We start from the raw sequence: 144,179 nt of genomic DNA, 5'->3' as shown, positions 1-144,179 counted from the left end.
TAATTAGGGCTGAAGCGACACCACTCTGAACTGATACTCGTACCGATTCCCACCGACATCGATGCTTCAAAATTGTAACAATCAAAAGTCGTTCAAAATATTGATTAATATTAGCAAGTGCGTATTCCACTCCACTTAATTCACGATTCCCATACACAAAATGCCACTTTACGGAAACTCTTTCATGGTCACCGCGATAAAAGAATGGAATGAACTCCCGCCACCATTGACCTCAGGGGAGCTCGCAACATACAAATTAAACTTAAAGAAACATCTACTGTCCAAACAATAGTGACTGGCTTTGTCTTTCCTGTAAAGCACAGGAATGAGGTATTGGCTTTAATTTTAGTTTTAACTCTGTAATAATATGATACAACTTGTGGTTTCAGATTTTACTCAATATAATCAGTACATTAACTGTTTATATTTCTAAGTACAATTCTATTATTTGTCTACATTTTAACTTTCATACTGTAGAACTGATTTTCAGAAAGTGTTATGCAAATTATCAATTGCAATATGTATATGAAGGGCTCTGGTGTAAAACATGGTAAGTGACATTTCGGTAATTTTTGAGTTACAAAGTAAAATGTGCCATCCTTCAATTTTCGAGTGAAATTGCCACGTCATACAATTTGCATTGGGCTCAGTGAAGACTAAATTCACTAAATTTCTAAACACAGCACAAAAACAATTTATCTATAATATAGCTTCTAATAACCTTTTTTCTTAATGAACTGAGAAATGACCAAAATGTTACTTACCATATTTTACATCCGAGCCCTTCATTTGACAAGGGTTTGTTGCAAGGGCAGCCCGTGAGGCCGAAACACGCGCACTCAATAAAGGCGATCCTCTACTTTACTATACTATGTATGAGCATCAATTTACCAGAGTTTTGCCTTAAAATATTTTTTTAAAAAAATTAGAATATAAAAATACGTGTTCAGTAATCACAAAATACAGTTATTTTTACATAATATTGATACAAAAAAAAACCACTGGAAAAGTATCGGTAAATAAAATCCAAGGGTTCTTTCCATGCACCTCCATCCACCCCTTGTTACCACTACGACATCGGGGAGACCACTTGTCTCATGCAAAAGCGTAAAATAGGACGTGCAACATAATGCATACATACAATGATTTAATGGAGAGAGGCTGCAACCAGAGACTTCACCCTTCCGGTATCTCTGTTCCGGGTATATTTTAAATAATAATAATAATATTTATAGATCAATTCTAGAGTTAACAGACTCATACTTTAGAAGCAGTTTTATTTAGGTATATCTTATTTATTTATTTTACTTCGCTTTTTGTGCAAGTTTTGGCTAATTTACAAAGATGGGGATGAGCGATGATATGATGAAACTGATGAATGGACACTCACAAACATCCATGCTCAAGGGGCGGAGTTTGATCTTTTGCTTTGGGGGGGCAGACTCTGGGAGAAGCATATGATGTACCTGAGGGTTATTGAATATCCCCTAGTTTATAAGAGGTTCGGACGCCTTCCCCCGGAAATTAAAAAAAACAACAACTTAAATATACTTAGTTTTAGGCCTTTTAGATTTAAAAATTTAAATTTCCTCGCTTAAGTAAACAAATATTAATTAGTATATTGGTTGTCAGTTTTAAAAGAAGCAAAACAGTACGATTATTGTATTTTGCATTTCATTAAATTTTTATTGATACAATACTCGTATTACTTTAAAAAAGTTACGATACAATAGTAAGCTTCAGAAATTTTAGAAAAAGTAAATTGAAAAGTTATTTTGATGCCCCAGCAGTAACTGTTGACTCAACACAAAGTCATTTTACGTTTTTCTTTCTTCAAACTGTACACGTCAATCAAATCGTCTAAGACCCGCTATTGCGGCTCAATTACCGCACATGCCATCACGCCAAACGTCAAGATTTGCTTCATAACAAAAATTTACTAACTGAACTTAATCATGTGTTATTTCTTTAGTATTTTTTTAAGTTGGGGGCCAGGCCCCCCTGGCCCCTCCAGAACTCCGCCTATGGCTCAGGCCAGGATTCGAACCCGGGACCCCTGGCGTCGTAGCGCAATGTGTTAACCATTCTGCCACGGGCGCCCGTTTATTTATATTTTATTTCTTTATATAAAGATTCATATAATAAAAAAAAATAGCCAGGAAATTTACAAGAAGTAGTAGTCCAATGTGTTGATCTGCTGACCCGGTCCGCAGGCACAAGCAAAATAAGATATAAGTATACTTCTTGATATGAATAATTTTAAACAGGATATTGGCACTAGGAATTAAATTTCCATACTTCCCAAATACATTTTCATAAGTTGCATTTAACGTCCTCTAATATATTTTCAAATGCAATACGTATTTACACTCGCTTATTGAGACGGTCTCCATCTCCATCATCCTTTCCTTATGCGCCCCTGGCTGCAGATACACAATGATTTTTTTTTTATTTCAGAAGGAGCGTGCATCTAGTTTCTTTATTTTTAATTTTTAATGAACGTGCAATGATGTTATGGAGACTGACGCTATTGATCGCTCTTCTCTGTTCCATTTCGAGACTTGGGTCAATGGCATTGTTCGTTGAGAGATCCAACACAAAATCGAAGATGTACTTGCCTGTGCTAGTCCACAGCGTAGCATGAGAATGAAAGTTCTGTAAATCAGTGGTGAGTCCAGACATTCTGGAAGGGGGGTTATGCTGTAAAGAAGGACGATATGGATTCTGTTCTTGGTAGTCAGTGCTCTACGACCATCGTTTCGTGTATTGATTGACTGATTTAATGTATTTACTTCGCTTTTCTGCCACTTTTGGTACAAAGTACAGACTTGAAGTATGTCTTGACGGAAGTGACGTCACCTAGTACAATTCGAAAGCGCCAAGAACAGAAGCACGCAAGTTCACAGCTCGCAGTACAGATGGTTGCTGACTAGGTCACGTGATTTTCTCACTCGTTGCTCATTTGTAGAAGTAGAAAGCCAGCAACACAGGTTAAATATACGTTATGGGCCAGCAAGTTGTTGGTTAAAATTCTTCTAATGTGTGGAAATGTATGTGTACGAACATTTGAAAATGCTATGTGATTTCTATGGTGAAAAACAAGTGTTTAAAACGCGGGGAAAACAACGAGTACTCAGTTTTATCTACTGATCGTATTTGGCGCTGCAGTCGAAGTGCAATTCGAAAGACTTTCACTTCCAGTCCACGACTTGAAGATCGCACTCCAAGACCATACTCGGAGGATGCTCGCTTCAAGTACGGTCTTGCACCTTTTGGACACAGCCTTACTCTCAGGCATTCAACAGCTAAGTGTGTAAGTAACAGTGGCGCAACCACAGGGGAGCACTGTCCTCCCAACCTTGGACGGAAATCGATTCTAGGGGGAACAAATCGTTTGTTCCAACACAAATGCTTCAACACCGACCTCTACCCTTTTTTTGCGTAATTTACGATAATATTGTATTTGATACTACTGCGACTACTACTAATAATAATGTTAGTATTAGTATTGTTGTTTTATTTTTATTTTTATCATCATTATTATTATTATTATTATTATTATTGGTACGTTTGTCCTGGTACTTGCCCTCCCAAACAAAAAAATCATGGTTGCGCCTCTGGTAAGTAAGGAGCGGTCGCAGAAAGTTTTCTTCGTAAATCATCACGTGTTCTGAGATGGAATCATGGCGACGTTAGTTTCATTATTTATAACCATAAATAACAAAAGCGAACAATAACATGAGAGAGACGAAAAGAAGAAAAGAAAGAAGTGAGATGGAAAATATACAAAAGAAGACAAGAAAAAGGTGAGGCCTCCCTGATGGCGCAGTGGTAGCGTCGTCGCCTTGTAATCAAGAGGTCTCGGGTTCGATACCCGGTGGAGGCACATAGTGGTTCGGATTCCACTTTAAACTGTAGGTCCAGTCCCAATTAGCCTATCTGTGCATAAAGTGGACTTAAGACACCAACTCAAACCAAGAAAAAGGTGAAAATACACACGTGTGTGAGCGCGCACTGGCGTGCGTACGTAGAATTTTCTATGGGGGGGGCTGAAATTGTGAAGGTGGATATTACATAGCTGCGTTCAAAGGAGTGTATACGTGTGTGTGTGTGTGTGTGTATATATATATATATATATAAATGGATGTGTGTGTGGGGGTGTATATTTGTTTGTTCCAAAATAATTCGCGAACGCCTGGACCAATTTCAACCAAACTTGGTACACGTATCACTTGCAATCTGGAAATAAATACTGTGGGGGTAAGACACCCCTGGCGCCCATAGGGGTGGGTGGGAAGGGGTGACATGTAAAAATAATCGAGAACCACCGATATTAAATTCCGCACAAACAGACATCCGTGACTCTATGCAATCCGCACAACGATAGTGTTTCTCGGGTTGTCTAACATTCAGGCTGTGTTTCGAATGGAATCCATAGTTTTCGTGACACTCCGAATGGGTTCAACTCCCAAGTTCATCACCTATCGGCATGGGGGGGGGGGGTGAAAGGGGGTGAAAATAAAATGCTAGAAATGACCTAGATTAGTGTAGAATCCATAGTTTTCGGAGTCGCTAAGCTAATTGGTGACATTCACGATCACATTTTACAACGCCGGGCAATCAGCTAGTACACTATAAAATATTTCATAATTTCCAATTTTAACCTTCATTTTAATAGTTATTTATAGACAAAAATGGCAACAGGGTCATTTTAAGGTGGCTTTGCATTTCTTTTTTCCGCGTTCTCTGCTGGTTTCAATTGAAAATTTTGATTTTCTCAAATATTCGGCAAGTGCTGTAGCCCTGCATACGTCGTCAAAGTGTGTGTGTGTGTGTGTGGGTGGGTGTGTGTGTGTGTGTATTATAGATAGAGATGAATTATGAACAAGAGAGTGAACAATGCTAAAAGTAAGAAAGAAAGGTAATCTGTAAAAAGAAAAGGAAAGATGAATAAAATGAAATCGAGCAACAAATAAAGAAGAAGAATACAAAAGGACAATCAAGCTACATATGATAATTAATGGAAGAAATACAAATTAAACCTCTGAGTAGAAATGAAGTCAGAGTAATTTGTCCAAGGGGTGAGGAATCAAGGGACACCCTCTGGACCCCTCCCTATGAGTGCCAATGTTCTGAACTGTTCGCCACATGGTTATCAATAACAGCACAAAATAACCTCGGGAATGGCGCTCAGTTAACAAAATGCTCACTCAAGAAGTAAATCACGTGTGTTTATTAACATCAATAGAAGAAAGCATTAAGAACCATAAAGAATTAAGTAACAGGAAGTTAATATAGGTACTAGTTGCGTGAATTTTACTTACAAATGCCTGTAAACCTATTAACAGAATTGACACAGAAATAGGCAATCAACTAATATTAACATTATCGTCTCGCAGCTTTCAGACCCATTGTTAGTGTTGGATCCCAGCCAAAATGTTCCACAGCAGCAGGAAAAAAACCTTACGTTTTTAGGATTCCGGCCAAAATGAACAATCAGATAAACGCCAATATACTGTGGTGAATCACGACTATTGACGTATAAAATAGAAAGCTAGACAAAATAATCAGCCTAACATTGCAACCAAAGCCAAACCTCCACTTTCGTGACAGGCCCTCGCTCTTTAAACTAGTCTCTAGCGCCAGATTAACAGACGAAAGGCACGAAAGTTATTCCAAGTGTATATACAGGTTAATCTAGAATGAATTATTTCACAAGACCTTGAGCACGATAACATCTATTTCCTTGAAACTTGTGAGTGGAATTCCTTTTAAGAATCTCAAAATAATGTTTCAGCCGACCTCTGTGGAAGAGTGGTTAGCACAGCGCGCTCTGTGTTCGAATCTCGGCGTGTGCATGGGTGTTCTTTGTGAGTAGTCCCTTTGTCAATTTCACCATATCATCGCCACAGTTAATAATAACATTTATGTAAATGCAAACCTCGTTGTGATTGCAGAAACTGTACTAAGCCTTGTTAATTGCGATTTAAAAATTTAGTTCATAGTTTACAGAACGCTGTAATTGGGCATCTACATCTTGTGTTCTTCAGTGCTTGAAGTGGAAAATGTTACCTGGGGGGATGTTTGGTCGAGTCTTGGGGTTAGCCGGGGGGGGGGGGGTGCTCCTATGGTTTAACATGGTGACAATAGAACAGGTGGGGGGAGATGTCTTGCGAAAATTATGCTAGCTGGGGGATACGATCCCCCGCATCCCCCCTCACTTCGAGCACTGGTGTTCTTTATCTTCGCGATTAGCCAAAATGGCAGAAAAGCGACGCTAAGTAACAAAAATCAAAGGCAAAGGTCCCTGTGCAGCACCGTGTCACGAGCCCCACACATTCTCGATCTCGGCAATTTTGGAGGTGATGTGATCAGCACGACGTTCCGGCCGCCTGTCCTCCATTCCTCTCCCATGGTCGCACCCGGCACCCATTTTTTTGAGGCTGGATGAGCAACGGAACCGCTTTACGCGCGGACAAGGCCGAAAAAAAAATCCGACCATAGATCACCATCCCGGGAAAATAAAAATAAATTCAGATGGTCGTGCCCCCACTTTCTCCCCTTCCGGCCTTCCGTGCGCAGAATGTGCAAATACCGGTGTTGATCAACTTGTTAACAGTAGGAACCTTGGGAATGAATTCCGTGTGGACAATGACAAAGGCATCAAAAGACACTTCCTTCCAGCATGGCTTTGCCTTTGGACCTTCTGTGACCGCATCTGGACGAGGGCGATATCCAAGTCGATGATTGCCGCTTCGTACAGAAAACGCAAAGTTTCATCACCTGGTAAGATGCGGTGCTGAAATGCTGCATCCTTATCCGCGTTGTCAATCAGGTCTCCGCAAATGGTCATCCTGTCTTGTCATTGGTGATGTTCAAGTCTTCTTTCAGAACAGTTTGACAGCTATCGTGGCTGACAGCTGCTGCAGCTGCAATGTCGCAATGGTCTGCAAACGATTTTCACCGACAATGTGCTGCAACACCCGAACTTCCTCAATTGACACGGCTAAATGTGTTATTTTGTTATCTCTAAAACGATCTTGTCTGATCTTCCCATTTGGTGCATATTTAATGCATCACACGGAACACCAGCTGATAGAAGTGTTCTTTTATGCATTTCAGTGGGTATTTTCACACACCAAAAGGTGCATCATTTCTAATTTATGCACGTTAATGTGTTTTTGGAGTCAACATATATGTGGCATGACAAGTTTTGGGTTCTGTGTGTATGTATTACTTCTTAACGTACCAAACCACAACAAGAAAGCAATTAATTTGTGAAAATTGCAAGTGAAAGACAAATACAATGCAAATTTTAACGTTTTTTGAGTTCCAATATCTTTTCTGTTGTCAACGATCATCATATTTTTATACAAGCACGGATTACTCATATACATTGTGTTCCGACATAATCTCTCGGGTTTAAATCAAACTAAACGTGCAATTAAATTAATAAGAGAACGTCCAGCATGGAATTCACCAGGCATCTACTTATATAGGAGACAGTTGCTTCTCTGAAGCGCAAGGACGCAATTATCGTGTTGCCAGCTCCAATTATATTCTGTCCCGGGAATCTCTGGAGCAAGCCAACAAAAGCAAGTCTCTGCGCAAGTAGTGCCGCGAGATGGCTCCACCAATGAACACGTGAAAGGGAACCGGATCGTGTGAAGGGAGAAGAGCGACTGCAGCTACCAGCCTTAGCTGCTTCGCTCCGCACACTCGCTTTCTCCCATTCTTTACCTTTATGCACGGCCTTGCTCCAGAGATTCCCGGGATAGAGTATAGCTTTGCCTGACCAGCCCCATTTTAAACAGGAACAACACCGGCAAGAGGACGACAGAAGTCAAGGTGGAGGGGTCACGTGTGGGCTGTGATCAAGGGCGCCCGCAAGGGGGGCAGAAAGGGCACTTGCCCTCCTGACATATCTGGGGAAAATTCATGTAATTCGAGTGGTGAAATTAGATCAATATTTTATCATAAAGAACATTGTTTTCTGCAATTTATAGGCTGTCAGTTACAGCAATTAACTCTGCCATTACCAACAACATAACGAGAGAGTGTTTTAACAAGACAAAAAATCATGCTGACTGCCGTAACTAGGGGTGTGCGGGACGGAAAAAAAAATTGGTCGGGATGGGACTGGGAAGGAAATATTAATAATTCTGACGTCCGGGACAAAATAAATTCTCCATCTTTTTGCAAAAATCTTGAATACTGCACACTATTTCCCCTTCAAGTGATTGCTTTTGTACTTCTGGAATAAAAACTGCTAATTTCAAGAAATTTCAGACACTTACAGCGCAAAAAAATATCAAGAAAGAATTAACCTGTTTTAAATAAGATCCTTCAAATGTTATTTTGTGTAGCATGGACAACGATTGCTATAAAATAAACTGTGTAAACATTTAATTGTTAATAGGATTATAATTCTAAATATAGGAGCCTTACACGCCAATTCCTTTCGTCGGCTGTTCGGGATTACAAAAGAAAAAAAAATCATTTGCGGAAGTCGGGATGTGACCTTGATAATTCAACCCCGTCATTTTGAATTATTACTAGGGACGTGAAGGTTTCGTTCTAACGATAACACCGAAAAATTGATGAAAGCAAAATAAAGTGTTTAAAATGTATTTGTGTAGGTAAAGGAGGCAAATTTTCAGTGTTTCAGAATCGCGAAATAACGCGAATTATGCCAATTTCCAGAATAACACCGAATTTCGCACTTTAATACGAAAAATTGCGCGAAATATGAAATATAAACCGGGGATAACACTTTTGTTTCACAAGAAATACCTGAAGAGCTATGATAGTTCAATTCAAAATAGATTGTCACGCTTCATTTATTGCAGTTTGGCGCAGACAGACTGCACAGTGTTTAACCTCGTTCTGAAATATAATTCGCTGCGGGGATCTTCCGAGAAGGGAAGTATCGTAAGAACGGCAAAAGTTTTAGAGAGAAGCACCTATTGTGTTTCGGGGAGGGGGGGGGGGCATGTGTGTGTGTGTGTGTGTGTGTGTGTGTGTGTGTGTGTGTACACAAAATTGTATTTTAAGGTTGCAGAGGGATTTTTTGGCATTGTTAGGGAAATGTGATGTGTATGATCGAGTTGAAAGATTTGGTTATCATTCAATAAACAGTTCATATTTAGTGGCTGATGAGATTAAACAGGTTTCTAAATGGAAGCAATTTGGTCATTTTTCACAAAGGTAAGCCATAATTATTTTTTGGTCATTACAACTAAAATTTGTCTAATTTTTCCACAACTAAAACAATGTGAAAATCTTAAGCACAGAAGTAACAGTAAAATGCATGTAAAAATAACCGATTTTAAATTAATAACACCAAATTTTACCCTAAACCGCGAAAAATAACATCGAAATGTATGGGAAAATAAAACGAAAACTTCATGTCCCTAACTATTACTTTCTTTACAGTACCCTTCAGCATGTAAAAACATGGATAAGAGGTACAATGAAGGGCAGTAGATTAAGTATACACAAACATATTTTCAATCAATTTTAATTTTATGATTTGTAAAGTAATAATAATAATAATAATGAATGTTTCTATGAGTGAAGGGCAAGATATGAAATTTTACTCTGCCCCCTGAGAAAAAAAATCCTGCGTCGCCCTAGGCTGTGATAGAAGAATAAAACCTGTTTCGCACAAGTTTCAAGAATTCTAAACGTTTGAAAATTCTCGCTCGATCGCCTGAAGGAAAGGTTCTCTGAACATTATATACCCATTGTAATTGTGTAAAGCTTTCAAGGTGTGCATGATCTAAGGCCCGAATTTTTCCGACCTTGTCCCTGCATAAAGCGGCTCTGGGGCTCACCCAGACTCAAATCAATGGGTACCTGGGGGCAACCCTGGGGGTTAAAGGCGGCCGGAGTGTGGTGCTGATCACATCACCTCCAAAAGAGCCGAGATCGAAAATGTGTGGGTAGGCACGTAGCCAGAATTTTTATTCGGGGGGCTCATCCCTTATCAGCACGGGGTTCGCCAGAAATATTTGTAGAGGGGGGGCAGGCCATACATAAAACTTGATTAGTACAAATAATAATTACAATAATAATCATTGTTATTTTACAATAATAACTATTATAAGTTATTAAAAATACACCAATTTTTATCCAAATGTATATAAAAGGCGAGGCATCAATCCACCTTATCAGTGAATATCTAACACAATTGTTGACCATTATTTTTCTTATATTTTGTACAGTTTCAGTTAGTGCACTGAAAATCATAGTTATTGTATTTTGTTATTAACTTTTATACAATCGTTCAAAAAAAGGCTTTAACAGTTAGTGGTAAATTTTACTCATAAAGTGTATATTCTGTGAGCTCTCACAAAGAAAACTATAAGTTTTTGGAGCTGTGGATCCATTATTTCTTTAACTTTATTTCTGTTATTAAAAATAAAAATAACATTTCAATTAAACATTTAGGATTTCGGGAAGGGTTTCAGCCCCCTTAGCCCTCCCCCTGGCTACGTGCCTGTGTGTGGGGCCCTACTCCCACATCCCCTAAATGTGGTTTCATGGCACGGTGCTATATGCGGGGAACTTTACCTTTGAATAAGTACATACGAGTTGCCGATGTTGGTTTCTGAACTTGCATTAATCTAACATTTCAGAAGCTTCAGTGGGGACGCAAATAGCCTCATTGGCGTTCGAAAACGAGTAATTTAATTTATAAGATCTAATAAAATCACCCTGACATAATCGAAGAGTATGGCTTGCGGCGGTGAACAAGAATCGAGACCCAAACAAAGTATCTCATTTTCACAATAAATCACTGCGGTTCATCGATAAATCTACTCGCGTAGCTCTTTAACCCTACAGGGTTGCAGACAGTTGCTTCTGTCGGCAGTCTAAATGCTATTTTCTGTAGCGTCGACAACGTATCGTATTTGATATTCTGAAGAAAATAAGCTGTGATAATTGCTGTAAAATAAACTGTGTAAACATTTAATTGTTAATAGGATTATAATTCTAAAAACAGGTGCCTACACGCAAAACGTTGATCCTACAGAACTCCAAAACAACTTTATTCATTGTGCTTAATTAAAAAAAAATCATCTCACCCATGAAAAAGATGCCGTCACACACACAAGCAGATATGTGTGTATCAAGGACGTATTTATGGATCCGCCTCCCCGAAAGAGTTGCCAATTACAAAAATTAATTAATGAAAATGATAATATGCTTGCTAGTTTAGCATTTGTTGCATAACCGAAGGTTGTTTATTCAGCTGAACTTATTGAAGGATCATATTGGGATCGTGGTTTTGAATGACAGTATCAACGATTTATACACGTTACTAGCTATAATAACATGTATAAAATATTAATAAGGAACTTTACTTTTCGTCATCTAAATCTAACATCCTTTTTTGTTATTCCATGAATATTCAATTATTTACCTATTAAACATAAATTTCCTCCCCAGGGCAGTTGTTTCTAAACATTTTTTTGCGATCTCAACTATTTCTGAGCTACAATACGTGCTGTCACATTCTTCTTAGACTCTTTTTAACTATTCATGTAATAATAATACAATATTAATTATTTACATATTATAATTAATATTTAATTATTCTAATATAATTATATGATTATTTAAATTTAAACGTATATATTATTATTATTATTTGTGACACACCTGGTTCGGATCCCCCGAAATATATTTCTTAATACGTGCCTGGTGTATATACAAAAATTGCGTGAGTGAATATAATACATATATGTATACGTATACATATGTATATATATTCACACAAAATGATTACAACTTTCCGGTGGTATGATTTTAAGCTGTTTTTGTTTGTTTTTTAAATGGCACTTTGTGCGAGACTGTGAAAAAAAGTAAACATTCACTAAAAATGCCAGCAACGTGTTAACTTCAAGAACAGCTGTCTAAATGAGTTCATTGCTCTTACGCACATTCACGATTGCACATAAATATGCTACTGCGTGTAAGAAAAACACAACAGCTGCGTGAAATATCGTGCCAAACACTTGTTGTGATGGCAACAAGGTTTAGTACAAATAAATAACAGTCGGCGATACGTCAAATTCTTAGTGTCACGTGGTCATGTTTGTACGTTCCATGCCGACATGCTCTACACAAAAAATTGTCACTTACCTTTGTATTCCGGTGTTTCTTCAAGGGAAGGATAGAGTTTTGCTTCCACCTCGGGCTCCATTACGCAGTGCTACGTATTCCAGCATGCACCGAAGTTCCCACACGCTTAAACTGTTCGGTAAAATTCGCTCGCCTCAAGGACTGCTGGAAGAGTGCTCGCGTTACTTCAAATTTTCAACGCGAGATGGCTCCAACTCGCCGGCTGATGGACTGGCCACATGCGTTTCACACAGTGATGCCAACTGCAGTATAATTGCTCTAAACTTAACATACATATATATATATATATTGATTTGATTTGATATAGTTTATTTTACTTCGCGTTTTGTGCCTCTTGGCTAATTTGCGAAGATGGGGATGAGTGATGAAATGATGAAATTGATGAAAGGACATTCACAAACAACCAAGCCCGACCGGGATTCGAACCCGGGACCCTTGGCGTCGCAGCGCGATGTGCTAATCACTGACCCCAGGGCGATGGGAAATTCTCCCCTCTGTCTTCTGCATCCCCTGTCGGTTGCTAATTTCTTACTCTAGGGGTAAAATTTAAAGAACTATAGAAAGCATGGGCGTAATCTGGGCGGGGGTAAAAGTCGAAAAGATTTCCATCCCATAAAATTAGTGTCCAGGACTATTCTGCTGTTAAGTTTGTTAAAAAAATTAAAGGAAATCGGCAAGGATGAAAGAAAATGGATTGATCTTGCCCAGGATAAGGACAGATGGAAGGCTTGTGTTTGCTACAGCCAGTGGCGTGCCCAGGATTTTCGAAAGGGAGGGTTATGTATACTTTTTCTTGGTAGTTAGCCCTCATTTTGTCATATTTTTCTACCATTGACGTTCCTTTTTTTTAGGAATACTGGGCCAAAGGGGGGGGGGGTTATAACCCCCACCAACCCCCCCTTGGGCACGCCACTGGCTACAGCCATAAACCTTCGGGTTTAAGGCTAGAGAGTTAGTTATAGTTATTACTTTGCCTCTCACGTTCCAGGAGCTTTACAAAAGTAGCTTGTGTAAAGTTTAATTAACCTGAAAATTTGGGGACAAGTGCCCCTGCAAAGTTACGTCTATGATACAGCGTGTTCAAAAAGTGACGCAACCTTATGGGAAATGTCATGAATTGTTTCGTTGCTGAATAACTGAGCAGCCATGGGCTATACGTTGCAACAGCGTATATTCATTGTGACAGAGTATATTGATTGTGACAGTTATGCTTTGGCCCAGAGGGCCTACGCAGAGAAGTACGGAACAGTTACTCCAAACAAATCCTCCATCAAGCGGTTGTACGACAAGTTCCAGGTGAAGGGAAGTGTAGTGGACGCACCGAGAAGCGTGTGCCATATCACGTAGTCGCGTGTTCATGGTGTTCATTACATTCTTTGAACAGACAGTGACCTCTGAACGGTATGTGACAATCGTGAGAGAATTTGTTAACACGTTGTCAGCTGAGAAGTTGAAACGCACATGGTTTCAACAGGACAATGCCACAGCCCATACAGCTGGGAATACAATGCGTTACTTCGAAGAGTGTTTTCCAAGACGACTGATCTCAGTGGGGTTATGGCCACCGCGATCTCCAGATTTATCGCCTCCAGACTTCCTCTTGTGGGGTTATCTTAAGGACTCCGTCTACGTTACTCATCCGCACAGTATTCCGGAATTGAAAGACAATATCCGTAGCTGTGTTGGTAACATCTCACAGATAACATCGAAAAGGGTTTTCAACAACATGGTCCGTCGTGTCCACTTGTGTGAAGAACAAAACGGCAGTCACTTCCAGCACTTAATGTAAGAAATGTAATAAGAAATGTTTTCCCATAAGGTTGCGTAACTTTTTGAACACCCTTTAGAAGCAGGCCAGGCCGTATGGACTTGTAGGGAATAGCTGCTTTATTTAAAATATTTTAAATCAAATAAAGAGATTACTGAAGCATCAATTGGAGAATTCAGCTTCTTGTATTTGGTTAAATCATGGACAAGAAGACGGAATAAATACAGAGTACAGAAATTTTAAAATGGGGTGTAATCATCCCTTTTACACCCTCGTAGCCACACCCCTGAATATTTATTAGACACAAGCTGCAAAACCATTGATAAATAATTTGTCCCGTGTTTACAGATTCTATTAAATGTATCATATATTGTAAATACTGTTATAATAATATTTTTTCCAACCGTCACGAAATTAATTTAACACCATTTAGCGTCTTTACTGTGCATAAAGTGGACTTAAAACACCAATTCAATCAACCGTTCAACCAACCAACCATTTAGCGTCTCTATCTTTCTAGAGATTGCAACACTTGTTCAGAAAGAACTTGTACAAAACAGTGGTGCCATATGAAGGAAAATTTACCTCAACGCAGGGGAATGCAGGCACAAGTTTAGCAAAGGAGAAATTTAGGGTTTGCTTTGGTTTGTCTTACTTCGCATTTCTGCCTCTTTTGGTTAAACGCGAAGATGAGGATGAGTGGTGATGTGATGAAATTGATGAAGGGATACTCACAAAGAACACCCATTCCCAAGCCGGCATTTGAACCCGGGACCCCTGGCATGATTGTTGCAGGGAAACTTGAAAGCACTTCTTCCACATATAGTGATTGATTTGGTCTATAGTTTACTTCGCTAGATTGAAGCTCTTAGGTGGGAAGCAGTTACGTACCCAATAATGCAAATAGTTTGTCAAAGCGGAACAGAGATGGCAGCACTAGGCGTGCAAGATTAAGAATGAACATAATATATATGAATAACTATATAAATAAGAATAGAACGAATGGGAAAAATGAAAAACAATAAAATCTACTATAAGAAGATAAAGAATAAATATAAAAGAAATAAATTAATATCTATATTCGATAAATCAAATCAGTGATCATATGTACTAAGTTAATACGAAAATTAAAGAAGTGAAAGCACTGATAAGGTTTATTATCCAGTTTGTGTCTTTGAACAAATATTGCATCTGTCTGATTGATTTACCATTACCATAGCGGAAATTTTGTTTACAATAGTGGCCGCGCGTTCCAGTCGACGCCCCACAGCACTTTTGGTTGCGCGTTTCAACCCTAGCACCTACTTGGATGGGCGTGTCAGTCGTTTGGCATCAAGTATGCACTCTGTTGTACCCAGTTGGTGTTGGCGCGTTCCAATCGCAGCCGCAAGGGAGGATATTAGTATAATTTCCAAAGCTTAAAGGATAAATGATAAAGCAATTCATTAAATCGTCGAAAACATAAATAAATGGAAATCCATGAAGGAGGAAGTCCAGATCCAGATCTGTCCATTAAGAAGAAAGTCTAAATAGAAGATTATACAAATTGAAGAAAAGAAATAATGAAAAAAACAGATTGAGATGAAAATTACCTGTAAAGAAGAATTATAGAAGAACGTAGCTTATCATGTAAATATTCTATTTCCATGTATCCTTGTTTATAGAATATATATCCGTATAAACGTCTCCATTGGAAGGCATCCTGTCTGGTTTCGTTGTCTACAAAGAACCCTGTAGATATTCTAGCTGAGGTTTAAAATTAAGGTTTATGTACCTTTGCACAAATGGAGGTAACAAAGCAAAGTCGGTTGCCGATCACATATACGTAGTAATTGGCTTTAGTGTGTCCACCAAGTTCCCAGGTTTGAGTCTCGACCTGGTCGCGAGTGTTCGTTGTAAGTATACTGTCACAGGGGTGCCCATCCCCCAAGACACTGGACGCAGTCACCCCAATTCGTTCATCATAATCCCCCCTCCCAAATTATTTTGATAAACGTATAGTAGTAACTGATTTTAATTTGAATGCATTAGTGGTCGACAGTTTTAATTTTCAAATTAAATGTTATAAATTTTCGACACGCAGAAAGCTAGCACATTGATTGGTTAGATAGTTGAAATTGTACAAAATTAATTATGTATAAACGGTGTTATTGGGTGGGGAATAAATATTTAAATAGCCCGCAGTTTAATGTTATTATACGAGGGCAAATCAATAAGTCGGTTTCACGATTTTTTTCACAGCAATTTATTGGTCAAACAAGACGACAATAGGTGTGCAGGAGTAGCAGTTCGTTACTTATTTTTCTACATATCCACCACCGACGGCAATGAATTTTTCCCAATGAGACACCAATTTGGATATGCCAGTGGCATAGAACGTCGTCGGCTGCTGTTGCAACCACTGCCGCACAGCATGTTGCACTTCACGATCAGACGAGAAGTGCTGGACAGATAATTCCTTCTTCATAGGGCCGAAGAGGTGATAATCAGAGGGCACCAGATCTGGACTGTATGGCGGATGTTCCATGATTTCCCAACAGTACCGAGCGATTTTTTCCTTGACCGCCATGGCGACGTGTGGCCTTGCGTTGTCGTGAAGGAGGCGGACGTGGTCACTCTGTCGCTTGTCACGCAAAGCACGGCGTAGCTTGGTAAGCGTGGCAGTGTAGGACATTGCGTTGATTGTTCCGCCAGCAGGCATAAAATCCACCAGCAGTACCCCCAACATGTCCCAGAAGACCGTGACCATCACCGCTCCTCGTCCGTGACACTGGTGCGACCGGCTTTGAACCGCTGACACCAATTCCCAATGGCTTTGCGGCACAGGACGTCGTCCCCATACACCAGCTTCATCCTCGCGTGAATCTCCGTCGGTGTCTTGCCTTCAGCCCAGAGGAACCGCACCGCGGAACACTGCTCCTCGACCGTCGAAGATGTCAGGCGGGTAGCCATGTTTGTCACTGCTGCCATCTGTGGAAGAGACAAAGGAACATTACAAAATCACTCATTATGACCTCGGGCCGGATGACATTTTCAGTACCCAAAAGTTCACCTTGGTGTGAGTATCCAATCCTCTGCAAAAAAATCGTGGAACCGACTTAATGATTTGCCCTCGTAGAAGAATCTAACAGCACGCCACTGCCGAACGCAGGATATTTATTTTTTCGGAGGGGGCTGGAATTGTAAAGGTAGATATTACATAGCTGCGTTCTGGGAGGAGACGGGATAGAGTATAAAATATGTCGTAAATATCATTTTTTGCCTTTCTTTTTGAGAGTTGTTCAAAGATAGAAATGGCAATCGGGAATTGTTTTAAGAGGAGATCGCATTTATCATTTTGTCCTTTTCCCAGTTCTTTACTGCTTTTGTTTAAAAAATTTGATTTCAAAAAAGTTCAGGCAGCAACGTCAGCCCCTTTCCCACGCCAAATCCTGCGTACGCCAGTGGAGCACACCAAATATCCGTGCTGCAGTTGTCTCAACCAAAACTGGTTTGTTCGTGGGACTGATTCAATTATTGTTCCATACACAGAGCCGTAGACAGTGAAAACATATTCATTCTCCTCCTATGCTTAGTATAATTTTCTGGATTGTATCTCAAGTGCAAAATTCACTTCCTGCGACAAGTTACATTATTTTTCCGTTGTAGAGGGTTATTTACAATGCGTTGCTATGTAGTATATTTGGTGAAATTATTACGGTACATAGAGTAGACGATACAGCAGTGTTTCTAATAGAACAACATTGTTAAAACAATGCACCTACAGGAAGAAATCGCAAGGGCCAAGTCCTGTGAATAGGCTGGATACGGAATAAATTCAGAGCAAAATTCGCGCAATTTTGCCAATGCGACGCTCGGTTTGTGCGACAGCGCGTGTTGCTGATGAAGAAGCACTTTTTGGGCTGTTGGAAAAGTGATCTATTCACCTAATGAACTACAGAACATCTCCTGATAATTTGCTTAAAAATTCAAACAACCCTCGCATAGAAGTATACAGACACTAACGAATATATTTTTAAAACTGATGTTATTAATCAACATCAAGAATATTGTTAATGTCTCACAATGCAGCAGCCGGCCTTCGTGCCGGAGTTGTTAACACAGTGTTATAAGAAGCCAGGGGTCACGGGTTCGAATCCCTGGCTGGACATGTGTGTTCTTTGTTAAGTGTCCCTTCATCATATCATAATTCATTCTCATAAATTGTCGCTATTAGCCAAAAGTGGCAGAAAAGCGACGCTAAATAACAAAAATGAAATCAAATCATCGTAATGTAGCTGTAGTATAATTTTTCAGAATCATCTTATGAAGACGTCAACACGGATAGTTACGAGCGAAGCGAGCAGGAAAATATTTATATGTATTTCATTACAAACTTACAAGAATATTAATTTTATTTTATTCTGCGTCAATTCTATCATAGCGCCGGACCCTGTGGCCGAGTGGTTAGCACATCGCGCCGCGAAGCCAAGGGTCCCGGGTTCGAATCCCGCTCGGCCTTGGTTGTTTGTGAATGTCCATTCATAAATTTCGTCATTTCATCACTCATCCCCATCTTCGCAAATTAGTCAAGAGGCACAAAACGCGAAGTAAAATAAACTAAATCAATCAATCAATCAATTCTATCACAGAGCGCCCAAAACGATTGATTGATTGGTTTGGTGTTATAAGTCCACTTTATGCACAGTAAGGCTAATCGGGACTGAGCCTACAGTTTAAAGTGGGATCCGAACCACTATGTGCCTCCACCGGGTATCGAACCCGGTACCCCTTGATTACAAGGCGACGACGCTACCAGTGCACCATTGGGGAGACCCACGGCCGCCCAAAACGAAAAGGGTGCATTACTAAGAAATGGGGTGGAAAAGTGCTACAATATCAACTAAATGGTAAGACAGTAAAAAGCTCCTAATTACTTTTTCGTATATAATATTATCACAAAATGTGAATCATGAAAATTACCTACCGTTATTTGCAAAAAATAATACATACTTTCAGGAAAGGTCACTTTCAGCGCTCTGATCCTACATCCTTCGTTACGTCCTTGTACACTGAACACTGCGAGCAAAGAGAGGAAGAAAATTTTGGAGGTATTCAGGGGTGCCCATCCCCCCAAGGCAAATGGCGCTATCCCCCCAAAATCATGTCATGCGTCCCCCCCAAATTATATTATTCGCGCACTAAAACCATGTAGTAATCCCCACAAAGTAAAGCTCAGGGCGATAATATAATACGTTTCCTCTTTTAAAGAACTCACCCCCCCCCCGTCTTCTTGGGGTAAATATAATTATTTTAATTACCCATAACAATAATTACGTGGATTTTATCTTCAGTGCAAATTTAACTTGTTAAATTATTTTTTTTCTGTGACGTGAACTTAGAAATGCGGATTCGATATAATTTTGTTCCAAATTATGCCCCTCCTATAAATTAAGCAGTATACCAACACTAAGCATTAAGTGACGTTATTAATGAATATCGAGAATATCGCTTTTGTTTTGTAATGCACCTAAATAGTATAAAACTTCACATTCACCTCAGCAAAGAGCCAAAGACACACGCATCCTCGCAACACACTATTGCGAGGGAAGCAAGAAAATTTTTATATCCATCTCTTTGCAGGCTTTCAAGAATATTAATTTAATAGAGTGTCAATACTTTCTTAAGATCCCGAAATAATTAATTAGTCTCTTTCAGCTTCTCTTTTGGCACGTTCGGGGCCTAAATATCGCTAAATACAGTCTTCAAAATTTAATGTTCGAGCTCACTCTCCACTACAGAAATTCCTTGACAACCTAAGATTTAACACTTTCTCAAAAGCTTCCTATCTCCCACTTTACATTTAATACTCAATCCTACCACCATAATTTCCAAGCCAATTTTAGACTAACTGTTGATATTGAAGAGTGGATATTGCCTCCTCCAAAAAAATAATTCTCAGTCTCCACACCAGAATTTCGCAACAGTCTAAGACAATAGTAATACCCAAGAATGCTCAATCCCCCTCTAACTAAAATACCCACCATAATCTAAGACCTAGAGTTGGATACTGCCCCCCCCCCAACGTTTAATTCAGAATCCCCCCAGAACCCACGTGTAAAATAAGGCCTAATATTTTGAAGGTGGACATTTCTCCCACCCCCCTCCCTTCGATAACACCCTTAAACACTTTATTTTCTTCATCTAATGGATAAAAATGGTACATTTAAGGTGTAAAATTTTTACATATATTTTGAAAAAATATACAATATAAATGTTGAATTTTATATTATTTGAAGGAAAAAATCCCCCCAAAAAAATTTCAATGGCGCAACCTGCGCCATAATCCCCCCCTGTGGGCACCCCTGGAGGAATTTATTTTGAAACTAGCAATAATACTAATACTAGAGTCAAAATTGTTCTCTTTTTTGCTCCTTCAGCACCCACTCTGGGCTTGTGGCGCCTCTTTGCCTTCCCCCTATCTAATGCTGTGTCTAACCATCACTCATACTCATTATCCTAGAGTGAAAGAAAAGCGAAGTAAAATTAAAATAGCTACCCGTGGACTTCTTGTTTAGTAGTCGGTCTGTTCTATATTTTACTTCACTACTTTCTCATGTATCCGATGTTTGTTATAGGAGAGAAGGAACACAGGCGAATGATTATGACACCCACGGCCACTCTGGATTATTATTATTGTATGCTACGCCCTCCCTTGCCCGGGAAAACAAATGCAACCACTACCTAGATAGAGGCGGCAAAATCTCCCTCGGACCAGCGAAATAGCGTTACGGTCCAGGTTAAGTTCGAGTGTAGGAACCGGTGACCGACAGTGCATAGTGATAAGCCATATCGAATAAACACAAAGACATATGTACTTTCAGATTACCACCTCTTTACCTGTAGCCGGGAAGCGGCTAGCTGCCTACCTGAAAATCACGGGTAGCGACATGCATACGAAAATGATATAGCCCAAAATTAACATGAAAATAAAAAGTATATTCTATTCATAACCAACAAAAATGGAATCATTACAGGTCCCCACACTTGCACTCTCACATTCTCTCTCAGATTCAATCCTCATGGGGTCATCGACACAAGAAATTATACATGACATGTACAGGTTTTATGGCGACAAGCCCTAATTATTGCATTCTCAATTAATTTTATCTTACTTTTTGTCTAATCAGGTCATTTGTGAATTTTTGCTCCAGTGCTACTTAAATCCTAGCCAGCCCTTACTTAAGTTCACCTTTTGTTTTTAGAAAAGAAACTAGTCGGCGCGGTGACAATACATTACTTGACCAGTATAAACAAGGCGTCTCAACGGCAATTACATTCACGTGGGCGGACGTTTTCCTTTTACAAGACCTCACGTGGTTCCATACATAACAAATAACCTCCGTTGAGCGACGCAAACATATACTCTCTAGCAGGCGGGACTTAAACACTTCGCCGCGACGAGCAATTCACATTACCAGGCAAATACTTTTACTAAATAATCACACATGCGGCCTGACATAGCTAGCATTGACACATAAAAAATGAACAAACTTCAAGTAGATTATGCAATTAAGCGGGCGGCGCTTTACTCTAATAGTACGCACTTTAAACAAATACAAAGGAGCACAAACAACAATGAATTTAAGATCATAAAAAAATATCACAAGGAATAAGAAAAATTGACCTGAGACGAATAGATTACAAATGACAAGCGCGACGGGAGTTTGATATAAAATTTCGAGTTGAGTGGGCGTTTTCAAAACGTCGACGAATTTCAAGGGCGTTCTCTAAATCAATCGGGCCGTCACGTGCTGACAATCACACAGGCGAATACTTTACCAACTCTCAGCTTCCGAGGTGCATCCTGGCGTCTTTATGGGCGATTGAAAACACATAGTATCCACGCGAAAGGTTTCTTTGGTCGCGACGATGAAGATGCGAAAAGGATTCAAACACCTAGTTCTCCGGCTCCTCTTCCTCTCGAGATCGGTGGATCTCCGTGGTATGACGCGGTTCGGACGTCGCATCTGAGCGGTCGTTGTAGGCGTCGTCGGGGCGTCAACTTCTCTCTCTACATCTCTCTGACGCGGCTGGTAGGCGTCGTCGGGGTCGTCGGGGCGTCAACATCTCTCTCTACGTCTCTGTCGCGGCTGGTAGGCGTCGTCGGGGCGTCAACGTGGCGGATGGTAGGCGTCGTCGGCGTATCAATAGGGCGGCGTTCGACGTTCTCTCTCTCTCCATGGCGGCGGATAGGCATCATCGGCGTAGTTTCTTCTGACATCTGGCGAATCGACGTAACGCCCTCATCTCTCTTTCTTCTAGCCCGCCATAGTTTCCGGTGTTCCTCGTTTCTCAAAAATTATAAATGGCGTAAGGTAATCACGGAAACACGGTTTCGCTTCAACTTCCCCCAGCGGTTGAGGTAGGCGCACTCGTGTGGACTTACTGCCTATCACACACACTGGTGTTCGCACAACACAACAAAGTCCACTGTACACGAAGGCAGCGCGAAGGTGCTCTCGTTCCAAGAATCGCGGCAAAACTGTATATGGAGAGTTAGCACGGAGCTGCTCTCACTACAAGGATCGCGGTAAGACTGTGTGTCGAAAAACCATGTCCTTCGTTTTATTTAGATTTTGAAAAGAGACGCTAGGCGTTCGTTGAAGTGACGCTTCCGCAGAGGTTATTCCACCACGCTCTATTGTCTCCAAACTAGGACGGACCGTGTCCGAAGTTTACTCAGACGGATTAAGCTTCAGCCTCGCTGTCGCCATAGCTCAACTGCAACCGGTGTCCACAAACTGATCAATTACAACCGATTTGATCTGGCGTCCGTAATTGTCGCTTGATCGTGACGAAACTCCACACATCTGTCCTTGCACTTATGCCGCTGCGCTGGTATAAGTTTCACATGAATCTGACCGTTGGAAACCGAGATATTTAAATGTTTGTCATTACGGTCGAATTTCCTAAGCTTTAGGCGCATAGCGTGACCCTTCAGGTGCTCACCCTTAACACAAGCGAATGTCTCGTTCCTCCCGTCGGCTTGGCAAAAATCAACTATGTAATCTTACAAATTAAAACACTCAACACTTTGAATCGACACGTCTTTTTACCGCTACATACAATAATAATGATAATAATAATAATGACGGTAAATCTGACTGTCACATTATTATTATTAGGAGTAATATTAACAAATGAAAATTATATTAAAGAGGAAATAAAAAGTAGGCTTAATTCAGGAAATGCATGTTACTTCTCTCTTCATAAACTTTTGTCTTCTCGTTTAATATCTAATAAACTAAAAGTTAAAATATACAAAACAGTAATTTTGCCTGTAGTATTATATGGATGTGAAACTTGGTCCCTTACATTGAAAGAGGAACATAAATTGAGAGTATTTGAAAATAAGATCCTTAGGAAAATCTTTGGACCTAAAAGGGATGAGGAGACAGGTGAGTGGAGAAGGTTACATAATTTAGAACTACATAATTTGTATTCATGTCCAGGTATTATTAGAATAATTAAATCAAGAAGACTTAGGTGGGCAGGCCATGTGGCACGAATGGGAGAGGAAAGAGGAGTTTACAGGATTCTTGTTGGGAAAGCTGATGGTAAGAGACCTGTAGGAAGGCCAAGACGAAGATGGAGGGACAACGTTGAGATGGACCTAAAGGAAATCGGTAGGGATGGAAAAGAGTATATAGATCTTGCTCAAGATAGGGAAAGATGGAAGGCCTGTGTTGCTGCAGCCATGAACCTTCGGGTTTAAGAAGGCTAGAGAGTTAGTTAGTTAGTTACGGCCACCCTGCTTAGAGAATAATTCAGAAGAAAATTCACTTCTTCATGCCATACGACTTCCAAATGGTACAGAAAAATGACATCCTAAATAATTATCATCATGCGAAATTTATACCAAACCTCTAACTTTGAAGTTCGATCCCCTCTTACATAAAAACACTGTGCCAATCCAAGAACCTTACATTGATATCCAATATCTGGATATTCCCTCCCTCTCGAGAGTTCCCTCCAATTTAATGCTCAATCTCCCCCCCCCCCAAGTAGAATTCCCGTAATAATCTAAGACCAAATTAATGCTCAATGCCTCCCCCCAGTAGAAATTTATTTATTTGTCTGTTATTTATTTGTGGCGGAGATTAAGGCTCATGCCTTTCCTTACACTCAACCACGTACAAAAAGTTCATAATATAAAACATATTCATAAATTGATTCATATATAAACATTGCAAATAACGATCACACATATACCTTTCATGTCAAACCAACAGCGGCAAAAATATGTAGAATTCAATGAAATACATAAAACATATATATACATGTACACAGACTCATACATAGGTTTATATACATAACAGGCCACTACAAAAAAAATCACTGCATGAAACTTTCTCTTAATCTTCTTTTGAAGATACCTATGGAAATTGATTTTCTCATTTCATGTGAAAGTGCATTCCAGTCTCTAACCACTGATACAGTGAAAGAGTTACTAAAAATTTCAGTTTTGTGAGTTTTAATTGTCAGAAGATTGGAATTTTGGGATCTTGTGTGTGATAACTCTGGGTTTTCTAAGGGAAGCAATCTGTCTGTGAGATATAAAGGACTTCCTGTATAAAGTAACTTATAAAGCAACACTAGTTTTCTGCACCTCCGTCTTTCTTTCATTTTAATCCAGCCTAATTTATTATAATATTCAGTTAAGTGGTCAATCTAAGACTTTACATTGATAGTAAAGAGTTTTATGTAATCCCCCTCCCCAAAATAGAGCTTAATCTCCCCATAAGAATTCGCCTGACAATTTAATACCTAATAAAAATTTGGCATTGTCCTCCCCCAAATAATACTCATTATCCGTTCTTTCGCAGTGTATTAGCAGTGCGAAGTGATTATTACATGTTAACGAAGTTCAACTTATGTCAAATGCTCAAATTTTTATTCAGTCAAATTTCCATCATAAAAAACAGGAAAAGAAAAATCTCCCCCAAAAGTTGGCCCGCCCGTGGGCACCCCTGTACTATCATCAATTTTATCTGATCATCCTGAATGACGAAAGTGGCTGAGAAGTGGGGCTAAGTAATAAAAAAATAAATAAAAATTAGTAGGAAATTAATTTTACCTTTCTTTCGTCTGGTAATTTATCTCATTCGATCCCCCCGAAAATAAACCAAGGCCTAATTAAAAATTTAGATTTTGCTTGGGAACACTCATTACGTTCTCCATTATCTAACTTTTAATATTTTTGTAGTGAAACAGCTCGTAAACCAAACGTTAATCATTGACATGAAAGTTTTCATGTGTTTATGTTTCGAAAATGTACAATTTGATACCAACTATATTCATTTTTCTTTGTTATTCCTTCCTTTATATCATTCATTCAATCAAACCTAATATCTCCGCATATTTATGATCTATGATCGCGGATTTCAATTTTTCCAAGATGAAGGGTCGACCTCCGTAGCAGAGTAGTTATCACCAGAGGCGTCGCCTGAAGGGGGTTCACGGAGCACACGAACCCCCAACCGAAAACGGAAAATTTTCAATTTGCAGTGGCGTGCATACAAGGTAAGCGATTCGAATTTTGCATAATTCCCAGGATAATTAGACTCCCCGAAAGTGTCGAGAGGCATTTTTGCGCAACCCGTGAAAGACTAAAGTGCCGCAAAGCAGTGGTGTGCGGTGTTTTTATCAAGGCAAGGCTGCCCCTTGATGTACTATTGTTTATTTAAAAATTGTATGTTCAGTGCTTCGGCTATCTAAATGGTCACTGTCAATTTGTTTTCCTTTCTGCAGAATAAAATACTACATTTCAATATACTTATTTTACAAAGTATCTATTTTCGTTAATAAAGTCTTCACAATGCTTAAAATTTTCTCAATTTCCCCGACTGTTGACAAGAAAAGCTCACCAAGTTAGGCAGCGAGAGCCCGGCAGTGAACTAACTCCCTCTGCTGTATTCTTTCCGTGCTCTATCTAGCTCGACGGAAGAAGCGAAAAAAGCAAGGGAGAAACTGGACATCGGAGCACGTGCCCTTCCGAAAGAACACTCAACAGATGGCAGCAACTGTTCGGAGAATGCCGATAGCGGCCGAAGTACGAGGTAGTATTTTATTTTTCGTTTCGTTTAGCTTCTGTATTGGGGAAAAGTAAGCAGTCGTTAAGTTATTATAATGCAAGCACTATTTGCATGCATTGTTATAGTAATTCCTAAGATCTTCGATGCTTTTTGCCTAACATCTTTTCTTTCCAATCCATTTTGCCAAAAATTAAGGCCGCAAACTTCCTCAATAACTCCATTGCAAAATGCTGTCGTGCAGTTGATTGGCGAAGATTTTGTTTTCAAACACTATATCACCAAAATGAGCAGATTTACACTTACATCGACATTTTAAATATGTTGCTTAAACCTTTAGATAATGTAGACGAGTCAAAAAGAAAGAAGACGAAGACACTGCTAGTAGAAAATAATATTTATCTTGGTATACATGTAAGCGAGTATGGATAAATATCCATTATATTTTTATTGAAAATAAATTATAATTGTTATAAACTCCTACAGGTAAACTTTAAAACAATAATTTTAAGTATCGCAAATTGAAATTCACGTCATGAAATTGCAAATAGCTATTGGAATTGAAAAAAAATAATAATAATTCGTTGGTATCATGGTTAGTTGAAATGGTGGCGGGGTTAATTCTTAGGAATAGGTAAAATAATTTCCAACACTTAATAAGGAGAGAAGAAGGCATTTCAATAATTCAAACGGTTTACCTTAGTAATTTTTCCTTGTTTTTTCTGGGTATTGACGGGCGAGGGAGGTGTTAAGCGGAAACGATAAATCGAAACAGTGGCGGAGATTAGAGGGGCGAGGGGGAAGTTGCCATCCAGCTTTTCCCCTGCACTATGCTAAACCTTATATACAGAGGGAAATATACTGTCTTTGCCCCAGTTTTGGCTCCTTGGCTCCTAGAACTCAATCGCCGCCACTGAATCAAAATAAATGAAAATTGACTTGTGTTTCGTAAATGCATTTTCGCTGGGTACTCTGACGGAGTGGCTAGCACTGCACAAGGTACCAGGTTCGTATTCTTCATAAAACATGCATTATTATATTCATATTTCTTGTTTTACTTTATTATTTATTCTTTGTACTCTACAATTTGTTAACCTTTTGGTATGCTCAATTAATCAGCGTCATTCACATTTAGCGTCGTCTTCTTTGTGATTGTGATCAACGATTGATTTTCTGTGTGTTTGTAGCCCATCTCGGTCTTGGGGGGGGGGGGGGCAGATTTCTCTTAATTTAGGCTGGGTGTGAAAACCCAACGATTTACTTCATGACGCCACTGGTTATAACAGCACGCTACAACGCCAAGAGTCCCGGATTCGAATCCCGGTCTGGGCATGGATGTTCATCGTTAAGTGTCCCTTCATTCATCATCACTCATCCTCTTCTTCGCGATTAGCCAAAAGTGTCAAAAGATGCGAAGTAAAATAAACCCAATCAGTCAATCTAAGATGGAGGGAAAAATGGACCGAAAAGGGAAAATATTTAACCTTCAATAGGGAAATTGTGGTCTCAGATTCTGGCAACACACACGAAGCAATGTCCCCAGCAAGTTGAGGGAAAGAAAAAGAGTGTCACAACTGTCATACAACCGGCTTTAATTTTTTTAAATTATAGAATACTGTATATCACTGACAATGAAAGATTACAACCTTTCATTGTGGTCAAGTTTATATTATGAAGAGACATTATGGTCCTGGAAGAATGTAGAATCTTGTTCCACCTGCAGGGACATATGCATGGGTGCTGAAAGATAGAATGCCGAATCCCCTCCCTCCATAAATAATTGGGATAAAGTAAATCGAGGGGAGGAAAAATATTATGTGCACAGTTTTCTTTTATCAGGACATTTCAAGCATGTCATTGCGCTTCATCCTGTGAGACCACACTTACTTAATCAATTGACCCTTCAATTGAAAAGGTTTGAGCTACACATGGTGGTCAGTGTAGCGTCACGCCCTGCGAAACCAAAGGTCCCCACTTTGAGCACTTGTCAAGGCATGGATATAATATATCATTGTGTTTGCCCTGTGATCAATTTCATCTCACATCAGGCTCATACCCAGGGAAGGGGCCATGCCCCCACCCCTTTGAGCTATGAAAAATTTAAACATGAACCTACAAAAACCTATGAAAAGAACGATTTTCTAAATTTTGCAAGAATTTCAAAATTTGCACAAATGAATGAATTGTTTGTGGAGAGAGAGAGGCTCCAGAAGTCTGCAGTCAGCAATATTGGGTAGCTTTAGTTTTATAACCATTGATGCAAGGCTACCAGATGATCCTTTTAACGTCTGTCCCAACCTTTTCGTGGTGACAAGAAATATTTTTTTTTGGTTCACACACATTTTATTTATTATAATCATAATTTGTAATACATATAAATGTAATTTAGTTTATAAATACATTATTTGTAAACATAATTATCATAAAAGTCATCAGAAAAGTAAAACGCTATTAACTAGAAACTATGAACATTTATTGGTTGTAAACGGTACAGACATGTGTAGGAGAGTCGGGAGTTTATGTCACAGCACATTAGCACTCAACATGTCCACCATCGCGCATGCGGCACAAATCATACCGGGAATCCATAGCGCGCCACGTGGCACGCAGCATTTCTGGAGTGATTTGCTGAAAGGCAGCTGTAATCATCCTCCGTTTGAAAGCTCGCTGGGTCTCAACTACACTCGAAAATTTGGCATACCACACGACACACTGAGCACGTTATTGTGGTGTAACGACCATCTTGACTCCACTCTGTATCAACACTGAACACTGAGCGCGCGCGTACCGCCTCTATACATGCCATCTGCTGATTGCACTATGAACTACTACTGCTGCGTTGTCTCGCGGAAGTCATTGTCTCATCTTTGCTATGTACATTACCGCAAATTGCATCGATACATTAACATAAAAGCTACAGCGTTATACTTTTCTGACATCCCAAATGGATGACCCTGTACTATACGAACACTAATTACAATTAAATGTAAACAATAAGCTCTAAGATGTATGCTGTGCGACAGCCTTTGTCTCGGAGTGACTGTCTTTCCTGATTGTTGGGTCATAGGGGCTATCCGTGAGTTGAATCGTTTTCATTACTTTGGACCATAATATTGGAACTCTACAATTGTACAACTAGCTGCAATACTACCACAGCATTGGTGGTCACATCTAATACTGCAACAGCATTTCTCTGCTCATCATGGCGGAATGATTAGCACAACATGCTATGATGCCAGTGGTCCCAGGTTTGAATCCCAGACTGGACATTCTTTGAGTGTGTTCCTTCATAAATTTCATCATATCAGCACACATACCATCGTCACGATTAGACAAACTTTGCAAACAGGAGACTTAAAATAACCTAATACAATCAACACCCACAACATTTCAGATCTCCTCTTTCTTCAACATTTTCTGATCTCATCCCCATCAAAAATTTCTGGGTACGGGCCTGCATCTCATCATCATTCATCCTCTTCATCACGATTAACTCAAGGGATAGAAATGTGGTGTCAAACAACAGAAAAAGGAGCTAAACATTTCAGGGGTGGAAATAGTTTGAGCTGTATATGCACTAGTAACGTACTAGTACATGGTCCGGATCATGATTAATAAAATAGAAATGATGCCTACAAGTCCCAATTGTGTGCCTCCCCCAAAGGAAAATGATGGTTTACTTTTTGTTATTAAGCGTCCTTTTTCTGCAACTTTTGGCTAATCATGACAAGGATGAGTGATGATATGATGAAGGGACATTCCCAAAGATCACTCAGCCAACCTTCGTGGCTATCACAGCATGCTAAGATGCCAGGGTTCCAGGATTGAATCCCTGGGTGTTTTTTTTTGTGAGTGTCCCTTCATCGATTTTATCACTCATTCTCATCTTCGTGATTAGCCAGAAGTGTCAGAAAAGCAAAGTAAAATAAATCAAATCAATCAACAAAGAATGGGACTCAAACTCTGCCCACTGCTTAAAATGTCAGTAAATTACAAAATAGCTGAAATGGTTTTATTGTGTATGTGTTTTTGCTTTCTATTAATATAAATCAATTGGATTTCATACCTCTTTATGTCTTGCATTCTTACTTGTGGATATACAGTGGAACCCCGATTTTACATTTGTTTTAAATTTTCCTGCATTATAGCCTACATCCAATCTTAATGGTCTCAATAGAGCAAAATGCTACAAATTTTCCTGGATTTTACATTTTCCCACATTATAAGTTTTCACCTTGGTCCCCTGAAAAATGTAAAATCGAGGCTCCACTGTATTGATTTTGGCATTCAATTGTTAATGAGAGAGAGCGAGAGAAAAAGAGAGAATGCAACACTCACAAAAACAGATATTGTCCTTTGGGTGTATTTTCGATATTATCCTCAGTAAACTATGTTCAAAGTCAAAACTAATTGCTTGTTGTAAGGGGAAAATCACAGCCCCTTCCCCCCCCAGGATTTCACACCCTGTACTGCATTACTATTTTTATATCTATAAATTAATTTTTGACTGATTCACTTTCAAGAATTACAAACAAGACAATTATTTTGAAATTAGAAGGTGCAAGCCATGCCATCCAACAATGCATGTTCATTCTTTGCCTCCGTTACCTTCATATCCTCATGATGGTAGCTGAAAGTAACCTCTCCCAGTTTTCATGATACAAATCTTCAAAGTATTGGTTGTGTGGCTTTTGAAATACTCTGTGTATCTCATATGGCAAAAAAAAACTGTTGCATAAATTACTGACAAACAGAATCTTCTGTTATGCTTGCTTGCTTATTTTATGATTTTGGTTTAAAATAGCACATTTTACCCAAATCTGTCATATTTCAATCACACGACGGCATCGGGATGACGAGATCAATGCTTCTAAATAGCCACACGAGAGAAACGGCATCCAAAGAAAGATACAGTACACCCATAATATTTTTTCCAAATTACCTGATATTATAACACAGTTGAAAGCTCGAAATAATACATTGCAACATTCACTTTCTCTCATTGATGAAATTTCAGTTACGTTGTCTTCAGAAACTTACGGTGTTGCTAAAATTGTGTCCGACAAGCTGTCAGGTATTACTGAAAAATCTCGGTTACAAAACACTGTGTCAAATTTATAAAAATATTTCTGGTGAAGAAACAGACATTGAAGAGGAATTCACCGAAGAAGAGCTGTGGCATTTTTCACATGTGCCTGTGATGTCATGCTACATGGAAAGAACATTTTCACTGTACAAATCATTCTTCACTGACAGACAGGAGCTTCACACAAGAAATTCTCAGGATGACCTTCCTTACATACTGTAACAGCTTTTAATAAGATAAGAGATCTAATAAACAAATGTTTTTTTTTTCATATTTTCCTGTATTTGTTTATGCTTATAAATCCGGGTCCTAATTATAAGTAAGTGATACTATGATTTTTCTAATTGCATTATTGATTTATGCAACAGAAAAATTAATGCACATATGATTATTTACTCAAACACAAATATAAATGGAAACAAAACTTTATCATCTTGAACATCTTTATTTAAAAAAAATACAGAACATTTCTGAACTTCCGTGCTAATACAAAATTAAAAATTTACCCGTATACATGCTTACTTTACTCATGGTGTTCATAAGATGACTGTACTACAACACATGCAAAAAAAAAAAATCATCAAACTTTTGCAAAACTTCCAGAAATATGGGAATGTTCTTAAATAATCAGACTAGGCCAGAGCTGATACCAATATACTATTGCCATGTTTACAGATTGGTTATTTAAAAAGGTAAATTCACCATTATGACGTATGTTTTTCATATACAGATTGATAGTCAGTACAAAAAAAAATTGGAGATTAAGCCATAGGTAACAGCTCAGCCATAATTATATCCCAACATTAAAAAACAAATTAAATATTCATACATATGCATAGAACTTATGCAATCATGCAACCAATGCACATATTCATGCATATTAATTAAAGTACAACAAACATCAAATAAAGAACAATACAGGTAGATCCAATGAAGAACCAGAAAATAATATTTCGTGCACACAAATAAAAAAGTTTACCGAAGTATAACATTCTTTAACATTTGGCATTAGTTGTTGCATAACAACTTATTTTTTTGGTTGAAAAGCACCAATTGTTACTTATATCAAAAAAGATTATTTAGATTAAAACTCTGAATCTCTATTAGAAAAATAAAACTCACTATAAAAATGTTACAATGAAACTTCAATATATTTAACCTTTACCAGACAGGAACTTTTCATTCACATGCTTTTCAAACGTCCCATAAAAAAAAAACGACCACCAATCTACTAAAGATTAATATTCATATATCTAAAAAAAAAGTTACACAAAATATGTGAACTAAAAAAACAATTTACATAACAAAGAATACACAACATACATGTACTAATATATATGTATGTATTGAAACTTTGGATATCTAGCGTAATGATCACACTAATTTTTGTTGATATAATAATGAACCAATGCTATAATCATAAAAAAAAAAAACTATCTTGAAATTGACTGAGTTCAGACTTAGATTAAATTTTAAGATTATCACAGGTATGTTCCAAAATCAAATTCTCTCTTCATTCTCTTTCCATTTTTAGTTTAGATTTCCCTGAAGTTCTGCCTCAATACATTCTCTCTTTGTAACAGAGCAATCGTTTCGTCTGAATCTTCCTGTTCCAATTTAATAAACACCAAATTCTCTCCTTGTACAACTGGCACGAGAATTATTGGCTTATCGCCACACTGATTTGTTGCTTCCATGTATGTAATTAAAATTCTCGTGAAGCCTCGTAAATCAGATGCTTTCATTACAGAAACTGCATCTTGGTCATGCAATAAATGTTCCACTCGAAAGTGCAGTGAAGCACAAGACCTGTCATTGCAAATATTGCAAGCATTCACTGGAATTGGCTCGGCAAGAACTTCCTTGTTTTCATTTACTTTCAGTACCTCTGAATTACTAGCCCTAAAACTGGGATCTCTGTCTTTGTTTGGGTTCCATACTATTACCACAGTGCAAAATTCTCCCTCGGATATGATTTTATATTTCAGCCTGCGTTTTGGACATATATTCACTGGCTGCTTCTCACGTTTTCTGACAATTGGTATTAATGAGCTCTCAGGAATTTCCCTAACATTCTCATACACAATTTGTACATCTTGTTCAGAGTCAGAACTTGAAGTATTGTGCAGAACAGTATATTCAAAGTTCTGTGATTCAGACTTCACATGACTTTCATGTTCTCTGGAGGTACAAGGATATGCATGGGAAAAATCACAGCTAACACTTTCAACAACCTGAGGACCACAATCAACACTGTTCACCGTTATGTCCTTTCCAGATGATGCACATGTGTCATTACTTTCCACATACATATTTGTATTGTCAGGATCATGTGGGTCAGTGCTTTTAAAACTACAAGGCAATACCTGAAAATCACCATCTGAAGCAACCTCCTCCTTTATAGGTTTCACCATACTAGCACCAGGACTACATACAGAGTCAGTTTCAAGCTCTTTCTTCAACTCAACCCCTTTTCTTCCCTTAGCTTTCGCTGTGCTTTCTTCAGGCCTAATAACATCAGTTTCAAGATTCTCAGCAAAGTCATCATCTTCCCCCTCACTAGACGAGTTATCACACACAAATGTCAGTTTACGTTTTGCTCTCCGTGAGTGGAACATGTGATGTCCAGTAGTCTCTGTAAAGAAATAACAGTCATTTTTGTCATGTCTAATAATTACTTTTTAGCACATACTACATCATTTCAAAATTAGTATTGTACTATATGCATAAAAAAATCAGGCAGCAAGTGACAGTAGCAATCAAAACTTTTCATAATGGCAAACAGAGGTTTGTATTGCAACAAAACCAGCTTGGATAAGATAAATGTTTGAAGTATGACTAATCTGTGATAAAAAATGGGGGTTGTTCAAAAATTTGTTTTCAAACATGGCTAATTTTCAACTGGAAAGATTGGAAGTTGCAGAGATGATCTTGGACTTATTAGAAAGATGATAAAATATTCTTAACAGTTTGTTACAAATATTCAAAGTTCTTGTTTGAATAGCAACTGGATTTTCTATACACAAAAAAAAACAAAAATGAAATTTACACCAGAGTGAAACACAGGCACTTCTTTCACTTGATGATAAAGCAAGTGTGACATGTCTGCAAAGGTTGTTCATGAATATTTCATAATAGGCTCAATTATATTTACAAGAATGTATGTACACTTGGCATTTCACATTTGTCTGTCTCGAGAAAATTCTAGGTCTTAAATTCATACAATTTGGCACCAACAAAGAGTAGCCAACTTTGAGACAAATACTACGAAATGAAAAACACTGCAGTGAAAGATTTACACTCTTCCACATACCATGAAGTTACAAACTATAAACCAGTAAAACAATACAGAATGAAACAATTCGTACGCAGAATTAATAATGTTTGAATTGGCATGGAATTGATGAAGCAACCAATGAGATCTTTGGGGATTCTTTGCCACTTCTCAATTAGTAAAACATTAAAATGCTGACCTGACCAAGGCAAAATTTATTGTATAAAAAATGTACACTAAAAATGTAACAGGGTCTTCTTCAGACGAAGATTCACAATAAATTCTGAGGGTGGAAAAGTTATGTTTTTAGTGTATATTTTTTGTACAATAAATTTTGCCTTGGTCGGCATTTTAATCTTTTATTAACATGGAAACAAGGCTTAACAGTGTTACCATCCTCAATTAGGGCAATCTCCAGATTCAGAAGAGTTGAGGATGGTGACAGTCTCACTGCAGTATGCCTGCCTGCCAAGTGCATCCCAGATGTATTCAGTGGGATTTAGATCTGGGGAGCATGCTCGCTACAACGTACACTCGATGCTCTACTCCTGAAGCACATTGACCACCAAACAAGTTCTTTGGGGGGGGGGGGGAGTATTGTTGTCCACAAAAAGGAGTCTCTCACCAATGGTCACAGCATAAGACACGACAATCGGTCAGATAATCTTGTCATCATATTTGTGGGTAGTCAAACTACCTTTCTGGGTGATATACACAACTGTACATTAGGGTGAGCCGAAAAAATGAAAGTTGGAATTTTGCAACATAATAGGTGCCAAAATGTGCCTATGGGCACGTGTATTCTTCCTGTAAAATCTTAGAAAAATCGATTAATATCTTTTGCCCTCTACCGCATCTTGTACAATTTGACATTTTGGAAAAATTCTCACACACTGATTTACTACAACGTAAATATTTATTCGTAACAACTAACATAAATTTGTTATCCACAGAATATCAAACTCAAAAGTGTTGTTTTTACATTTATATATTTACAGGCACCCTTCACTAAGACAACAAAAGATGCTACAACAAGTTGAACCGAAGAACAGCCCCCTCAACTAAAATTGCTTCCAGGCTAAACACAGTGGCAGGCAAAGACTTGTCCAAATCAGGTATAGACAGACGATACGTAAAACAGTTGTAATTTGTTTCAAGGCCAGTGCAGGTGTAAAATAGTGTTTGAATAGTTACCTACACGTTATTAGGCAAATAAAAATGAGTGCTCAAAAGTTTATTAGTACAAGATGTTCAGTTAGTTGTCCTATTTTAGGGCCTCCTAGTGACCTTAATTATTTAGTTTTACCAACTGTAAAAGACATTTTAGTTTTACTCTTTCATCAGACATGAGTTAAAAGATCAAAATAAGTCTTCGAATAAAGAACAGACTTTTCACGAAATATCAAATATAGTTGCACAAAAACTTGATGACATCTGGAAGAAAGCGACAATTCCCATCATGTTACGTTCTCATGTTATACAGCTTTTAGATAAGTACCATAAGGAGTACTTAAAACTTATAAGGTTTCCTAAAAGGAAGCATAACGAAAATTATGATTTAAAACTACGTAATCACATTTAAAAATAATTGTGAAGATAATTTATTTGATATTGCTGCTTGCAAATGTCCTCTCTTTTCCAATTGTTCTTGTGAAAGGCTTCAAAAAGTTCAAGGAACAAAGTTTCTTAACAGACCAGAGATTGACAAGAAAAATGGTAATAGGAGCAGTAGATGTTGCCGAGAGTAATAGAATGGAAAGACTAGAAGACCAAAAAATGAAGGAAAAGGCAAGGCAAGAAAAAAAATTTAAAGTTAGCTTTGATTCGGACTTTCAAAGTTGTGAACAAAAAATTCAAACAGTTAACAGATCTTCCAATACACCAGTAAATTTAAAGCAGAATCGTTCTCCAGAAATCCTGCAACCCTCAACTTCAAAGGAAAATCAACAGTATAGTCAGAACAAACTAGAACTTTCCACACTTGCTTCGGCGGTTTTGCAAGATGTTGGTATTGTGACAGGAGAAGATATTTCGAATGTAATTGACAAGAATAAAGTCTGCAGAGCTCGTCAAAAAAACTGGGAGTCCGTTAAAACAATAACACCCACCAAGTATGTTAAAAGTATCTACTTCGACGGAAGAAAAGACAAAACTCCTTACCAGGAAAAAATTGAAAATAGCTACCATCACAGAACAATTACCGAGGAACATATTTCTTTGATTGAAGAGCCGAATTCGGTTTACCTAGGGCATGTCACACCAGCTTCCAGCACTGGAAAGTCTATTACAAAAAGCATATATGATTTTTTTATTGCAAATAAACTGCCTTTGGAACAACTTAGTGCTGTAGGTTGCGACGGCACCATGATCAACACTGGACACAAGAATGGAGCAATTCGCTATTTGGAACTGTAAATCAAATGACCTTTGCAGTGGTTTATCTGCCAACTGCATGCAAATGAGCTGCCTTTGCGACACTTTCCAGTATCTTGGTGGAAATACTACAGGACCTAGCAAATACTCTGGAGCAATTGGAAAATCATTTGAATATTGTGAGCAACTACCGGTTGCGAACTTTAGTGCTATCAAAGGAAATTCTTTAGAGGTGGATCCAGAAGATCTTAGTAGGGATCAACAATATTTATTTGAGGTGTATCAAGCAGTCTCATCTGACTATTGCCCACCAAATTTGGCGAATCATCACCCTGGAAAGCTTTCTCATGTGAGATGGCTTACAAAGGCAAATTGTGTATTGCAGCTGTATATTGGCAGTGAAGATCCCTCCACAAATTTAAAGATCCTTGCTGAATTCAATGTAAAAGTATACGCCCCAATGTGGTTTGATATAAAGACTCATTCATCTTGCAAAAATGGGTCTCAGCATGTATTCAGAACAATACAACTACTTAAATGAGGACCTAAAAAAAGTCATTGACCCTGTAATTCAACGGAATGCATATTTTCTTCACCCAGAAAACCTCCTCCTTACCATGCTGTCTGATGATCGCCGTTTTGTGAGAGAATTACCCTTACGATGAATTCTGAAAGCAAAACAAAAGAAAGCCATAGACGTAAGGCAATTTGTACACCCAGATTTGAATTTCAATGCCACAGATTATATCGAACTGATTAACTGGGCTGATGTTGAAGTCACATTTCCACCAATTTTCTATAACGTAACTGAAGAAAATCTCCAAACATTTATAGAGCATTCTGATGAACCATTATTAGAGTTTCTTTGCTTTCCCTGCCATACACAAGTGGTTGAGAGGTGTGTTAAGCTTACTACAGAGGCTTCAATTGCAGTCATAGGCCCGGAAACTTGGGATGCACCTTCATGCAAGGATTCAGTCAAGAAAAAATCTTCCTTCCTTTGAACACAAAAGTGAATTAAAAGTTGTCTGGAATCTTATTCCATAACTTTGCAAGTGGATTATAATTAGTTTTACTGTGTTATAATATGGAAAAAAAAAAGAAAGGTAAAGTGCTCCCCTGTGCTTAGCACCATGCCATGAAGGCATATAGGGGGTGTGGGGGTAACGCCCCACACTTTCTTGATCCGGTCGTGAGGGGGGGGGGGGTGATGTGATCAGCATCATGCCCCTGACCAGCTTTACCCCCCAGGGTTTCCCCCAGGTACCCATATCATTCGACGCTTAGAAAAGTTCCCAGATTTGAACTGGCCGGTGATCAAACTCAGGATCTTTAGCATGGTAGACACGTTACCGACTAAGCCACCGTGGCCACTTATATATGTGCGTTATAATATGATATTTCATATTTCGTTTATTAATTATACTATCAGAAACGATAACTGTTTTTTATTTGCAAATGTTAAAAATGGTAATATATTTTTTAAAAGTACTGAACTTTGACGGCGAGTAGAGAGCAGAAGATATAAGATAAAATAAAAAACCTTCTTGCAGAATTATTACTTGTCATTAGCCACATCTTTTGCCACCTATTACTTGCTGATTTTGTAAAATAAAAATTTCTCATCTATAAGAACGGCCCACCCTACTGTACATCCACCAAAACTGGTGCGAAAGAATGCCGCAGACACCGAAAAGTCAAATTTACAGAACTATGGTCAAGAGGTAGTGCATATCTTAAGAAATAAATATGATACTAACAATCAAATAAAACAAATTTGAATCAGAAAGACATTGAAAAAGTCATCTCTAAAGAGGCTGTTGACTGGAATGGTGTGAATGAAATAAGAAAGAGTGGCTTATTTAAAGGGAGCTGTCGGATTCAAACCATACAAAAAATCATAAATACATCATTATAACAGAGTTTGTCCCCTGGAGTGAGACTGATCTGCGATGTATCCACCACTATTCATAACTTGAGATGAGAACATGCGTAGATTCTTTGAGCCGAGACCGCGGCTTCGGTACGAATATTTGAAAATTTTACCTCAACCAAATTTACTTTACTCTGCCCTTTCTTCTGCCATAGTAAACGGATGTCTACCTGAGTATTTCCAGATAAGTCTATATTTCGTTATAGAAATTACGTGAATCCAAAGTGACCGTGTAAAGCTATTTGGTACTTGGATGCATCATGCACACAGGAATATTCAGAGTATAGTTGTATTTCCCAAGGGTTCGTGCACAGTGGTGAATCCAGAATTATGAGAGGGGAGGCAGAACAGCAGGAATGTATTTGGGGTGATTACATTTATAAAACTTTAAGGCTAAGAAAAAAATATTTATCTAGATTTTCTTTTTTGCTGGGATGAGAGAGACTGCTTAACTGGGGTGGGTGGAGGGGGGGATTTGCCTCTGCCTTCTTCTGGATGCCCGTAGTGTTAAAATTATGCATCGGACAGAAAAATCATATTACAAAATAGTTTGTCATCATTCAACTTCAAAAATGTTCTGTCCTTGAGGCTAGCGCTATAGGTGTCATTATAAACATTGTGCTTGACTTAACGTAACGTAAGGAATGCAAAACATCATTCAAGTTCGCTTGCTTTAGTTCCTCGATTAGTGTGGTTAAGAACTACAGACTCCATTGTGTTATGAGACTTTTCGCTTCCACCAAAGAACAACATGATTCTCTGATTCTCCTGGATAACACTACAATTGAAACTTCAAACTGAAATATTTAGATTTGTCAGCATTGTCAATATTGATATTATCGGCATTGTCGATATCGATATTGAACTTCGATTTTTCCCTAACTGTAGGTGCTCGCATTCTCTAATGGGGTCTATAAACAGGGATTGACACCTCCTGAAACTACAAGGGCTGATGCTATGGCTCGCTGTGTCTGGCTTGCCATTGGCATGGCCCTCTATACTGCAGATTCCAGTGTCCCCTGCTGTGACACATTTCTAATTTGACACTTTGCTCTCTCCACCAAACAGATACTTGCCCAATTCACAGACCACTGGTGGGTGGGTTCATTGTAGCATAGGTGACTTGCCCTCACAATACTATTATACTTTCATATGGAACATGTTTTCGTTCGATGCATATTTCTCGTGATATTTCGATTTAACAATGCAGATAGGGAAAAGAGCCAGTCAGATTATTTTTCAAATTTTCAGTTGGAACTTCTTGGCTTGAAGCCTGTAATTGGCCAATCTTCAGTGTTACATGACACTGTATCTTAAGGAAATAGTTAATCCACTATCTGACTGGGTTGAAGGTCATGTCTACAAACTGTATAGCCCCCTCCCCCTCTTTCCTTTTTTGAAACATCCTGTGTGCAAAACTTTTGTTTATTTCCATTACCTATTTTACACTGATATTCTGCCATTATTGGCTAATCATGATGATGAAGATGAATGATGATTAAAATTTATGAAGGACAACAAACAAAGGACAAGACTCAAACATGGAACCTAGTGCTTTTGGCTACCAAGGAAATTCTATGCAAATATGTTTACAAATTTACCTCACCCACAACCACTTTTCTGTTAATGTTTATCTGTAAGAGTTACTTTAACTGTCAGTTTTGGACAATTACTTTTTTATTATTATTATTTTACAATCATAATGATCGCAAAACGTTCTGAAAACAATCAGTTATTTTAACAACATGTAATGTAAAATTACAGGTGTTAGAAAAAAACAAATTTTAAAATATTTATTTCCATTGTTTCATTTTCCTCTGCTTTTAAATTCTGGATAGTCTAATGAAAATAATTGAAATCAATAGGAGACCCCAAGACTTAGTGCTACCTTCTCCTACTTGCTGTAGCAGGTTCAGGAATATCGAAAATTTGAAAGTAGGGATATCTAGAGCCTGATTAACTCCTTGGGAATGACACTGCCTATTTTACACAAACAATACTTAATCTCAAGAATCTGATACAAAATTGTCATCCAGAGTTGTTAGATTAAATAGACAACTACAATCTTGCATTAAAATCATTTAAATCACTTTATTTATTTAAATATTTAATAGAACCACTACAAGTAAGTTTCATGGAAAAAAATTAGTAACTCCCTTATGTCCAATAATTATCAACTGCATCAACTTCCCCAAAGATGAATAAATCACTTTGGTGTCAAACGCTTAAATCTCACCCCCTCTCCCCTCCAAGCAGCTGCTCCCACATTTTCAATGTATTATTGTATCAATCCAAATACAGTGGAACCTTGATTTTACATTTTTCAAGGGGGGGGGGGGGAGTGGGAAAATGTAAAAACGGGGAAAATTTTATTACATTTTGCTGTGATCACAATTGAATGTACAATGCAGGAAAATGTAAAATCTGGGAACATAAAACCGGGGTTCTACTGTATTAGAAATCTGATTTGCAATGTTTGTTCCCAAGTTTAATTACCTTTTCTCCTTATGGACTATTTCCCCCCCCCCCCACTATATGTTTTCAAATTTAAGAAAAAGATGCAGCCTAATGTATACTGACTATAGTACTTTAAATCAGCAGACATTTTTGCAACGAAAGCAAACAAAATAGATTACCTGTTTCATTGTCCTCACTCCCATTCATTGCAGAACCTTCCACCTTATTGTCTTCAAAAAAATACTCCTCTTTATACCCTTTTCGAACTGATGCTTGCAGATTCCAAAACTTTTCTGCTTCATCATCCTCTGTCGGGGATCTAAAAATTATGTAATTTTAATGCAAGAAAATAGTTATTCATGTTTGGAGACATGGTAAATGTAGTGAAATATTCAACAATTACCACATGTTCACACTTTCCTTGTGAGAGTCTTTAAAACCTTAGAAACATATCTGTATTGCATGGTACAATGTTGAGGTTGTTTTCAGTGCAAAATTTCAAATTACGTAAAATATTTCTATCTTGGAAACTAATGATGGTAGTCATGAACCATACAGTTTGTTCAGTATAAATTAGGACTGAGCTGATCCAAAGTTGAAATTTTGAAGGAAAATAAAAAAAGTTTTTCTATTTCAACAACAGGCTTGTAAACTAATCTGTATTGAACAAAACAAAGTATGAATAATTACAATATTGTTATTAGTTTCAGATATATATATATACACATGTATATATAAATATTTCTTTTAAAGATTGCCTCTTTCTTGTAAGATTTGGGTGTACAGCAGGCATGGTCCTTTAATTTGGAAAACATTTTGCTCAGAAAGTAACAATAACAAAACTGTTGCCACCTTGCCTCCATGGGGGCTAGCTGAATTTGAAATTTCATTACAAAAGTTTTCTATTCCTTTCTTCTTCTTCTACCACTTCAGAAAGTAGAAGCACTTTTTCCACACATGGGCTTATAGGCTAATCTCTACTGAACAAAACAAGGTAGGATTGGAAACTATTATTTGTACTTTCTGAGATATTAAATTTTATTTAAAACAATACGGAATTTCAAATTTCCATGGTATTGGTAAATAAAATCCAACCGATACTTTTCGATGCTGATATCACTAGTATCAGCCATTACTAATACATCGGCACTGGAATCAGCTCAACCATAATTATAATTTAGATGGCCCTTGCATCAGTCTGCAGGAAAGCTTGATTTTTCATCGTTTACAGATCAATAACAAGTAAAACAAGATAGCACAAGCAGATAAAACACGTTGGAACAACATACCAAGATGCTTGTGGTTACCTGCTTTTTCTGGAAGATGCTGACTTAACAGAAAACTTTAAATTTACAGAAGTTTTGTTTTCTTTAATAATGTAGTGAGATAATTCGACTTTTCTTGCATAATCTTTGTTTCCAAATTAGATAGAGTCCATTGTGTATATACCTTATTTATTTATGTATAATGCATACTTTTTTCCAAAATTTTTGCTGCCAAAAAACTGGAGTGCGTACTATGCACGGAATAATTCAACAGGTGCAAATACAAATTACCATGTTGGATATCTTTCCTATTAACAATTACATGGAGAGAAGTGGAGGAAGTGCGTGGGTTGGTGACTATTATATACACAAGAAAATATTCTCCTCTCGGTTCACATAGCAACAGCTTTATGACCTACAACTAAGAAAGCCATTTCTTGAACCTGACTTGTATTGTGTAATATGTATGAGATATAATTGTTTGTTGCTTTTCCCCATCAAAAACTAGGGTGTGCATTATACATGCGTAAATACGGTATATGCTTGGAAAGAGTTAGTTTATTATTTATGAAAACAATTAAATGCATACTGAAATCCACAAAACCAAAGAACAAAATATTGAGAAAAAAATGAGAGACATTACCATGTTTATTAGGTCTATAGATATGTTGGAATTTATTCACCTACACCAACCAATACATTTCCAGAATCCCAAGTGTCTTGCAGAGTCTACAAAAATGTTGCCCAATGTGCCCAATCATAATGACCAGGGTTGAAAACAATAGCATGTTTGTGTAGCACATATCTGTTGAAATATTGTGTCTTTCAAATTAGAGCCAAAATTTACTGATCAGGTTTAAATCATAAATGAGCTGATATAAAATTTTGGTCAATACCGATTAAGTACTGACAAAATTTACCAATAGTCACAACCGATATTCTACCGATCCGATATAAAATTCTTAGGATCCTTGAAAAACCTGAATGGTTCTTTGATCTCCCAAATAACTGTTTCCAGATGACTGCAATGCAAAAGAAGTTGCATATTTAGACATTTACTTTTTTCTTTAAAGTAGGACATGGAGATTATCCATAAAAATTATAACAAAATGGTAGAATTTTGCACTAAATAATGAGAGAGAGAGATATATATATATATCGAATCGGTAAAATAATCTGTAATATTTCTGATACAATAATATGCCTTTATTGGCCTATACCGGATAGAGTACTGATTAATCCATCACATTCCTACCTTGCAAGAAAAAAATGGACTGAAACTATGATTATTGGAACTATTCATGCAAACTGTAATAAAATCACAACCAGCAAGGAACTTACCTACTCTGGAACTGATGCCATTCTGTGTACATTCTGTTTCTTAATTTACGACACCTGGCACGAAAACTTTGCTCATGTGGAGCCAGAGAGACTAACAGTCCTTTTAGATTCCGAGCAAGTACCCGCTCACACTTTTCCTCTACTGTGCAGCGCTGTGATTAAAAAGTGACATTTCAGTATTTTATCCAAAACAAAATATAATTACTAATATTTATGGTGAATGAAAAGATCAAGATTTTGGTACAAAAAACTGGGCACATTTCGTGATGAAAAGCAGTATATAAAATGGTATTTCCATGTTAAAATTGTAAATAAAAATCTAAATTTGATTTAGAAACTATATTTATTGCCCAGAATTGACATTTCACTTCTAATATCACATTTGTATAGTTATCAGGTTATTAAATTTATTCTTGTTTAAAGGGGTCAATTTTTGCTTCTCAAATATTTACAGCAGAATTAAACAATTTTCTGTGATTTGCTTAACCCACAGGATAATTCATGTAAAGGTAAACAAACCACAAATTTCATGTTAGAGAGTTTATTTCGCAGTTCATTCATCATAATTTCGTGACAAACCATGGTAGCAAAATACACCTCACAGCTTTCAAAAACATGAAAAATTAATATTAGAATGTGTTATTTCACATTTCGTGTTTTCATCAAAAACAAAATATGCATGCCCCTAGTAATAACAAATATGATCATCAGCATGCCATAAAATAACTTGATTGACTTCAGCTATAACCCTGAATGTTGTTTGCTTGTTGCACTTATTTCTCAAACAATTATTAACAGGTATCTAGAATCAAGACAAAGCCTGAAAGCAAGTGGTATAGTTGCCATGCCAGCAGCAGCCAGGAAGACACAGTTCTTTAGCATATACTAACCAAGAATCTGCAACTACACAGTACATTATTTTTCTCGCTTGTTGCTTCTCTTTCACTGCACCCTAAATATAGTGTAACCACTATTTTCAGTTTTTAAAGTGGAAAAAAACAAAAAATCCTACGAAAATATAAAATCAAGGATAATTTTATAACATTTAGCTATGTTGGGACCATTAAGATCGAATGTATCATGCTGGAAAATGAAAAATCAAGAGTTCCTCCACAATTTGCATTTTATGCAAAATTTGTGTTATTTCATTAATATAGCAATATAAAGCAATATAATTAATTGTGTCTTCCTATATGAGAGGAATTGTGTTTCAAGCTATTGCCATTCCCTGTTTATTTGTGAGAATCAGATCAAGTGTGTTCCCCTTACTATTCCTAAAGTCATTTTAAACTTTCTTCAGTAACAGAAATTAATGAAATTATGCAAATCTAAATATTAAGTCTATGAGCAGTGATGCCAACTTTTGAAAAACACTGGGTGGGCTGAAGTCCAAGATTTGTTTTACAATTTTATGCAATAACATTTGTTATAAGTAGCCTGAGGATTTACCGTAAATCCATTTCTGTTTCTTGGCCAGAAAAGTTAGGCTTTTACTTTTTAAAAACAGTTTCAGGCAATTTTGTGGTAGGTGTTTTTGCCTATTTCACTCATAAGTGCCTGTTTCAAAGAAAACTGCTTTTTGAATGCCTGCCTAATTCTAAAAAAAATTATGAAAAATGTGTCAATGTTCATCACTTTTAGTGCCTATTTCATATTATTTTGTTTTCTTTTGCCTGCCCACTTTGAGTGTTTCTAGTGCCTATTGATCCTCATTCTGGTTATATCCCTTATCCTCCCTTAATTCCTTAAAAATGATGTGAGCATGGATAGTATAAATAATACAGGACACTGAAAAGTATCATACTGCAAATGTAACAAATTGTGAAATATTTTGTTCTTCTTAAGAGCGAGGACTTTATTTCTAAATAAAATATATTAAGGCAAATTATTGGGTGGATTCAAAGCCACACAGGCCCATATAAGTTGGCACCACTGTTGATGAGCTACTTACATAGACACTAATAAAACAATATGTTACATTGTCTGATACCAATAACTAATACCACAATTAAAACGTAACGTTCCAGTAGTTTCATACTATGAACATGAAAGAGGTGCATGATATTTACCCACGATTGTTTATCTGCATCTCCTTCACTAAACATGACAACTAACGTTCTCAAGTCATCTAAACTAACTGCAACTAGTTCGAAACTTGTATTGTTAGGTGCACGCTGGTCGTCTTTGAATGACTTCTCCTCTCCAGGTTCTACTTTCACTCTCTTCAATGGCAAACCTTCAGTTTCTTGCTTTTCAGAATCTAGCTTCCTTAACTTGAGATGCGTCTTTGAGCGCAACCGGGTAGAACAACTTTCAACTAAACTGGGATTCTGCTCGCTGTCAGAACTTTCCGCTGAAGGTTTCACATTAGCCTGTATATATAACAAAAATATTTTAGAAAACAATTACGTACAAAACTTGTATTTATATGAGAAAATAGTAAGTGACCTTTAGCGGATGGCTGGCTTCAAATGAAACCAGCATCACATGGAAGCAATTAACATGTCATTTCTAGAAAACTACAGATATTTCACTTCTGTATTTTTTGTTCATTTATACAAATATACACACAATGGTATGACATCCTCCCCCTCCACCCTAAATTATGCAGTGTTATTTGAAACACGATACCAGGTGTTTCATAAATAATTGAGTGGTTACAAAAATTTATTTCAAGTAAAGTAAACTTATGTTAATGAAACCAGTCCAGAACAAACGAGGAACTCATGTTTTTTTACACCTACAAATGTTCAATATGTGCACAGCACCACAGGTGATACGGCACACATCGACACGATTCGCATAAACATGGGTCTGTTGATAGTGTCTATCACTTCAATGATATGCTCCCTTAGGACTGCGATATCACGTGGCATTGGTGAGACGAATACCCTGTCTTTGATTAAACCCCACAAAAAGAAGTCACACGGAGTAAGGTTTGTGATCTTGAGGACCAAAACATCGCACGTAACACTGCGATTGATATGGGTGATTTGAGTGTCACCTAGCAGCAGGGATATGAACTCTCAGCTTAACAAAACATACATGCACAATCTGTTTATAACCCTTCAATTATTTATGAAACACCCAGTACATGAATGGGATATTGCTTTTCAACAACTGCTTCTTGCTAATATGTTTTATAATAGGGATGGGCCGGCATGAAAGTTTGGTCAATACTGATAAAGTATCGACATAAAATTTACCGATAACCAATATTCTACTGATTCTATGTAAAATTCCAAATGGTCCTTGAAGAAACTGTTCATTTACCCCCTTAATAAATGTTTGTTTCCAGGTGACTGCAGTGCAAAAGAAGTTGCATATTTATACATTTACATTTCATGTTAGGGGGAATAAAAACTCAGTCGATAATAAGACGACGTGAGTGAGTTACTAAATTATTTCTACAAAACATACTTGTAAATGTTCTATTAATTTTGGTGGCCACTGCCACCATCCACTTGGGAACTTTATGCTTCACTGTTGGGTTGACTTCTGGTTCCTGTTTTTTCCTCGCTTACCGTTAGGGGTGCTGGTGTAGCCAGTTCGTCTGCTGTGTGTGATAGATTTGAGTTGTTGCAATAGTGGGAGCCAAACATGATGTGCCTGACCACTGTCGATATTCAGATCGTGTGGAAAGTGCAAAATTGTGTGTCTCTCTTTTATGTTTGTGTCAATCAGTGTGTGCACTGTATTATGCACTTTCCACATGATCTGAATATTGACAGGGGTCAGGCACATCATGCTTGGCTCCGCTATTGCAACAACTCAAACCTATCACATGCAGCACACAAACTGGTTACACCAGTGACCCTAGCGGTAAGCGAGGAAACAACATGAACCGGAACTCAACCCAACAGTGAAGCATCCAGTTCCCAAGTGTATGGTGGCAGAGGCCACCAAAATTAATAGAACATTTACAAGTAAGTTTCGCGGAAATAATTTAGTAACTCACTCACGTCTTGTCATAGACATTTACATTTTTAAAAAGTAGGGCATGGAGATTAGCCATTAAAATTACAACAACATGGCAGAATTTTGCACTAAAAAATACAATATTTAGAGACATCAGATTGGTAAAATAATCTGTGATTTTACTGATCAACCGATATGCCTATATCGGCCGATACTGATAGAGTACTGATTAATCTGGCCCATCCCTATTTTACAATAATGAAAATTGAGAGAAAAAAAATGTTCACAATGAACTTACTGTTTATTGAAAATACATTTTCTTGTGTAAATATTGCATTTGAAAATGAAATTTCTTTTGCAATATAATCTTGCAAGTTTTGTAAATGTGTCTTGTGGCACTTGTAATAGATTCAGTTAGTAAGTGCAAGCAATATTTACTAAGGGTATAATGCCACTCCAGCACCTGCAGAGTTGGGTGTCAGTGACCTTCACTTACACACAAAAATGCAGAAGTTAGCACCTCACAACAATGCAGATGTTTGCATCTGGCTGAGAAAGCTTTACCCAAAATTACCTAAAAATTCAGATTTTCTAAGTAAGCGTATAGTTTCCTTTTTTCCCCCCTCATAATTTGGGGATGGGGATAACATGCACTCGAAGAGTGGTCTGCATAGGTTCGACACCAGAAACGAATTTCAGGGCAGTTTAAACTAAGATCTGAACCATTGTACAATGTGCCTTCACTGGACATCGAACCCAAGACCCCTTGGTTACAAGGCAACAGCATTACTACTATGCCACTGCTGAAGCCATGGTTCCATTTCAAAATGGTAAAAAGTGGACTGTAATTGTTCTTTCCTTGAACCCTTCAAAGACAAAGTAACAACCAAAACTTAAATTCGTTTCAAACCAAAACTTTTATTAGGGCCAGAACAGTTAAGAGCCTATCTGAGCAAATATAAAATATTGAATATATGTAATATCATTGTCAAACAGAAGTGTCAGTGACTGGACAATAAATACACATATACATTAATGATTATATTTACAAAACACAGGTTACAAAGTAAGTCACAGCAAAAGAATCTGAAATAAATTATACATTTAAGGAATTTACTTACCACAACATTCCTTTCTGATAATACATCTAGTAATCTGACTCGAGATCGTGTCATCTTCACTGGTGGTTCTATCTCCTTGAACTTTTTTGGTATTTTTCTTTTTTGTTGTTGCACCTGAAATGAAATATAATTATATATATACATATATATATATATATATATGTATGTATTCTATCAAAAAAGTACCGGGAATTGTTAAATAAAACACACAATTTTAATTTATTCATCACTATTTATTTTGTCGCCTTCAAAGTAGGCCCCATTTGATGCAACACACATATGCCAGCGTTTTTTCCAGTCTTGGAAACACTTTTCATAGGCGCTTTCCGGTATGACCTTCAGCTCCTTCCACGAATTTTGCTTTATGGCTTCAATAGTGTCAAAACGGGTACCCCGGAGTGGCAACTTTACTTTTGGAAACATAAAGAAGTCACATGGGGCCAGATCTGGTGAATATGGTGGTTGTTCGATGGTATTTATTGTGTTTTTGGCCTTAAATTCGATCACAACTGTCGCTCTATGCGATGGCGCATTATCGTCGTGTAAAATCCACGAATTGATCTTCCACAAATCTGGCCGTTTCTGATGGATTTTCTCACGCAAACACTTCAATATGGCCAAATAGTATTCTTTATTGACAGTCTGTCCCTCTGAAACGAATTCATGATGCACCAAACCACGAATATCAAAGAAAACAATGAGCATCACCTTGACTTTTGAGCAACGTTGACGTGGTTTTTTCGGTTTCGGCTCGTCTTTTGTCCTCCATCCTGATGACTGTTGACTTGTTTGCATGTCAAACTCGTAGACCCATGTCTCATCAGCAGTTATGATGCATTCCATGAATGTGGGATCAGAATTGGCACAATCCAGCATGTCTAAAGAAACCTGCTCACGGTACTGTTTTTGAAGAAAATTCAGCTCTTTTGGAACAAGCCGTGCGGCGACGCGTCTCATGCCCAAAATATGCACCAAAATCGAACGAACAGACTCGTGAGAGATGTTAAGGTCAGTAGCTCTCTCTCTTAAGCTTGAATGGCAATTATTGAGCACAATTTAATTCACTTTTTTGATGTTTTCATTGGTTGAAGAGGTCGAAGGTTGTCCAGAATGAGGCATGTCTTCGACGATCTCTCGGCCCTCCTTGAACGCTTTGTACCACTCGTAAGCCCGTGTTTTTGATAAAACTAATTCACCATAATTCGTTTCTAACATTTTTAGCATGTCAGCACACACACTCTTTGTTCAATAATTTCGTTCATTGTAAAAATCATGATGCGCTACTGAAGTGGACTGATTCAACCTGCTGCTGTAAACAAACTGGTTGACAGATCACGCCCATGTTTGGCATAGTAATTACGTACAGAGCTACCAACTTACGGAAAAAAAGATTTTCAAAAAATCATTTGCGCGGGCCTTTTAAATTACAAATTCCCGGTACTTTTTTGACAGAAGGTATAAGGGTTATTGGTTGGCTAGGTTGAGTCTGGGGGGTATAGTGGCGTGCATGCCTGATAAATACAAATGATGAAGGAGACAGTAAACACTTACTTCAGGAAGAGAAATAGTTCTATATTTCGCGATATATGTCGCATTTTCAACATAGAAGAAAGATAGATCGGCATCACATAGAGTAGAGGCACAGAATACTGACCATAGCATCTCTACGGTCAGTGTTGCCAGAAACAGTTGATAGAGAACAAAAAGTACTTTAACCAGTGTTTACTGTAAGGTGGGTGGGTAGTTTCAGAGAGGAGAGGAAAGGAGTACTGTTTGGCTAGGTTGAGTCCAGGGGGTATAGGGGGTATAGTGGCATGCATGCCTGCTACCAGGTATGCCAGTTAATAATTCTTAATCTCGTCGCTGGACGAAATAATTAATAAATGTCTGTTTCCAGATGACTGCAATGCAAAAGAAGTTACATATTTAGGCATTTACTAATTTAAAAAGTAGGGCATGGTGATTATCCACAAAAATTACAACAAAATGGCAGAATTTTGCACTAAATTATAAGATATTTATCGATATATCGGATCGGTAAAATAATCTGTAATTTTAACGATAAACCAATACATCGATATGCCTATATCGGCCGATACCAATAGAGTACCGATTAATCAGTCCCATCCCTAATATTTATAGATATATCACATCAGTAAAATAATCGGTAATTTAACCAATACACAAATGTGCCTGTGTCCCATTCCTAATAAAATGTAATTTGTACATCTTAAGCATTAAATTTGTTGTAATTTCAAAAGTATTCTAGCATGTTTCCCACATTTTATATTAATTTGTGACAATCTGAAGATGGAATATAATGAGAGGGTCTGCCTGGCTCAGGTGTACAAACCATGTAACAAAAATATGTGTGTACAGATGATGGGTTAAGTAAAAGCAAACAGAGATAAAGTGACCTGTCTGTTAAAAGAGAGTGACTAAGCCAACCACCTGTGACCACAACATAACCCCATAAACAGGGCTCGAAAAATCCCGGTCACCAGGTCGCCATGGCGACTAAAAATTTCAACCTGGCGACTGCGATCTTTTGCTGTAATATGTACGAAATTTTGAAGATTATAAGTTCAAATTGCAGTACAGCATAAGTTAGCAATTTTTTGTTTTATCAAGGTTGTGAACATTCCATTGAGTCAGTAAATTTTGTACTCTCTGTCCCACATTTCTTGCTTTCTCAAATGATTTAGCGATGTTTTGAATACCAAGATGCTCAGCTTCTTATACAGAATGTTTCAAAAGTTGCACAACCCAAATTTTGAAAATGTATATCACGAAAACCGTAAGATATATTTACACCAGGTTTTCTGCATTATGAAGCCTCATTCATTGAGATATTTCTCATTGCATAAAATTATCAGTTTACGCCATACAAAAAATAAGATAAATTAATAACTGGTGGAAGGCAGGGTTAAAATTTTTCCAGAAATGAACTTTTGAGTGAGAAAAATATTTACAAAATTATCGAAGGGTCTGATGATGTCAATCTATCATTTACGACCAATATTTGTCATGAGCAATATTTGATGGATTTTTGACTGACGGTTTTATGGTTTGAGTGAAAAAGTGACATTTTTGGGACATATATCCATAGATGGCAACAGAAGCAGATAGAAATATTGTCAAAACACGCAAGCAACATGTGCATAAGTATTGGCCATACATTTACATGAAAAATCATAAATCAAGATTTTGTGCCGAAATTGAACTCTTGAGAGAATTCTAGACTGGCCCTGGTTATCCTGAATTCTCTTCGCTCACTTTCACTGCTACTGTGCCTGTTTTTTTAATTGATTCAGCATTGCTTATACATTGGAGCAGCGTGTGTGCTTTGCTGAACAGTATTTTACTACTTATTCTTACACTCAGGTGCAAGACGTTTTCAAAGAAAAATACCTTGCTTCTGCTGTACCTCACAAAACAATGGTTTTACGACAAGTCAAACACCAACAAATGATCCCACAAATTGTTAAGAGTTGGTATTTATTGTTGAAAATAAATTCTCAGATGTTCTCTTCAAATTAACAATGTTTTCCTTTCAAATAATGTAGTTGCTTTTATTTGGATAAATGCTAAAATAAATTTATTAACCCAGTGATCCTACATGATCAGTTTAGTGCAGAAAACCAGGTGTAAATATCTCTTATGTTTTCATGATATACATTTTCAAAGTTTGGGTTGCGTGACTTTTGAAACAATCTGTAGTATGCACAATTGCTAGTAGGTGGTTCCCTGGCACCTGATTTTCAGAGTTGGCGCCTATCTTTGAAGAAAATTTTACGAGCACTGCCCATAAAGGTCATCTCCAAATATGCAACCAACTCACTGAACACAAAAACCTACAAAGATGCTACAAAGCACCTACATTGACCATAAGCAAGTCTTCCATCACATACTGCTGCATCTTACAAACATGATACCTGTCAAAAGCAGGCTACAGTATTTACTCGTACATAATGCATACTTTTATCCACAAATGTTGCCCCCAAAAAGTGTGGTGCATATTTTGCATGAAATAATTCAGGCAGCCAACATTAAAACCATGCATGTTTTCACTAGGTCACCAGGTAAAGCATGTGTATATCAACAGGTGCAAATACAAATATGGGTTTCTTTAGTAATAATATTTTTTTAAAAAAAAAAAAAAAAACTATGTAAGTGAAATGCCCATTCCCATGATTTTTCACTTTGTAATGGAACGTTTTGCGACACCATGCCATTCTAGCAGAATTCGAGCATGCACATCCTGTCAGGCAAGAATTAATAAAAAATAACTTCTCGAGTGCTGGAAATTCATAGCATAATATTGCTCTAACTTTCTTATACTACAGAATTTACAAGGTGGTTGCAGAAGTGAAAGCCTTGGGATATTAAACACAGTGGAGGGAGAGGGAGAGGTGGCATCAGTTGGTGACTCATTGTATACTAGGGATGGGCAGATATGAAATTTTGGCCGATACCGATAAAGTACCAATATAAAATTTACCGATAACCGATATTCTACTGATCTGATATAAAATTAGAAATGGTCCTTGAAGAACCTGAAAAGTTCAATGACCTAATTAATAAGTGTGTGTTTCAAGGTGACTGCAGTGAAAATGAAATTGCATATTTAGACATTTACTTTTCTGTAAAATAATCGATAATTTTACTGATAAACCGATAAACCTATATCGGCTGATACCGATAGAGTACCGATTAATCAATCCCATCCCTATTGTATACACAAGATCTTCATCGGCATAGCAACAGCTTCATGTCTTCCAACTAAGAAAACAATTTCTTAAACCTGAATTGTACTGTGCATTACATAGGAGATATAATGTTTGTTGCTTTACCCCATCAAAAACCAGGGTGCACATTATACACGAGTAAATACAGAAATCAAGTAGACCAAAGCAACAGCACTGAATCTAGTGGAGAAGAGAAGATCTAAACCGAAGACACACGGGGCCGTTACATTCTCAAAGTGGATGGTGACAGCAGTCACCAAAATTACACACAATGTGAACACTGTATGTTCATTTTAGCTCAAACTTTTCATATCTCATGGCTTATGTGTAGAATCACATATTTATGGTGAATAAATTATCAAGCTTTTGGTACAAAATCTGGGTAAATTTCGGGATCAAAAGCACTGTATATAAAATGTCATTTTGGTGTTAAAATGGGGAATATAACCCTAAATTTGTTTTTAAAAAACTATACTTATTACACAGAGCCATTCATGGTGGTCTAGTCTGTAGGGAGTTTGATCTGATCTAAGGTCACAATTTTTCCAGCCTTGTTCCCACATAAGCAGCTCTGGGGCTCACCTAGCCTCAAATCAATGGGTGGGTACCTGGGGTCAACCCTGGGGGATAAAGCTGGCAGGAGCATGGTGCTGATCACATTACCTTCAAAATGTTCCAGGGTTATGCTATATGCATGAAAAACATTACCTTATACTTATTACACAAAATGAACTTTACCCTGCTAATAACACAGTTATACCGGGTGAGTTTTTTAGCTTGACACAACGAAATATCTCGAAAAGTATGCATCTGATCAAAAAAAAGTTCTGAATGAAATTTGTTCCTCTCGAAGGGGCTCATCCAATGATGCCAAACTCCACCCCCCACCCCACCTCCTGGGGGTGGGGCGAGGGGAAACTTTAAAATCTCAAATGGGAACCCCCATTTTTTATTGCAGATTCAGATTCTCCAGACAAAAATACGTGAAACTTTTTGTTGGATTTGTGATAGAAGATGGCGCTGTAATTTGCAAAAAGTAAGATTTTGCGCAATTCTCGAGAAATACACTGTCCTCTTCGTCAGGCTTCATGGCAGATTATGCCGTGTCTGTTTGACCAGGAAACAAGGTGTAATTGTTTGTAAGATAAAACATGCGGTCCTGAGACATGCTCGGCAATCTGTTAAAATCGAGGTTAACCAATTATAAAACTGTAAAACGTTGAAGAAAGGGAATGTAGAGGAAAGATGGGGAAATATGTTAAACAAAATGGAAGAAGATAAAAACAAATAGGCTTTAATGTAACGAAAGAAATGACACGAGCGTTCATGATGATAGAGGAGTTCCAAGGTGGAGGGATGACATAACAATTCAGGAGTAGCGGGGAAAAGGAGGGGAGGGAGGAAGCAAGTGGGCGGGGCCAGCCATCGGCAGCACATCAGCAGCACATCAGCAGCACAACATTAGCTGTGAAGACAACTCGACGATCCATTCTGCGGAAGTGAGATTGTTTATTTTCACATGGTAAAAGGTTTTTACGGAGCTTTGAAATCTTCAACATTTTACAGTTTTATAAGTGGTTAACAACGTTTTGAACAGATTGCCGAGCATGTTTCCTCCTAAAGACCATTTGACCTTGTTTCCTAGTCAAACAGACACGGCATAATCTGCCACGAAGCCTGAAGAAGAGGATGGAAGTAGTGTTTTTCTTCCTTGACTCCATTAGTGGTCATAATATAGGCTATAATGGTGCAAGAGAAAATTGAAATGGTGTACATTTATGGAGAAAGTGGCAGGAATATTAATGATGCTGTGATTCTTTATGCTCAACGTTTTCCAGACCGAGTGCGATCGCACGCTTCTTTTCGCAGAGTTGTTCAACAGTTCTGCACCTAGGAAACTGTACAACCAAAAAAAAAGGAATCGCCGAAGAACAATTGCTGGAGAAAATAATGAAATTGCGGTATTAGCTGCAGTGGCTCATAACCCCCATGTTAGTACTTGACAAATAAGTCGTGAATTGGGAATTTCGCAGACTACTGTGTGCCCAATACTGAAGCATAGAAAATATCATCCATTTCATGTTTTGTTGCATCAAGAACTTCATGGCGATGATTTTCAGAACCGAGTGACATTCTGTCGATGGGTGCTTCATCAAACACAAGGAGACCCAAATTTCTTTACTCGAGTTTTGTTCTCTGACGAGTCAACTTTTACAAACCACGGTACGATTAATCGACACAACATGCATTATTAGAGTGGCGAAAACCCGCATTGGTTACAAAAAGTTGAACATCAGCACCCTTAGAATGTAAATGTTTGGTGTGGAATCATTGACAATAAACTTACTGGTCCATATTTTATTGATGGGAACTTAAATGGTGAGAAATATCGAAATTCTTGCAGAACGAACTTCCAGTATTGGTTGCAGACCTTCCCTTAGACGTGCGACAAACAATGTGGTTGCAACATGATGGTTGTCCAGCACATTATTCCGTTGCAGCACGGGAAGTATTAGATCGCGTGTACAACCATCGGTGGATCAGAAGAGGTGGTCCAGTGTCTTGGCCTGCAAGATTGCCAGATCTTACTTCGCTTGACTTTTGTTTGTGGGGCTACGTGAAGAGTGAAGTTTATCATGAACTGCCAACAATGCGTGAGAACATGATTGAGCGAATCACCAATGCATGTCGAAAGATTATACCGGGGATGCTTTTCAGTTGTGTCCAATCATTCTAAGTGCAGATAAATCAGTGTATTGAAGTGGGTGGTGACATTTTCGAGCACTTATTGTAAAATGATTATTACAAACAAGCACCCCAATGGTGAGAGGCGAGGGGATTCACCTAAAATAAGCACCACGATGGTGAGAGGCAACAGGATTAACCTTACAAAAGCACCCCGACGGGAACAAAATACTGCTACATCCACGTCATTGTTCCTGGATTATGCTAAATGCAATTTCTTATAAAAATTCAACATGCCTCACGTCATTTTGCAATTAAAAGTGCATTTTTTACCATTTCCGCAATATTTCATCTTTGCGAAAAAATCCCAAAAAAAGTTTCAGACAAAACCTACGTATTTTTGTCTGGAGAATCCGAATTTGCAATAAAAAATGGGGGTTCCCATTTGAGATTTGAAAGTTGCCCCTCACCCCACCCCCAGGAGGTGGGGTGTAGTTTGGCATCATTGGATGAGCACCTTCGAGACGAACAAATTTCAATCAGAACTTTTTTTTGATCAGATGCGTACTTTGAGATATTTCGTTGTGTCATGCTAAAAAACTCACCTTGTATAGTTGTCAGAGTATTAAGTTTATTCCTGCATCAAGAATTCAATTTTTGCTGCTCAAATATTTACAGCATAATTAATGAATTTTCTGTGATTTGCATAACTAACAGGATAATTCAAACTTCAAAAAGTGTCACAATGGTAAACAAACTCTAAATTTTGTGTTCAAGTTTGTTTTGCATTTTACAGTATAGTTCCCATAATTTCGTGACAAACCACAGTAAGAAAATGCACCTTGCATCTTTCAGAAAAATGAAAAATAAACTTTGCAGTGTGCTATTTCACTTTTCGAAAACAAAATATGCATGCATGCATGTACTTATGTGACATAGGAACATGTGCACCAATTGCATTTTGTGTGTGTCACCCTTTTCAAAATTTAAACCATGCAATGAGCACTTAAGACACATCACCCTCTATCACATTCTAGCTGAAAGTTTCTAAAGAATCAACATTTTCTCACTTGTACTAGTACCAATTTTTCAGATGTAGAGTGGCATGGAAAATTTTAAAATGGTGCTCAAGCCCATGCTGCAGATAAGTGAAGATACTGTATTTAAAATGCACACTTTTTTCCAAAATGTTTGCTCCCAAAAACTATGGTGCACATTATGCATGGAATAATTTGGACAGGCAACATGAAATCATGAATGTTTTCACTATGTCACTGCGTTTAAGACATATATATATCAAAAGGTGCATATACAAATTACCAGGTTGGATTTCCTTAGTACACAATATTTTTTAAAAAACACTATACAAGTGAAATGGCAGTTTCCCATGATTTTTCACTTTGTGTCAGTGTGTTTTGTGGCATCGTGGAAAACTGCACCATTCTTGGAGAATTTGAGCATGTACCTCCTGTCACAAGGGATGCTTATCAGTGGTATTTGCCAGGTGAGAAATAATAGAAAACTACTTCCTGACTGCTGCAAATCCATAACGTAATCTCTTCTTCTACTACAGAATAAGCAAGATGGTTACAGAAGAGATAGCATTCAGATGATAAACACAGTGGAGAAAGAGGGAAGGGTAGCATGAGTTGGTGACTCATTCATGTCATTCACTTTTGATCGGCACAGCAACAGCTTTACAACCTACAACTAAGAAAGCCACTTCTTGAAACTGGATTGTACTGCACTGCATTATGTACAGGATATAACTTGTGTCTTGAATTTCCGTATCAAGAACCAGGTTGCACATTATACATGTGTAAATACGGCAAGTTACATAAACAGAATAGGAAATAGGATACTGCCTGATTTTCTATGTAACTTACCTTGCAACTTCCTTTGATTTTTGTGGTCTCCAATTTTTCCACACACAAATCCTCCTCTGCAGACTTTCGATATATCCTAAGTTCATTCTTCTCACATCTTGGCAAATGAAAATACACATTTCCGTTCCTGTCTTTGCCTAAAACTTTTTCTCGCAACTGACTTGACGGACAAGATGACATGCCCTCTGCGACTTTTGTCAAATTTCTGCACTGCAAAGACAGTGAAGTAGTATAAGAAACAATATTCCTAGCGAGTTTCTTCTCACAGATTCTCTTTTGGTTCTTTTACTACATGTAATGGGCAAGAAAAATTATCTTAGGAAATTACAGTATCAATCAACAAGTTAATGTCAATGACTAGAGACATATATTTATGGTGAATAAAAGATCAAGGTTTTGGTGAAAAAAACCTAGGCACATTTTTTGATCAAAAGTGGTACAGTCAACTCTCGATACAACGACCTTTCACAGTTCCCGGGAAAAGGGTCGTTGTTTCGAAGGGGTCGTTATTGGAATTTGGACCAATTTTCAGCTTGAACGGTGCTCAAACGGACATAAAGATGCCTAGGAGATGGTAACACCATGTATCCTGGTAGTTATACAACCTGTTATGCACATGACGCGTGTTGTGAGAAGTAAAACAGAACATGAAAACGTTTTCATAAAAAAGGATTTAAAATAATGTTACTTTCTTTCAATTGTGCAACGTCGTTGCTCTCCCAGGAAATTCTAGTTCATGAGAAACCCGTTTGCACTGAGACCTATGGAAAGGAAAACAATATCTCACTTATTGCAAGCGAAACTCGAAGAATCTTGACACCAGTCAGACTGGCGCCAGCAAAAGTCGCGAGATATCTGGCAGAATGAATGTTTGATTTTATACGGGTCTACTGGAACATTGTCTGTTACAAGATTAACTGGTAAGATTAGATCTTTCGGGAGAAACAACACAACCTTTCTAGGCAAAAAAAAAAAAAAAAAGGCGGGGCTGTAAATTTTGTTCTGGTTCGGCAGTGTAAAATACATCGTAAAAAAAGGTCACGTTTTCTTTGCTTCAACCAACTTCATTCACCCCCCTCCCCCATTCAAGGAAGCAGTCCAAACTCCTTCCTTGACTTGCATTGTAATTCAGCGTGAAAAGGGAAACACGCAATTTGAGATGTTTTCACCCAGTGCGTATTTTAGGACACGTCATTAAACTGCTTCGCAGTCGATAATCATTCGGGTTTGGAATTGAACGTCACTTTAAACTGTATATTTAGTCCCGATTAGCCCATCAGCATAAAATGAACTTAAAACAAGCTTTATGAAACTGCGAATTTTCACATATCAAAATGGTAGATCGTTATTTACTCTTACGTTAATCGACTCGACGATTTAATGTTGGATTTAGGACTATTCTCGATGTCAAACACCCATTCCTCCAAAAGTTTTCCCCTTGAATAATGTCTTTTTAATCGGTCTCAGCGAACAGTCCTACATTGAACACTTTTTTTTTTTTTCACGAATGGGTCTGAAGAAAAGGCTGATGCGAATTAAATTTAGTTTTGCTTATCAGAACAGAAGGTGCAGAACATGAAGTTGTTTTAACTCTTGTTTTCCTTTCTGGAGATCGAATTTCGTTATCGTCAAATCAAAACAGCTTTGCAAGATTCAAAACAATAACTTTTCCCTTCGCGCTGGATGAGTCATTGCTGTTATCAGCAAGCCAGAGCTTTGCAGACGCTAGACAAAACACTGGCGCCAGGTGCAGCGTAAAAACAAGGAGACCGGCTGGAAGTTGGAGCAACAGGTGGCGGAAGAGAAAAATAAGACGGAACTTTTAACAGCAGTGTAAAGAAGAAAGAAATGGCCCTTGCTTTACGTTTTACCATGCAACAGACAATAATACGGGCAATATTTCCTATGCAGACAACAGCATAAAAAAAAATACGACCTGAATTCTGCAATTATCAACATTGCCGTGAACACCAGTGGCGGAGAATGCGCTAGGGAAAGGAAGGGGGCACTTTTTTTTACTTGTTCTTTGATTTTTGTTTGTTTTCAAGAATATATCCAGAACTGGTTGCCCCATTTCAGACGTCAAATTTCAGACCCTCGCCTGTAATCAGCCCCTGTGAACACACGAGCAAGAAAATCGTGGCTGAAACAATCGGCATCGCCCCCCCCCCCCCCCCGTTTGCTGACAGGGAAAGAGGGAGAAGTCAGTCAGCCAACGGAACAATTTTTTGGCAAATATTACGACATCGACACAATTAGGAAAACGTATGAAGTGGGATTATGATGCACGTAAGATCGAAGTAAACTTTCATTGAAACCTGGATGACAACGCATTAAGCGGGTTGACGATCTTTAGTTGGCCTATGTGGTTTTGATTATCTCTAACAGTTTCGCTTTTTTATGAAGTGTTACAGGGAAAAAGGAACACGTTTTGAATGAAAGCGGTTACCGGAAGTTGTCGGCTACAAGGCCAAGAGTTGCTCACTCACGGGAACCTTCTGAACTCTAGGTCTGAGCTGGACAGACGGACCACCAGACTTCCAGGTGCCACACGTCTGTATTTTGGAACCTTGCTGCGATCTTATCTCTCAAGCTGGTGTATTTATCGATGAAATGTGCCATACACATTGTCAAAGACTGCAAGTCCAGCGGTCATTTCGGTCTACTCCCCTCCCCCCCCCCCCCGGCGAGTTTTCAGGAGCTCTTAGGACAAGGAAACAAGCCAAGGTCGATTTAAAATAACATCGAAGCACATTCGATCTTCTCTTCTCGCGTATTCAAGAGCAAGAGTGGCAAAACAAGCCTGACACGTTTGGTAGCGGCCGTCGGGTGCGGGGTAACATTGGTGCACTTGAGGGAGGGGAGGGCAGAGGTCAAGTGCTATTGGATATCACTCAAAATGATGTAGTGGTGTCTATTTTTAGATCAGACCGAATTGTGAGCGGTTGTGAAGGGAATGAGTGGAAAAAAAAACGCATTTCTCGGCCGATTTCCTTCAATTTTTTAACTTTTTTCTCAAATTTTTCAACTTTTTCCTAAATTTTTCACGGTTCCCGGGAAAAGGGTCGTTACTTCGAGAGGGTCGTTATACCCGGGGTCGTAGAATCGAGAGTTGACTGTATATAAAATGGCATATCAGTGTTAAAATGGTAAATAAAACCCTAACTTTGATTTAAACACCACTTATTACACAAAATAAACATTTCTCTTCCAATAGCACATTTATGTAGTTATCAAAGTATTAAGTTTATTCCTGTGTAAAGAGTCCATTTTTGTTCTCAAATCGTTACAGCAGAATTAATAAATTTATCATGATTTGCATAACTCACAGGATAATTTGGACTGCAGAAAGTGTTGCATTGTATATAACCTTCAAATATTGTGTTTACAAGTTTATTTCACATTTGCAGTTCATTTTGCATTATTCACGACAAAACATGTTAGGAAAATTCACCTTACATCTTTCAAAAACATGAAAAATTAGCATAAGAGTGTGTTATTTCATGTTTCCATCAAAAATATCTATGCCTCTAGCAATGACTTGAGTCTAATATTACGATTCTCAAAAAATTAAAAAAATATATATATACTTACAAAGAAATTGTCACATAGTGCCTTCACTAGGCATACTCGTTGCCGATAGCTCAACTGAAGGAAGCCGTTGTGTTTCAGAGGGTTTTGTTCTCCCATCACTAACCAAAATTCTGATTCAACACCAATCTTGTCGAACGCCTGAAAAAAATAAGAAAAAAATAAGAGAAACACTGAAACATGAAAACAAAGAGAAATTAAAGGGCAAATCAAATACAAGTAACGTTTCAATCATCAGTCCCTTACACACTATGATACAATATACAAAATTCCATCCTAAGACGTCAGTACAGGGCCTTATAGGCTTTTACTTTTGGGATCATCACACCCAAATAAGACTGTCCTTGGCAGAAAGGAAAGTGGTAAACGTTTGGAGAAAATATTGAATATGCACAAAGTATAGGAAATCTATTGTCCCGCACTGTGGCCATGTGCTTTGGGCTCTGGCTATGGGACGTATGGAGGTTTGTCTCTCCTGGGGAAAATGTAACAACTTTTCTCCTGAGATTTCGATCAGTGTATGGGACCGGTGGTTGCCCACTATCATGAAAAATTGGGGAGCTATGAATGAGTAGCATAACCCGGTCATAGAAACCTACTACAATTACTGGGGGTTCATCGTGCTGACCACACGTCACCCTGTAACTGGTTGAATGATCTCCCACCTTGGGTGAATGAGTGATCAGGTGCGAGCGAGGCCAGCAGTCTGTAGGTAGGCCTGGGCTGTTTTACCACGGGTTATACGAAATCTATCGATTATCTTCTCTTACACTCCAGATCATCTTACAATGTAGTCATTTCTTGTGTTTTCTGTGACTTGGAAAGCTCAAAATAACATGCTGGCTGTTGCCACTTGCGGGAAACACATATTGGGAAGAGAAAGGTGTGGAGTGGTTTATTGCAACTGCTTTCTTGTTTTCAGTGGTTCTTGAAGTCATGATGAGGCAATGAACGGTTTTGCTCCTTTGGAATGAGAAGTTAGTACAGTAGTATTCTAAGCAGACAAGTCTTTATGTTTGTTTGAGTAGTTCCTCTTAATTGATTTTACAATTGAAGGGCTTGGGTGAAATTTCGGTCATTTCTGAGTTCATTAAGAAAAAAGGTTATTAGAAGCTATACTGTAGATAAATTGTTTTTGTGTTGTGTTTACCAATTTCAGAAGGCTTCACCGAGTCCAATGCAAATTGTATTACATGGCAATTTCACTCTAAAATTGAAGGATGGCACATTTTACTTTGTAACTCAAAAATGACCAAAATGTCACTTAGCATGTTTTACACCAGACCCCTTCAATTAGTTTCTCTTAGCATCATGGACTACTTGTTGGATTTTTGCTCTTGTATTAAACAGTAGCAATGGATTACTAACTTTTGTTTCGGTGTGTGCTACAGCAGGCATTCAATGCATGGTGGAACCTTCTTCCACTGAGCATCGTATGGCAACACTGTCACCATAAGGTCCACACTGTATTCTTAACTGAGGATCAACAGATTCAGAATATTCCTTAACAGAAAAATATGAATATCTACCTTGATATTGCAGTGGCCACACTATACTCATTCATTACTATGTATTACCATGACATTGGTTCTTGGTAGAACTGAAGTGATATCACTTTGAACAATAATAATGCAAATACTCTTATTTATTTCCATCACTATCAATACTGAATCAATGCTTCAACATTTTAACTATTGAAAGTTGTTCAGAGTATTAAAATGAAATTATATAACAATAAACCAGAGTTGTGTTTTAAAATATTTGGTTAAGTTAGAAAATTGGAAAGTGGAATATTAAAACAGCTATCTTTCTTCTTTTCCATTTTAGTTATTTCACATCACTTTCCTATATTGAAGTTAGTTGCAACAATGAGGATGAATGATGAACTGATGAAACGAATAATGGAACAAACCCATGCCTTATCCAGGGTTCAAACCTGGAGAGACTGACTTCTTAGAATTTAATAAAGGCATTCATTTTGCATAATGTAAAAGACAATTAGACTCTGTCAAAGTGTAACATGGCAGGAGGGGTCATAATGACCTCCCACTTTGGCCAACATCAATGCCAATGAATTGGTATCAGCTGATACCAGCCATTTAACTTATTCTTTAAATATCGATGCTAAATAAATCCAACTTGATTGACTAACCTACAAGCACAAAATTATAAAGAAAGATGGTAATATATGATTTATACAATGTAAATTTGCAAATGTTACATTTGCCAAGATTGAAAACTACCAGAGTCTGCCTGGAATACTCACTGTTTAATGAACAATAATTCCACATAATCTATTCCAATTCATTTAAGAAATTATTTACCTTGCATACTTTACACGTACCTTGATGTGCATGTACTCTCAGTTTCATCCTTATTGCATGAAAACCACATTACTTGTGCTGCTTAAGTTGAAAGTTGCAGGAGAAAAAATGTATATATATATATTACTTTAAGGGAGGACCATGTTTTTATCCCTACAGTTTCTTTGGTTAGGAAATTTTCAGCTTTTCTCCCATTTTTCCCAACCAATGAACCGGCATTATTAGACGTGGTCTGGCAGCATTGTTATATTCCATTTCAACCTATTAATTTCAAAGGTCCACTGCCTTCATTACCTGATGTGTCTAGGACACAAGTACAGTGTGCATCCAAGACACCTCAGATAATGAAGACAGTGGTCCTTTGAAATTAATAGGTTCAAACCAAATGAAACTAGCAACACAGGTACAGTGGTTTTCATGTAATTTTTAATATGTTTTCCGCATAAGATCATAAAACTTTCATTCTTATACAATAAAAGCACAAACAGTAGTGATTGTAGTTTACCAAACAAAAAATAATTATTTTAAATTAATATAGCAGAAATATACTATATTCAGGGAGGTCACTCTAGGACCACAATAAAATTCAAGTATAATTCCCGGTTTTCAAGGCAAACTTTTCAAAAATTCAAGGATATAAGCAGAAGTTGTTTTTTTTTCACCTTACATATTACCACCTCTCACATACATGCACATGCAAATATATTAACAATATAAAGAGTGTCTGTGTGATTGCACTGTATCCAAAAATTCTAATTCAATTCAAATAAACTGTATATTATTTTATTTTAAAGTACAGAGTTTAAGTTTGCCATTTCACATACTCAGTTGACTCAAAATGCATCTACAAACACAGTCACAAATGTTACAGGATATAGTTACAAATTATATATTGGGCATGTGTAAAGATTCTAAACAGTGATGATCCAACATCTACATCATGCGTGTAATGTTTGCTATTACTAAAACTATAAGCACAAATGACTGACTGCAGTAGGATTGCATTTTTTGACCAAACAGCCTAGATTTGTATTTAAGGTTTTTGAAATATGTTAGCAGTAAAATTACACTATACTACTAAAATACCTTACAATAATTTCGGTTCAGTCTATTCAATGTGCTGTACCATTGGTTCACTCTCCGAGACAACCTCTTCATCCAGATTTTGTACGGCATAGGTGGCACATTCTGCAAATTTTGTCGGACCTTGGAAGAACTGAAACAAATAGTTATTTTTGGTATTGGTTTGGCTCATTTCTACAAAAAGGAAATCTTGTTCCTGCACAGAATTTAAGAACATACATACATGTGTGTCAAAAACGATGGACTAATATGTAAGTAGAGAAAGGAAATACAGAACTCACCAGACACAATATTTCATGGCATTACGTCAGCTGGTAAGTGAAGATTCCAATCCACTAACCAAGGATCAAGTATACAGTGAAATGTTTACTTTTACTCTTTATCTGTTTGCCGTTTCCTATTTCATTTATACTTTTGCATATAGGCATAACTGGGCAGGTGGAGGGGGGTACTTCCTCCATAAACATTTTAGGTTTATCATAATTGACAAATTAGAGGCACTTCTGTTGACCTCCTAGGAAATGAGGAGCAAGGTAAAAGAGTAATTGTATTTGCGATTTTGAAATTGTAACAGTTATTAAGCATCCTGGATGCTATATTTATAGTAGGGATGGCCGATATGAAATTTTTGCCGATACCGATAAAGTAACAATATAAAATTTACATACCGATAACCGATCCGATATAAAATTAGAAATGGTCCTTAAAGAACCTGAGAGGTTCATTGACCTCCTTAATAAATGTGTGTTTTGAGGCAACTTCAGTGAAAAAGAAATTGCATATTTAGACATTTACTTTTTTAGAAATTAGGGCATTGAGATTATCCATAAAAATTACAACAAAATGGCAGATTTTCCACTAAATTATCAGATATTTATCGATATATCGGATCGATAAAATAATCTGTAATTTAGGGATGGGACGATATGAAATTTTGGCCCATACCGATAAAGTACCGATATAAAATTTACCGATACCCGATATTCTACCGATCCGATATAAAATTAGAAATGGTCCTAGAAGAACCTGAAAGGTTCATTGACCTCCTTAAAAAATGTGTGTTTCAAAGTGACTGCAGTGCAAGAGAAATTGCGTATTTAGACATTTACTTTTTAAAAAAGTAGGGCGTGGAGATTATCCATAAAAATTACAACATAAATGGCAGAATTTTGCGCTAAACTATCAGATATTTATCGATATATCGGATCGGTAAAATAATCGTTAATTTTACCGATACACCGATATGCCTATATCGGCCAATACCGATAGAGTACCGATTAATCGGTCCCATCCCTACTGTAATTTCACTGATATACCAATATGCCTATATCGGCCGATACCGATAGAGTACCGATTAATCGGTCCCATCCCTAATTTATAGGATGGAAACATTATGATTTTGCCCTCCTATAGTTAAGACAAAAGTTCAATTCTGCTGATTCAAAATCAGGCCCCAAGTTATGCCAAAGTTTTTGCATATATGTATATGTTTTATGAGTGGAGTGATATGAAATTTTAACCAGTATCAAAAACCAACATTCTGCCCAATCTGATATCAAACAACAAATGAAAAACTTGAAATATTCAATCACTTCTTTAATGGAATTATATAATTATGTGACTGCAATGGGTTATGCCTTCAAAAAAGAACATGTGTTTTTTTTAATTTAGATGTATATTATTCTTTTGAGATTTAGAATGCGCAGAATAGAATGAAAAAAAAAAGAATATGCTGAAAATTCACAATTTTTCATGTGACATGTGGCCCAGAGAAGCTTCATGGAAAATCACATCTGATTCTCATTCTGGCAACAAATAATGTGTGTTTTACATAAAATTCTGGAAATAGTACAGAAAATATGGCAAAAATTAATTCCATTTTCAACCCACCCTAATATCAATCCTAGAGCTGGGAGCAAGACTTGTTGCTAGAATTTATTTATCCTTCAAAAGAAAAAGAATGATCAAACTCCATGAATGTACTCACATAATTTTCATAAAATTTGTTCATTTTTGGAATTTTGGATTTTTTTACCCTGGCATAGTATATGCAGCTCTGCAAATTAAAACAGACACTTCTCATTAGAAGCAGATATAAACAATGAAAAACAACTCAATTTCCAAAAATAGGAAATTTTCAAAATTCTGTAACTCTGAAATAAATTGAAATTTCAAATGTATTTTTGAGGATCTGAAAAAACAAATTGGAATGGGTGGTGGCAGATGTTCCACGATTTGATATGGAATGACCCTATAGATTTTTAAGATCTCTATCTAGTGCTAGAAGATAAATGAAATATTTTTCTTTTTTGCAAGTATACGCAATGCTTATGTTTTCAGTTTAAAATAGTGATTACACTGATGGTCATTAATAACAATAAAACTTTCATGTGCATGCACGCGTGCATGCACGCATGCATACGCACAAACACACACACACACACATACACACAAACAAACAAACATAGAAAAATGAACTCACCAGAGAAGGGCTGTCATAACAGCTGCCATTGCTCTAGACGCTTCTGGCATAAGTAACATTCGCTCGATCTCAAACTGTGACAGTGGTTTCAAATTCAAAATATTTTGTGTCAAGTTCAGAAACTGACCAACTTGTGGAAGCTATAAAAAAGTGATATAAATAGAAACAATTAGTTTTGATGAAAGGTGCAGTATTCATAAAATTGTACACACACAGTGAATGCAAGTTACAGTCATGTAGAATTTCAGCAAAGAAAATGCAAGCTGGACGAGGACTTGAACCTGGGTCTCTGGCATACAGTGCCATTGCTATACCAACTGAGCTACCGAGCCAGATGGGCTTTACCTGATTTTTCACTGTCACTGTTTTACCTGTTTGGAATCATCTCTGCCAGTGCTACCACAATCGGATCTGTTGCCTTTGAAACACTGAAGATGTTGACGTTGCCTGGTTCTTCCCAGCACAGAGATGTAAATTCATTAAGATTTGGCACACAAAGGAGATGTAATATGTACAATTTCAGCAAAAAAAATGCAGGATCGACAAGGTCTTGAACTCTGGTCTCTGGCATATCGTACCATTGCTTTAACACTTTTTTGCTGAAATTCTACATAGTACATCTCCTGTGTGTGCCAAATCTAATAGTCAGTTGGGTGGCCATTTCACTCTGCACTTGTCACTTCCAGCCATTGAGGGGATAGAAAGTTATGTCACTGGAGAAACTTTCTATCATGAAATAAAAATACAGGTTTTACTTATGTGTGTTTCAAATCTGTTGCTGCATTCTTCTTCAGGGTTATCCAATCAGATCACATAAAAAAGGTAAAAAAACAACATGAAAATTGTTAAAATGGTAAAAAAACAAGCTTCATTTGTTATCCTTGCTTTAGCAACACACATCACTGCCTACCACCAGCAGCACTGGCTTTGCTCTACAGATATATCTTGCTGGTTCATATTGGATAACCCCGAGAAGAACACAGCAATGGATTCAAAACATCGGTTTTAGAAAAAAAACTTTTAAACCACAAATAAGTAAAACTTGTATTTATAGTTAATAATTTCAAGCTGTGGTTATGTGAATCTTTCAGAAATTACTTTGATAAACTTATATCCTTTTGCTCTTTTACTGCATGTTTAACCTTTTGCTGCTCAAGTGTCTCGAACGAGATACCCAAAAGTAACCCTCGGGGGACCAAGCGTCTCGATGGAGATGCTGTCTCAAGGTCGTAGTTTTTACGTTATAACTTTTCTATTTTTGACTAGAATTTCAATTTTTTATTATATTGTTCCTAACATATGTATTTAACAGAAATGGTTTTTTGCATTTTTTTTTGTCTTCATGAAAATGGAGGGGGAAAGGCGGGGAAAAGGGACATCTCTTTTCAAGGTCAATTTTTTGCTGACAAAGGAAGACTGGCTTTGTTGTTCTAAAGCAATGCTTTTTCACTCCCTCCTGCTAAGTGCATTCGAAGGAAGCTTGTTTATCAGTATCCGATGTCAAAATGAAAGTTTACCGTGTGGGCGCAAGCAGGGGTGGGGGAGGGGGAAGACTGGTTGTTGAATCTGCGTTGTGAGAATGGAATTTCGAAGTGCGCTGAAGGAAACCTTTGTTTTTTTAAGCAGAAGTGGCAACAGGGATTACCCAGCATTGTCTAAAAATAGAATTTCAAGCAGTGGCAAAAATTGGCGCTCATTTCTCACTACGTTCTAGCTTTTCGTCCGTGAATGTTGTGCGTAAGTGTCGTTTTGTGCCCAAGTGCGGGACATTTTTTGGGTGAAGTGACAATTTTTTAAAATAATTTTTGGGGGTTTTCCCCCTTCCCCCTCCATATATACACCAAATTTGCATAAATTTTGCATTTTGACATTTTTTTTCAGGGTGGAGGGGGGAGGAAACACCATTTTTTTAAGAAAAGTATTTTTGAGGGGATTTCCCCCCTTTCCCCCTCCATATGTACGCTGAATGTGCATAAATTCTATATCGTCTGAATCTGTGATTCATTCTGCATACAACGGTATATCTTTCATATCTCTAGGGCATTTAGTTTCTGAGCTATAGTCATTTCAAGGTACCGCTGCATTTTGAAGCTTGAATCAGTGGCCATTCCTTTTGGGGGTACAACTCAAGCTACATTGGTCATACGACAGTGATGCAAATATTTTTCTTTTTCTTACATGCCAGCAATAATTTCTATGTGCATTTTGAACTTTTCATATCCCTTTTTTGGGGGGGAGGGGGGCAAAACCCCATTTTTTAAAAAAGTATTTTCAGAGGATTTCCCCCCTTTCCCCCTCCATATATACGCCGAATGTGCATAAATTATATATAGTTAAATCTGTGATTCATTCTGCGTACAACGGGAAGAAAGGCCAGGAGATGTGGTGTTGAAAGATTGCCGTACCCAAGGGGGGGGGGGGGGGGCAAGTACCAATCTCTGCCTCCTCCCCCCAGCGACCTGCACCTCCGCCCCTAAAGGCTATCTATCCCTTCTCTCTCCACCCCCTTCCCAGGTAGAGAGAGAGGGAGAAAGGTGTGGGAGGGGCAAGCAAGGTATACTTAAGGGGGAGGGGTTTGACCACCACTCCCCCTCCTCGTGGGTGTGGGTGGGTGTGCGGGCTTCTCCCTTTAGGGGAGAGAAGTACTTACCTAACCTAACGTTCTGCCTTCTCTCGCTTTTCTCCTTCCAGGGTGTATTCACGTCCCTCGCCGCCTTTGGGGCAGTGGTAGGGTTGTTGTTAACTCTCTCTCTCTCTCTCAAGTGGGGAGGGGGGAAAGGCAGGAGGTTTGGAGGCTGGGGTATGGAATGGAATGCCCCCCCCCCTGAGGGACAAGGGGACGTCCCCCGTCCTCCCGTATTTGTATAGGGGGTGTGGGGAGGGGAAGGGAGCAAGAAAAAAGCTCCATATCCTCTCTTTCTTCTCTCCTCACAAGAAGAAAAGAAAGCAGATTCCCAGGGTGGGTGAAAGGTGGAATGAAAGAGAGAGAGAGAGATTTCCTAACTCCACTGGACTCTTCTCCTCTTCTCTTCCACTACACCCTCATCCGCTCCCTCCCCCGACATTCCTCTTCCTCTCTCTCTTTATCTGAAAGGGGAGGGTGAACCGGTTTTTCTTATCTTTTCTCTCACCCCCCTCCCCCTAAATAGGTGGGGTTGGGGTGGAGATGAAAGGTTTTTTCTTCTCTTCTCTGCCTTGCATCCACTCTCTTCTTTCTACCTTCTCTGCTTCTCCCACTGCCCCTACTCTTCTTTCATCTCCCACTGCCCCCTTCTCTCCTCGATTATTCTTTCTATGTCTCTCTCCTTTTCTGAGGGAGGTATGGGTTCGAAATGGGAATGAGGAGGAGAAGGGGGCAGATAGAGAGAGAGAGAGAAGGGTGGGAGTGAGACAGAGAGAGAGAGATATGCTCGTCCCTTCGCGAAATGGACGGAGAATACAGACAGGGCCACTCGAGAAGAGGGAAAACCAAGCTTCCCTCCCCACAGTGGGAGGGAAGAAGGAAGAACTCTCTTCTTCTTCCCTTTTATTCTCTCTCTCTCTCAGTATATCGTTCATATCTCCAGGGCAAATAGTCTGAGCTAAAGTCATTTCAAGGTACCGCTGCATTTTGAAGCTTGAATCAGTGGTGTGCCGACCATTTCTTTTGGGGGTACAACTCAAGTTACATTGGTCATATGATAATAATGCAAATATTTTTGTTCCTTACATGTCAGCGATCATTTCCATGTGCATGTCGACACTGTCATGTACTTTTTTCTTGGGGGGAGGGTGGGGGAACCAAATTTTTTTTTCCGAAATTTTGGAATTTTGAGAGTTAGCCCCTCCCCCCCCCCCCACCACATATATGCCGAATTTTCAAAAATTTCATATAGTCTGAATCTCTGGTTTATTCTGCGTACAACGGTATATCACTCATCTCTCTAGGGCAATTAGCCTCCGATCTACACTCATTTAATTGAAACTCTGCATTTTACTCAAAATCGGCTCGGGCAACAGAGGCTTACTTGTGAAAAAGGCCTTGGGCAGCAAAAGGTTAAGCAGAAAGGAAAAAAAGGCATCACATACAGAACCGTTTACCACTTGTTTGTTAGAAGTTGCTAGTAAGGGTTTAAATTTTCAGCAATATTTTACTAAAAGGACTTCAGATTAACAAGGTTTTTGTTTATATTTAAACATATTGATTTGGTGGGTATATGCAGGGGTAGACAAAAGCTAAAAATTCTATAGAAGCCAGACCACTTTTCTCAGGCACCAACACCCCCCCCCCTTTTTTTTTTGGCATATACAGACCAAGAAAACCATTCATTCAACTAAGAAAACGCTACACATTTTGAAATGTGATCTTAAAACATGTAATTTACTGGATAAAAGGTAATTAATTCTTGAGCCAGAGTGGGCTTCCTACATACACACATGGGGCTCTGCTGGTCAGTTTGAATAATTATACAATGCATTTTAAAATATGGCTGACTACAATATCATTGCAGATTTCAAAACTTGCATAGCAACAGTGCAAAAAATTTATAATGGCATGTTTATTAACTTGATTTAATGATACACATGATATGGAAATGAAAATGGAAATGGAAGTCAAATATTAACACAGTAACTTTTTGAACAGAATTTGAAAATTCAGACAGTAAATTTTCAGGCACCCTGTATTTGTCTACCCCTGGGTACATGGGAGATGAAACTCTATTCTACACAACTTTCTCATTGTTTAACATAAAAAGTTTGATGTTGCCACCTATCTGGCTGCTGTGCAATGTACATATCTGATGGTGATGCCAGAAATGTGGTTAAACTGATTGTGCAATGAAGTTTTACATGGTTCCTTTGAATTTTGTTAATTAGCATCACTTTTCTCACACATTTAGCTAATTGTGATAAGGATGAGTGATAATATGATGAAGGGATTTGAACCTGGAACCCCTGGCATCATAGCATGTTATGAAAACCACTCTGCCACAGAGGTTGGCATAATTTTGCATGTTCTGTAGAATCTGTAGAATCGATTAAGACTTTCCTGAATAACATTTTGCCCTCATTACAGAAAGGTCTTTTCTTGTTCCTATTTACTGATAGCACAATTCTATTGGTTTTAAAATACAATTACATGATAATCACCAAAAAGGAAAAATTAAAATCAAAAAGATAATAGCTTCTTACTTCCCTCCCAAGATCAAGGACTGTCTGTCTGTGCACAATCTACAAGACTTGCTAGGTACTCTTCTCCACAAGACGTCTCAATTTCATGCCAAAATTTTAAAGAAATAATTAAATATTCAGGTAAATATCAATCCCACCAAATTCTTATGCCTTGCCTGTAAATCATAACTATAAAATGAAAATATAGTATTCTTGTTCATAAGGTGGAAGTGGTCCAGGGTTCGAATCCTGGCCTGGGCATGGATGTTTGAAGGTGCCCATTCATCAATTTCATCATATAATCACGCATCCTCATCTTCGAAAATTAGCCAAAAGTGGCACAAGAAACGAAGTAAAATAAAACAATTCAATCAATCATAAGGTGGAAGTGAACATATGCACAATTCTAAAGGAAATTTTCATTGTAGAAAACAAATCATGTAAATCATGAAACAAACAAATCACAACTTACTTCCCACATGGCCTGCATTTCGTTACGAGTGGCTTCATCAAAGAGTTCATTATTTTCCCAATCTAAAAGTACATAGTCATCATGTTGATGAATGCTTGTATCCGATCTGTACAGAAAAGAATGACATTTATAATAAGTGTTAACTGTTGAAATATTTCATGTACAAAAAAAACTATTTTTCAATGATTTCATGCTTCACCAATGTAAAACAACTTAAAAATTAAAACAAGCATCACAATGTTAATTAAATCACTTCTTTTGGATTGTAGTCATCTGGTAACATAACTTATTAAGGAGGTCAATAAACCATTGGAATTTTATATGGGTACTTGATCGATATCAGCCAAAATTTCATATTGGTCCATTTCTGCTTAAAAGTGCAATGGGAGTTTTATTCCTTCCTGTTCCTAAAGAAGGGTATCTTATAGCAGAGCATTCACTGAATAATTATGTTTTAGTTGTCACCTCTGCATCAAGCATGTCAAAAGGTAATTAGTAGAGGCACATATTTTTGGTAGATCATAACCCACAGGGTAATTCAAACTTCAGAATGTGTCACGTTGGTAAATAAATTTTAAGTTTCGTGTTTAAGAGCCTATTTCGCACCTCACACCTTTCAGAAACATTAAAAATTAACATTGCAATATGTTATTTCAAATTTCGTGTTTTTGTCAAAAACGATATACGCATGCCTCTAGTGATTAGTACTACTTTTCACCTTGGGAGCTTTCTCTCCTCAGATGATTGCTGATGTGAATAACTAAGAATCTGCACTTGCGGAAAAGGATTCTAAGAAATAAGAACTGTTGCCTCCTTTAAGTGAAGGTGGTGGAGAAGAATGAACAAATATTACATATTCATAACTGGGAAATGAGAGATGCGGTAGTAGATAAATACAGAGAAACTAGTACTCACTTTTTCTTCAAAACTGTTTTATTTGTAGTTCTATTAATTTCAGTGGCCACTGCCATTATCTTCATTGGAACTTGAACTTCAACTTTCACACAAAAAGTGAGTATACTTGTTTCTCTGTACTTAAATATTACACATTAAAGAGCTACATTTCAAAATATGATCTAAAATTAAAGTGGAACACTGTTCTTTTTTCTCACACTAAATTCAGTTATGTTCTTAACTTTTTGTTTCATTTCCTTTAAAACAAAGCATGGCATTTTAGTGTCCTCACAACCATTTCACTCTCATGGAAGTTTGTCAGGATAATTACAGTGCTAACTGTTTGTACACTTAAGCCTTATCTGGGTAACCAATGTACATTGGACACTGTAGTATATATTTTGTATGACAAACAACAAACTATTTTTTTTTTTGTACCTTACATTTTTTTACTCTCTATCTATTGATGTCTCTCTTGATGGTTGAAATAATTTGAAGAATAAAGGTGGGTGGCAATACATATTTAGTTTTCACTTTTACAGATGCAAAAAGTGTGTCAGACAGTGATAAGAAATTTACTCCAGTAGCCTCACAAAAGCTGTGAAGAATAATTTTCACTGTTTGAATTAACCAGATAGTATCTTACACCCCAAAGCAAAATATGGTTATAATTCTCTGCAATAATACATGTGGTGAGCAAGAAAACAGGAAACCTGAAATTATTTCATTCTACAATTTCGCAAAAGGTGGAGGGAACTTGCTTGACCAACTTGTTCAAAATTATTCTTGCCAATAAGGAACAAACCAATTATTATGATCATTCATCATGAATTGCTTGGATACAGCTGCACTAGCAACTTTGTTGTGTGGATAAACAAATATCCAACTGGTGGTGTGGGGCTAATGCCATCAGTGAATTTTGAACTATTATACTGAACTGGTTCCATATTGCATGTGGTAAGACATGCAAAGAAAATAATATTTATTTAACCATTGTGCGAGAACCACAGGAGCATAACTCCAAAATTGTGATGTTAATTATTTTAAACTCAGTTTCAAGAGCTATGTTTGAGTCTATAACCCCCCACCCCTTCACATTTCATAGCTGTACGGTAAAGTTGGCAACAATTACATCGCAGGTTCTGATGTCACGTCATGTTACGTATCTCGAGGCGTCATATCCGAGCAAGGAAATCTGCTCGACCACTCGATATGTACGAGGGTCACTACTTATATTTTGAGCCTAACAATGAAAAAACAGGAATTTGGCATTGAAAACTGCTTTATTGTTTTTCGAAGTATTCTCCTTTATGGTCAATACACTTTTGCATTCATTCGAACCATTTGTCAAAGCAGTTTTTCCAATCTTCTTGAGACACCTCCATAATATGGTTTTTGAACGCATCAACAGCATCTTCCGCCGACGAAAATCGTTGTCCACGCAATTTATTCTTGACATTCGGGAACAAGAAGAAGTCATTGGGTGCCAAATCAGGACTGTACAGTGGATGACCCACCAATTCGATTTTTTGACTGTTCATAAAGTCAGTTGTTAGACGTGATGTGTGACAGCTGGCATTGTCTTGATGAAGAATGATCCGACGGCATTTGTCTGTTTTCTGTATTTGACCGAAGACCTCTGGCAAACAAATTGTTGTGTACCATTCAGAGTTGACCGTTCTATGTTCCTCTAAAGGCACAGTTGCCACATGACCAGTTTTCCCGAAAAAACAGGCGACCATTTGTTTCGATGTGCTTCGAGCGCGAACAACTTTTGTTGGATTGGGTTCATCTTGAAACATCCATACAGTCGACTGCTGTTTACGTTCCGGCTCATATGCATATATCCATGATTCGTCACCTGTTACAATCTTATATATGTCTTTTGAAGCACTACGATTATATTTAATATTTTATATATGCTGGTGGAACTAATGCCTATGGTTGCCTCAATCTCACAGTATGTCACATGATGATCTTGCAGTATTAGGTTTTGCACAGCATCAATGTTTTCTTGAACAACAACTGATTTTGGACGACCTTCGCGAATCTCGTCTGTGAGCGAATGGCGGCCACGATTAAATTCGTTATACCAGCGTTTCACAGTGGCAAAGGATGGGGCTTCATCGCCAAATGTGGAAGTAAGTTGATCGATGCACTCTTGTCTTGATAATCCACGTCGAAAATCGTAAAAAATCATCGCACGAAAATGTTCACGAGTTAATTCCATTTTATTGTTGTCGCGCAATCTCCAAGGCAACATAAACAACACAAATGAAGCTATTGACAAAACATTTGAAGTACGTTATGGTCAATAATGCCAGACGATTCCGTGCAAACGTCAAATCGCGCCTAACTTCAATCAGTGTTGCCAAGGCTCAAAATATAAATGGTGATCCTCGTACACAGGGGGATAACACAATACTGCAGGCCAAGTCGTCATCATCATCCTTTGCTGTTTCCTGCCTCTGGACAGGCCAAATCCAAGTTGTTATTTACATCTAATTGTTAATGTTACATTTATTACAATTCTTGTTCATTTTTAAGCTGTTTCCAATTGTTAAAAATTTAATGCACTGGTTGTAATAAACTAAGAATAGAAAAGATTTTGTGTGTCTAATTGTACAAAATAATTGCTTGTAATTTCTAATTAACACATCAATAGCTCTCAGTACCAATGTATGTAGTATTATGGCTCGAGGATAATGAAGGTTTAGTTCGTCTATCTACTGTGTGGTAAGACTATTGCATGTAACTTGCTTCCCACATAGAGATAATTGAAATTGAATTAAAAGTTTTGGGTGCATCAGCACTGAGGCTATTTTGCACCCGTCACACTATATGGGGTCCAGCCCCTTATAACAAAAAAAGCATGTCTGAAAACTAAAATTTCCTAACCCTGGTTAAAAGCTGAGGCTAAAAAGGGCCCTCAGCATAAATAAGGACAAAACACAGGATGACACAGAATTATACTGGCCATGGGGCCAGAGCCTCGTTAGTCTGCAGTCCAAGGTGTACTCTGTGGAAGTGAGGTTGACTATTGGGTGCACTATGTGGAAGAAGCACCCCTTACACACACCCCTGTCCACATAGAGGTAAATTACATGGGGAATCATAAGTCAGATGGATGGGCGTATCCCTCAAAAAAACAGTCAGTTGCAGATACATGACTCCACTTTACTGTTAAAGAGAAGAGATGGAGAGAGATACATCGATCTGACTCCAAACAGATCTCTTCAAAGTGAAAAAAAAAAAAAAAACCTGAACACCACATTTTCGGAGCTATGTTCCTCTGTTCTCACATGATGATATATTCAGTTACTTAGACCATTCCAAATAATAGATAATACAGGTGAAGGCTTGTAATAATTAAGTAAGTAATATATTTATTAATCTTACCCATCATCCATTTGCCCATCACTCTGACCATTTGAGGATGCAGCAAGATGAGAATTAGTATCCCAATCTGTCTCTTCAGATACTTCAGAGGTACCTAATGAAGTCAAATTTTCATCATCAACTGACATGTGAACAGACACAATGGTTTGAATGCTGCTGCAACTACTAGAAACTTCATCATCATCAGCACTCTTGTCCATTCTGTAAAGAAGAGAATAGGAAGTGAATAGCTGTTAATGGCTCAATTTCTTTGTATATTTTATAATCTATAAATAGTGACCTTGATTATTTTCTTTGCAAATGTGATAAAATAAAATAAAATAATTGTTGCAAAAAAGTGTTCATGTATGTACAATGGCATCTTCTAAACACATTTTTCATGTAGTCAAAACACTGAAATAATGCAAATTGGCATAAGATGACAATTTGTAACCTTTCTCACAAATTTTTCAATTAAAGAACAAAGTACACCATGAAAATACAACATTATTGTGTTAAGAAAATAAAATGTACCATACTTATGGGTGTATACCATGCACGTCTTCCAAAATTTTAACCCTCCCCAAAAAAATTATGGTGTATGAAATAATTCCAACAGCAAAGAGAAGCCATATGTAAATGCATGTTTTTCCACGATTTTTCACCTTCTCTCGAAACATTTTGCAAAGTTGCGAGGTTCTTGCAGGAGATCAAGTGTGAGAGCCATAATATCAGTATTTGTTATGTGGTATCTGAATCAGTTTCATGCACAATGATCTATTTAAAAATTATTCTTTCAAAACAGCACAGCAACTTATGTAGAATCTGCCATGTTCTCCAGAAAAAAATAGAGTGAAATGAGAATTAAGAAATACAAGCATATAGAAGTGTAAATAAATATTGTTCCACTTCCAATAGCTATAGTATGTTATAAGAGACATGCATATTTCATTTTTGACAGAAACATAAAATGTGTAATAAAATGCTGTAACGTTCATGTTTCATGATTTTGAAAGGTGTGAGGTATGTTTCCTACCATGTTTTGTCATGAAATGATGTGAAATGAACTGCAATATGCAAAATAAATCCTTAAACATGAAATTTAGAGCTTATTTATTGAAAACTCTTTCTAGAATTGTCCTATGAATTATGCAAAATTATGGAAAAAATTGTTGATGTAAAAATTGGAGAAGTAAAAATGCATTATTTCACACAGGAATAAACTTAATACTCTCATAACTACATAAATGCGCTATCAGAAATGAAAGGTTTATTTTGTGTACTGGGTATATCAAATTTAGGATTTCAGTCATCATTTTTAACATGGAAACGCCAATTTATTGCCTTTAATCATGAAAGGTGCAGAGATTTGTACTGAAACCTTGATCTTTTATTCACCATAAATATGTGGCCCTATCTATTATCTACCCCCCCCCCCCCCAAACATCTGACAGATAATTTATATCAAATGTTAATTTTAAAAAGGCAAAAATAATTCTTGGTTTAGCTTTAAACAGTTTGGTGAGAAGCTTTAACACTTTTTCTAAAATATCTACTCATTTACCAAATATTATACCAATGATGGAAAGATTGTCATTTTCTTCTGTAATCACTCTGTAGGTATTATGTAATTAGGTTTTCTTTATTTTCATTTGCTTTAGTTTACTTTGCTTTTTGCCACTTTTAGCTAATTTGCGAAGATGGGGATGAGTGATGATATGATAAAATTGACGAATGGACACTCACAAACAACATCTATGCCCAAGCTGTGATTGAAACACGGGACCTCTGGCATCATAGCGTGACATGCGAACCACTCCACCACAGGGGCCAGCCTCGTTATTATGTAATTAGGGACAGGCTGATATGAAACTTTGGTCAATACTGATAGAGTAGTGACAAAATTTACTGCTACTGATATCAACCAATCTGCAAAAAAAAATCCAAATGGTCCTTGAAGAACCTGAATGGTTCATTGACCTCAATAATAAATGTGTGTTTCGAGGTGACTGCAGCGCAAAAAAAGTTGCATATTAAAACACTTACTTTTTAAAAAAAAAGGGCATGGAGAAGCTAAAATGGACCTCTTTACACAGGAATAAACTCAATATTCTGGTAACTACATACATGTGCTATTAGAAGGGATAAGTTTATTTTGTGTAATAAGGGCAGTTTTTAAATCAAATTTAGGATTATATTCACAATTTTAAAACCAAAATGTCATTTTATATACCACTTTTGATGTGATTATTTACCGCTATAACACCGAAATTTTATATTATTTACCGCTTTTGAATTTGATTACAAGAAGAAAAAAAAGACAGAATTCTGCACTAAATAATGAGATGTTTATAGATATATCAGATCAGTAAAATAATAAGTAATTTTACTGATACACCAATATGCCTATTGGCTGATATTGATAGAGTTCCAATTAATCTGTCCCATCCTTAGTATTAATGAAAAGGTTTTGATTGTTCCTATGAAACTATTCAAATCAATGAAATAAAAAAAAAAGAGTTGGATGTGACTGACAGATTTCCTCATGTCACTGCAGTTTCACATATTATTTCGGGCATAAAATTTAAGATAAAGTCTAACACTATTTCCACGACCAGTGCCTCTGCACAATCGAACCCTTGATCTCATTGGGGATCTGGGAATTTGCCGTCACGAATGGTGCTCAGCGATGGAGCTGCACAGCTGTTGTTGCTTTATGGGTTGATAAATTATAGCTGACTTTATATTTGGTGGATTGGGAGGATAATCTGTTAAAATGTGGGCCATCACGGTATGTTACTTAGTGTTCTGTTCTTGTGGGAGGCTAATTTGGACCAATGCCATGGACTAATCTAACCAAACAGTTCTTGTTTGTTACTGTATGAACAATGTAGGCACACGAGACTTCACACCCTTCTTACTTGAAAACACCTTAAAGACTAAGGCGAGAGAACACTCCCAGCATAATAAAGGAAATGGGCCTCTGTCATGATGACAGTCAAGGAGGCCTCTGATTGGCTGAGTGTTGTGACCATTGCACTCACCTTCAAGCTTTTGGTCTATCTAGGCCTGCTGGTCAGCCTATAAGGTTGGCTTGACGTGCATTAGATGCCTGGATGTAATAAATGACAATCAAGATTTTGAAAACTTTAAAAAAAGTTTTAAAAGTGACCGTTTCAACACAATTTGATGAAAAGTGATGTTTTACCCCATTTTGGGGTATTTGAGCATAATTTTGCACATGGGGAAGTGTTTTCTTAAACATTCCCAGTAAAAGAAATAGCTATTTTAACCTTTAGCGGAACTACATTTTGCCTGAATATTTCAATCTCGACATGGGAAAAGTTGCTGCAAAGCTGGCTTCAAGCATAGCATTGTAATAAATAACTTATACTTAAGAGTCACACATTTATGGTGAATAAATGATCACGATTTTGGTACAAACACTGGACATATTTAAAGATCAAAAGCAGTATATAAAATGTCATTTTAGTGTTAAAATGGTGAATATAACCCTAAATTTGATTTTATAAAACTATAATTCTTATTACCCAAAATCATGATTTGCATAACTCGCAGGATAATTTAGACTTCAGAAAGTGCCACGTTCATATAGAAACTAAATTTGGTGTTAAGGAGTTTATTTCACATTTATTTTCAAAGCATTTTACTCACGTTATGTAATTAAAAAATATATATAAAAGTATATAATAAAAATATATAATAAAATACTTACGTTTCATGAGTATCTGTTTTACGAAAGAACGACGTCTCGGGATCCAACTGTTCCCTTGTTCACGTTCTCATTCTAGGCCAGTATGATCACTAAAAAACCACGTCAATTAAGGCAAGGATAGAGGAAATAGGTAAAACTGGATAAAACGTTGATTCTATACCAACTCGATATAAATTAATAAAACATTGATTCTACACCAACACGTAAACTTCATGATCTATTCCTTTTCTTACAAACTCCCAACCCATACGTACATCATGAGGGCAAGCATAGCCTTGTGAAAGGTTTTAACATGTTTGGTGTGTGAAAGTTTTAAGGGCCTTTTTAATAGTTGGGAGTTTTTAAGGAAAGGAATAGATCATGAAGTTTTACGTGTTGGTATAGAATAAACGTTTTATCCATTCATATCCAGTTTTACCTATTTCCTCTATCCTTGTCTTAATTGATGTGTCTTCGTAGTGATCATACTGGCCTAAAATGAGAACCGGAACAAGGGAACAGTTGGATCCCGAAACGTCGTTCTTTCTTAAAAAAGATACTCATGAAATGTAAGTATTTTATGATATATTTTTATTTATATTTTTTTTAATTATTTCACATTTTGGAGTAAATTTCATACCATTTTGTGACAAAATATGATAGGAAAAGGCATCTCACACTTTTAAAAAAAATGAACCTTAAAGTGTGGAATTTCCAATTTCATGTTTTTATCAAACACTAAATATGCATGCTTCTAGTTGTAGAGTTCTAGAGTTAATAACATTGTTGTTAATCTTACCCATTGGGAGGCAAATCATCTATATCTTTAAAATTCTTCTGATGTGATGTTTCGGCTGTGATTGTGTTCTCATTGTCATGAGGAACCACTTCTGATACTTTCGTGTTTGAACTGGAAGCACACGTGGACTTGTCATGGACGAACACCACAGTCTGGGCACTCCCAATAGAACACTCTGAATCCGCAGCACCAGAATCCTCACAAGTTCTGTAAAGAAAAGAATAGAACCTAGATACATGTTTGTGGCCAAATTTACTTTGTATATTCTATATTGTAAAGTATGAAGGCACTTGTTTTCTTTGTTGCCACATTGGCATGCATTGTCTTACTTTGGGTGTTTATGCCACAGCGTGAGCTTTTTACGTTGAAAATAAATGGTGGACATAAAGTTAATTCAAATGGTTTTGTGATCTTGTGCTGATTGTCTTGCATGGCCATACCATTATTATTATTATTATAAGTGTCTCTACCAAAATAATAAATCCAAAAGTCTTCAATTTTCATGACCTTCCTTTCATTTTTCTTAACCTTTATTATTTAATAAAAAAATCCTAAAAAGGCCAGTTAAGACAAAAACTGAAGCTGTATTCAAGAAGAGTCTTGCTCTATCTATTAAATCACTCTGAACTGCATTTGGCAGACTCGCAAGGCTCTGACACCTGGACTCTTAGTAGTACTAGTAGTCGTCTATTTCTTTTCCTGCTACATGTGTATCAATGTACAGGGTTATTATAAATGATTGACCCAATTTCATAAATTAACGGTAGCTTTATTATTTGACATATTGTCAAAAACCTTTGCAGAAGTAAAGAAAAACTCAAGAAGATTTTTTGTGATGCAGGTTCGCTTCTGATTTCTGCCATGAGAGCGCAGCAGTGAGCATTCATTCAATATGGCGACAGGCTGAGAGAAAGCTTATGTTGTGCTCGAGTTTCATTCACATCAGTTGGTCGTAACAGTGCAACGACACTTCCAAACGAAGTTGAACAAAGATCCACCAACTGCCAAGTCCATTCAGTGATGGTATGCACAATTTACAGCTTCAGGATGCCTCTGTAAGGGAAAATCAACTGGTCGGCCTACAGTGACTGAAGAATCGGTTGAGCCCACAGAAGTCGACGAACAAAGCAAGCAGAGAGCTGAACATTCCACAGCCTACCGTTTGGAAGATCTTACGGAAACAATTGAAGCAAAAGCCTTACTGCTTGCAATTACTGCAAGCCCTGACGCCTGATGACAAAATCAAATGCTTTGAATTTTCGGCACAGTTGCGACAGCTTATGGAAGAAGAATATGGGTCTTGTGAGAAACTCATCTTTAGTGATGAAGCAACATTTTTTGTGAATGGAGCAGTGAACAGACACAATGTGTGAATCTGGGGGACAGAGAGTCCCCACGCTGTCAAGCAGCACATTAGAAACTCACCAAAGGTTAAAGTGTTTTGTGCAGTCTCACGGTGTAAAGTTTATGGCCCCCTTTTTCTTCTCAGAACAGACCGTGACAGGACACGTGTATCTGGACATGCAGGAAAATTGGCTCATGCCACAATTGGAAACAGACAGTGTGAACTTCATCTTCCAAAAAAATGGTGCTCCACCCCACTTCCATCTCGATGTTCATGAATTCCTAAACAGGAGATTGACAAACCGATGGATCAGTCGTGGTGGGAATGATGATCAGCAATTCCTGTCATGGCCTCCACGCTCTCTGGACCTAACCCCATGCGAGGTTTTTGTGTGGGGTTATGTGAAGGATAGAGTGTTTATGCCTCCGCTACCAACAAACCTAACAGAACTAAGAGCTCGCATCAACAGTGCTTTCCAAAGGATTGATAGGGATATGCTTCATCGAGTGTGGGAAGAACTTGATTATCAACTTGGTATTTGCAGAATTGTTAGGGGGAACGTATAGAGCACTTGTAATATGTCACAAAAAAACTTTTTGAGTTTTTCTATACTTCTGCAAAGTTTATAATAACCCTGTATGAACCAAACACAAAATGAATGTTTAGTTTCGAAGCATGTTCATTAAAGCTCCAGGTAACAAAATTTATATCGAACTTCATTTCAATAAGATTTATAATTTCAAATAGTGAGTGAATCAACTTATTGAAAAATATATTTGTATGATGTAAATGAAACACATTCATGATTCTTTAAATTCTCATTCTAAATTATGAATGAATGTAACATCTAATTCATGTTTCAAGAAGAATTAAATGTGTATAAATATACATATACTTTGTTTATTCCCATTTCTTTTTGACTGATGCAGTACTAATATGTATTGAATTGCATAATCTATACAGGGTTATTCAAAAGGAAGCAGCAGATTGCAAATCTTTACAGTGGGCACATGATCCTTACTCTCTATGATGATGCTTAGCACATGTTTGTATCTTTAACAGTGTGCCCAAAGTAAAGATTTGTAATCTGCTCCTTGTTTTTAAATAATCTTGAATCATGAATAATCACTCATGAAATTATTACAAGAATGGAGTAATGAAGACCTCCATGGCATGGGTAGGGCACAAAATATGCATGGAAGAAGACAGACATGTTTACAGGATCACTGTTTGGAAACCTGATGGTAAGGGACCTGTTTGAAGACCAAGACAAAGATAGAATGACAATATTAACAGACCTGAAAAAAATCGGTAAGGATGGTTGAGAGTTGAATAAAATGCCAAAGTTAGGGACAGAGAGAAGGACATGTTACTGTGACAAAGCCTCAGGTTTAGAAATGCCAGAGAACTAGTTTTGCACAAATTTTAGTAACTTCAACCATCTTCCACACTCAAACTTGTGGTTAATACAACACAGTTGGCACCACTGGTTAGTCTCTGCTTCTGTGTTCAATTCCCCTGATTATAAAGCATGATTCCCTCTTGGGTTTCACTATTGTTTCCCCACATCCAGATGGCAAATCTAAGGTTAAAAGTTCATGTGCTCAGTTACTCTTAACCAATCAGATCCATACTTGATAATACAGTAGTGTCTCGTTTATACGACCTTTGCTTATCCGACATACCACCAGAAGAAAAAAATAATCAATCCGCAAAAGAACTGCAAGTTGCGAGCTTGAGTGTAGTCTATTTTTAGTTTCTACTGATTCTACGTACGTACTGTGTTTAACTTCAGACAATTCTGTAACTGTAAGATTATTTTTCCAGTTATTTTTTTCTGTATTGGTGTAAAACATAATTTCTGTATTAGGTTCGTAACATGTAAAATTATAACATTAGTTTGACATTTAATAGGTTTTTCTTAACACCTCCCTTTTATCCGATATTTTCGCTTATCCGACATTCTGCCAGCCCGTTTATGTCAGATAAGTGAGACTCTACTGTATATGTATTTTCTTGTCTACATTATTGTCGCACACCCAGCGTCGAATAACATGGGTACCTGGGGGGAAACCCTGGGGGGTAAAGGCGGTCAGGGGCGTGATGCTGATCACATCACCCCCACTCACGACCGGATCAAGAAAGTGTGGGGCGTTACCCCCACACCCCCTATACGCCTTCATGGCGTGGTGCTATGCACAGGGCAACACTTTACTTACTTTTTTTTTTTTTTTTTTTTTACTTTACATTACAAATTAAATAACAGTTTTGTTTCCAAAATACATAAAGATTGAAATAAATCAGTCTCAACATGTGACAAGTTGTTGCAAATTTAACTTGCCAGAGAGAGAGAGCAAGAGAGGGCCTCCCCAAGTATAGAAGGAAGAGCTATACATAAAAATCAAAGAAGGTAAAAGGAAACATTCCCCGGACAGTAGAAAAATTCAAAATTTTCGCTAACTTCGTAGTATCATCGGTGTGAGGAGAAAGAGACGGAACTGGTAGTTGGGGCCCTGCAGAGTTGCCAGGTAAACAAGCATCTTCAACAAAGCCTTCGTTGCTGCCAATGTGTGTAGCAATAAGCCTCCCCCGCCCCCCCCCCACCTTCCCAGTCGGCTGCCTTAATCCAGTGCTCAGCCCTTCAACGAAAGCCTGGCGGTGGTTTCGCACACTGGTATCCTCCCACACTTTATTCAAAGTGTGTCCCGCGTTGACCCATGTCTCGTCCAAATAATAAATATGTTTCTTTTCGCGGCGGTACCTTCTTATAGCACGGAGATACTTGTGTCACCAAACAACAATATCTTCCCTCTCCAGAAACACAGATGATCGTTTCTTCCTCCTAAACTCAGAACCCAAATCATTCAACACCCGACACACAGTTCGAGCGCTCATCGGTGGTAAAACAATCTCGCTTCTTATTGCCTGCGGCAGTTTTTTTGAAGTTCGAAGTTCATTGCGAAGGTAAAACTCGTGTACTTTCTGGCGAATAAGTCGCTTGGAGAAATCATCCAACACCACCATTCTTGAACGATTTCCTTTAGCAAGGGGCCTCTTCTTGCTTGGTGTTTTCATATCACCCGTTGACAAAAAAACACTCTTCGCCACGTAAATGTCAACACCGATGTCATGCTCATCATCTCATGTCCTGTCTTATCCGGATATTGTTGCCTTAAGGATGAATATACATTTTAAACAACTTGTTTGGCTTGACTTTGGAGAGCTTTCCCTCTTGAATGCTGCCTAAAGTAACATTTGGGCAAAACCGCGTGCTCAACAGGAGACCTCGATTCAGCCATTCTCGTTGCTGTGCAGCTTGATTAGCAATGAATCATGATAAATGTAGGGCTAAAATAGTACGGTCTGCAACACTGGTGTCAGACGGATTGGCGATTCCAAGCATACTACAACCGTCTTCAAGTCCACCTCGACTTGCTCTTGAGTTCAAGTGCACATTCAACGCTACCAACAGGTTAGTTGGCGATCTGTGGTTCCAAGTTCGTCTGCTCAATGATTGCAACCGATCAGGTACATATCTGCTAATGTATATATTATTTTGTCTACATATTACAAATTAATTAACTGTTTCTCTGCAAGTATGCAGTTATGTCGGAATAGAACCCGTCTCAACAGAACTATATTCTGCGCACACATTTGGATCTACATGTGCGAAAAGTTGTTGCAAGGTTGGCCTGATGCGCGGCTTAGTTTTAAACCATAGCAGACAATTGATTGATTTGCTTCATTTACTTTGCTTTTAGTGCCACTTTTGGCTAATTTGTGAAGATAGAAATGAGTGATGATATGATGAATGGACATGCACAAAAATCCATGCCCAGGCCAGGATTCAAACCCGGGACCCCTGGCATCATAGCATGATGTGCTAACCACTCTGCCACAGGGGCCGGCATAGAAGAAAAGAAAATGCAAGCAATAAGAAAAACTGCAATAAAAATTAATCTTACCCATGGGATAACTTTGCCCCATGTTGAAATGAATCCACAACAGACTCATTGTCTTCAATCGGATCAGACTTCTCCACCCTTTCCATGCAATTTACTTCATGCTGAGCAGAGGAGGGGGATTTCTCATGCCTGTAAATAGAATAACAAGTAAATATTTGTTAATAGCTGAAAATGTTTTTATACATTCTTTCATTTTTAATTTTACAATTAATATATATTATTTTCCATATTACTTTTGTACATGGCACAGTGGTTTGGATACCACTTTAAACCGTAGGTCCAGTCCCGATTAGCCTTACTGTGCATAAAGTGGACTTAAAACACCAACTCAAACCAAACCAAAACATATTACATTTAACAATCTTCATCCATGATAAACTAAATTTAAAAATAAAAGGAAATTGAATGTATTAATAAAGTAGTGAGTTCTGAAGGGCAGAGTTGAACATGAAAATTCAAACAACACATACATACGAGGGTCACTATTTATATTTTGAACCTAACAATGAAAAAACAGGAATTTGGCATTGAAAACTGCTTTATTGTTTTTCGAAGTATTCTCCTTTATGGTCAATACACTTTTGCATTCGTTCGAACCATTTGTCAAAGCAGTTTTTCCAATCTTCTTGAGACACCTCCATAATATGGTTTTTGAACGCATCAACGGCGTCTTCCGCCGACAAAAATCGTTGTCCACGCAATTTATTCTTGTCATTCGGGAACAAGAAGAAGTCATTGGGTGCCAAATCAGGACTGTACGGCAGATGACCCATCAATTCGATTTTTTGACTGTTCATAAAGTCGGTTGTTAGATGAGATGTGTGACAGCTGGCATTGTCTTGATGAAGAATGATCCGACGGAGTTTGTTTGTTTTCCGTATTTGACCGAAGACCTCTGGCAAACAAATTGTTGTGTACCATTCAGAGTTGACCGTTCTACGTTCCTCTAAAGGCACAGTTTTCCAGAAAAAACAGGCGACCATTTGTTTCGATGTGCTTCGAGCGCGAACAACTTTTGTTGGATTGGGTTCATCTTGAAACACCCATACAGTCGACTGCTGTTTACGTTCCGGCTCATATTCATATATCCATGATTCGTCACCTGTTACAATCTTATATACGTCTTTTGAAGCACCACGATTGTATTTATTGAGCATTTGTTTGCACCAATTGACGCGAGCGTCTTTTTGAGTTTTTGTCAAATTGTGTGGGATCCAACGAGAGCATACCTTTCTCACAGCTAAATGATCATGTAATATTTTATATATGCTGGTGGAACTAATGCCTATGGTTGCCTCAATCTCACAGTATGTCACATGACGATCTTTCAGCATTAGGTTTTGCACAGCATCAATGTTTTCTTGAACAACAACTGATTTTGGACGACCTTCGCAAATGGGGGCCACGATTAAATTCGTTATACCAGCGTTTCACAGTGGCAAAGGATGGGGCTTCATCGCCAAATGTGGAAGTAAGTTGATCGATGCACTCTTGTCTTGATAATCCATGTCGAAAATCGTAAAAAAATCATCGCACGAAAATGTTCACGAGTTAATTCCATTTTATTGTTGTTGCACAATCTCCAAGGCAACATAAACAACACAAATCAAGCTATTGACAAAACATTTGAAGTACGTTATGGTCAATAATGCCAGACGATTCCGTGCAAAAGTCAAATCGTGCCTAACTTCAACAAGTGTTGCCAAGGCTCAAAATATAAATAGTGGCCCTCGTATTGAGGTTTATAGTCTAATTAAAATTTTTAATTATTTTGTCACAATTCAGGGTACAAATTATCACATCTGAAACTTTTACTTGCCAGTCATATCAACAAACAACAACTAAAAAAATACCACAGCTATAAAGACAAATTTTGGTAGGCTGAGAGTTTTTCCAAACAATGGCTCTATGCAAGATAAATCAACTCGATAGGCGTGTCTGCCCCTTGATGAGACTACAATTCATCTAAAATAACCTATCACTATTCTGGAAATTTTCTAAAACTGAAGATGTGTCTTTGATTTGAATTTAAAATTTTGGGTGCACCAGCACGAAGACTATTTTGCACATTATACGAGGTCCAGCCCCTTATCTTTACACATAACTCGAACGTTGCAGAACTGAAATCATAAAATATTAAAATCTTCTGACTTTCGTTAAAAGCTGAGGCTGTAAAGGAGCACTCAGCACAAAGAAGGACAAAACACAGAACACAAACAAAATTATACTGGCCATGGGGCCAGTTGCCAGAGCCTCGTTAGTCTGCAGTCCAGGGTGTACTATGTGGAAGTGAGGTTGACTATTGGGTGCACTACGTGGAAGGAGCACCCCTTACACCCTTGAAGATGTGTCTGATGTCTTCCTTGTAGAATAGCTAATACATAATGTTGATGCTTACTGCCAGACACTAAAGCATTTGTGGGGGCTATCAAAAGGAAAGAATGAAGTTTTCTATGCAGTGAAGTGATAATTCTTTATAGTAATGCATGTCCTCATACAGGATTTCAATTCAATACTTAATTGAAGGTGGGGAGTTTACATTTGCCATTTCACATATTCAGACTTGAAATACATCTATAAACACAAGTCAAAAATGTTATGGAATATACAAATCTACAAAATATTGTTCATTGTATAAGAATTTCAAACTTAAATTTACCTAATCAACTTCATGATATCTTATCTTCCAAAAATCTGTGCTGCCTGTCAAATAGACACTAAAAGTAAACGGATTGAAAGAATTCTGTTTATTTTCCACACATTTTTTCTTTTATTTTCTTTCCTAGATAAAAATAAAACCTAAACTGTGAAAAACTTCCTTCAGGGCATTTGGAATGTACGAATTCATGTGGATTAATAGAAATTGCAATTTTTCACATCTACAGAGTAAAATTCACGCATAATTCCGGGAGCCAATAATTCCAGGAATTCCCAGTGAGTAGCCACCCTGACTTTCACCCCTCTACACTATAACACTACCCTTTCATTTACAAGTTTTGTAAACCTTCCTTTTTCACCACCCTTGAATGTAAAAAGAATTCTAATCATCAAAGAGTTCTATCAATATATATAATTGTTAATCTTACTCATCAGTGTGACTAGGATCTGGGAGGGATGAAGATGTCTGCTGGATCTCAGGAATCTGTTCATTGATGACATCACTGTCGGCACCACTTACTAAGTGCTCAGAAAAGAATGCATCACTCTTATTTACACTAACCCTTTCAAACAACAAGAAGTGCTTGTTTGACCTGTAAGAAATAAGAGCAATGAAATATTTGTTAATAGCTGGAATATTTTCTATACATTCCACATACTTTAATGATTTTCTGCTTGAACTATAAAAACGTAAGTGTCAACATGTTAAGGAATATGTCTGCAGTAACCTGCAATGAACCTTAAACCGAACAATGTAAATTTCATTCCATTCCATTCCTGAAGGTCAGAGTTAAGCATGAAAGTTCAGAAAACAGATTACAGGTATGCTTAACATTTATTACATTATTTTATCACACTTCTATCTCTGCATAGCCATAGTACTTAAATGTCTAGAAAATAAAATGACAATGGTGCTAAGAGGTCAAAAATTTAAGGTCATAGGTCAATTGCACTGATGAATTACATTTATAATACTTAGAGGCACATATTTTTCGTAAACAAAAAGCAAAATTTCGGTACAAAAACAAGAGTCGATATCGGGTTCAAAAGCGGTAAATAACATTTCGGTGTTATAGCCGTGAATAATCACATCAAAAGTGCTATATAAGATGACATTTTGGTTTTAAAATTGTGAATATAATCCTAAATTTGATTTAAAAACTGCACTTATTACACAAAATAAACTTATCTCTTCTAATAGCACATTTATGTAGTTACCAGAGTATTAAGTTTATTCCTGTGTTAAGGGGTCAATTTTTACTTATCAAATATTTACAGCAGAATTAATCAATTTTCTGTGAATTGCATAACTCACAGGATACTTCAGACTTCATGTCGGTATATAAACGGTAAATTTCGTGTTTAAGAGTATATTTCGCATTTTGCAGTTCATTTAGCATTATTTCGTGACAAAACAGGATAGGAAAATGCACCACACACCTTTCAGAAACATGAAAAATGAACATTACAGCATATTATTTCATATTTCATGTTTTCGTCAAAAACAAATTTTGCATGCCTCTAGGTATCAATACTAACATGATCGTACCTGACACTATTACAACTACACTGAAATTTATGGCCTTTGTAACCTTTTTCTCCTGGTCACTCCTAGTGTTAGGCTAGTTATTTATGCAGAGTTATTTAAAAGTCAAACAAATCAAAGTTTTGTCGTGTGTTGCAATAAATGTGGTGTTAGTATCATATAGGAAAAGAGCATGCTGTTCTTTTATTCTGAATGAAGTTGTCATCCCTGAACATTCGTGCAAATACTGTCAGTTTGTATCACATGGATTACAAACACCAACTCTAAAATGAGATCTTTCGTTCTGATAAACTTCCGAACACATGGGGTTGGGTGCAGATGTGGCAACAGCATGAACTTCTTGCACCTACCTAATGTCATGGCTGTTCATTTAGTGAAGCTTTTAACTGTGCTAATTAGTTACGCCAAGCCTCGACCTTCCTTCCAAAATTGTTTGCACCACACTAAACCACTTCCTAACAGTACCACGAAACTTGCGAAGTATCTTGAAACATTCGGAACCATGAACAAAAAAGTTTACATCACACAAGGAGAATGACTTCTCAGTGCCACATGATTTAAGTTACATAATCAGTGAGAAATATTTTCTGAAGTTTGTGGAATGTTACTCTGGCATTTGTAAGGATCATTTCAGACAAAAACATTATCTTCACTATTACTTTTGACAGAAATGTTAAGGAAATAAAGGTAAAGTGCACCCCTGTGCTTAGCACCACGCCATGAAGGCGTATGGGGGGTGTTGGGGTAACACCCCACACTTTCTTGATCCGGTCGTAAGTGGGGGTGATGTGATCAGCATCATGCCCCTGACCACCTTTACCCCCCAGGGTTTCCCCCAGGTACTCATGTTATTCGATGCTGGGTGGGCACCGGGGCCGCTTCCATCGTTAGAAAAGTTCCCGGATTTGAACCGGCCAGGGATCGAACCCGGGACCTTTAGCATGGTAGTCAGATGCGTTACCAACTGAGCCACCAAACTCTATTTAACTTGGACTGGATCTACATTTTGAAATGAGATCCGAAACACTGTGCCTCCACTGGGGATTGAATATCAGATCCAATGATTAATACAAAGCAACATCACTACTTCATGCCACTATGGAGGCCCATTCTTATTTATAAAAGAAACCTTGAATCAAAAAGGCTTTCTTCACACAACATTACTTGCAAACTACAAATCTGGGAAAGTATTTTAGGGGTAATCATGTTTAATCAACAGTGCTAAGTTTCATATTTCATTGAACAGAAACTGTAAAAACTGTAAGAAAAATGTTGATTAACTATCAATAGAATAGTTACTTTAATATAAAAAATGTAGTCTATGTGTCCCACCTGTGACAATGGAATTTCCCTTAAGTATAGAGAGCATTAATTCAAACCAGAGCAACATGTGACAGAGGGGTGGAGAGACACATCAAAGAGACAAGTGATAGGGGTCATTTAGTCTATGTGCATGTACGAACAACAGACCAAGGTGACAGGATGCACAACATTGAGAAAATGGCCCAATCCAAGTGATATGATTGATTGATTGATTTGGTGTTTTAAGTCCACTTTATGCACAGCAAGGCTAATTGGGACTGGGACTACAGTTTAAAGTGGGATCCAAACCACTTGTACCTCCACCGGGTATCAAACCCGGAACCCCTTGATTACAAGACGACGACGCTACCAATGCACCATCGGGGAGGCCAAATCCAAGTGATATGCAAGCAACATGTGTAGCCTGTGCCACTTTGGTTTGAAAGGCTAAAGTGATTACTGAGAGTTTACTTCCAGCATTTTGGTATGAAAACTCCCTGAGAAAATAGGCCAGGACTAGTGACACATGCACATTCTCATATCACTTCGGTTTGAAAGGTTGCATCTACTTCTTAGAGTTGGTTTCCAAGAGACACGTGTCACTTGTTGCTTCAGTCTGAAAGCTCCATTAAAAATGTTTTGGGTGGCATGTGCTCCATCATCCAGCATACTTCCTGGAGCTTGCTCAGAGCGATTGCCATCACTTTGCTCCTTTGAAGAAGCATCTGAGGAGACTCAGTTTTACTCAGATGATGATGACGTTAAGCACAAAGTAAGGGTTTGACTCCAGCAACAGGACCCCGAGTTCTACGAGACAGGCATACTGAACCTCGTGTAGTGCTGGGATAAATGCCTGAACCAGGAGGGACTATGTTGAGAAGTAGTGTGTGAAGTGTCCTTTCATCTGAGTCCATTTGTATTTGTCTAATAAATAAATATTTGAAGTTGTAGGATTTGTATTGTTTTTTTCCGATCATCCCTAGTGTGCATATATAGCATAACAATTTTCAGTTGATTCTGACATTTCTCTTAAATTTATTATGTTCGTCGGAAAATATGTCACAACTCTGTTCTATCCATCCCTGCCTTGGGTGCAATATTAGCACGTCTTTTGGTCATGCAGATGGCTCTGCCATCATCAGCAGGCAATGCTGTTGCTCTGTCTAACCTCCGCAGTTACACAGTCTACTCTCACCACACAGAGAGTGCAAAACAGAGTTTGTTACACATACACCAAGGTGCAGTATGCCTTCTTGTCTCAACCGAGAGGCACACAGACTGCTTTCATGCACTCAAGCACACGTACGTCGTACATGCCTTATCAATGCTGAACGAAATAACAGGAGTCAACTGTGGAAACGAGCAGTCAAATATGTACCAGTGTATTTCAACATGATCTACAAGGACTAAGCAAACTATCTAACAAGATTTGGATTTTTGAGCAAACATAGATCCATGTGGTTTGGAACTAGAAGCAATTTCGCCAGTCCAATAAACTAAGAAGTAACATGTAGCTGCAAATTTTGTTCCTGTTCTCCTAGCATTCGACTAGGCACGTATTTCATTAAGAGGGTTGAACAGGGAGACTCGATCCATGCTCTTATGTAAGGGACCAACGTACGACATGTTTCCTGATCATTCTACATCTGTTGTTCACCAGTCACCAAAAAAAAGCAGGTATGTGCGAGTGTTTTTTGATCAGTACTTTGACAAAATTTAACTTGCCCATTAGTACCAATTTAATTGTCCCATTGCGAATACAACTGTAACAATACTGAAACATTGTGAACTAGTATTCAACTGACAAGATTCAATTTTCGTATGCCTAAAGGTGTTAAAAAGACTTAACATATTGAATAGTTACACGAGTGTGATAAGTTGCATTAATTGGTTAATCGAACTGAATAATTCTTGCAACATACACGAACAAAATCTCAAAGTTTGTCACAAAAAGGAAAATCGTGGTTGATCACGGTGTTGAAACAAATGACAGTGCATAGTAAAAGACAAAAGAACAAAAACCTAGAACCCAACAGTCATTCCTCAATTTGCAGTTAACTTAAAAATAGAGCATCTAAATAAGTCGAGAGAGTGTCCAATAAATTGTAAAATATAAGCAGTGTGAGAGAGTACCTTTTGCAAAATATTTAATGAAAACTTATTATGATTGCATTTATTAAGAAAATGCTTGCGAGCATTCATGGACATGTTGATAATTTACAGTAAATGTTCAATTCTAGTGTTCCAGCATTTTTAATGTTACATTTATTGAGTAATTTGTAATTTCCAATCTGTTGAAGATAAGTTTGATATATTAATATCAAATATAATATAAATTGAAGGGCTCGAGTGTAAAACATGGTTAGTGAAATTTTGGTCATTTCTGAGTTCATTAAGAAAAACAGGTTATATGAAGCTATACTGTAGATAAATTGTTTTCGTGTTGTGTTTGCCTATTTCAGAGGGCTTCACTGAGTCCAATGCAAATTGTATGACATGACAATTTCACTTGAAAATTGAAGGATGGCTCAAAAATGACCAAAATGTCACCATGTTTTACCCTGAGCCCTTCAATTAATAATATGAAATAAATAAAATAATAATATTAATATATTGACATTATAATACTCTCCAATTTGTTGTAACAATGATGCATCATAATTGAAGTCAACTTGTTGTTTGTAAAAAAATAATACCAATTGTCCTGTTTTGATTTGTAGACATTCTTTACAAAAGAGTCTCAATGGGCATAATTGGATTTTGGTATCGAGTGCATCTGCAAATTTGTGTAGTTTAATTAACCTCTTCATTTACAGGAGTGGTTGTGCATTATTGGATTAGAATTTAATGTGTTTAGTGATTGAATTTATTGCTCATTAAGGTGACCATAATGAGAGGTTGAAATGGTGCATTTAACCATGCACCATACATACACTTCCAAAATCAAGACTTGTGCAGCCTAGGTCAGGAAATTGGCCTCCAACGCACTCTCCAAAATGTATCCTAATCCAACCTAGCATGTTACAATGCATGGTATTACGAATCTCTGAACTCACAAAGGCCTCCTTGATGATGCAGTGGTAGTGTCGTCACCTTGTAATCAAGGGGTCACAGGCTTTATTCCTGGTGGAGGTACATAGTAGTTCAGATTCCACTTTACCTGTAGGTCCAGTCCCGATTAGCTTTACTGTTCATAAAGTAGACTTAAAACACCAACTCGATAAATCCATCAACTCTAAACTCACAACAGAAACTGAAAGTGAAATAGGTTAATTGCAATTGGCAAAAAGCCAATACTTCCATTTATCTAAAAAGTCTGCTTTTTATCAGAAAAAAAACCTGCCCATTTAAAGAAAGGGCTTTTTTTGCAACTCTAGTGCTACATATACACTATCACCAGACAAGCTCATTTCCAGACTATAAACAGTATATGTCATTTAGAGACTTTGTAATTTTTTTTTTCTGATCACTCCACATACACAAGGTATTGTTTTTCATTGAGTTGGTGTTTCAAGTCCACTTTATGCACAGTAAGGCTAATCGGGACTGGACCTACAGTTTAAACTGGGATCCGAACCACTATGTGCCTCCACCGGGAATCAAACCTGAGACCCGTTGAGCATCCACCATTGGGGAGGCCCTCAACGAATTGTAATCACAAAGGAGTTCTATCAACATCTATATAGGTTCTAATCTTACCCATCTCTTGGGCATATGTCTTGGTCTGATGACGATGTACTTGTCCATCCCATATGATCCTCTTGAACAGTGATTATGTGCTCAGTGTAGAGTCCTTCCGTTCCAGAAGACTCACTCTCATTCTCGACGGATTCACTAGGTTTGTCCAACCTGCAAAAAAAATTAAAATATAAAATAAAAGCAAGAAAATATTTGTTAATTGCTGGAACATTATTTTACACATTCCACACATTTTATTAATTTTGTTCTTCAACTATAACTTTAAAAATAAACAAACATTAGGGAACATATCTGAAGTTCTAACAAGCATCAAATCTCAAATTGAACAATGTAAATTTCATTCCTTCACATTCCTGAGGACTGAATTCAGATTGAAAATTCAAAAAAACAGATCACAATTATGTTTAACATTCATTCCATTATTTTGGCACCCTTTTATCTCCACATAGGCATAGTACTTACCTGTTTAGAATCAAATGAAGTGGTGCTATTAGGTCAATAATTTAAGTTCATTGGTCTATGCAACATATTATATTTTTAAAAACCACATCAAGCTCAATCCATAAGTAGGGTAATTTAATAATTAAAGGAAAAGTCTTAATGTGGATGTTAGGTGTATTACATTATAAAAAGCAGACCAAGTCATCTCTCTTCCCTTTTAACATATACATTGAAGAATATATCTCAACAGACTTAACTTTCAGATGCTCCAGTTCTTGCTCACAGTAGTAGACTAACTTTTAGTCCTGTTCTTTTTCAGTGTGAATTAAATATATAGAAAAATATACATCTTAGAAAGTAAGAAAGCTAGTTAGGTTTTATATATATCTTGCTCATAAAAAGCATAAATTAATACTTTTTATCTCTAAATTAGAATTAGGGATGGAAAATATTGGAAATTTGATATCACAATATATCGTCACAGAAGATAGGATATTTTTCTCTATCATGATATCTGTGATATATCACCTCCACAATATATATCACCAAAATCTCACGACAATATATCACCTGATATATCGCTAAATTATCATGACAATAAATCACCGAGACTATATATCACCAAAATAATGTACAAAAATATTGCTGACATGATTATATTGCCAAAATATTGTGACGATATATCTTCTAGTTTATATAGCCTGGACAATATATGTTTTTCAATATCGCTGAACTTTACCCACACCCCCCAGAAACAACAGTTGGACTTAATGTTTGGAAATGGTTCCAAAATATTCATCATCTTTGCAAAAGAAAATCCAGATTCCAGAGTTCTATTGTGCTACATAGTAGAATTTTTGCATGAATATATTGAGTGCCTGAGTCTGGTCTCCTGTATGACACGATACTGTTTTCTGGGATGCATCTGGCATCTTGATGGTGGAACAGCTCAAATATCGACACACTGTTAATGCTGATGCCTATTTGCTAGACACTTCAGCATTCACAGGTCACCAGAAGGAAAGAGCCAAGTTTTCTAGGTCAAGGAAGTGGAGTGATCACTCTTTAACCATAGAGCTAACATGGAAAATCATATCATGGAGCCCGACCCTGTGGCCGAGTGGTTAGCACATTGCGCTGTGACGCCAAAAGTCCCGGGTTCGAATCCCGGTCTGGCTTGGTTGTTTGTGAATGTCCATTCATCAATTTCATCACTCACCCCCATCTTCGCAAATTAGCCAAGAGGCACAAAAAGTGAAGTAAAATAAACTAAATCAATCAATCAATCAATCATATCATGGAATATCTAGAGGCCAGCATAGTCTGCCTTTTACCTACCCACTGCCCGCTTGCACGCGATAACAGGTTTACCTGCTCGCCTGCCCACGGCAACGAGTCGACTTGCGTCTCTACCCGGGTTCTTGGTCTTCAAGGCGCTCTGCGCTTACAAGGTACCTGGGCATTCAACAAGACCCGGGCACCTGCAAAACCTGCTGGAAGGAAACAGCCCTCCGGCAGCGTGTCGCTCCAGGTGTTTCATCACCACGTGGACGGCTGCAGCCAGTGTTGCCTACTTACGTAGCTACTAAATCCTAAGAAGTCCTAGGAGGAGCTTCTTCTCCAAGGAGAATTTATATACAGTAGAGCGTCGATTATCCGAAGTAATTGGGGGACATGGGTGTTCGGAAAACTGGTTTGTTCGGATAATCGAACTGTACATGTTTATTTGCCAAAAAGAAGTACTGTACAGTAAATTTATTCATAAAAACAGGCATCTCTTTAAGTATTACAAAGTAACGTACAAAGGCAACTTTAGTAGGAATATATAGTATGTGGTACAGTTTATTAAACAAAAATATGTACATATTACATACGCATTTTGCATGAACAATACATACACCGACAGAAGTGTGCTGATTGTTGAAACACAGCGACTGACGGCTTGGCCGGTCAGCAGCGCCTTATGAAGGCCCCACTAGAAGCAATGTTCCGCCAGCGGTGGCTCAGTGCGGCGACTACTGTGGGAAACTTGGTTTGGGAGTGAGGGGGATGATGGACGGTAGGGTGGGAGAGTAACAGGTGCGAGCGAGTACACAGTTCGGTTAAGCGGTCGTTCGGTTGACCGACGTTCGGATAATCGACGCTCTACTGTACTTAGCGATTTCAGTTCAGCGTAAGCAGTTTTTATCTTATTGCCAGGAAATGCACGCAATATTACAGTTTCATTTATCTAAATGAATGATCGAGCAAACAAAAATCTCCTCACTGAAAACTAATTGTTTTTCATTGCATGGTGCCTTAACCAGGCACGCAGTGGCGCAACCAGAGGGGGCAGGGTGCATTGCTCACTACCTTGGACGAAAATTGTCTAGCGGAGGGGTCAGGGTGGGGGTCAAACATTAAAGTACAAGTCTCATCAAGTTCAATGCCGTAGCAAAGGGGTAGCGGGAGTCGGTCCTGAGTCTAAGTGAGAAAAGTTTTAAAACAGAGAATGCTATGGCGGCCCGTGATATTATTTGCTATTAATGTTGGTTTGTTACGAGTTGGATGAATTGATTATGTAATACGTCGCTCCATGTGAAAAGAAAATATTGTAGATGGAAATTTTACATGCCATATGCATGTACATTCGGAATGCATTTATCATGCACTTTCTTTCTTTCAAAAATAGTTTGTGTGCTTGTTTTCCATTATTAGCTAATGTGAAATTGACGTGTTGAAAAAAAATATTTCTAATCCTCTGTTTCAACACAAATGCATGAGAACCGACTTCTACCCCCTTTTTGCGTGATTTATGAGGATAATAATGCCTTTCATGCTACTCTATTACTATTATTGTGATTGTTGTTGTTGTTACGTTTATCCAAGTACTTGCCCCCCCCCCCCCCCCAAACGAGGGTAACGGCAATGCCCCTGGCTGGCTACGGCCCTGGTGTTCGCAGTAGAACAGTGTGTTGTTTGACTCGCGACCTCAGCATTGAACGTGACATGTTTCAGTCCTGCCCTATATCACTATATATACGTATGTTGGTTATTTACGACATATACTTATGGATCCTGTGCCACGGAAAACCTATTTCAATGTGTGTGTGGGGGGGAGCAACATTCGTAAATCTCATTTCATTGGTGATGTGGCTTACGAAGCTTTGAGTTCCCTTTTTTAAGTAGTGAAAATCTATTGCAGTTGGCAACACTGCAGAGCGGTGTGGGCCCGATGCAGTTTCTACTCGAAGCAACTACGTCATGCAGAGGGAGGGGTCTGCAGTTGATGGAAAGAACGAACTGAGACCTACTAGGTATCGTAAGACTGCGGGTACCCGGCGGGTCTACAATGCCTGCCAGGAACGATCTGGACAGGTGGGCATACAAGCTGCTCAAGCGAGGATGTTGCGCAGGTTGCATGGCATTTCAGGAGCGATGTCTCGCGAACGGGTCTGCTCCAGGTCTTGTGCAGGCCTCTGGGAATATCACAATATTAATGATGATATACAGGGAGGTTATTTCAGTCTTTCACCGCCAGCGTGGCGGCCGGTCGTCGGACTCTTCATGCAACAGGTCCCGGCAAATTGCGTTCAGGAAGTCCGTAACAGAAACCGCTTGTTTTGTAATGTTTCCACTTTTCACAATTACAGTTACAATTACAATTGAAATAAGCACGTACCTTGTCGCAAGGATGCTGGAAAAGGTGTCCTCGCAATTACAAATATTTCTGGCACCTTATTTCTGACGTCTAATCTTAGATTAGTCATCGCTACTTTATCCTCAGTTGTCACGACAGCGCCGGCAGCTTATCGGGGGTTGGGTGAGTTGTCAGCCGCGAGATGGCGCTTCATACTGCACGTGTCGGCAGTGATGCCAACCGTAGGGACATGTCCCTACGCATAGGGACTTTTCACTAAATTTCGCCCGCGTAGGAACGTAGGGACAGATTTTGCCAAATGAGGGAAAACGTAGGTACTTTTTTCAATCTTGGTAAATTACATTTTATGAATTAGTTTATCTGGATACTTTAGCGAGGAGGAGAAAAAAGAACTAACTAACAGATCTCCATCAGAATTTTGGAACATGTTATCGGTTACCAAAAACTTTCAAGGCAAGTTCCTTTTTGAAAACATTTCCACTCTCGCGAAAATAGTGCTAACATTGCCGCATTCTAACGCGGAAACGGAAAGAATATTTTCAATGTTAAGTGATACAAAAACAAAAAAGGAAAATAAAATGGGACCAAAATTGTTAAAGAATGCAGGAAATACAGCATCACCAACCAACATCTATCTCTTCACAGCAGCAGCATGTATGACTTCAAATAACATAATCCACAGTAAACGACTCAACGTTATTCATTAGGGGTGTGCTGGATTCTTTACTTTAAAAAGTCGTTAATTCTCGACGTTTTCTGCCTTGTAAGTTTCTGGAACTTATCGAAAGTTGTAAGTTTTTATTCTAGAAATGCAAAAACAATCACTTAAAGTGAAAATGACTTGTAAAATTCGAGATTTCCAGTGCTTCGGGAAATTTCGAACATTTCCCGTCCAGAAAATTTTCCGACTTGGTCGGGAAATTGCAAATTTTTCAGTCCCGAATGTCGGGATTTAAAAAAATTACCGTCCCGATCCCGTCCCGACCCAAAAAATTCTGTCCAGCACACCCCTATTATTCATTAAGGCAAGAATTTACAATACCGGACCCTTCTGTAATTTCTATGCTACGTCTTATACTCACGAAATAATTATTCGTGATTATTTATCTCAAGTTAACATGTTGGGGTGAGGGGGAAAAAATGTTCATTAACGTGTAGAAGTTGTAAAATAAGCTTTTCAATTCTCGCAATGATTCTCCGTATACAAGTATGGTAGCCATATTTGTTGATATGAACAAATTAAAATTACTTACGCTGTCTACAGCGTTGCCACACTGTTGATTTCATACTTGGAGAGCATGGATCGTGTAAGAATGGCGGAAGAGAACAGTAAAAAAGTTGTTAATGTTGTACAGATTGTTAGGTGGAGTGTGCAGGAGGATGGCTGTGGGCTAATTAATAAACTTATGGATTTCAGTATATTGCCCAAAGAACGTGCTTACATGTGACAGCGACAATCACGATGTAGAAGAACTGATTTGATTACAGGTAAATTTGGCAACAGTACATCAATCATAAAATTGCAGGATACGAAAATGGCGTCTTCGATGATGAACGTTTGCCGTTAAAGTGCTACGAAAATAATATTTTTTATCGGTTCGTAATCACAATTACCGCAAAACCATTCAGGAATAGCCCCACTGACCATTCTCGGTAAGTTTAGGTTAAGTTAGGTTAGGCAAACATAGTTAAAATTTGGGCTCGAAAAAAACATGCACGGGTAGCCCAACAAACCATTGACGGATAGCCCCACGAACCATTCAGGTACGGTTAGGTTAGGTTAGGATAGGCAAACATAGTTGAAATTTGGGGTCGTAGTAATATCAGGAATGTATATTTCGTTTTTTAAGTATTGGAAACACAAAATCTTCCGGTAAATAATAAGCAATCGTGCCGATCGCGGACCACTCAATGTCACTTATTTTGCAATTTCTACACGTGACCCCCCAAATCTTAACTTCAAATTCGTGATTAGGAGGCCTCAATTAGTGAGTATGCAAAATATTAAAAAAATCGGGGAGGGGTCATGTATTGTAAATTCGCTCCTTCATTAATTGTGGAAGCACCGAGCAGAAAGATTTGGTAAGTAAATGTGTATATTTTATCTTCTGTTTTGCATGCTCATGAGGTGATGATTTTTTTAGTCGCCTTACTTGGCGTAGGGACATTTGGTCAGTTGTAGGGACATTTTGACTACGTCTGTAGGGACATTGCCGAAAAATGGTTAGCAACACTGTCGGCTACCAGACGTAGAGCTAGAGAGTCTAAGCTCATGTTCACTTCTGTCTGCATTTATCAGTACGTGTGTTGTTTATACTGTGTTATTGAGTTGGCGTGCTAGTGCTTTATTGTGTGTTAATTGTTATTCATTCATTAGTTATTCTGCTAAACAAATATAGTCTTGAACAAAGAGTTTTTATGTACGATAATTACGTGAAAACGAACTCTTGCAGAAAAGTGGTCAGGCAATTACGAGACACAGGATCTCTTGAACCTAAGAAACGTGTTGTATTGCTGTTGAAGTAGGTCATTTTCAACATCTCTTATAACACAGGAGGTTAGTGATCATCATTATTATTACTTTTAAATATCATTTTACGCTTTCGGTTTGCTTTATGCGCCGGGATGCTGTCTTCCTTTCTGTCAACTGAGGTTAAGTAGCGATGTCTAATCTAAGATTAGATGTCAGAAATAAGGTGCCAGAAATATTTGTATGTGGGAGGACACCTTTTCCAGCATCCTTGCGACAAGGTACGTGCTTATTTCAATTGTAATTGTAACTGTAATTGTGAAAAGTGGAAACATTACAAAACAAGCGGTTTCTGTTACGGACTTCCTGAACGCAATTTGCCGGGACCTGTTGCATGAAGAGTCCGACGACCGGCCGCCACGCTGGCGGTGAACGACTGAAATAACCTCCCTGTAGTTATGAATGATACACCACTTTGTTCAAAGTAAGTAGCCCTTTTGAGCCCAGCTGAAAAACTAGTATATATTTCATGTTATTGCTCCTCATCAAAATAATCTCCAAGTGTTTGTATAAAAAAATAACAGAGTGTAAGTGTCTGTTATGTTCAAGAAATGGTCTTTCACTTGCAACATTTCAATATCAGCATGAGAAATATGGAAAAGAGCAATGACAATGTTAAAATACAGTCCAATATCAGACCTCCCACTTCCTGACAACCAACTAATTACTCACAACACACTTTAAAGCTCACATATCAATACTACAATCTCCATAAGATTATCTAAATTCCACTATGTTTGCAAAGTAAACATTAAAATTATGTTACTTAATGGGACATAATTCTCCACCCAAAAATGAGTGGCACATATACCTGCTCGAGACACATGGGTTTCTGCAGGGGGTATTTAGGGTTTGCATGAAATGAGTATTGAAGTAAGACACCTATATTAAAGCTTACACTTGATGTTACATTTTCAAATATGTTTAACCCACAAACAAAAAAAATCCCCTGAAACAATTAAGTTATATACAGTACTCCAGGGTTGTGACCATTCTGTCAGTAGATATTGATTACAGGTTAATAATTGCATATTACCTTTATCACTAGTTCATGCAGAAAAGTGATTTCACCTCAAAGCACTATGCAACTGTCCCCGGTGTGGAGCAGTTTGTTGCAATATTTTAAATTAAAAATAACTTTTCAAATGTTACTTAACAAAATTAGTATATTAACCAAATTCTACAGTCACTATAGTAACGAGTAACAAACAAAATAACATCAAAATTGAACAGAGTAGCACAACAGCATTTTCTTCATTCTTTTCAGATTATGCTCAAAACTAAATAACAAAATATAATTGTAAAATGTCTTTGAATTAAAGAACTGTTACAATAGCCTCCTCCTCCGGTTGAAAACGTTGACATCATACTTTGATGTAGAAATACGTATATTTTTCAAACTTAACATCTTCAAATATATCATCTTCACTTCTTCTTCTACTACTTCTTTGGCAGCAATCTCATTCTTTTTCACATCTTCTTTACAGCCATCTTCAGTAGATTTCTTCTTTACTGCAATCTCATTACCATTACTATTTCATAACCATCTTATATCCATTTAAAGGGTTATATTCTTCATGAGTGCACTTCTTCCCTTTGAAGCTGTATGTGCAAATGAAGTCCTTCATTATAATGGTATACCATATTACATTCATTTGATCCTACATTACATATATTCCTTCTTATCTTCTTCCAGCGAGACACTTTGTATATTTTTTTCTTGTCGCTTTCTGCTTTTATCCGCTTCAAACACTTGTCTTTGATACATTGAAATAAGTCACAGTTGTGAGAGGAGAAGCCAAACATAAGTTCTTCCATAAAAGACAATATGATGATCAGCAGAACATAAATAAACAGAACAAATACAATAAATTCATGCTGTTTTACACACGATAATAAGAAACAATGAACTTTCTTGTAACAGCGATGATCAACTCACTGTTCAAATAAACTCACCTAACCTTTCAGATGAAACAGCATTATCCGTTCTAGCATCCGAGTAATTTATCGAATTGCGATAATTATTACAAACACTCACTATTCTAATTAGTATTACAATTAAGTGAATACTGACCACTAATATAAGATGATTGTTCATCAACATTTGCATTTCTTCTAACACCAGCACTTCCATTATTATTAGATCTGGATGGATAATCTTCACGTCTGAAGTTAGAATTATTCACGTTATTATTAGTTCTTTCAGACCTTACAAACTGCCTTCTTGAGGGATTGCGTTCAAATCTTCTGGGAAATGGGCGATTATTTACATTAATTCCTGCATTTTCAGTCTGTGTTGTAGAATCATAAGAATTCCGCTCAACATTTACTTGCCTGACGAAGTATTTTGGTCTGTCGAAACTTCTCTTCTTATTAACCCTGTCATCAGAATCTGTATTATCACCGGGCAAAGATAAACTTTTATTCTTATCACTCGAATACAAATCAATAGTCCTTAATTTCTGCGTCAGTTGCTTAAGATCTTTGATGTTATGGCAGCCCACATTCTTTGAAATTGACTCAGGTAGCTGTTTCAAAATCATCCGTATTACTTCAACTTTGTTTGGAGTTTCCACAAGGTTACAATAAGCAGAATACGTTTTTAAAGCGTATGCTTCCAATGACAAACCTGAAGCTGGGTTGTATTTTCTTGATCGTAACAATGTCAACTGACTTTCTAATAACTCATTAGATGCAAACTGATCAAGAAATTTATGTACAAAGTCCTCATAAGAAATGAAACTCTTCCTTTCACTGTTGAACCAGTAAGCGCCTACGTTATAAAAACACTTACGAATTATACATAATTTATACTTGGGAGGAACACCAATTATGTTTAACATTGTAGTTAGTTGTTCGATAAATTCTCTAGCAGACTGTTTTGAAACATCTCCTCCAAAACGTGGCAATTGACTAAGTTCACTAACTCGTGAAAATCTATTAGAGCATGTATCAGACTGATTATAAGAATTCCATGTAGAATCATTATTCAGCCACATCGGGTTATAAGTACAGTTTGTTCTAGTACAAGGACTATGATTTAGATTTAAGTCATCAGGAAACTGATCATGGATTAAGGAATGACATGTACTTTGACGTTGGCAATCACATACTGAAGTTTCAAGACCTGTGAAATTGTCTTTACTATCACAAGCAACATAAGTTCTAGAAGGTATGGAATTTCTGTTAGATGTAGAACAAATTTGCTTTGATGTGTCTGTAGCACATAAAGAACTAGGTACATTATTTTCAGTATCACAAGTATGTACGTGCTTATTATCATACAGTAAAGAGTTGTTCAACGAAGAAAGACATGAATGGTTATTGAGTGAACATGTACAATGGATTTTGTCAACAGTAGGATTCCTATTACTAAATTCAGTATTATCTAAAACACAATGCCGCAACGCATATGTATTCTTGCCTTGTGAAGTGGAAGCTTTAGCAAATTTATTTCTACTTTTATTGTGAGCAGATTTGCCCTTGCACAATTTGGTTACATTTTCCTTTACAGAATTCACTTCAGCATCAGATGTATCATAGCCAGAAGAACCTGTATGAAATGTTTCGCATTTATTGTGTTCACTAAAAACAACATGCTTTATTTTAGAATTTAATCTTGTATCAGTTTGGCATGCTATGTGCCTATGTTCATTAATAAGTGCATCATCATTACTTAGTTCTTTATCTGGTTGTAGAACGTCTCTAACCATACTAGTACAAATAACATCGCTTTGCTCTAAGTTAATGCATTTCTCATTTAAATCCTTAAGCATAGAATCAAATTCTTGCAACTTTACCTGAGTAGTATTCATATTTGTTTGTAGTGTACTTATAGAAGTTTCATGTTGGCACAACTGGTTTGATAAGTGTTGTTTTAACTCATCATCATGATGGTCTAGTTTTGATTCAAGATCACTGACTTTCGAATTTAATAAAGTTACTTCATCATTTATACGTTCATTTAGTAACCTATTAGCTGATTGACAAGAATCAGAAACCTCCTGCAACTTATTTTCTACATGTTGGAGTCCTTCGTTCAGTTTTTCAGTACTTTGCTGCAACCTAACCAATTTTGTGTCCCAAACTTCACAGTTTGTTTGTAAACTTTCGCGCAGCGTTTCAGCGTTCTGATCAAGTCTATCTTGTAACCTATTCTCCAAAGCTTCAGTATTCTGGAGCAACTTCTCTTGCAACCTATTCTCCAGAGCTTCAGTGTTCTGAAGTAACCTATTCTCCAGAGCTTCAGTGTTCTGAAGTAACCTATTCTCCAGCGTTTCGGTATTCTGGAGCAACTTGTCTTGCAACCTATTCTCATGTTGGGCCAAACTCAAGTGAAAAGCAGATAAAATTTGGTCAATATTGGGATTTACTGTATCCAAGTATGATTTTAGAGTGAATGGATTGAATTCTGGTTTGCATGCCTTACAGTAATAGTCTTCTTTCATAGAGCTGAATATTACCCAGTGAATAACTGTAAGACCCCTACAATTTACGTGTTCCCATTTCTTGCATGACGTGCATTCAATCATTCGAGTGTCAGAAAATCTGTCCTTACAACAGAGTAAATCCTCCATTTGCTTACCAGAATTGTCCTCTTCGTTGCTTACTTCAGCAACATCACTGAGATCCGGTTGAAGGAACACACTACTTCGAAGCACGTAAGGAACTTCTCTTTTCTTCATTGTATCATTATCAGTTCAGTTCTTATCAACTTACAATTTTCGAATCCTGGCTCTAGGTCGCCAATTTATTGCAACTGTCCCCGGTGTGGAGCAGTTTGTTGCAATATTTTAAATTAAAAATAACTTTTCAAATGTTACTTAACAAAATTAGTATATTAACCAAATTCTACAGTCACTATAGTAACGAGTAACAAACAAAATAACATCAAAATTGAACAGAGTAGCACAACAGCATTTTCTTCATTCTTTTCAGATTATGCTCAAAACTAAATAACAAAATATAATTGTAAAATGTCTTTGAATTAAAGAACTGTTACAACTATTAAACTGTGAATCACAATAATTCTGAAGATGAGCAATTTAGGCATACAAAATTCCACAAAACACCAATGCCTATATTTTCAAATTATGTTACAGCAATAATTTAGTGTCGGCCTCCATAGTGTGTTGACTAGCGTAGTGTGCTCCAAAATCAGCGATCGCAGCTTAAGATCCTAACAGTTTCACGTATTGTAGTTTCGTGCATGGACATTGTAAGAAAGTGGTAAGGATACTGTCTGACAGTGTACTTGTTCTTTTTTTTTACCATTTATGATAAATCAAATATAAAATATCGTATCGTATATATATATATATATATTCTTTAAAAACCAATAAGTTGCTGACCAAGGCAGTTTATTAAGATAAAAACACTTAACACGTAACGTGTCGACCCTGTATCAGGGTCTTCCTCAGACGAAGAACTAAACTAAAATGATGAAATATACTACACACAGAAAGTGTTTTTATCTTAATAAACTGCCTTGGTCAGCAACTTATTGGTTTTAATATGGAAACAAGGCTTAATTATATTACAATTCTTTAAAAAATATTTGTACAAAACAAAACACACAACCATTCAGAAACGTACCTTGGACATATGTATGAACTGTAAGTATACTGGTAAATGTTATACATTCCTCCTTTCTTGTCAGTGATTTTTTGGAAACCATAGACTTCTTGGTTGCAATGTCACATTCACATCAATGGCAAAAGAAGTGACTTGCAATATTTACATATCTTTTAATTGCCATGGCACAACACGTTAAGTTATGCATGGTGTACATTTCGTGAAATGTTCTCTTTTGTTGAGGAAAAACGTTATAGCAAACACATGTTCATTTCCACCTTTAGCTATTTGGAATGCCATTTTAATATAATTTAATTTTTCAAACTTCAAACACATTACCCTACCCTAGAATAGTAGTTTTTATTTACATATTTATGATCTTGTATTTGCAGTCAGGAGGCATCCATTTAAATCTTTTGAGTTGGTGTTTTAAGTCCACTTTATGCACAGTAAGGCTAATCAGGACTGGACCTAAAGTTTAAAGTGGGATCCGAACCACTTGTGCCTCCACCGGGTATTGAACCCTGGACCCCTTGATTACAAGGCAATGACGCTACCACTGCACCATGGGGGAGGCCCACGCATTTAAATCTAACTTACGAAATTACAATATAACTGTTAATACATAACATTTTTAACATTTTCGGTGTGAGGATATAAATACCCAACTAACATTCATTTCTTAAACATATACTTATGTGTCACACATTACTTTATTTATTGCTGTACCTGGGATTTCATACAAAAAAAGCCCAAAACAAATGTTCCCAAAGAATGCGCTTACGCACAGTCTACTGTCCACAGTGCAACCAATTAAAACGTTTCATTTCTCATATCAAAGTATGAGAATAGCAAGGAATCAAAGCAAAACACCTCTAACATATCATTAGTGAATGGGCCTATAAAAATGCTTGAGCGAACATTAAAAGGTTAACAGGCTGCTAAATTCCTAGTGATGCGTTAACTATCAGCTTGTTAAGGACGTTTTAACGGTGCTTGAACGTGCTTCCATTTTTTTAAAAAAAATTTACTGTGACTAATCCCATTAATCAATTTCAAGACTATAATAACGATGATTGAAAACTACACTTGGTAAGATTCGGAATTAAAATTCCTCATAATTTTATATTATTGATGACTGACTTTGATGAGAGCAACTTTTAAATAATTTTATATTAAAACTATTACAGACAAATAATTGTGATCAATCAGCATTAGGACATTTACTTGTTAATCATACCTATTTGGAGAACAACTGTCTTTTCCTTCCATTCCTTGATAACTCTTGAGAAGCACTGGAATTTGGAAGTGTGAGTTGCTTACTAAAAACTGAGTAATCTGAAGCAGACGTGCACTCTGCTACACATTATGCCTGAAAACAAACAAGTATGTTAGGAATCATAATTATCTTGACATTATAGAATTCTAACCATGTAGGAAAGTGATATCAGATGAATAAGATATAAATACAAGGTGTATTCAATAAATAACCTGAAAATGGTATATAAAAAATTTAAAATATGACTGATTGTTATATGTTTGTTATGTTGTGAAGGCATCTATAAGCTATCAACGCTGGGGATGGCACGCCTGCCTCATGCACGGGACACTTAGAAACAGTTACACAAGATGATGGCACCCTTACAGGAGTGCTCCAAGCTGGACCAGTAAAGTGTCATGAGAATTTTTTTATCGAGTGAAGGTGTGAAACCAATAGAAATTCATCACTGCATGGAAGTTCAGTTCGATGACAACTGTATGAGTCGATCACAAGTGTGCGAGTGGGCTGAGAAGTTCAAACAGGACATAACCAATGTTGAAGTCTCTCTGCATCAAGGTAGCTCTGTCACTGCAGTCATGGAAAGCAACATTGTTCAAGTGGACGACTTGATACGGGAGAACCGGTGTATTACTGTCAGTGAAATTGCTTCCCAGATAGAAATAAGTGTAGGATCAGCCTACCATATCAGTCATGATATACTGAGGTTCAGGTAGTGTGTGAGGTGGGTTCTGAAACGTTTGACACCGGAAATGAGATCTGGTGTCGACTGGTGTGCTTTTGCTCCATGACAATGCGAGACCATACACTGCCAGTGTCACATCGTCTATCATCGTGAACCTAAAGTTTGAGCACTTTCCCCTACCCTCCATATTTGCCCGATCTCGCACCTTCCGATTTCCACACCTATGACCCATTGAAAGATGGACTACACTTATGACCCATTGAAAGATGGACTAATTGGATCGAGGTTCCAGAATAAGGATGAAGTCCAGTCAGTGGTCCATGAGTGGTTAAGCACGCGTCCAAAATAATAATATATTTTTCCTGTGGCATCAGTGCTCTTATCAAGTGCTGGCATAGGTGCATTGAACTAGGGGGTGGGGACTATGTTGAAATATAGTTCTGGTAGTTCTTTTGGTGCTTGTAATAAATATTTGTTACAACATATTTCCGGTTATATATTGAATGAGATTGGCATGATCAACTGAAGAAGTAAAATTATACACAATACAATCAAGCACGATAGCAGGAAACAGATAATGATGCCAATGCCTTCTTGCCAAATACTCTTAAAACATAAACATGCACTATCCAATCCAATAAGATTAAGTGACTTATAAAATTATAAACCCACTCAGAATCTATGAATACTACATATATCATAGAAAATATATGGATATCTCACACCAGATCACCACCTTATTGTGTGAAGCTTAAAGCCAATAACGTTCACAAATGGATTATGTATTTAATTTGGTCGGAAGTATATTATTGTCTTTCCTTCCCCTTTCCAAAAACACACACACACAACCATAGAAGGTGGAAACAATCTGTTTCATTATACACATATATGTATAAAACCCTTTGTAATTAGCACATTCAGTTGTTGAAATAAAGTGCACAGGTTCCAATCATTTAATTCTGAATTAAACATGGTTCACATGTATTTTTTTTACATGGTACAATTTCTACTTATGTCTTAGTGATTACTTACTGCTTTTTGTCTGGAGAACTATCTTCTCCTTCCATGCAATCCTGAGAGATTTGTTGTTTGTGAGCAGCCATTTGTTTATTGTCATCTTGGGTATGGACTGTTGCTGCCAACTACTTCATGTGTGTGAGGTGCAAATTAGGTCGCTGCATGCTTTTGTTGTATAGGCAGGTCAGGTTTAGGGATCTTAGCATTAAAAGAATGTCCCAACGTGTCTCCAGCACCTGGTCTCAAGATTGAAGCCCCCTTCAAGACTCTCAGGAAAATCCACTAAAACTCCATGGAGCGAATTTACAATACCGGAAGTATCTTCAATTGCTTTCAAATTCGGCATACTCACTAATTTTGGCTTCATAATCACGAATCTGCAGTTAAAATTTGGCGGTCACATCTAGAAATTGCAAAATAAGTCGAAAAAAGTGGGTCCGTGAACGGAGTAAACACCCTTGATTTATGAAGAAAACAACTATTTTTTGCAATGACCACCGTTTCAAAACTATGTTTATGATGAGCCTTAATTTTAACTATGCTTGCCTAACCTAACCTTACTGTGAATGGTTCGTGGGGCAAACATGTTTTCCACCTTTACGCAAGATGCTACTTTCTAAAATGCAAATCAACGCTCCATGCAACGGGTCTCACTTCTTGCACAACACTTGAGTAAGACCGTTGTGCGGATAGGAAGACGTCTTCATGGTTTTCATGTTAGTGTATGGAGAATCATAGCGGTAATTGACACGGTTATTTTGCAATTTCTAGACATGGCCGCCAATTTTTAACTGCAGATTCATGAGTACGAGGCCAAAATTAGTGAGTATGCTGAATTTGAAAGCAATTGGAGATACTTCCGGTATTGTAAATTCATACCAACTCCATATCTCAGATGAATGGAAACCAAGAACACTGCTTGGTGCAAAGTACAGATGCTTACGTAAGCTACTTTTCAAATCACAATTCTCCAGTAACTAATACTTAGTGAAGCTTAGGCTATAACTGTGCTAATTAGTTTCTCCAAGCTTCCAACTTATTTCCACAAGTTTCCAGTATTCTAAAGAACTTTCCAATACTCCTAGAAAAGTTGCAAAAACTCATTAAACCTTCTGAACCATTGCCACTGAGAGTAACAGGTTGTCATGTATACATCATGTTTGATATGCTGAGTGGAGAGAAAGAGTGGTAGGGTACGCTGCTTGCAGTGAAGCATGGATGCTCATGTAAGCTAACCTCTGATAAAAAAAAAAAAATACTTAAATGCACGGCCATGAAAATAGGAGGCTGGGCAGAATTGCAATGGTGTCACATACGGGAAAAGCAAAGCGAGAGTCGTTGGTTCCTGCACACTGTGTGGTAACATCAACTGGGCTGCATTACCTAGTTCGAGCATCTCCTCTGCGTACAGTTGTCATCCCTGAACATTCGTGCAAATACTGTCAGTTTGTATCACATGGATTACAAACACCAACTCTAAAATGAGATCTTTCGTTCTGTTAAACCTCCGAACACATGGGGTTGGGTGCAGATGTGGCAACAGCATGAACTTCTTGCACCTACCTAATGTCATGGCTGTTCATTTAGTGAAGCTTTTAACTGTGCTAATTAGTTACGCCAAGCCTCGACCTTCCTTCCAAAATTGTTTGCACCACACTAAACCACTTCCTAATAGAACCACGAAACTTGCGAAGTATCTTGAAACATTCGGAACCATGAACAAAAAAATTTACATCACACAAGGAGAATGACTTCTCTGTGCCACATGTTTTAAGTTACATAATCAGTGAGAAATATTTTCTGAAGTTTGTGGAATGTTACTCTGTTAAGGATCATTTCAGACAAAAACATTATCTTCACTATTACTGTTGACAGAAATGTTAAGGAAATAAAGGTAAAGTGCTCCCCTGTGCTTAGCACCATGCCATGAAGGCGTATAGGGGGTGTTGGGGTAACGCCCCACACTTTCTTGATCCGGTCGTAAGTGGGGGTGATGTGATCAGCATCATGCCCCTGACCACCTTTACCCCCCCAGGTACCCATGTTATTCGATGCTGGGTGGGTTCCGGGGGGCGCTTCCATCGTTAGAAAAGTTCCCGGATTTGAAACGGCCGGGGATCGAACCCGGGACCTTTAGCATGGTAGTCAGACGCGTTACCGACTGAGCCACCGCGGCCAATGATTTCAATGTTAAGGAAATATATGAAACAATCCTAAAACACATTTTACTACACCCATTGCTTTACTTTTCAACACACTAGTTGTGTTATCGTTCGTAACTGTGATGTACCAGGAAAAAAAATACATACACAAAATGTAAATTTCTAAAAATGTGAAAGTGCTCTTTGGCCAAACATTTGTACGAAGGGGTCCATTTCCAAAGATTTTATTCTGCAACAATTTCTTCACATTAGGAGATTATTCAACAAAATGACAGTTGGCCCATCCCCTCATTTATTTTTTTTTATTTACCCACTATGCACTTTGAGCAAACAGAAGTCAAGCCAACATGAAATGTTCCATGTGTGGCAGTGTGATTTCAGTCAAAAAATCCTTCCTTCTTGTGACCACTTTCATGTAGTGTAAGACACAATGTCATTGGCCTGCCTCGAACAAGCATGGTTTGTTCCAAATTAAAAAAAAACAAAACATGTAACAGTTCCCAATGTTAAATGATTTTTTTCAAAGTTTCATTGGAGAAAGATGAAGTATCATAGAAATGACTGTTACAGTAAATTTTGAACACTGATGAAAACAATTACTGAAAAGTACAATGTATCAGCAAAAAACGACCTGAAAAGTAATTCATGCAAGTATTCGTGCTTCCATACATTTTTCGTTCATTCAAGAAAAGAAAAAGTATCGTAGAAGAGTGGAAATGATTGAGAAAGAAAATTGAAGCTTTCTGAAACTAATTGGCACTGTTTATAGCTCCAAAATGTTCTATTTATTGGTGTGCATTGGTGCAAAAAAAGATAACTAATACACAAACATTGTCACATCCGACAGGCTAGTGTTAGCATGAGACTTGAAGGGGTATTGAACTTCAGACCAGCACCAACACGAGATATTGAAAGCACTTTTTGGAAATTATTGAAATGCTAATTGTCTTAAACCTAGTCTGGTAACAGTTCGTTATATCGGAGACATATTTCTTCATTTTTACAGAAGAAACTACTTACGGAAATGAGTGTCTCTAAGGTACATTCATCGATGTATTTTCTTTCATTGTGGAATCTATTTCACCGGGAAATCATGTATTTTTCAAGAGAAATATCTCACCGATACACAAGTGCCATTGCTTTCGCTACGTGAACCGGATGTTGCATATGTTTGATGACGTAACCCCCTATCAGCGTTTCAAACCCCTTTCTTTAACTATGCTTGCCTAACCTAACCAAACCTAACCTTATCGGAAATGGTTCGTGGGGCTTTCCGTCAGCTACCCGTGCATAATGTACAATTTGCACACATGACGAACATGATAGTAGGTATTTTTCGGTGAAGAAGGTTTGAAACACTGCATACCTACAACGCTAGTCAACCTGTGCCTGCCATATTGTGTTACGGAAGCGAAAAAAGGAATAACAAAAACTACTCTCTATGTGAAAAATTGGGAGCGATTTTACAATGCCGGGAATTTCTCCATTTTGTTTGAAATTCAGCATACTCACTAAAGTAGGGCTCCTAATCACGAATCTGAAGTTAAAATTTGGCGCTCAGGTGTCAAACTTGCAAAACAAGAGGGTCAGTCATCGCAACCGACAAAGCACAATTGCTCAATATTTATCGCAAGATTTTCCATTTCGAATACTTAAAGAACGAAATTTATATATTCCTGATATTACTACGACCCTAAAATTTAACTATGTTTCCTAACCTAACCTAACCACGCACCAATGGTTCGTGGGGCTAGCCATAATTCAGGAATTTCTATACGTGAGCGCCAAATTTTAAGTGCAGATTCGTGATTAGAAGACCCAAATTAGTAAGTATCCGAAATTTCAAACAAATTGGAGAAATTCCCTGTATTGTTAAATTATACCAAAAATTGGGTTTGATTTACGAGGGTGGTTCAGCATGCTCCGCCCCTGACATAGAAGGAACCCTTGTAGGAAAACCAAATCACTGTCACTTTTCAACATAGTACCCTGCAACATTAACACACTTTTCCAATCGGCCTTCCAGTGCTTCAATCCCAGCAGAAAAAAATTACTGTGGTTGGTCCTGCAACCAAGCATTCAGAACATCCATAACCTCGGAATCACTGTCAAAATGTTTTCCACAAAGGTGTTTCTTCATGTTCGGGAACAGGTGGAAGTCACTGGGGACCAGATCTGGAAAATAAGGGGCATGAGGGACAATTTCGAACCCTGCTACATGAATTGCAGCCGCCGCAACTTGGGAAGTGTGGGCGGGAGCATTGTCACAATGGAACAACACACCACGGGCCAACATTCCGCGGCGTTTCTCCTTGATGACACAGTACGTAATTCTTCAATTAGGGTTGCAAAATAAACACCTGTGATTGTCTTTCCCTGTTGGAGATAATCTATCAAAATAATTCCTCCACATCCCAGAGCACAGATGCCATCACTTTGCCCTTTGATGGTTGAACCTTGAATTTCTTTGGGGGTGGAGAATGGGGATGTTTCCATTGCATGCTTTGGTGTTCACTTTCGGGATCGAAGTGGTGAACCCACGTTTCATCCATTGTAACAAATCTCTTCAGAAACTTTGGCTTGTCAGCCTTTATTGTCCGTAACAGGTCATGACTTGTCAGACAACGTGTCCTCTTTTGGTCGACCGTCAGCATTCTCGGGACCCAACGTGCAGAGATCTTTTTCATTAACAAATGATTATGAATAATTGAATGCACACTGCCAGTTGAGATGCCACATGTGTCTGCTATATGGCGGACAGTCACTCGCCGTTCTGCCAAAATCATGTCATGCACTTTTGTAATCATTTCTGGTGTGGTCACTGTTGCAGATGGGCCACCACCATGCTCCTCTTCACAGGTCTGCCTACCACATTTAAATTCAGGGGACCATCTCTTCACTAGGTCATATGAGGGGCTAGAGTCTCCAAGAGTTCCCAACATATCTGCATGGATGTCTTTCGTGTTAGATTTTTCTTGAGTAAATATTTTATCACTGCTCGGACCTCAGATTTTTCCATGTGGCTACACTTCTTACTGATCATCAACTTGGGTACTTGTTTACTATCCTTCGGACACATTTACTTATTTTTACAGAAGAAACTACTTACCGTAATAAGTTCCTGTAGCATTGTCGAACATCAGGAAGGTGTTTTGTGTGATGTGGGAATGTTTCATAGCTGAAATTCATGTTGTTCATTGAAAATTAATTCTCCGATGGAGAATAGCTAGCCCCACGAACCATTGGCACGTGGATAGGTTAGTTCTGTTAGGTTAGGAAACATAGTTAAAATTTTGTGTCGTGTTAGTATCAGGATCTAGAAATTGGAAATAATTGTGAACCATTGGCGCTAGCCCCAAGAACCATTGCCGCATGGTTAGGTTAGGAAACATAGTTCAAATTTCATCAAAACAACGTTGATACACCTTCAGGAATGTTCCGCGAAGCATAAGTACGAATGTCAACAATTGTCGAAACAAAAAAATTAGAGGTGTCCGAAGGATAGTAAATCATTACCCTTCGAAGAATGTGTCAACAGACAAAAATAAAAATAGAATAATGACAAAGAAAAAAATGACTGTGTACCATGACGAAATCAGAATTAAACAATTGGAACTTGGGCCCAATTGAGTCAAAGCAAGCAAAAATGAGGCAAGTCACATGTAGTCATCAATTTCATTCATATTTTCATAGAGTCACCACTGGGCACTGCTCCATCATATCGCTATAACAGCTTCGCCATGCACACAGACTTTCGCTTCGAACACGTAGAAAAACTCAAATGAATAGAAGATAACCGTCTTGCACACTCTTACCTACCTGATTAACACGTGTTACTCAAACATGCCAAACTGGCTGTGCGGAAGAAATCTGAATCTACCGATCATATCTACCTGTCAGGTACGCACATGTTTTCACATGAAATACACGTGTAAAAAAATAGCATGTTAAATAACATTGTCAAAACGCTGGCAAATAATGTTTCAGATCAAATTTCGATAGCTTTGCTTTCGTTAAGCATTGGTATTTGTATGGTGAAGCTCGACACAATTGCACCATTATTCACAAAATCTCAACTTTTCTTAAAAATATGTTACTTACAGACTCTACCTGTAGTTTTTTTTAACAATGTTTGTGCGTAATATACAAGCCAACTTCTACAGAACACTCAATATCTTTGGTTATCCTGCACACTGATCAGCCATTTGTAAACTATGCAGTGCACTATGGGAACGGAACGCGTCTCACTCATTACACTCAACTTGAATACACTTCGTGTTCTGCCATCATGTCGGTAGTGTTCGTTGTTACGTAAGGTTTAGTTGTCCTAGCAAACAAATATCTTTGGCAAATCCTCCAAGTACTGCACTGTATTTATCCAAAAATATATGTTATATATATATGTGTGTTTGTGTGTTGGTTTTATAACAACGAACGAAAATATAATGACGTCAGAACACGAAGTGCCCAAGTTGGGTGCAACAAGTAAGACCAGAAAGCAACGCGTTCTTATCGTGTAATGAGTGATTATGCATAGTAGAGGGCCAACGAACTACAGGGTGTTTCTAAAGGTCGTTTACATCGCTTGGGAGGTGATTCCTCACACGCAAACAAGCAAAAAGTGTGAGTTCCATTTTTACGACTGAGGCTTCGTTTCCGAGATAGGAGCCTCGCAAAAGGTGACAAAGTGAACGTCACACCTAACTGAGACGAATACTATCACAGATAGAGAGGCGGTTCCAAGGGAATCATCAAGGAACCCTATGTGCTCAGTCCGGAAGTCACTATGAAAAGTTCACTGCACGCATGCGCAATGGAGTCCTCAAAGGAATTGGGGATTTCCAGCAAAAACAATGCATGGAAAGGGTATGTAACGCACAGGCCCGTAGCTATAGGGGGCAGGGGGGCAACTGCCCCCTGAGAGCCTGCAGTGCCCCCCTGTGAGATATACAGAACACCTGACATTCTCACTAATCTTTACAATTATACACTGTATTACTCTAGCAACATAACAAAGACACTTGTTGATTTTGTGATTTAATGAGGTGTGTGGGATTCCGAATAATGTCGAACTAGGATTGGGGGGATCCCTTCCAGATTCAGACTTTGGGAAATGATTTCGTAATTTTCAGTATCTAGAACAGTTATGACAGTTTGAGAAGTCTTATAATAAAGGTACCTAATGTGTTTGGATGTTTTCCTTGGATGTGTTGCTATGAAGTTTGAACTACTTAATTTTTTGTTTCCCAAGTCTACCATTTGGTAATAGTGAATCATGCAGTAGTGAGGGGGAATGGATATTTAATTTTATTTACTTAGCTTTGCTTTTCTGCCACTTCTAGCTAATCGCGACAATGAGTGATGACGTGAAATTGATGAAGAGGATCTCACAAACAGTGCCACAACCACAGGGGGGGGATGTGGCATTGTCCCTCCAACATTGAACGGAAGTCCATTCTAGGGGGAGCCAAACATTTAAGTAAAAAAACAAGACTAGCAGAATCTAAGAATAGTAGGACCAATGGATACTCAAGATGGAATTAGTTTTTTTTCTTCCAGACGGCCAAGGGAACTTGCAGGGGGGACACAGAGGTTGAATTGTCTCCATTGATTTCAAATTTTCGTAAAATTTTCTTGCTCGCTTCGCTCGCAATGTCTCCTATTATTACAGTTCAGAGTCATACCTATGGGGCAAAGCGGTTTAAATTAAATAAAAAAATGTGTTAAAGAAAATGCAATGGCGCCCTGTGAAATTTTTCGCACCCTTTAAGTTTTCAGTTTGAAAAATTTGGATCTAAAAATTTTCTTGCTCGCATCGATCTCAATATGATTGTTTTCTGTAATGCATTCTAAATTACCCGAGAGAGAAGTAAGACCAAATATGTAGCTACTTCAGACTGTTGATGCTAAAACGTTTTGTCTCAAATGCACGAATAATTCTTTTGAGGAAAAGGAGACAAAATTTGTATTACTTTTATTGTTAATTTGTTATGAGGCGGATGAATTGATTATGTAATGTATTTAATGTATTCTCATTAATATACCGCGTGAGAGAAACACAACGCCGTTGGTCTCATGCATTTACTGCACATAGGAACGAAGATATGGCCATGTGAAAATATGTAAACAAACTAACAAGTGGCCCACTTGACCGTCAGTACCACGGCATGTAAGACTTCTCAGGTGCCTGACAGAACTGCCTTTACGCAGAGCAAGTTTTGATAGCAGGTCCACGAGATCGTGTTAGTTCATAGCAAGCAGTCGTAGTGGTAAGAGCGAAGATTATGGTGTTCACAAACATAGAAAAAGCGGACATGATCCTGATTTATGGGTAATGCCGAAAGAATGCCTCAGAAGTCTACCGTGTGTACGCAGAGAGATATCCGGACAGACGACAGCCATCTCGACGTCTGTTTGGTAAGTTATTTATAAATTAAGAGACACCGGAAGTGTAACACCACGAGCACGTGTGCGGAACAAGCCAACTACAGGTGAGGCAGGTGCAACAAATGTTCTCGTCGCTGTTGCTGTGAATCCGCACGTTAGCTCCCGTGAAATTGCCAGGGATGCTGGGATGAGTCAGCGAAGTGTATTGCGCATTCTGCACACACACAAGTTTCACCCATTCACACGGGAATGATTTTGTGGACCGTGTTCGGTTTTGCACATGGATGTTAGGACACGACACACCCGATTTGTCACGTATCCTCTTCACTGACGAGGCAACTTTTACCAATCATGGAAATGTCAACCTAAGGAACATGCACTATTGGTCGGTGATAAATCCACATTGGCTTCGCCAAGTGGAACGCCAGCGCCCATGGAGTGTGAACGTGTGGTGTAGTGTAGTGGGTGAACATCTCATTGGCCCTTTTTTTATACAAGGGACACTGAATGCTGACCGATACATACATTTTTTACAACATGAACTGCCTGTACTATTGGAGGACATACCACTTCAGACAAGGAGGGAAATGTGGTACCAACATGACGGGTGCCCAGCTCACAGTGCAAGACGCGCTACAGCATGTGTGGAAAATACATTTCCAAATCGTTGGATTGGACGTGGAGGGCCTGTCAAATGGCCGGCTCGTTCCCTAGATTAGGCTTTTTCCTGTGGGGAAAGCTGAAGGACATTGTCTACCGGGATGTGCCAACAACTCCAGAGGATATGCAACACCGCATTACTGCGGCCTGTAGACACATTCCCTACGAGATGCTACATTCTGTGCAACGATCTTTGCGTGGGCGCCTCGTTACCTGTATCGCAGCTGACGGCCACCACTTTGAACATACACTTTGACAGGTTTTCGCTTCTTACGCAGTGGTTCTTCGACATACTGTCATGGTCATTTTCATTATGCTGTAACACTGTCAAATACATGGTGCTGACGATGTCTACTGTATTTTTTCTTCCTTTAACACGTTCTGTCTTCATCTTGTCCAATGGCTTCTGACATCTCATACTTGTACATGCCGTGGTACTGACGGTCAAGTGGGCCACTTGTTAGTGTGTTTACATATTTTCACATGGCCATATATTCGTTCCTATGTGCAGTAAATGCATGAGACCAACGGCGTTGTGTTTCTCTACGTGTGCTCTTTTATATTATGCATGTTATTGCATATCGTTCCATTTAAAAAAAATATGACTTTGCTCCAGATGCCCCATTTGTCGATATTTTTCGACCCACCCCATACCTCCGATTTACGAGCCCCATTTGATATTATTGTTTCCCGCAAACCTCACATCGCTACTGTTTCTGGTTTCTTCGCTATTTCAGGTGGTACTTTTAGGTGCCTCACGCGGTATATTTCCAACTTACTCTCGAGTTCCTCAACTAAAAATAAATTGACTGCGAGACAAAAACTCCTCTCCCATAACACATAATATGCAGAGTATACGTAAGTTGAAATTCCATCATAATAATAATTTGAATTCTTCAAGTAGTACCTACAAATATAATTTTTCATACATATTTTCTTAGCAAAATATGAAGTTCCTCACTTCACAAGGATAACATATACACAGTATTTCACAAGAGTTTTTGTTCGAGCTAGTCGTAGGCCTAATATGAATATAAACGTCACTTCATTACTTAGTTAAAAAAAAAAGTGCCAGGCAATCAGAATTCGAGGGTATGCCTGAAATTATTTGTAGTATCTCATGTATCAAGGGGGCTTTTTAAGTAAAATGAAGGATACATACCACATGTTTTGGTAAATTCAGAGTAGTAGAAACGTAATTATACTGCATGTTGCAACTGAAACCGTAGCCTCGAAGGCCGAAGTCGTTTAGTGATCCACTCATACACTCGGTACCAAACATTTCAATTTCGAGTAGACATCTGGGCATGGCTGTATTTTTTGTAAGCATCCCTTCATAGATTTAATATGATCATCATTCATCTTCATCGTCGCGATTATCTACAAGTGGCAGAAAAGCGATATAAAACATGAATAATACAAAAGTATAACAAACAAAAGAGGATAAAAGGATGAACTGAGTTAATGATAGGAAGTTTTATAAAATTACTGTTTCTTGAAGAATCTTGTCCTTTGTTCCGATTGTATTTCTCAGTCACACGTTGCTAAATGTCCATGTCGACTGCCATTCTTGCGTTCTTGAAAATTACTTTCTTGTCTGTCTATGCTCTTCTTTCAAACGTGGTAGGTAGGCGGGCGTTCTGTCTGTTTCTACACCAAAAAGTTTAATGCACCTCCTGTCCAGGAAGACAAGAATTACTGAAAGTAATTTTCAAAATTGTAAGCGGATGAGGGCCCTTGTAAATGATAAAATATACTGTCCTTTTATTCGCTTAGTTTTGAGAATCACTTTCCATACAATTCTTGCCTTCTTGAGAGTCCAATGGCCCTGTCTAGCTACAGACCAGTTGCATAAACGCGGTTTCGTTTGTTTCGTACAACAATTCCATCTAACATTTCGTTTCTACGTATTTTCTACTTGCCAAAAGTGTCTTTCATATCGCCCCAAGGCGTTGTCTACTCGGATGCTTCGTGATCGAAGGTCACGTGTACAAAGTTTCAGGATTCAGATTTTCCGATTTTGCGTTGTGCTGCTGCTATCAGTTCTGTTCACCTTCTCAAGGTCACGCAGCAAGCAATTATTTTTCGTCTTCCGATAGGAGAAAGCTTGCCTCTCGCTTAGGTGGACGAACGCGTGGCACGGATGATTTTTTGGCTCAACCATGGTTGGTCCTTTATGTTTCGTCCTTCAGCAACTTAATCTAAGCACGAATCATTCACATCGCCAAACAACTGTATTATTTTTTAAAAAATGATGTAACGCATGTAAACAGATATATATATATATATATATATATATATATATATATATATATATAGATATATAGATAGATAGATAGATAGATAGATAGATAGATATAAACGTTTTCAACAAACGATTGTTTTGCTATCGTATAAAGTGAACGCACATGTTAAAATTCATCTTGCATAAATAATCAAATTAGAACAAATTCACATAAAGCGATTAAGTATGCAGAAAAGAAATATATTTGTGATAAATACATAGTTAATTAGTAAATTCCAATAACCAGAACTTTTGTCACGCCAAATCTTGTTTACGGTTGTTTTCAAACGTTTTGTTTTACAATTTAATTTTTTCACTGACATCCAAAACGAAAATACGTATTATAACTTAGTGACTTTCAAGGGGTCAAAATACTGTAATGTTAGTATGCTGCCGATCATAATTATGAGGCTTCTTCGAAAACGCCTTCGATAACGGTATTTGCTATTCGTAACGGATATGTGTATCACTTTTTCGAAACAGACTTTTGTGGAGGAACGTTACAAAAGTAACGAGCACAATTATACGAAAGACCTATGTTATTCTCTCCGGAACACGGCATCGTACACGGTATTGCACATCGGAACGTCTGTATGATACCAGCTATAAATAACGTTGTTGCTTTGAAAAAAGGAATGTAACGTTTTTACAGTCGTGACCTCAATTAAGTTACTGGTTAATTGAAACGTTACTATCACTTTCCACATACACTAAAGTTACTAGTCAATAAGTGACAAACCTCTTTCTTACCCTGTAACGTTACTGGTTGCCGGCAATGGATGTAACGTTAAAGCGTCACCTAATGACCTACTGCTTTACAAATCAGTTATGGTTCGGTACCGTTATGCACACCTGTAACGTAATGTTTCATATACCTGAGGTAACGTTTCTGTTCACGAAAAAAGTTACTCTGTTTCAGGTTGTAACGTAACGGAAACCGTAATTGAAAATACCGTTTCATTTCGTTACGTTATGACTCCCTGGTGGGGAGCAAGACCAAGAGTGTTCGCACGCGATCACTGTGACGTAAAAGAGACCAGTTTTGGAAGCGCTGCGCAGGCAAGTCTGGCTCTCGTAGTCTACGTTTGACCTTCATGACTGCTGTACCCGCGAGAGGAGCTCGAAGGTTTGGTTCTCTCCGGCAGTCGTCCCAGTCGTGTTGCAGGTGCTGGGATATCATCAGCAGTTCGCTCTAGGTTGCCATACGCATTGAAGGGTACTAGTATGTTGTATTGAAAGAAGTTGACGTGGTGGAGTGGGCAAGTCAAGTATCGCAACAATTGGTCTGTGGTGTTAGTACGGTGATACGGCCAATTTGTGCAGTGTGCCAGTGTTAAACAAAAACAATACTTTGCAGTTTCCAGCTCCCTATTACACAGATGGCTGAGTATACGACCCAGCAGCTAGCAGACATGCATCTCATGTATGGGAAGGCACGTGGTAATAGCCGTGAGGCAAGGCGTCTTTATGGAGAACGCTTTCCACATAGACGTTTACCGTCTCACACCTTCTTTCAGGTAGTGGACAGTCGACTGCGTGAAACAGGGTCAGTGTTACCACCGCGGCAAGAAGTTGGAAGACCCCGAAGTGTACGCACACATCAGTTTGCAGAAAATGTGTTAACAGCGGTCGCAGAACATCTTGGCACCAGTACGCGCGTGCTCGCTCGGGCACGAAACACGTCTCATGTGAATGTATCGCGAGTGTTGTCAGAGGAAGGAATGCACCCTTTTAAACTGCAGAAAGTACAAGAACTGTTACCTCGTGACTTTCGCTCTCGTACGGAGTTTTGCCAATGGTTGTTTCATCAGCTGGACACAAACCCTCATTTCGGGGCAAACGTATTGTGGACAGATGAAGCCATTTTCACCAGGATGGATGTCTTCAATAGTAGAAACAGTCATGTCTGGGACTTTGACAACCCACATGCACTTTTTGTGGCCCATCACCAGAACAGGTTTTCAGTGAATGTGTGGTGCGAGATAGTATATGATCATTTAATTAATTCTCCCTGTTCGCCTGAATGGTCTCACGTATCATGCATTTCTTAGTGAGGTTCTGCCTGAACTGTTGGAGACCGTACCTTTGGCACTGCTGCAAGAAATGTGGTACCAACACGATGGGGCACCAGCTCATTTCGATCGTAAAGTACGACATTTCCTGCATGACGTGTTTCGCAATATGTTCATTGGTAGGTATGAGCCTGTGCCTTGGCCACCGAGGTCGCCAGATCTCAACCCTCTCAAACAAAATTAGGTGTGGATGGCAAGTTTGACGTTTTTCATGAACTGAATGAGGTTTGACGACCGCTCGAAAGACAGAAGAGCTGGAGACTTGTTTTCAAGCAAAACTGAAGACAAATTGTTGCATGTATACGTACATTCGACTAATCGGTCAAACTTGATTTTGCGCCTGGTCTGTTGGAACGGTAGTATTTTGTTTTTAAATTTCGGGTTACTATAATTTGCAGTAGGTGTAAAAAATTAATCCAATTCTCATGTTTCTGCCGTAATTCACGGAGCAAAGTGACGTGAGAATTATACCTCTTAAGTAACAACTCTCGCGACTTGAGTAAGAGTTGTGCAATTTTTTTTTTCACTCGCCGCACAGACTGAAATTATATTTGTCAATAATGCTTTATCCATTGGAACGACCGAAGAAATGACAGAGGAAGCATGAATATCGTAACCGTGTGTTTTGCCAAACTTACTAATCATGCAAGACTCGCAACAAAACACTACGAGTGGACCAGGCTTAAAAGTATGGCGATTTACATCTTTTCTAAGTGGTGTATTCTGCATGTTATCATCTTTCCTGTTTGTAATACATACTTGACTCAATATGTCTCTCGTTCAAGATTCCAGGGCCGACCTGGCCATAGGCTATTTCTATAATTTATTTCCTGTAGTCGTCGCGATTATCCTAAGTTTTTATTAATTTTAGCGGCCGCGGTGGCTCAGTCGGTAACGCGTCTGACTACCATGCTAAAGGTCCCGGGTTCGATCCCCGGCCGGTTCAAATCCGGGAACTTTTCTAACGTTGGAAGCGGCCCCGGCGCCCACCCAGCGTCGAATAACCTGGGGGGAACCCTGGGGGGTAAAGGCGGTCAGGGGCGTGATGCTGATCACATCCCCCCCACTCACGACCGGATCAAGAAAGTGTGGGGCGTTACCTCCACACCCCCTATACGCCTTCATGGCGTGGTGCTATGCACAGGGGAGCACTTTACCTTTTTTATTAGTTTTAAGCTCTGGAAAAGAGCGAAGGGGTATTACGTTACTAAGTGCTTTCATTGTTAGGTGAATTAAGGTTACGTCTCTTAGTATAATAAAGCATACCTAAATTCTTTCGATGTTAGGTGGGTCACCTTTAAGGCTCTTAGCATTTAAATAACGTCCCTATCTTCCAAATCAGATCACATAATATCTCGTCTCAAACACTGCTTTCCCGATGGCACAGTGGTAACGTCGTCGACTTGAAATCAGGCGTCCGGGGTTCGATACCTGGTGGAGGCACATTGTATACAATGGACCATCCGTGGATCGGATCCCACTTCAAACTGTAGGTCCAGTCCAGATTAGCATATCTATGCATGAAGTGGACTTTAAAAAAAATAATTTCGTCTCTAGCACGAAACCACCACCTAACATTGCATGAAAGTCTACTAAAACTTCGTGTCTGAAATGACTGGAAACTGACAATGGCTACTCGCTGCAAAGTGCAGACACTCGTGTAAGCTACTTTCGAAATCATAATTTCTCCTGTAAATAATACTTTTTAAAGCTTTTAACTGTGCTAAGGAGTTTCTTAAAGCTTCAAACTTACTACCGAAATAGTTTCCAGTATTGTAAATTGTTTCCTACACTTGCGAGAAACCATTCAACATTCGGAACAGTTACAGTAACTGTTAAATTTAGAAGTAAGTAGGGATTATCACAATTTACTGAGTCAATCCACAAAAAAAAAAAGTTCGCCGTGCATGTAGCACAGTGTCATGAAGTCTCATTTAGAGGATGAGGGTAGGAAGTTATCAACGAATAAATACCATAAATATGGCTTAAACATTTGACATGACATGTGGAAGAAAGAGTAGCGTCGAAGTTGGGTTTTGCTCACGAATACCCGTAGGAGTCGCGTAAAATTTTTAGGGGGGGAGACTTTAATAGTATAAATAACAATACTTATTACCATGCTTATGATTATAAAATAAACTAATAAAAAATAAATTTAGTGCTCTTTTTAGCTCCTCCATAGTTATTTCTTTAGTTTCTCCCTCCTCTTGGTGTTGCTGTTTTTCTTCCTCAGTCTGTTCTTTCTCCTTTTCTCCAATTTCCATATTTCCTCCAAGCAATTCTTGGAAATATTCTTTCCACCGCTCTATAATGTCATTTTCACTTCGGAGGAGGTTACCACTTTTGTTTTTTATGAACGTAAGAGGACATTGCTTCTCTGTTCGCATTGATTTTAATACTTTGTAGAACAGCTTTTGGTTATTTTGTAGGTTTCCTTCCATTGCTTCTCCAAATTTTTCCCATGACTGTTGTTTTGCATCTTTCACTATATTCTTCACTACTAATCTTTGATGTTTATAAGCTTCATAGTCACTTAAATGTTTTGTGAGTAGGTATTTCTTCCACCGTTGCTTCTTTTCCTTTACCATTTCTTTTATCTCTTCCGTCCACCATGCTGTTCTTCTCTGTTGTTGCTTTCCGCTGGACTTTCCGCAGATTTCGGCCGCTGCTCCTAAGATTGCCTCTTTATATAAACTCCATATTTCTTCCAGTTTATCTTCTCTCATAGTGGGCCATTCCAATGTTTCCACCCTTTGTTTCACAGCCTCTTGATAGTCTTTTTGTCTTGCCTCTTCTCTCAATTTATATACCTTTATTCTTTCTTTAGGTTTCCTTTCGTTATCACCAGGGTCCTTGGTCTTGATATTAACATGTAACTGCATAATTACTAAATAGTGGTCACTTCCAATCTCGTAACCTCTATATGCTCTTGCATCTAAGATAAATCTCCACTGTTTCCTCTGTATTAATATGTAGTCGATAATAGATTTTTCCTTTCGGCTGGGGACTTCTCTTGTATATCTATGTGTTTCTTTATGTGGGAACATTGTGTTCGTAATTACAAAATAATTTCCTGCACACATATCTAGTAATCTTCTCCCATTATTATTCTGGTGCGTCTCGCCGTATTTCCCTAGCAGCCCTTCCATTCCTTCTATGTTGTTTCCAACTCTACCATTAAAATCGCCTAATACAAAGACAGCTCCCATGGTGTCATCCACTGTCCTCTGCAGCTCTTCGTAAAATATATCTTTCTCTTCTGCTATATCATCTTCATTTGGTGCATATATAGCAATAAAAGTAGTGTCTTTATTTATGCTACTATTAAAGGTTAAAGTTACCAAGATTATTCTTTCATTGATGAATTTCCAGCATTTAACATAATGTCTGTAGGCCTCGGTGATTACTATAGCCACTCCTCCTTTTGCTCTCTGTTTTTTGCCTACGCCTGAATGAAACATTAGAAATCTTTCACCACTATTTGGTTCTATTATTTGTTCATATCCATTTCCTTTTTTCTTGGTCTCTGTCACCGCCAATATATTCAACCTTGCTCTCACCATTTCCGTCATTAATTCAAACTCCTTTCCAGCAAGTCCAAGTACATTCCAGGTTGCCACTCTCATTATCCTTTTCCCTCTCTTGGTCGTCAACAGTTTAATCAGTCCGGTTTCTCCTCTGTAGTTTCTTTTAATAATTTCATCTCGGACACTCGGGTTATCAGCCCTAGTTCCAAAGCCTTGTGGGAGGGGCTGCCTCCCTTATAGCCCTCGGCCTGCTAGATTTTCTTTTAGGGTTTCTTCCCTTAGCCTTTGAGGTTTCTCCCTCTCACTGCAAGGCAGCAGTTTGCCTCGGTCCGGGACTGCTTATTCGGGTTTCCCCTTATTCGCAGCTATCCCCCATATCTGGGGGCCATTCTCTATCCGCCACCTGCGACCCGCCCAGTAGCTGAGGCTCGCCCTAAAGAAAATGAAACTAGGCAAAGCGGCAGGACATGACCAGATAGCACCTGAGATGCTTAAATTCATGGGCAAAAGTGGTCAAGACATACTACTTAAGATTATTAATCTCATTTGGAAAGCAAAGAAGATACCAGCTGAATGGGAGTGTAGTGCCACTGTGCCAATATTCAAAAAAGGAGATAATAGAGACTGCAAAAACCATCGTGGGATATCGCTATTGAGTGTGCCGGGGAAAGTATATGCGAGGATACTAGAAGATAGAATAAGGCAAGTGGTAGAGCCACAGCTAGACGAGGCACAGTGCGGATTCCGACCAGGAAGAAGCACACAAGACCAGAGGTGGTCATTTTCGTTCAACCTCCCTCACCCTCACCCTCACGATTTGCCTATCGCCCTCACCCTCATGACTCACCAGTCGCCCTCACCCTCACAGGCCCTCACCCTCACGACTCACCAGTCGCCCTCACCCTCACACGCCCTCACCCTCACGATTTGCCTTTCGCCCTCACCCTCACACGCCCTCACCCTCACGACTCACCAGTCGCCCTCACCCTCACAGGCTCTCACCCTCACGACTCACCAGTCGCCCTCACCCTCACACGCCCTCACCCTCACGATTTGCCTTTCGTCCTCACCCTCACACGCCCTCACCCTCACGACTCACCAGTCGCCCTCACCCTCACACGCCCTCACCCTCACGACTCGACTTCGCCCTCACCCTCACACGCCCTCACCCTCACGACTCATCAGTCGCCCTCACCCTCACACGCCCTCACCCTCACGACTCGCCTTTCGCCCTCACCCTCACACACCCTCACCCTCACAAGTCTTCGGAGGGTGAGGGTGAGGTCTGCCCTCATGAGGGTCGCCCTCCGGAGGGTGACCACCTCTGCACAAGACCTCATATTTACCATCAGGCAGATCAGTGAAAAACTGATGAGATATGGAAAAGAAGCACACATGGCTTTCATAGAACTAGAGAAAGCCTTCGACACCATTCCGAGGGATGAAATATGGAAAATACTAAAACAAAGAAATGTTAGCAATCAATTAATTACAGCAACGCAGAGTCTGTATAAGAAATGTAGAAACTATGTCCGCACCTGCAATGCAGAGTCTCAAGAGTTTGAGACTATAGTAGGACTTAAACAAGGATGTATCCTTAGCCCACTCCTCTTTATTACCTTAATTGATGATGTTATTAAATTATGCAATGGGAAGGTACAGAAATTCAAGCTGGGGTATAGGTTTTTAAAACCAATATATATAAACCACTGTGCCTTCGCCGATGACATATTAATATTGGGAGATTCCGAAAGAAATTTACAAAAGAACGTGAGAATCTGGGAAAAAGAGTTATTAAAGAGGGGTATGAAGATAAATGATAAAAAGACTCAGACCATGATGATGGCACGACAGCCAAATATACATCAGATTGCTTTGAATAATGGAACGACATTAGAACAGACTCGGGGTTATAGTGCAGCAAGATGGTAGAATAGATGGTGAAATTATAGCTCGATCCCAAGCCTCAGGGAGACTCTTTAATGCGCTAAAGAGAAATTTCCTAAATAATCCATTAGTGACCAAAAATACGAAAATCCGTGTGTATAAAGTGATATATTTACCTACATTACTTTATGGTAGTGAAACCTGGACATTGACAAATAAACATAGGAGTAAAATACAGGCTTCAGAAATGAGATTTCTCCGCAAAATAAAAGGGAAAACAAGAAGAGACAAAATTAGGAATCAGACCATTAGAGCTAGCCTGGGCGTATCACCAGTGCTTGAGAGAATCGAACAGAACCAGTTACGATGGTTTGGGCACATACAAAGAATGGAAGACTCCAGAATAGCTAAACAAGCCTTGAATGCAAAGATGCAAGGAGCAAGACCACGCGGGAAACCCAGAAGAACATGGGAAGAAGATGTGAAGGTAGCTGTAGAGGCTAGAGGAGGAGAGTGGAGGAGAGCAAAGGAGCTGGCCCGAGACAGAATCCGATGGAAGACCCTCTGGGAAACCTCAACACCGCAAGGTAGAAGAGGATCTACTAAGTAAGTAAGTAAGTAAGTAAGTAAAATTAAATTTTCTACTATTATTTATTATACACATACTTTTCTACTCATCTACCACATGAGTAAAGATCCAGAGTAACTGTTGTATTCAGTGGCGTGCCCAAGGGGGGAGGGGGTTGGTGGGGGTTATAACCCCCCCTTTCGCCCAGTATTCCTACAAAAAGAACGTCAAAGGTAGGAAAATATGACAAGATGAGGGCTGACTACCAAGAAAATGTATACATAACCACTCCCTTTCGAAAATCCTGGGCACGCCACTGGTTGTATAATTATTATTTACATTTCACGCAGCAAGTGGACTGAAATGCAATTATTCTATTTTGTTATTAACTTTTGCACATATCGTTCAAGTAAAATCTTTAAAAGCTAGGGATAAATCTTAGTCCTAGTGTTTGTTGTGTGACCTAGCACATAATTCTTATTTGGAAGTTTGAAAAAAAAACTGTGCAGCCATTGGCGGCGATTTAGAGGGGGCCAGGGGGCAGTTGCCTCCCCCCACCTTTTGCTCTTTTGCCTCCGCACGATGGTAAACCTTATCTGTAGGGAGGCGAATTATACAATTTTTCAGAATACCACAGAATTTTGCACTTTAACGCGAGAAACTCCGCGAAATATACAATACAAAATGGGGATAACACTTTTGTTAAAAATGAACTACCTAAAGCGCTATTAGATCTGTCATTTCTAGTCTAGCGTGTGAAAGTTCGATTGAAAATAGATTGTCAAGCTTCATTTATTGCTGTTTGGTGCAGATATGACATCGTCCTGAAAAGGAATTCGCTGGGGATCTTCCCAGAAGGAAACTTTCCTAGGAACGAGAAAATTTTCAGGGAGAAATATCTGTTGCAGGGGAGGGGGTTAGGGGGCATGAATTTGAATTTGCATGAATTTGAATTTAAAATTTTGGGTGCGTCATCACTAAGGCTATTTTGCACCCGTCACATTATACGGGGTCCAGCCCCTTATCGTTACACAGAACAACTCTAACGTTGCATAATTAAAATCATGAAATATTCTGACTTTCGTTAAAAGCTGAGGCTGTAAAGGAGCACTCAGTACAAATAAGGATAAAACACAGGACAACACAAACAAAATCATACTGGCCATAGGGCCAGTCGCAACAGCCTCGTTAGTCTGCAGTCCAGAGTGTACTACGTGGAAGTGAGGTTGACTACGTGGAAGGAGCACCCCTTACACCCCGGGTGTATGTGTGTGTACACAATACTGTATTTGGAAGTCGCAGGGGAATTTTTTGGCATTGTTAGGGAAATGTGATGTGTATGACTGTGTTCAGATTGGTGATATCATTCAATAAACATTTCATATGTACTGGCTGATGAGTTGAAATAGTTTGCCAAATGGAAGAAATTTATCCATTTCCTGCAAAGGTAACTCATAAATTTATTATTTTTGTCATTAACCTTTTGGATCCCAAGCGTCTCGATCGAGATACCCAAATGTAACCCTCACGCTCCCAAGCATCTCGATCGAGACGCTGTGTCAAGGTCGTAGTTTTTACGTTATAACTTTTCTATTTTTGGATAGAATTTCGATTTTTCTTTTATATAGTGTCTAACACATGTATTTAACGGAAATGTTTCTTGCACCTTTTTTTTTCTTCATGAAAATGGAGGTGAAAAGGCGGGAAAAGGGACTTCTTTTTTGCGTCTCTTTTCAAGGGAAAATATAAATTTCAAACATTTCAACAATTTTTTAAAATAATTTTTGGGGGTTTTCTCCCTTCCTCCTCCATATATATGCCAAATTTGCATAAATTTTGCATTTTGTGCATTTTGACATTTTTTTCGGGGATGGCGGGGGGAAACACCATTTGTTTTAAGAAAAGTATTTTTAAGGGGATTTCCCCCTTTCCCCCCTCCATATGTACGCCGAATGTGCATAAATGATATATCGTTTGAATCTGTGATTCATTCTGCGTACAACGGTATATCTTTCATATCTCTAGGGCATTTAGTTTCTGAGCTATAGTCATTTCAAGATACCGCTGCATTTTGAAGCTTGAATCAGTGGCTTGCCCACCATTCCTTTTGGGGTTACAACTCAAGTTACATTGGTCATACGACAATGATGCAAATATTTTTCTGTTTCTTACATGCCAGCGATAATTTCTATGTGCATTTTGAACTTTTCATATCCTTTTTTTTTTCGGGGGGCGGCGATGGGCGAAACCCCATTTTTTTTAAAAAAAAAGTATTTTTAGGGGATTTCCCCCTTTTGCCCCTCCATATATATGCCGAATGTGCATAAATTATATATCGTCTGAATCTGTGATTCATTCTGCGTAGAACGGTATATAGTTCATATCTCCAGGGCAAATAGTCTCTGAGCTAAAGTCATTTGAAGGTACCCCTGCATTTTGAAGCTTGAATCAGTGGCGTGCCCACCATTCCTTTTGGGAGGTACAACTCAAGTTACATTGGTCATATGATAATAATGCAAATATTTTTGTGTTCCTTACATGTCAGCAATCATTTCCATGTGCATGTCGACACTGTCATGTACTTTTTTCGGGGGGGGCGGGAGGGGCGAAACCCCATTTTTTTTTAAAAAAAGTATTTTCAGTGGATTTCCCCCCTTTCCACCTCCATATATACGCCGAATTTGCATAAATTTCATATAGTCTGAATCGCTGGTGCATTCCGCGTACAACGGTATATCACTCATCTATCTAGGGCAATTAGTCTCCGATCTACACTCATTTAATTGAAACTCTGCATTTTGCTCAAAATCGGCTCGGGACCGTGAAGCTTACTTGTGAAAATGGCCTTGGGACTCAAAAGGTTAAAACAAAAATTCCTCAAATTTGCAGAACTAAAACAATGTGAAAATTTTAAGCAGAGAAAGAACAGAAAAAAATGCATGTAAAAATAAGATTTTTAATTAATAACACCGAATTGCAGTAAAAAATTAACATCGAAATTTAGGGGAAAGTAAAACTAAAACTTCGTCCCTACATATCTACCAAGGGAAAGTAAACTGTCCTTGCCCCACCCAGTTTTTGTATCTTGCCCCTCCTCCCCTCCAGTTTTGGAACCCAACACACTGTTTAACCATTTAATCTTTGGTTTTAGTGTTGCCCACGAGACGAGACGAGACGAGACTTTGGTCTGTCCCGTCCCGTCTCGTGAAAATGCTGTCTCGTCTCGAAAATATTCGTTTGTCCCGTCTCGTGTCTCGTCTCGAAGGGTTCTGTCTCGTCTCGTCTCGTCCCGTCTCGTTTTGTCCCGTCTCGTCTCGTAAAAGTGATCCGGGATATCATGCCAACAAAAGTCAAAAGTAGCAGAAACACGAAATATTTTTCCGGAAAGTGGGATAAAGCTCCAAATATTTTACCCATTGCGTGGTGAGAATAAATAAGGTTCGTTAATCATGAGGACATTAATATTAAAAATGCAGTTTGTTGGTTACTGATTGCTAGGTATCTTATGAAATCTACCTTGTGGTTTTTCTCGCTTCATACAACTGTCTATCCATCGTACATTTATACCAAGTTTGTTAGAACCTGTCCCGTTTCCCGCGATAGCGATCGCTCGACAGTTTTGGTGCCAATGAGAAACGAGAAAAAAGTCGTCTGCTGGGCAGCGAGGAGCGAATGGAAGCAGAAGAGAGGAGCTTAGGTAGACGCTGTTGTCACGTTGCGTATTTTAATTTGCTGCCTGGCTTTGGCTTTCCCCAGCACGGATTTCAGGCGGTCTTCAACAGCAACACCGCTTGGTTTATGCTAGAAAAGCCAGCAATCAGCTAACGCGGGAAGCGGGACAGGTTGTAACAAACACGGTATCGTATAAGTGAGTGATCTTTTTCATTACTGCTATACCTTTTGGAAGTCTTGAAATATTTTCCAAGAGACCGTCTTTCTTTCTGAATGTCGAACTTCCGTGCACTATGAAAATGTACATTTTTTCTTTAAATTTTAAGCTTGGCGCTGGGGAGCAACAAAAAAGTTTTTAAATGTGTAGTACGAACACAAAGACTATTTAAAATTTCAATATTTAGTATATTACAAATAGAAAGCATTTATTGTTCTTAATATTGTTAAACATCTTCTATGACATAAGTTTCAACAAGTGTTTCTTTGTGATATTGTGCTGTTTCTTATGCTCAGCTTATGACACACATACTTCTTTGCTTTCCCTTTAGCCTCTAAGTCCGGTACCACCACCGCTTGATCTAATTTATCCTTCGGCAGGCACGCATCTAGAAATATATGTCGGGGGAGGGTGTCTGAGCCAAGTGTTTCAGAAAAAATGATAATAATAACAACATTAACGACAACAATTAAGCAAATGTTTAAATTAATGCATTAATATAATTCATAGGTCTATTCACTTGAATATGTAAATTAATCAATTCTATTATTGTTATTGCATGACATGTTACAAAGATGGTAGAAGAATAGTAATATAACAGCACAAATATTAGCTAATATCTAGCTTACGTGTAGTTAAGATCGTCAAAATCTGCTTAAAAACAGCTGTCCTGGCAAGAAAATTAATGTCAAAAAAGGTGATGAATTGAATATTTGCTGAATAACAAAAAAAGATGTTACATCCAGTTGACGAAAAATAAAGTTCCTGATTAATATTTTATGCTCATTATTATAAGTAGCAGCGTACATAAAACTTCATTGATACTATCATTCAAAGCAGTATGATCCCAATAGAATCCTTGTTTTCTAGTAAGTTCGGCAGGAATATGTAACCCTCGATTATGCTAAACAAATATATTTTTTGTTTAGCTAGAGCAAGGCCCCAGGAGGATGCAAGAAGCCTTTCCTGCAAAAGTGTATGTTTTACGAAGCGAAGAAACGTGACAAAACCACCACGTATGGAAGGCAAACCTGCATTAATTTTATATCGCACGTTTACAGAGCCGTTCCTCCTGAAGTTATAAAAATCCCAACTTCAATGATTCTTTTAGACATGCTATAGTTGGAAAAATATGTTTAGATACACCAAAAGTGCATCATTATCAGATTATGCATATAACGTGTTATTGGAATCAACATATTTGTGTAAATTGGGTGCCTCCCCGATGGCGTAGTAATAACGTCGAGGTCTTGTAATGAAGGGTCCTCGCGTCGATACTCAATGGAGGCACAGAGTGGATCGGATCGCACTTTAAACTGTAGGTCGGCTCGCGATTTAGCCTATTTGCGAATCAAGTGGACTTAAAAAAACAAAAAAAAACAATATCAACCTTAAAAATATTAGAATAAACTAATTCACCCACAGGTAAGTCAAATTTCACATATCCTTCTTCATCTTCGTTCATAGACTTCCTGCAATACTCTTGTGTTGCATCCCACCAGGTGCGAAAAATGTGAAGTTATTATTTCCCCGTACTGCGTTATTTCTTTTCATAACAGTAAGGTTAATTCTCGTTTTATCTGAACTTTTAAAAAATGTGCAAAATACGTCTCTATCTTTAAACAACCACCCTTTCCCATGTATGTGTAAAATAATCCCACTCTGTCTCAGAAAACCTCTTCCTACGATCAAATGAAGGAAACAACTCTCAAGTCTCAACAATCATAAATTTTTGCTTAAATTTCCTACCATTTATACAAACAGTAGCACATATCACGTCCTTTGGTGCAACACTGTCAACAGCTAATGTTACTTTCCTCGTCCTAATAAATTTACTTCCAACCAGTGACGGCGCCAGGGAAATTTGGGGGGGGGGGGGAAGCTGGCAACAAAATATTGTAAGGGGGCAGTCACATTAAAACGCCCGAAAACACTACACATATATATACTTATATAATAATAATTATAATAATAATAATAATAATTATTATTATTATATTCATGTATGGTATTTTGTGTCTCTTATATTTAGAGTGGACGTTTACTGCCTAAATTTACTTCTTTATTACGAGTTTATCTCCACATGATTCGTTTTAATAAAGACATTAATTCTTTTTTATTGGTAAGTTGCGTTTTCTCTAGTGGCCTATTTCAGTATTGAAAGACATTCATAATTTTATAATTCATCGTCTTTCTTGAGATGAAACTACTGATACGTATAAATATTTAAGTTATAAGATAATAATATAAATGATGAAAATAATGCTTCTAAGAGTTTAATTTTCTTGCAAAATAAACATGACGTTGGAAGAAATGAATCTTCTTAAGTATTAGAAACAATGTGAGGCACTTATTGAAGTGCAATTCTCCTGTAGGAGAATTCTGCTCTATGTGCTTTGGAGAACACATTGCGCACCTTTGGTACGTCCAGGACTCGACATTTCTTGTCAATGGCAAGAACAGCCAAATGAGGCAGTTTGCATCCAGCATCCTCTTTCGAGCAAGCCTTTTCAAAGATTTTAAGGACAACCATCTTCGTAACGCTGAAGAGTTTTGGGCAAAATTTGTGTTTCACCTTTCAGGGAAATGTTATCACAGGATAAAAAATCAGACAAAGGTTACAGTTATCTCATAATTCAAGAAATATTCTGACCCTGGCAATACTTACTCTTACTCTACCACTCCAACGCATGTCTGTGCTACCCAATTACAGGCACCTATGGAGTTCGTGGGAAGAAGTTCTTCGATTTTGATATGTACGAGAAAGAGCGAACCTGCATCTAATGATTGAAGAGTGGCAAATCCTAATAAGCGTTCTTTTACCTGCCCGCGATATGTTTTGAATCGAATTTTAAGTGTAATTTGCATTTTAAGGTTCACGTTCAATACATTTCCAAATAATATCCCCTCATTAGCTTCAAGACTATCGAAGAAATTCCCTTTGTTAAGGTTTCCTCAGACTCATCATCTCAAAATTCAAGTCCCTGAATAGTAAGAAACCGCGATGAATCCACAACAACTGACATGTAGTGACGGGTTTTCTACGATCACCTTTGGTCCTGGGTTCGATACCCAGTGGATGCACTTTAAACTGTAGGTCCAGTCCCGATTAACCTTACTGTGCATAAAGTGGACTTCAAACGCCAAATCAACCAACCAACCAAATCTTGAATCAACTTTGAATGTCTTTTAATAATTAGCGTTGTCACTAACGACCACGATTAGAATAATTTGTCCGTACTACAGATGATGTCTTGTGGTCATGAAAATATTCGTGATGTTTTGGAACCATCCACATTCAACACTTTAACCCAGTTCTTAAGACTGGTTAAAACTTAGGTTAATCTCGGCTATTACAGGACATAAATGAATGAGAAATCACCTATGCCCAGGTCGGCGCTCGAATCTTGGACGGAGCAAATTAATATTTGTTAATCAAGTTGGTATTATAAGCAGGAAAGTGATATCATGCAGAATACACCACTTTGAAAAGGTGCAAATCGTCATACTCTTATAAATGAACTCTCTTATTATTCGATATTTAATTAACTTCAGTTGGGGGCCCGGGTGGGGGCGGGGGCGAATTGTCTGACATGGGGCGTCCCCCTGCCCCCCTCTGGCGTCGTCACTGCTTCCAACCCTCTAATAACTTCGCTGCTGATAGCCTCACCTTCGAAATGGAAGCTTGTGTGTCGGCGAATTATACAAAGAACTTGTGTTCACTGTCCCTCTTTCATTCAAAGTCTGCAGTTTTCCGTTTCAGCTTTTCCTGCAAAACTTCCTGTCAGCAAGCAAACCAAATTACAGAATTTTATTGCCCCTCCCTTGCATCAACTTTCATTCCTACTTTAGGCCTGGATTTATGGCACGTACCCGCTACTGCAGGTCAACCTCGCCCTATGTTTGGTGTTTGCCCCCTGAAGCAACGGTGTCCATTGTTCAAAGCGAAACCTCTGTCAGTGGGGAACGGCGAAAAATAGTCTCGGAATACACCCTGGTCGTAAACAAGCTCCCGCCACCCTGACATTGCTGTCAGCTTCCCTCTGAAGTTCGATAAAACTACTTTGTGAAATGTGTTTAATAACGAGTGAAAATGTAGACAGTAGATACTACATGTATTTTGCTCATAAACTTGAAGGCTAAATTTACAGAATAAAAAGAACAGCTACAACATTCCTTCATCTGATTTACAGAAAGGCTAATCGGCACTGGACCCACAGTTTAAAGTGGGGTTCAAATCACAATGTGCCTTCACCGGGTATCGAACCCGGGACCCCTTGATTATAAGGCGACGATGATACCACTGCACCATCGGGGAATCCCCTCATAGAACAAAGTTTCCTTCTACGACGATTATACAGAACTTAGTGCACTTCCTTCATTTGAAATGTATTCTATATCAGCCTCAGTATTTCGTTATTACAATCCAAGGAATAGTATTCTCCTTAAATAAGAAATTAAAAAAAACATTGGAAATAATCTTCAAACGGACGTAAAAAAATCGAATCCAACCACCTGCAGAATGCCTGAGGGAAACAACAAGAATTTTCTCAACAAAGACATATCCGAAATTTCCATAACATTCTAATAATTTCGCAACCCGTGCAAATAATCATGTAGTAAAATCTTGACGTGGTTCCCTGTAAACCTAAAATCACCAAATTACTTCTTTCCATATTTCCCGTATTTTCTCCTCCTCTTTAGCTCTCAGCTGTTCGGAGTGGGATAATGCAAGATTATTTGTCCCTAATTATCTCCTTCTCTTAGTCTTGCTTATATCTTGGACTCCTTAATAACTTTCCCAACAACTCCTTATCAATTTGTACTGCCATGTTTCCTACAATGCTTTTCCTACTTCCTAATAACAATCACTTCTATACACCCTTTGATGTAAAAATTAAATAATAAAAATAAACCATATCCGTCGGTCCGTTTATCCTTCCAACCTATAGAGCTGAGACTATTTTTACAAGATAAATCTCGGACTCAGAGACTCCACGATCTTTTGGCCCCTCCTTCCACCTTCTCTACCTGCCCTTTAACTTGATGTTATTCAGAATTGTATTAGTATCTGGAGTACTATCGTAACATAAAGTTATTAACCTGGAATATTGTTTTTTAAAAAATGGGGAGTAACGCTGTGTTTCGAAAGAGTATAGGAAATAAGTTTAGGTATTCATTCATGCCTCTCTCTAGAATAGTCTTCTTATTTTGACTTAATACACGCTTATCAACGTTTCTAATTGAAATACTTTATTCCAAGCAAACAAGTATTTGCAACTGATTAAAAATTTTGCTTTTATTTTTTCGAGACATTCGAGACGAGACGAGACTTTTCAAAAGCCGTCCCGTCTCGTGTCTCGTCTCGAAAACGAGACGAGAAAGGCATTCCGTCTCGTCCCGTCTCGAATTTCAAAAGGATTGTCCCGTCTCGTGTCTCGTCTCGTTTTCGAGACGAGACATGAGACGAGACGGGACATGTCCCGTCCCGTGAACAACACTATTTGGTTTATATGGCACTCATATTTTTTCAACTTAACGCATTATTTACTTAGTTATTCTGTTGGAATACTAATTTATTTATCTTATTAACTATAAATGCAACAATATACTTTTTATAGCTTGAATATGGCTTGACATGGGGGAGGGGGGACCGGTTCGACCCCTCCCCCCTCGACGCATATACTCAGTAAATTCAGAACTCGTGCGCCAAACATTGAGAACCAATCAGATCAAGAGCATCCACAGATTGTTGGACTTTGGGCTTCGAATGGGACACACTTGAATATGAGCAATGGATTTGTCGTGCTTAGCAAAAACATTTTTTTATTATGAAGAACCTGTTCTCTAACTAAGGAGGGGAGGGGGTGCGGTGGATAATGTACCCTCTGCTAGGAAAATTAAACAAATATTTGTTTAACCAAATTTGTTTTGCTAATTCAAATTTTTGGTAACTGTGATGCTGAAATTGTTAAAGATATCACAAGGAACACCCATGCTCATGCTGGAATTAGTCTGGAACACTGGCGTTGTAGCGCGGTGTGATAGCCAGGGAGGTCAGCAATTATTTGGTTAGGAAATATTTTTTGGTTATTTGAAACATTTTTTCCTGTGTACGCAAAGCATCCGCCAGCTGACTGTAGTTTGGAGCAAACATCCTCCATAGGCACTGACGCAAGCAGGATTTGGGGAAGGGATGAACTTATAAAATTGGAAAGTGCACTTATATAATGTGGGAGTATGGGAATTTTGAGTTTATAATAGCACATTCGAATTTCCTATTTTTAATGGAAAGTTTACATAAATTTAATTTCTTAGAACTTATGGTTATTTCAAATACAGGGTTTTAAAAACTGATAACAATCCCGAAACACACAAAGCTCTAGACTTCGTTCTGAGCTAATTTCAAATGTAATTGAACAGAACATCAGAAGTTTCCATATGAAAGTAGCGAACAAACATGCATATATTTAATACAGGGTCCAACTTGAAGTGGGAATGGGGGATTCCTCTAGTCTGCCTTGGACCATCAACCTCTTAATGAATAACAAATCTCAACCAGAAATAATTATTTCCAACCCACTGGATATGTATACTATATTACAAACTATATCATACTTAGTATTCCAGTTCAGTTCAATTAAGTTTGCAGCACCATAGCTACATACGAATATTTCGTTACGCAATTCATGGCTGCTGTGTACAGTAAAGCCGACATATACGAGCCTTTGGGGCCCAAACCCACCCGATAATTTGTCGTGTTATCATAATTTTTATCGTAATTCGTCGTGGAATGTTCGTTGAAATCAGTAAATAACAGATTATTAAAATATTTAACTTTTTAAAAAAGTAAGCATTCATTGTTCGTGTGCATTAATACCATATGACACGTGGAGGGGAGGATTTGAGATACTTTGTGAACTTATAATTCAAGTGTTTGAGCCTACCCAATGATGTTGAAAAGTGGCGCCTCTGGCTGTGTGCTATATCTAGCATGCTATGTATTCGATATTTTCTCAGTGTTTCTCAAGTACCTTCTAATTGAAATTTACTAAAACTGGTTGATTTGCTTTACTTCGCTATTTATACCACTTTTGGATAATGTGTGAAGAGGAGTGATATGATGAAATTGATGAATGGACACTCGCAAACATCCATGCCAAGGCCGGGATTCGAACCCGGGACCCCTGGCGTCGTAGCGGGATGTGCTAACCACTCCGCCACAGGGGCCGGCTTTAATAAAACTTGGTGTTATTTATGTGTGTACGGTCCCTTCGTCGTTTAATCCTGTTCGAGTGCTAGTTGAGATCTAGTTTTGTTGCGTCCTTATAAAAATGAAGTCGAGATGGTCCCCGATCGAAACGTGAGTAGTGAAACTTTGCGATTTGTAATATTCAAATACATTTGACAAAATAGTAATTTATGATGAAATTTGCTACACTTTACGATGATCTAAAAGTACTGAAAGTATTATTGTATGTGCAAAACAGATATCCTTCAGTTATTAGAGCAAAGCTAGAAATTGTCGTGGCTACTCTTGAAACATTGAAAACTATTAATTCCCTGTGTATGACGGTAGCTCAGGAGTTAGAAGAAAACTTTTACGTTGAAATCAATTCTTTAAATCTAATCTTTGGACAATATGAATAACCGGTTAGAAGAGTTTGGTTTCTTTTCGTACAGTCGGTCCTATTACGTACACATACGTGGCATGAAGATGATCGTGAACGTGTTTTATGGTGACAAGACGGGTGAAATTTAATGTAAGCGAGAGTATGTGTGAGGCACTATAGTAACGATTTCCACATCTACAAAGAATATCCAAAACAAATTTCGACCTCACTCCAAGACAATGGTGGCGATTAGGAGGGGGGGGGGCGTGAGGCAGAATTGCCCCCGCACTATGCTAAACCATCTATACCAAGGGAAAGTAAATTTTTCTTCCCCCATCCTCAGTTTTGGAACCTTGCCCCCTACATTTGGAAGCCAATCGCCGCCACTGCTCCAAGAATGTAAATTCAATCAAAATTGTACCAATATGTACAGCTGAATGCGAACTGGTTGTCTTGACCGGTCAGAAAAATCATCTAGAAGTTGGTTTAGAATGCACTAGGCCTCCAAATGTTCAGGTTTACTAATAATTTCAAGTTAATGGTCCTTTCGATAACTTGTAGCAAGTTTAAATCTTTGCTTGAGTATAGAATACATCGCCAAAAATCAATTTTGGTGATACCTTGTTCATCCTTTGAGATGAGCTTCAATTTCCATTTTTTTAAATTATTTGTTTTATTTTTATTTATTTGAGATACTGAACACAGAGAGAATAAATTTTATATCAGGATATCAACATAGATAAATAGAAATTAACAAATGAGAAGCAGGCACACATATGTAATAAGAATAAAAAATAAAAACGATAACTAGGAAATAACAAATATTAATTACTCTTCAGCTGCTTGATGCACGCATTTCTGAAAGCCTGCTTAGATAGAATGAAGCCTGGAGGATCATCTAGTGTATTGTACCTTGTTTGTAGCCTATAGAGAAATGACCTTTGTTTTAGGGATAGCCTTGAGGCTTTCGTGTAAAAGTTGTTACATTTGCTGTTGGTACGTGGGATCCGGATGTAACCTTAGTTTAAGGGATTCAAAACACAAAAATGGTTACCAGAGGTAGTTTGTACTTTCCACTTTGGGTTTGCAGACTTCTTTACTGATTTAATTTGATTTAACTGTGAGGGGAAAGGGTGCACTTTGTACCCCAGATTTATTAAAACATGTCAGATGAATTTTCATGTTCAGTTTCTTCCGAAGTTAGGCCTCATGTTATGATGTTGCCTCCATTTAACAATTTCCACATCAAGCCTAGATACAGTGGCGTGCCGAATGTGAGGTTGATGGGTGTTATAACCCCCCCCCCCCCCCAATTGGCTCAGTATTTCTAAAATAAGAATTAAATGTTGGAAAATATGGCACAATATACGGCAGACTACTAAAATATAAGAACTAAATCATTTTTCGAAATTCCTGGGAACGTCACTGTTTGCACTTATAATGGGACACAGCGGTTCGTGATCCCAAAGAAGATGGAGAAG

At 38.1% G+C, this 144,179-nt stretch overlaps 4 protein-coding genes across 5 annotated transcripts in view; all 4 read right to left on the bottom strand.

Annotated features, from left to right (window-relative positions):
* The window catches only part of LOC145983907 (1-phosphatidylinositol 4,5-bisphosphate phosphodiesterase delta-4-like), a 207,290-nt gene extending 194,979 nt beyond the window's left edge, over positions 1–12,311 (bottom strand). Inside the window, exon 1 of the mRNA XM_083117023.1 lies at positions 12,151–12,311. Within this exon, the coding sequence (XP_082973149.1) occupies positions 12,151–12,211 (61 nt within the window). The 5' untranslated portion in view covers positions 12,212–12,311. The remainder of the gene's footprint in view (positions 1–12,150) is intronic.
* A 19,242-nt stretch (positions 12,312–31,553) lies between these two features.
* Positions 31,554–73,283, bottom strand: LOC145984359 (uncharacterized). Of its 2 annotated transcripts, XM_083118014.1 has the most exons (10): positions 73,183–73,283; positions 67,560–67,699; positions 65,081–65,210; positions 61,674–61,811; positions 58,080–58,289; positions 48,761–48,874; positions 45,791–46,093; positions 43,722–43,873; positions 41,295–41,434; positions 31,554–33,713 (listed from the first exon to the last, which is right to left on the bottom strand). In XM_083118014.1, the coding sequence occupies exons 1-10, from the start codon at positions 73,198–73,200 to the stop codon at positions 32,614–32,616; spliced, it is 2,445 nt and encodes an 814-aa protein (XP_082974140.1). In that variant the 5' UTR covers positions 73,201–73,283; the 3' UTR covers positions 31,554–32,613. The 2 variants fall into 2 exon arrangements, with proteins under 2 accessions (XP_082974140.1, XP_082974142.1); XM_083118016.1 differs by lacking the exons at positions 65,081–65,210; positions 67,560–67,699; positions 73,183–73,283 and having other exon boundaries at positions 58,080–58,284; positions 61,674–61,730.
* A 4,188-nt stretch (positions 73,284–77,471) lies between these two features.
* Positions 77,472–117,995, bottom strand: LOC145981210 (uncharacterized). The gene is made up of 7 exons (XM_083114344.1): positions 117,913–117,995; positions 109,909–110,040; positions 96,484–96,633; positions 90,365–90,529; positions 87,279–87,407; positions 81,969–82,175; positions 77,472–77,676 (listed from the first exon to the last, which is right to left on the bottom strand). Exons 2-7 carry the CDS (start codon positions 109,938–109,940, stop codon positions 77,472–77,474), a joined length of 888 nt encoding a protein of 295 aa, XP_082970470.1. The 5' UTR covers positions 109,941–110,040; positions 117,913–117,995.
* Positions 117,996–127,301: 9,306 nt separating this feature from the next.
* On the bottom strand, positions 127,302–128,840 carry LOC145981203 (uncharacterized). Its single transcript, XM_083114331.1, has one exon. The coding sequence runs from the start codon at positions 128,838–128,840 to the stop codon at positions 127,302–127,304; it is 1,539 nt and encodes a 512-aa protein (XP_082970457.1).
* Positions 128,841–144,179: the final 15,339 nt, after the last annotated feature.

This window comes from Lepisma saccharinum, chromosome 2 (genome assembly GCF_977018435.1).
Source record: "Lepisma saccharinum chromosome 2, izLepSacc3.1, whole genome shotgun sequence".
Classification (NCBI taxonomy): domain Eukaryota; kingdom Metazoa; phylum Arthropoda; class Insecta; order Zygentoma; family Lepismatidae; genus Lepisma; species Lepisma saccharinum.
The sequence above is the reverse complement of the archived record's forward strand: the minus strand, read 5'-3'. Positions and strand labels throughout refer to the sequence as shown.

What these genes read in the sequence shown, in the direction of transcription:
- LOC145984359 (XM_083118014.1), bottom strand. An exon ending in AAATCAAAGGAAGTTGCAAG is followed by an intron (nt 48,875 to 58,079) that starts GTAAGTTACATA and finishes ATTTCATTTCAG; the next exon opens with GTGCAACAACAAAAAAGAAA. An exon ending in TGGCATCAGTTCCAGAGTAG is followed by an intron (nt 41,435 to 43,721) that starts GTAAGTTCCTTG and finishes CATAATTTTTAG; the next exon opens with ATCCCCGACAGAGGATGATG.
- LOC145981210 (XM_083114344.1), bottom strand. Translation starts at nt 109,940, where the DNA reads ATGGAAGGAAAAGACAGTTGTTCTCCAAATAG. An exon ending in GACATATGCCCAAGAGATGG is followed by an intron (nt 90,530 to 96,483) that starts GTAAGATTAGAA and finishes TATTTCTTACAG; the next exon opens with GTCAAACAAGCACTTCTTGT. An exon ending in GGGGCAAAGTTATCCCATGG is followed by an intron (nt 82,176 to 87,278) that starts GTAAGATTAATT and finishes TTTTCTTTACAG; the next exon opens with AACTTGTGAGGATTCTGGTG.
- LOC145981203 (XM_083114331.1), bottom strand. Translation starts at nt 128,840, where the DNA reads ATGAGAGTGGCAACCTGGAATGTACTTGGACTTGCTGGAAAGGAGTTT.